Genomic DNA, 144179 nt, shown 5'->3' with positions numbered 1-144179 from the left:
GATAATGGGCTCTTAGGGCTGTTGGGATATGTGCTTAAATAACCTTGTGCATACTGCTTAGTTTCATTTCATATGGAACTAGCCTTACATATTTGTTCTGTGCAGATCTTACTAGAAACTTTGGCTGATTCCAGGCAACAAATGAGATGAGTTGGAAGACCACAAGGAGACTTTCACAACACTTGTAAAATCTATATGCAAGGAGAATGCAGGGAAAGACCTTATGAGTGGGTGACAAGGGAAATACTGCAAAATATCTATAAAATGGAGTTGTAAATGTGCGCACCATGAACAAGGTTTGATTGGACCTTCTTGACATTATCTTGACCAAACAAGCTTGTAGAGCTTATGAAATGGCTTGACTTGATCTGTTTTCAGAGTTCAGCTGAACCAGGAGAACAGTTTCTAAACAGTTTTACTACTTTAGAAGCTAGATTTGTATTGATAAACAGTAAATATTCTAGTGTTTGTAAACATTTCTACTAGATATGATCATCACTGATATATCGTAAATAATCTTCATCCTTGTGGCACACGTCATTGACTAAGAAATAAAGCAAACTATTTGAAATTAAATAATGTTGAAAGCATTTAATGGGCTAGATTTGTCTTCCGTCTGTTACTAGTCTTCATGAATAGTCATCATTTACAGCAAGTACTTTTAAAAAGTCTTCTGTTGTAACTTAAGATTTTAAACAAAAGATCACCAATTTTGTTGTCTTACTTGCTGTTAACACACTAAAGAGTATCTCCTAAAATTTCAACTACTTGCTTACTTATCAAGTAACACATTTAAGCTTAGTATTTTAGAAAGATCTTCTAGAATGTTTGAAAAATATTTAGGCTTCACATCAAGACTTCCAGTGATGGAGAATGGAGGAAATTGCTAGTCAAGAGTTCTGTTGCTGTTCTGGCAATGTGTTTGTGGTGTTATACCTCTGTAAGTTGTCTTATTCCTTAAGCCTTATTTCTTCATGTGTAATGGTTGCCCCTTTTCTTTATCATACTGAAAGCTAAAGTTCAGGTGGTTACCAGTGACCAGCTTCTTTGCTCTGCCTTCTTTCTTTGCTTTGTCCTTTACCACTGTACCCTGCTTGCAAGTTTGGAAGTGCATGACTTCTCATATAGCTCTGTAGAAACCAGTATAGTTTCTGTTGCCTCTGTATTTCCTATATCAGCAATGATTTCATACTGATGCATGATCAACACAGTAGTGTTATTTCAAGAGTAAGTCTCTATAGGAATTCTACCAGAAATCCCATTGTTGGTTGATAAATTACAATTTGTGATCTGACTGACTTGTGGAACAAGGTTGTATCTTAAGCTTCCCAATCTGTTGGTTTTGCTTTAAGATCTTCAGGGAGGGAGATCTCAAGTGAAAGCGTAAGCAAGAAGCTGTCCTGCAGCTGTCTCTGACTCAAAATTATTGTCTTGTGATTTCAGGGACTAAATTACATGTTCTGTTAGCCTGTGATGCTGGAATTAAAGTAGTGGTTGTACTTTCATGCACCAATCATTCTAGTTTTGAAAATTATGAAATTCCAAGATATAAATGTGTTTTTGAAAGGACTAATTGAAAATTCAGTTCATGTCAAAATGAAGTACTGAACAGCTGGTGCAATGTTTAAATAAGTTGCTGGACAGTTATAAAACATTGTCATTCATGTTCTTTATACCAGATTACTCTGTCAACTTCTAAATTAAGGTGACACAAGGTAAATAACACTAATCTAGAAGTGACTAAATATCCAGACTGGCCTGTGTGACTTTGAAAAGTTGCATAATGCAAAACATTAGACTCCATTATAAAAGCTGCTGTCTCCTGTAGGAAAATCTCAGTGGCATTCTGTATCAGCCTGAACTGGTTCTTCATTTCAACCTATTCTGCTATTCGGAGGCTTACCTTCGTAAAGTTACAAATGTGTACGTTGTGGACTGTAGCTTCCTCTGTGGATAGTCTCTGTAGCATCATGGTTCATCTAAAATGTAAAAATTGGGCATCTTACTAGAGCAAGTGTGATTTTTATTTGTATGATCCATACTAGATATTTTGCTTATGTCTTTCTGTGTTTAATAGCCACCTCAGCAGCATCAATTAGGGTGTACCTGGTTTTCATGATCTGATGAATAGAGTCATCTGAAGATCGTGAATAGTAAATAGGTTCTGCCTGTAGAGCACCATTCCAACAACCTGTTCTATTAAAACTCTGTTTATGCTATACACAGATAAATAAAATGTAAGCTGATAATGTTTTCCTAAGATGGCAGGGAACATGAGAATTGTTCTGAAAGGAATATAAACCATCCATTAACTGTCAGGCTTCAGTTTTATAGTATCTAGTGTTGACGCTTGCTGAAGTTAGTCTGCCAGATGCAGTTAGCAATCTAAAAAGGCCCATGCTATGCCTTTGGACTCCAGGCAGTGTAATCATAGCAAGGTGACATGTATCTTATCTTGCTTATAATTTGATAACAGCACATGGTGTGGTGTACATACATGGCATTCTTTTGGTAATGCGCAGAGAATCTGATCAGCCCATCCTTCCTGGGCTACCAACATGACCATATATCTCACATCTAACTGGTGTCTTTTTATTCACTGTCATGCCTCCTAAAAATTCTGGATTCTCCCAGCAACTGTAGAAAGACCCTTCAGGCATTGCTCTGTCTAAACCAAGAGTACTGGAAAATTTAAATAATCATTAGAGAAGGTATGTACATGCAAGACTTCCATGTTTTTTAATTGTCCGCATGTTCTATGGGGAGGCATTGCATCCTCCGAGAAAAAAAAAAAAGTGTGTGTAGACCCAGATTCACATGAACTTCCTTCCAAGGCCAAAAGATCAGTTTCTCCCTGTGAAGGTGGATTTCTTAACTACACAGTGACAACATCTAGCAGTTCATTGGTATAGCACACCATACTCAAAACACTATCAGTAACTTTAAAGCCATCAGTTTAGGTATCTGATAGCTGGGTATGAGCATAACAGCTTGATTCCTCCTGTGATCTAGACATTGTAGACTTCGTCTCCCCTGGGTTTTGTCAGGGTACTGCTGGAAAGGAGTGACTCATCCAAAGGAGAGTTAGGGATGGAGAGTAATACTTTGTTATTCTGTTCAGCTCGCAAGTGCATTGTCCTCTTGTTCTCTTCCCATACACAGCAGTTAGAAATGGGAAGTTACTAGCAAGAAGCAAGTCAGATAAGTGTCTGAAGAACTGGGAAAACTGATTATTTGGGATGTCATTAAATCCCTTTCCTTATCATCAATATAAGGATGGATAGGTTTTCACCTTGTGCATCCTTATTTCAGGATAGTCAGGGGTTTGGGGAAATGAAAATAAAAATCACTATTTGTGAATTCAATATTGAAAAATCAGTATCAGTGGGTTCCCCCCCACCCCGAGTGGATCACCTTGTCAATAGATGTTAATATTCTTGATTACTTAGGCAGTTTTATGGATAAAAAGCAGAATTTTCTTTGTCACTTCCCATTTATTCTTGTATTTTCCCATTCTCTAGCCATTTTGTGTTCTACAATACCGGCACTACTAAAATTCAAGGTCAGTAAATCTTGCTATGTACTGTAGTCTCCTGAGAAGGGAGTGTTTTGTTTATTGCCCATAATAATGTAAAACAACACACTTGGGCAACTGAGACTTTAGTCCATTGCTATAAAGAGGTTTTCCCTGTGAGGGCCTTTTTGAAGACTTGAGTGGGAGTTTTAGAATTCTTTCCAAAGAGAAGCGCTATCATTCTTCATTCATTTATTTAGACTATGTCAACAATGGATGTTGCTGTATGTAGTACTAAGCAGAAAGGTACTGCAGATGCTACCAAGCCTGCCTAAGTTGTGTTTTCTCACTTCGTAGGTCATAAAATCAAATCTGACAGAGATGGACATTGCCTTCTAATCTTTCCCCTTGGTTTTTACTCATTACCTTGAGAACTGCTGTTACAACAATGTTCCATGGGCTAACGCTGGTCTGCAGGATTAAAGATCTGCAGACTAGTGTAAATAATGCATCTACTCAATGAGCATTATGTTTACTGAAGTGTGATGATGTTTGCATCTACTATTATGCTAATATGTTTTGTAGAAATTGGGTTAGATTTGTTAGAAGTTCAGTCTGACTGTGGAGCTTTGGTCTGAGTTGGAAACCAAATAATTATCAATCAAATGTCTAATTATTATGCAAATAATGAGGCATATCTAGTTCCAGCATCTTTCAGTACATCAAAGGCCGAGTATGGACTATCTGGTCTAGAAATAACTCTTGCTAATATTAAATAATGGTGATAGTCTAGTCACAATCTTTTTGTGAAGAATGAGGGGGGGGAAATGAACACAGCATTTCAGGGCTTTTTGTATTGTTTGCTTGTTTTCCTAGTCTAGCAAAGAACAGTTGCTTTCATTTGTCTGTCTTCTGGTATATTTATGTAATTTCTTCTTTGTCTTTCCTGCAGCTATTATTAGCTGCATTTTACTTAGCATTGTTAGCTGCTTTACTTCTTTTTTTTATATATATCTTCCTGAACTATTTGCTTGTACTAATAGTGCCTTTTTTTTCCACTTTAAGCATCTGAAATATCTTTAGTACTAAGTTAGTCATGCTGTTTCATCTTTTTTTCTATATTGATAAAGACGCTAACCTTGCCTTAGTTACCTTTTCTTAACTGCTCTTTTCTGCCCCTCACTAATCAGTTTCTTTTGGAAAGGGTTACCCTAGTTGCACATCCCTTTAGTTGACTGTTGTGGAGATGTGACAGTTCTCTTTCCATACTTAACCCAGGAGCCACTCTTAATTTCTGCAGCATCGTAGGCTGAGGGATTCTATTAGGTTGCACAACTGTTGCCATTGAGCTTGCTCATTCAGCCTTATTTAAACTGTCTCCAAAGGCCAAACAGGCTTTCTGTTACCTTGGTTCACGTGTTACTGGGTTGAAAACTGGACCCCAGCAACTAAAGGTTTTGTATGGCTGAATACATCTTACTACATATATAACTTAATGCTTGGATGCTTTTTTCCAAAGACTGGAGGTCAGTTCCCCATTCTTAAGACTAAATCTACTGTCAGTGTATGCTTCTGACAAGAAATCGCGTTTTTGTAGGCAAATGCTTAAGGTTTTTTGAGGTACTCTTCAGGTTTCTATTTCTTCCATGTTACCCAAAATATTAGTGATCCTCATCTTTGTCTCACTTGAATACTTCTGTGTTAAAGCCACATAAATATTACACTGCTATTGTGTATGTTCAGATCTCTGTTAAAGTGGTAAACTCTTTAGCCACAGTCCCTTGAGTCAGATCCATTCATAGTGTGTATCTTTAGCTTTGGAAGGAAGCTCTGAGCATGCATCTTCCCCTCTGTTTATCTAGCTAATAATAAGCTGCCAGGATACTTGAAGAGCTTCATGGCTGGCATCCAGCCCTTCACCCAGGAAAGGATTTTGCCATAGGTTTCATTGGAGAGAATTCAGATTTAGAATAAATGTAACACTATACTCGAACACTCCTAGTTCAGTCTGGGTGGAAACTGACTTTCCCTTTCCCCTGTGGCTAATTCATGACTGAAAAGGTTAAAACAAATCTTAGGGGGTTCTTGACCACATTGCTTTACCAATGCTTATATCTCCTTAAATGTGGCAATACAAAACCCTTTTCTGTTCAGATGGTGAAAAGGAAATGATTAATAGCTGCCACTGCACTTACCTCTCGCAATGTATTGCAACTAAATGCTCAATTGCATGTAGATTCTTCATATATTGCAACCTATGAACTTTTGACGCAGGTATGTAAATGACCACTAGGTTTGAAACCAGACTAGTGCAAGTAGTGCTAAAACAGTATTAGGCTAACAATGGGATTGACTTGACATCTACCTCAGGCAGTGAAGTAATATTATGACAACAAAATCCAGAGTATTCAAAATACTGAACATAATAATGCTGCTTAAGTGGTGACGGACTCAGCTCCATTTGAAAAAAGGAGGGAAATCTGCAACTCTTTCCAAAATGGAGTTCAGAACATTGATTTCTTACTGAGGCTCCTTCAACAGGTTCAGGTGAACTGGAGCTCCAGTCTTTTAGGTTAGCTCTCCATGGGGCAGTCAGTCATCTTAATGACATACTACAGCCACCTCAAGCAAGACCATGAATGTAGTAGTGAATGGGAGCACATCACCTCTATGATCCTATGAAAAGGGATGAAAATAGAAAGCAATTTAGGTGAGAAGATACCTTTCCTTACTTTAAGTAAGGCCTATTTTGCCTAAGCTGAAATGCAGTCTGCCTTGCAATACAACCTTCCTGACCTTCCCCAAACATCTTGGTCTGGAACGGGTAGCTGTTGCCAGAGTAGGATTCTTCTCCTACTCTAACACCTCAGTCCTTCGTCTCCAGTTCCAGGCGTGCTGCTGTTGTGTGCTGTGTGCCCAGCTCCCTGCTGGCTTCCCTGTGGCCCGAGGGTTATCGCAGGTTAGTTGATTTGATCTTCCTAAGACACTGAGCGACAGCCAGTTTTGCTCGATGCCGTTTGATAGTCTGGTCATGCCAACGACAACATGTCTGACTCTTGCCTCGTCAATTCCTTTCTTGTTCTCCCACTTCCGAAAGAAATAAATATCTTCATAACGAGTTGCAATAAAGAAGCAAGTGGGGAAAGCTGGATACTAATTTAAAAACAAGAAAACAGGCTTTTTGTTGTCATTTACTTTCTAACAGTGTGTGATAAACTAAAAAGGATCCAATTAAGACAAATCATGTTTCACTAGTACTTTTTCATAGTTTCTTTTTCTTAATCTTACAAGGATATTTACTGTGAGGTTTTAATATATTGTTACATGACAGCATGGCTATGAATGGATGAATAGGGCTAAAGATTATAGATAACACAGCGTGGGGGTAAAATAATGCAGCTCAGTAAGAGAGATCTAGAACTTAGTGGTGAAAGAGTTGTTTTAGTTTTTCTTGGGCTGTGTACATCTTTGTGTAATCAAAAAAGTGGCCTTATTTAGATCATGAGGGATGAAGACAGAGTAAGACTAGCCAGATCTTTTATGCTTAAACTTGTGCATGATGAGGTACAGATAATGAATGGGCAACATACCAACATCTTGGAGAATTTGGGGGTGCTAAGAGTGTTCACAGCTTGAACTGGAATAGCAAGAGTTGCCATACCCATAGCTGTAACAACAGTGATATTTGAAAAAACTTCATCAAAATAATAGCATTTCCTAAAGATTGCTATGGTAAAGATATACCCATTTAAAATGTGAAAACTTCACCAGTTATCAACTAATGTACATAAAACCATAAAGGAGGAAGGGCAGAAGGTCACTAATTTCCACAAAAGCTTATCAGATTTCTGTTTCTGGGAAGAAGATTGCTGTGGGCTAAAACATGGCCTCACCCCCTCATAAAATGTATTTGAGATTCAATAAACTGAAAATAGTGGTAGCTGAATCTAACTTTAGTGCTAATGAAATGTGGCAGGTATGCAATCTAGTATGTGGATCTTAATGTTCATAAAACTCCTATTTAAGCAAAAAAAAAAAGTATCCTGTCAACTTTTTTCAGATTTTGCTACATCATTGATATTTCTAATGTAGCTTTTCTGTAAAACATGATTTAAAGCAGCATTTCATTGTGGTAACATTTGCCTCGCTTCTGCTACTGCCTTAGCGTTTGAATGATTAGTTGCTTGTGATACGGTAACTTAGATCTAGATGCATGTAAAAAAATCTATTCCATGAAATTGTGAGCCACTCAAAGTCTGTCTGCAGCTTTTTCTGTTGTCGCCTTCATTTTCCTAGTGTAATAGGGTTCCTGCTAAAGGACTGAAGAGTTAAAAGGAATTTAATTGCTGTGTAATAAGCCTTATCCTTCGGTGAGGTACTTCATTGAAGCTAGACAGTGAGTGTTTTGTGACAGAAGGAAAAGCTGAGGGGGATGGGAGGAGGAGGAAGCTACAAAATGACCACGGCTGGCCTCTCTGCATTCCTCTAAGGCTTGCTTTTTTAAAATTGGAAGCTGCTTTTATAGATGCTCCTCCAAACAGGTTTGTTTTTTTCCATACTGTCCCATTTAGACTTTGGAATGCACGTACGAAAGGGCAGGCCCCCAAAGTGACTTTCCAATCTGTTTTTGCGATTCCAGCCAAGTTCCCTTTAATGTATGGAGCAGGCGAAGTTGAGCTGACTCTCTTATAATATCACAGAACTCGGGCGCAGCTGCTGCTTTAAGTGGCACTGCGTGATAATACAACAGCTCTGCTATTTACTGGGACTCAAGTGCCTGGACTGGCACACAGAGACATTATATGAAATCCGAAAGCATGAGGATAAAGGAGATTTCTTTGCGGCAAGATCCTGATCTAAGAAAGGAGTTGGCATTGCTAGCTCGAGGATGTGATTTTGTTTTACCTTCTAGATTCAAGAAGAGACTGAAAGCTTTTCAGCAGGTCCAGGTTTGTCTTTCAGTTCTTATACAATTAAGTTATTGTTGTCAGTTGCACCTTCACAACCACGCGAATTGCGGGAAATACATGCAAGTTCTTCCTCAGCTAGCAGGATTTTGATACTGTTCCATATATGATGATTTTTCTGTGTTCCAGAAGTACTGTGCAGGTAGTTTTCTGCAAACAAAAAATGAGGGAGAGTTTACTGAAGCATGTCGCGTAGATAAAGTATGATGTTTGCACAGTGGCATATGCAGTGGAAAGTTGGTGTGCTTAATGCTATTAGACTTTTAAGGACTGTTTTCCATAATCTGCATGCATTTCCCCAGGGGTTTTAATTTGCCTTCTACTGCAACTGGGCGTATAAAATACACTGAAATAGGCTGTAACTTTACTAGCTCAAACATAATATGTTAAAAGGTGTTTTCATACTTACATGGTGATCCTGAATTCCTTTAGATTATGTTTATTTTGGACTTTGTACTTGGGTGAGATCAGTTGTTGCTACATGGTTCACACGTGTGCCTCTGCTGTTTTGTAGCAGTGAGTTAAATCCACCATTTTAAAGTGAGCTCATAATTGAGAATCGAAGCATTTGAAACATACAATTAGAAGGAAAACTACTTAGAGTAAATGTTCAAAGAGATTATCTTCTGCGAGGGGGAGAAGCATACAACTATTTTATTGGAGAAACTGAATGTTGGTATTTCCTCAAACACATTAACTTTAAGGCATTTGGTGGTATGTGAAAGCATTCACTTTGTCCTTACCTCACCCTCACTTCTAATTCATGTACTAAAGGTATATCAGTGATGGTATGTGTGACTTTTTTTACCCTTTTTTTAATTGAGTAAAGTTTAACAGTTGAATAAAAATTATATTATCTTAGAATTTCTGGCTTTTAAAATCATTCTAAAAATAGCCTGCTACTTAATTTTGAATTCAGTGCACTAGTGTCCCTTGCAAGTGACCTTCAAGAGAGGGCCATAGAGCCCTATGACCCTAAAAATGCATTAGCCTTCTGCTGTCTACGTTATTTCAGATTTGTTTCAGCTGAGCTATATAAGCAATGTTTATTTCTTTGTGCAAAGCAGAATGCAAGTGCTGACCCTGCTGTTTTATGCTATTCAGCATAAACTTGTGAATGAAAGGATTTTACGACTTGAATCTTTTGTGCTGGAGACAGAGAAAGGAAACTTGTTGACTAGAGACAGCAGGAAAAGAAAATACTATCTTAACTGATACTGCTACTTTTCGGTAATTAATATTTAGGCACTCAGAGCATGAGGCAAGTTTAGTCTAGTCATGGCATCCTGTTGTAAACAAACACACTATTACCTTGTGTGGTGCCCCTTAACTTGATCTGTCTTTCATTGAATGATAGTTGGATCACTTGCACTTTTACAGGGCTTTTTTATATTGAGCTAGAAAACATCTCAATGTAGTATGGTAATGCATATCTGCTAGCAACTAAGTACTTTAGAAGACAGCTTGTCTAATCTGTAGGGTTTTTTCTGTTTTAGCATGCTGCTGGCTATAAACTTACGATGCAGAACTGAACAAATATTCTTCACTTTTAACCAGACTTGCACTTCTTGAGTAAATGGCAATTGTAGAATAATGTTAAACCACTCAATTATATTACAGACAAAATTCTGTAGGCAAAACAGACTTAATAGCAGTATAAAACTAAAATCTGATGTTTGTCTTTGCTCAGTTTGATACGAAATACTTTATCCGAGGTTCCTTTTTTAAATGGCACTTCACTTCAACTTCAGGATTTTGAGGAGACCTTTCTGAAAGTATCTTAAAAATCCAAAATGTGAGTGCTGATAGCTGTTGGTATAGAAGATGATGGACATTCTTTACCTGACACTTCATGTTAATGTTAATTTCAAGTTGTCTTCATGGGTTAGGTGCATTTCAAAGAATAGCTATTCATCATCTACATAATCATTTAAGAAATTTCATATTGAAATTAAAGACTGCTTAGAGCTTTTGTAGAATAACTTGAAGTTTTTTTCTCATTTCAGTTGCTAAGCTTCATTGCCATTGGAGTTTACAACCTCCTATACCACTGTAATATTGGCTTTCGGACAGAACAGTTCATGAATATGATGTAAAATTAGAATGCTAAAATCAAGCAGAAATGGAAGCCAATCTGTTTTTTTATACTTTTACTACACTCTTACAATTTTTCATGTCCATGCAGTTTCCATAACTTCTTAAACAAATGGCAGATTCTCCTGAAGAGATTTAGTGCTACTAAAGCTAACCTCTTAAAACAAAAAAAACGAGTAATGGTGGTGGATGAGAACATGTGGCTCAACATCTGCTCTGAGGTGGGTCGGAGTGACTGGGTCTCGCACAGGTTCTAGGAATGCGAAGGCAGTGGCTTTTTGCATAGAGCCATGTCAGTAATCTGTGTAAGTAATCCCCTGCGTTTTGGAAGGGGTGGTCATCGGAGCATAGCAAATCAAGTTTCACGAAAATCTTTAAATAGACAACCAGTAGTGAGGTGGGTGGCTCTGGAAAGTGGTGGAGCAGGCTGTTGCTCAGTGGTTGCATTTATTAATGGAAATTGATGAAACTGATCAAAATAGGGCTTTCTGGAAAGATCACTTTCTCAAAAGGAAGATAAAACAATACACAACTGTTGAAATGCTCTCTGTTACTTTGGGGACCTGAATTTTTGAATAGATAACTCTGCATAAAACTCAATAAAACCTCAGTGTATCTTCTCCTGGTCTTGCTTTGTAAGAAAGATCTTTCTTAGGTAATTTAACACCTGTGGAGTATAGTGAACTGGAAGTGCAGCACTTGAAGAGGCACCGTGTCGGTCTTGCTCATCAATTTCTTTGAAACTTTGGAGGGAGAAGAAACTATCACCATGTCAAATGTAGTAGCAACTTAAAGATGTGAACTGAAAGGCTTATTACCTGCTGATAGCTGAGCACAGTGTTTTAGCCAGCAGCTGGTGACATCCCTACCTGTCAGAGCTGGAATATAAGCAGTGTCATTACCCAGGCTGTGTGAGGAAAATATGTCTGAAGTTGGAAACAAAATTATAGCAGAATAAAATACATCTGTGTACAGTGACATGCTTGTACCCATATAACTCAGTGTTAGCTAAACTAGGAAAATAAGTATTTTTTGCTATTTAGAGGCCACACCACCTTGTAGAACAGTTGAGTTCTAACTTTAAAACTAGACTTTTGTAAAGTCAAATACATTTGTGCTGAATGTGATGATTTAAAAAAAAGGAGGGGGGGGGGGGGGGGGGGGGGAAGCTGGCCTAAATCTTGAACTAATCCTCTGAATGTCAGTGCCAGAACTGAGTGCTGGTGTATTTTCTGATACTTTTAATGCATCATGCCTTTATCTGCTGTTACTGCTTGGTGATTCTTGTAGTTGTATGTGTCCCACCTCAGTGTGGAAATGGAGAACTGCTAGTTCCATGACCACCTGTTAATGATACTAAATGCTGCTTACACATGCTATTTATGTCAGCTGTATGAGAACTATTTCTTCAACTTCTGCAGTGCCTCACAAGATTGACTTTCCTTCTGAGTGAAGTAAGTTTAGACATTAGTGCCTCTCGATCGCTTTTGCACTCCTCTGTGACAAAAATGCTGCATCCATGCTTGTGGCATGTTCAAGATGGCAATGAACACAGAGCTTGTAGGTGCTAATGTGCGCTGGGCTGGTGTGTGGTTGTGCTGTAGTGCACTGATTCTTCCAGTCATGAAGATAACATTCCCATTTCTGAGGTAAAATGAACTTTAAAAAGTTTAAGTGAGGCAGTTAGTTTTACAACTATAGTCACAGAAGTAGGTTGTGTAATGATTAGAGGTCTCTGGCAGGCCAGCTTTCCTATTAACATCAGTTTTCTAATTTAACATCATTTGGAGACCTTTTAACACCAGAGAGGGAGGACCTGATATCCATTTTTACATAATGGTTTTACATCAGGCACACAAATGTTTTTTTGAAGAACAAAACCCAAGTGTTTGCAGGGGCGGGGGGGATAGACATCTCATTCCAGCTGTAGCTAATTGTTACACTTGATGCTTGTTTGCTGATAGAATGCCAATTTTCTGGAGTAGATGCCAACATTTAAAATAGAAGAAAATATCTAAGCTGCCTGCTGAGGCTGGCCAGTTAAGACGAGAGGTTTTCCACCAATGGTCTGTTGCTAATGGTTTGCCAGGTCTTAAGCTCTAGCCTCTTGAAGCTGTAAGCAAACTGGTAGTTTTTTACCACTTCTGCAGCAGACTCCTGGTTCAAGCTTAAAATGTGTTGGCTGCCCTGTGGTAGCAGCTTGTTTACCTGCTCGTGGCTGGTAATAAAGGTATGCAAATGTGTACTGTTTCTGTAGACAAGCCAATATGGTGCAAGTTTGTTGCAGCTTACTTTTCTTACATGCATGATTTAAGAGTCTAGATGTCAGTTCCCTCTGCAGCTGTTTTTTGACTCAACAATTCAGACATGGAAGAGCTCCGATTTATTTATTTTTCCCTTGGAATAAAAGTTTCACTAGCATTTTCTCCATTTTAACATACTTCCCATACCTTTGTAATCACTAATGCTCCCAATAGTAGATGTTCTATGACTGTTAACAGTGGTACTTTGTGTGCTAGAATGCCTGAAACAGTTTGGCAGCTCTTCATATAAAATATCCTTCAATTTTTACAGGGTAAGAGGGATACGAGATTGTTTTCACAATTGTCCAAATCGGAATTTGTTGGGGCATTGCTAGACAAGAAGTTGACAGAATACTTGCTCCAACTGTTGGCTCTGCAGCACAGTAACAAGGCTGAGCTTGTTGATATTTTCCTTGTTTGAGTGGATTTTTCCTAAGCTCAGTCACATTGAGTGATTGAAACTTGTTGTAAACATGGAAGGATGAGAAGCTATTGCAGAGTTTAAGAATTAAGTGGATGTCTGTCTTAGCCCTATTTGTTACTTTTGATGTTGAACTGATGGCCTGTCCTGACAAGGGCTGTTTTCTGTAGACAAATGTTACAATTGCCTCAGGTGTAACTGGCTGTCAGTTTTTTCCCCATTAAAATGATGCTTAGGCTGTCATGACTCCTTTGCAGGTAGTGAGTCCCAGTGTGGTCCATTGGCTGTGTACAATCAAAATGGTCATGTACTAGGAGGCTCTTACCAGCTTGTCTCCTGAAAACAGTTGGGGTAACAATATACCGGTGAAGAGTAGGAGCACTGATTTAACCTAGAATCACAGTATTTTCTGAGAAAGCTGCAACTATGACAAACTGGATAGTGACTGGGATACTTGATTTGACATAATGCATAAAATGGAGGCTGTTTAACAACAGCTCACAGCCAGTGACTAATATTTTTCACTGCTTCTGTCTTACCACAAAATGTAGAAGTTGCCTTTCACAGGGTAGATTATTCTGAAGAATCTTCCTTTTTTTCCATTTTATAATATGTACCTTTTTCCTTTCGTAAATTAGCAGAGCATATGTAGGGGCCAAAGTATTTTCACTGGTCAGCCACAGCAAACTGTTAGAGGATCCTACCTCTAAAGCCTTTGGTAAAAGTTTTGCCAGCAAATGAAGCAAATTACTGATGGACATGCATGTAATATACAAAGGTCTCTTGAGCTCATGGCTTTGGGGGAGAGGTAACAACTCCTTCCTTCTTCCATTCCATCCCCAGCCCAGGGCATTTCTGAATAAATCATTGAACTCTTTCTAACTGCGTAACTGGAACTTTCTTGATGCTGAAGCTCTATGTGCCTGTACAAAAAATCAAACATATGCAGCCATGTTTGGAGGTGTTTCTACAGCAATAATATATTTGCAATAGCATCCTCCAGTTCCCAGCACGACTGCATGGTTTGTCTATGTCAGCTATACCAAACTGCAAATTGGGAGAATCCTGGTATTTCCAAATTCGGAGTTGTAGAACTTGGGTAAGAGATCTGTTAGTGCAGCATATATATCACTGAAAGTGAGGAGATTGGGAAGTGCATGCTGTAATGGTTAGGTATCACGCAGAAAAGTGATGCTAATTTATCTCAGATGGAGAGTTCAGTCTTCACTGAACTAGCAAAAACTAGTTTTTGACCATTTAAAATTTTGCCAGTGTTTGTTTATCGCATGCCACTTTTGTATGTGTGCATGTAATATGACTTGTCTGTGGTGACCGTTCACACATGCTTTTAGTTGAATGCATTTTTAGTTTTAATGTGCAAGATGGTGTGTCTGGAATGTATTTCATAGTTTCAGGTGGAAGCTTTTCCTGGATGCCACTACCTACCGTCTCCTCCTACATGAGAGCTAACACACTATCCCAAATAGGTTTGTATAGATGGTCCAAAGTTTGCATGCTCTGCTGAAATACTGAGGCTTCGGTGGCTTTCTCTTGAGGCTCATTTTGGCTGTTTAAATATGGCTTGGTTAAATTAAAGGGGAAAAGAGTTACTGATAGTTGTGCCACTATCAAAAACTTTTGAAAGAATTCTTTAAGCTTTAGTAAGACTTTCAATACTATCTAGTGATGGCCCTTACCATAGCAGTTTCACTGAAACTGCTGGGATGCTTCTTTTCCTAGCTATCATGCAACTAAGAGTAATTAGCTGAACTACTTCTTACTCTGCTGCCTTGAGACTTAAGGGGAGAAATTAGCTTCAGGTAGCAAACAACTAACAAAATCTTTTTTTTGCCTCAAAATCAGAGGTTACCATACAAACAGTATTTCAGTGAAAAAATAGAGCTGAATTCTAGTTTGTTATTAAGCTGAACTTTCCAACATTGAATTGTAAAATGAATGTAGCTTCTTATCCCTGCCACTCGGTAGCTGGGGATACTCTAGAAGGATTGATATTTTGCTGTTGAAGTTGATGTTTGCTCTCAACATGGGCCACATTACTAGTGAGTTACTGCACTAAAGGTACAGTAGAATTTGATACCGAGTGATTAAAAAAACAAAGACCATGCAAACCAGCTAACTCTTCTGAGCTTTCTATTTGTAGTTTGGTCGCCAGTTGCCAAACCAGGAAGAGATTTGCCCGACTCGGGACGTCAGTTGACGAAGAGGGAACAGATTAGTTAGATTTGCCATTTGCTTTATTGCAACTTACAGTAACATTGCACTATGAACTTCTGAACACAATGAGTTTGACATACAGTTAAACCAAATATGCAAAAGGTTTCCATCCTTAGAGCTGTTCTTATATGCTTACAGCAAGTAAGAAATTGAATATATTTTTAGGCCACGGCACTCTAGTTCTAACTCCATCATATTCCTCTGAGTACTTCTGCAAGTTGTTGTGCAAGTCTAGGGTCTTCCTTAGACTTCATTTTTACTGTTGTAACATGAAGGATCCTAGACTCATAACTGCTCTAAACCTCAGTGAATCTCTCTTGATTTGCTCATGGAATTGCTACTTGCTGGAACATGTCAATCCCAGAAACTCAGGGTACTTTAATTCTGCCAAAATGGAACAGAGCAGTGTATGGCTCCATGTCTAGAGTAAGGTCAGTTTAGCATTGAGGATTATCATTTCCATTGAATCACAAGACCAAATGACCATAGGCTTTTGTACAGAAATAGACTTGAGAGTAAACTGCCAAGAACATGCATAAATGAGATGAGAACGATAGCAGTCAATCTGTGTAAAACTGAGATGAGCGCGCAACCTGGCGCGCAGGCAGGAGACTCCCAACATGTTTGTCTGGTCGGAAGCTGAAGGTGAACACGGTATCGCTAACTGGAACACAGACTGCATTCGGAGGGTTGCTGAACCCTGTTCCCTTGTGTTAATTCAGGTGACCACTATGTATAAAATCAAACAGTGTAGTTTGAAGTACTTTTTTTTCTTCTAATAGTATATGGCTAGAACTTTATGGAAAAGTGTATTAATTTTTCTATTTCCTCCCCCTCATTGTAGCACAAATTTTAAGTGACTACAAACCAAACTGGATTGGAGAACTGATCTGAGTTAAGGTTAAAGCAAACTAGTCTAAAACTGCATCAGGGTTAAAATTAATAGATGTTTATCTCTTACTGTGGAAAGGAAAGAGGAGCATGTATGATAAAATTAGTCTCTATAGCACATCCAAAAACAGCTGCCAGACCGTGACTGAAGGATAGCAAACTGAAGTCCAGGACAGGAGGAAGCAAGTGGGACTAAAATGTTTGTTGGCAGAGGAAAGACTTATGCATATATACCCCAACACCTGGTTTTAGCATAGGTTCATTCTCTGTAGGTGTCTCCCTGAACCTAATCATTCACATATGTCTTAACCTTCTGACCAAGTTAGGCAAGATGAATCACAATCTTAGCATGGTTTTAAGCCTAATGTAAGCTTATTTCAAACAATACTGCCACAGTATTCCTCTAATCTTCCTTATGTTAGCATCAGAACCATGTTGCTTCTAAGTGGAATCAACTGTGTGAGATTGGATGAGGACAAATAGGTTTTTTTAACTTTACTTTTTAGCTGTCTTGGTGACCTGAGGCAATTCACCATACTGCTTCACTATCACTAGTACTGACACATGGGTCAGTAAAGTCCGTAGGCAGGAGTGGGGCAAGATGCGGGTGTACTGTGGTGTAGCTTGCCTTCTGCTGTGCTGTGAAACTTCATTATTAAGCTTTCAGATAAAATTACTGTTTTCAAGCTATTTTTCAGGGCAATAGCTAGATTTTAGAGAAATCTAGTTTGGAAAAAAATTAATTTTGAAGGCTTTAAATTGTCAAAGGATCATCTTCCACAGAGGAAAAAATACCATTAAGTGTGTCAAGCTGAATGGGAAGTGATACAGTCGGTGAACTCTTGCATTAATAAATCTGTCTTTTTAGTTTGGCTAGAAAGAGGCTAATGAAGAGCATACAGAGAACAAGGAGAAAACATCACTTCTTTAACTTAGATAATTGGAAATATGAATGTCTGCCACAAGGTCAAGAGAGCTGGTGTTACAGAAGAGATGTTTCTCTGGGCTTGTCCTTAGGGAAGTTCTGGTAGTAAGCTTACTTTACCTATCCTGAAACAGATTTTTGAAGGCACTTTAACATGAGGTCTTGGAACAGATTTTTCTAATTTAATGTCTTTTCCTTCTAAATGAGACTGAACCCTTTTCTAGACAACAGTAGCATAAATTTTTTATCTGGTGTTTTCAAGATTTCAATTCTATAAAACTACTGATCATGTCACTTCCTTATCTAGAGGGAAATGTCAAGTTTCACAGTGCAATCAGATAGTAAGTTAAAGCAGAAATATTCTTGAGACTTTATTGGTCAGACTTGGACTGATGGCTAATAAAAAGAACAGAGACAGGAAGGCTGATCAGGTACTCCTTTTGAGCCTGCTTACTGATAACATTTTCTTACATTCACAATTACCATTTAGCTTTGATAGACTGTAGTACACCTTGTATTCTCTAAGAATTTACTGAGTTTAATAAAGGAGAGACTTTTAATTTAAAAAAAATAGCATAGCATAAGCTTAGAATTTTCAAGTTCATGTGCTATTGGGTCTCTGTGTTGACTTCCACTTTCTATTGTATATCAGGGAACTTTACGCAGTGTCTGCTTTTGTTGTTGGGTGGTTTATAAGCATTGTACGTGGGTGTTTGCAGGGATATTAGGATTTAAAAGGCTGAATAGCATGCCTCTGCAGAAAATCCTCTTAGCTTATTATGCACTGCTTTTTACCCAGGTAACATTAGCATAAAGTATGATATGTAAGAATAGAAGACCCAGTCTACTGAAGAGCTAGATTAACTTATGCATTGCACATTTGAGAAGTATTGCAACATTCCTTTTTTTTTAATTCCCTAGTTAAAAATAGTAAGGATTTGAACCAAACATTTACCTATTTGGTAGGTTAAAATCTCTTTATAGTATTTTCAATATTTAATGCCACTTTTTGTTTGGGATTGTGGTGTACCATTTCTTAATAAAAACTTAATGTGAAGTTGGCCATAAATGTGAGGTAGAATTTTTTTGGGTCCTATTGTCTTGACCCTGTTGTATGTATTCCATTGACTCTTTTCTAATATGGACATCCTTATGGAAATTCATATCAAATAATACAGCAAGAGCTGAACACTAACTCTGTAAATGTTTTAAATTTTTTTTTTTTAGAGAAACCGGCATAACAAATGTTGGTGTCTGTCAGATACTAGAAAGCATCAGCATTTCTGAATGAAGTTATCTTTTTCTCTAGTCATGTCAAAACAATGCAAGTATCAAATCAGTTCAATGAGCTTGTGCCTTAATCAGTAAGGTGTCTAAAATATATTACATTCATCAACTTATTTATCTTGTTTCCTTTTCCAGTCCTTTTTAAGTGAGGTTTCACTCACTTACGTTTGAATCCACATATTCAACCCTTTTGTGGGGTTCAGTACTTCTGGGTGGTAGTCTCTATGTGCAGATGTAGATCTAGACTTGACTGAGTATACAGTCTTAAAATATCTGGGAACAAGCAGCCCCTTCTTTTTTATTTCAGAAATACAACCTGTTGAAGAACTCCATCGTAGTGTCAGCTCTTTCTTTCAGTTGAGAGAGAGGGAAAAGGGCACCTCATTTTAAAATCCCTGCTGTCTTCATTTTTGCTTAGAACCAAGTAAACTGCCGAGTGCAACTCATCTGTTGGTAGATATAAGAAGACTAGCAGTAAGACTGAACCTCTGTCTTTGGAGTGAGGTGTATCCATATTCTCTGGTATTTACTAACGTATTACTATATTGTAATTATAATAATGGTTTTATTTTCCATTCACTGGCAACAGCTGGAAAAGTGTCTGGAGAGTTGCAAAGTAAAATGGGAAAATTTCCCTTTGAACAGTGACCCCATTAGGATATAAATTTCCACTTCTTCCTCCGTAAAAGTCAAGGCAGATAAGTGTTGGATAACTGGGAACAGTCCTTATGGTTGTATATGTCAGGAATGAAAACTGGCTATATATTAAAGGTTTTCTTGAATTCTCTTATAGACGAATCTTACATAAGTTTGTTTACAAACAAGGAATTTTCAAGGAATCCTCACTTCCCATCTTTTATGTAAGATTTAAACTGCAGTGGCAACTTTACAATACAATTATAGATTCTGGACTTTACGCATATTTATTGCAAAGGTTAATGCGCCATTCGGTCCTGACACTGCAGCCCACATCTGCTTGTATGAGTTTACAAGCTTATACAGCTGTTATCCTTACCTCCAAGCATGTTATTTTTTTTTTTGTGCTATTTCTTGGCAAGTTACAGTGAAAATCTTCACTTACCAAACCAGTCTCTTTTTCATCAATTTAGCTTACTGGTACCAGTATTAAAGGTTTTAACTTAAAGCCATAAAAAAATGTAGATCACTTTCTAAATGTCAAATTGACCACTGAAATGGAATAGTTGCGTAAAAAGAATAATGGACTATTGCTTCAGATTTTCAGTTCAAAGATTCGATGTTAGCAGACTTCTAGCAGTTCTTGTTAATGAAGAAATTCCCAGGTTAAAGTTCTAATTCATTTTAGAACAGCTTAATCTCACACAATTAGTGCATTTTAATTGCCCTGAAATAACAGAACTGACTCTCTTCATCAGCTGTACAATGTGTGCATCTACAGAAGTAACTAGCCGAAATTACAAAAGCAGCGGAGCTATCCGAGCCCCTTTTAGTATCATGCGTTTCTTCATTAGAGCGCATGCAGCAGAGCAGCCTCAGTTGTACAAGGAGCCTTTTGGTTGTTGGATGGGATTCAGGCTGAGAGAAGAGAGGAATCCCTGGGCCTTCTTGGGAAGGTGAGGAAAGAGAGGAGATGTAATACTAACTTTATAGTGCATTAATTGGAGCTGATAGTTTTGGATGACCTGTTTCTTTCTTTGGTACAGGCTCTTATCCCTGTGTTGACTGACATTAACAGTACAATTCAGTTGTCCAACTGCAAACTGCTAGTGGCATTTAAGAAGCATTAGCGTGCTCAGAACGTCTGCGCAGCAGATACAGAGCGAGAGCTGGGCTCTGAGCTGGCTGCTGGATACCACGTGGAATATTCAAGGGCATTTTGGGTTGTGCCCTAGATGGTATTCTCACTAGATGCCTATATGTAGGCACCAAATAAATCTGTCAGAAATGATTGGGAAGTGATCATACACTTTCTAATGCAAATGAAGCATTTTTATAGTTTCTTCTTTCACTGACTTTGAGAAACCAGCATGTAGAAATAGGCAACATCTTTCAATATAGGGAGAGTTATTTTGTCTTGCAGTGAGATGTTTGTATTCTATACTTGGTTTTAGAGTTGAATAAATATAGTCTTACAGATTAAATATTATATATTTTTACACTAAGCATGCTGAATTCAAAGTCATGCTTAAACATAACATTTTTATCTTACAAAAATCTTTTTTTTTTTTTTTTTTACCTATATGTCTGTCTTCAGAATCAGTTGCTTAACTTCTTCCTCATAATGATGGTCTGGAACGTGTTTACAACAGATAAAAAGATGAAAAATAAATAAATAAAAACCCTTTATTGTGTAACTCTTAAATAACACCCAAGGAAGTTACATGTACCAGCATAAGTCTTGCTATAAATCCTGAACTGAGATCTCCACATGCATTTAAGAACAGGTTTTAACCAGGGCTAATGGAAATCATTTATGGTGTACTCTGAGGTATCTGTAGTAAATTAGTAGTTTCTGAGAAAATATAAACTTTCTGATGAAAAAGTAGTTCTGTTGATAGTCTTTCTTCTTTTCTTGGGACCTTTTCCAATGTAGCCTTCCCTCTGCCCCTACCTTTCCTTTTAAAAGAAACTTTTTTCTACTCTGAGGCTCTAAATTTTCCTAGCTGTGGATTTTAAAAATGCCTTGTCTGTCTGTACTAGGTTTTCCTGAAATACTGATTTACCTCATGTTACCCGAAAGGTTCAGGGGATGTTAGTAGTCCATAATTGACATCTACCCTTTTCTCAGCTGAGGCAGACCTCATGGGGCATCTCTGAAGAACTGGAACACCGGCTGCTTCCGTGGCAATTTGAGCAGCTCATGTGGGAGTGGCTGATCTTGGAAATGGGGAAAAGGGGGAATAAAATAAAATAACCTTAGCATTTGGAATGAGTATAAGAGTTTGATTCTGTTAAGTAAAAGATGGTTTGATTGTCAGTGCTCAAAAACATGCTAGCTATTGGGTTGTGTGGTACCAGTCCATGGAACAGGTCTTTAGTCTGGTTTTGCATAGGGTACCTGCCTAGGGCTCTACTGAAGTGCTGATGCTGGGTTTCTAGGAGGAGAGAAGGTGTTAATCCAATTGTATACGTTATTTGTAGTGCTGGTGGTAATGTTACTTGGAGAATAAAATGTTGCTCTCTTCATTCTTCCCAAAAGTTTGAAAGTCTACAGTTGGAAGGGATTTTTGATGCCCAGTGGCACTCTTGTTCTGAGCTCATGCCTCATTACCTGGACCACTAAACTAATGACAAGGTATCAAAAGTTGTAATTTACAGGATTCTTAGAAAATGAGACATTGACTTTAGGTGTCACAGACTTAAGGTACCTTTTTCTTCTATGAAATAAAACTTGTAACTCAGTTGAGGTAATTCTGCAGCTGTGAACAAGAATGCTGGCCCAAATGCAGAGGAGGGGAAAGAAAGGTTAATTCAGGCTTTTTTTAGCATGTGTAGCATTCCAGTGAAGGCTCGTGGGTTGGAACCCTGTAAATTAAATCTGCTGTCCATAAGCACCTAGTTCTTTCACTGACTTAAGAAAGGATTTTGATTGTGGTAGAAAGGCTGGGTGTCTTTATGGGCACTTTGACAAAGGTGACAGATAAGGAGTAAAATGAGGGTTGGAGTTTTGGGTATTTTGGGGGGAGGGGTTGGTTTTTTTCTGCCAATTCTGGGTGGAAATGAAAGATGGAATTCAGGATATTGAACATATGTAACACTAGGATGAGCCGCCTTATAGTATTAACCATTGTTTTTACATTTGAACAGTTGTCTTGGGATGAAAGACTTAACGTTTAATTGCTAATTTTGAGTTGCCACATAACTCTATTGTTACTTTGCTTGTTATCTTTGTTTCTCTGTCTTATTGGACTTTCTTTTGGAAACTAAGTACAAGGTAAATTCTTCTTTACTGAAGCTAAATGCATTTAAATAAATAAGTTACAGGTCATCTATTTTTATTAGTAGTACAGTATATCACAAATTCTTGAGAAACAGATTTCTAAGCTCTCATGCCATAATTGTGTCTAGTTTAAAAAAAAAAAATCCCTCTGCAGGAATCATTTACTTCATAAAGTCACACATTTTTTAGCATCAAAAAAACCCCACAACCATCTTCACTGTAACTAAATTAAACAGGTTGGTGGTTTGTAAGAAAGTTGTCATGCTTATTTCAAAAGTTTGAAGCTGTAAAACTAGAAGTATTTCAAAAGCAAATTCTTTCATGACCTGTCTGTTAAGCTAAAAGTTGAAGTTTTTTCTTCTGAAACTGATGATATAACCCGAGTTATTTCAGAAGTCTCAAGAAGCTGTCTGGTGTATTAATCTTGAAATTTGATATGTTGAAGACTGAAGTTGTTTTTATTAAATTTTTAACATCCTAGAAATCTTTCTAAATGAGTTTTTGGAAATACTCATGAATGTTTCCAATGTGCTCTTATTCTTAAATAGCTTATTCAGCCTATCATCAGAAATCTTTCTGAAGGTGTGTTGTAACATATAATACCAAGAGATTCAAGTCATCTGAGGGTGACTGTTATACCTGATTTCACTGTACCTGACTGTCAAATGTGTATATCTATTTAGGTTCAGACAAAGAAGGAAGAAACTTTGCCGCCATCACTTAGTCAAAACATTCCAACTTTCTATTTTCCTCGAGGATGTCCTAAGGAAAAAGTGAATATAGATGCTGTGATTGCCAAAATTGAGAGAACTTTCTCTGAGTTTCCAAATGAGAGGGCAACATTAGAAGACATGGGGAAGGTTGCAAAGGTGAGAACTTGCTGGCTGTCTGCTTTTAGTACTGTACACCTATGGAAAGGAAACATGAGTTCTATGTGCTGTGTTTTCTTGCATTATGTGTTTTCATCTCCTACAAGGTAGTACCAGTAAGACATCATATTCAACATTGTTGATAGCACAGTTATGTGTGGAAATCTTTGTGGTAACTATGTCTCAAATGGCCCTACATTTTGCTTACAAAAAGAAAGAAACATTAAAACAAAACTTGACCTGTGGTTTTTTTTTTAGTTGCGTAAACAGCCAAATACTGAAGGGCACGTTGTATGTTCTGCATTTTGTATTGACCACCAGACTTAAGGCAAAAACACTGTTAATACACATTTTGTTTTCAGGCACCCACACTGGTTTTTTTTTTTTCTCCTTTGGCAGTGTCATGTACCTCCGTTGTAAAGACACTGAAAGACAGAATGGTTTGGTAACTTGAGATTATAGCCCTCTAGTTATTATTGAAGAGCTAATTTAGAGTTATGGTAGAGTGACAAAATACTAGGCTTAGAAAGCAGCAAATATTTTTAACTTTGGTGTAATGGACAATAAGCTGGTTAAATTAAACTTAAATTGCCATTGTGTTATATTGAATCACTGCTTGAAATATCACTGCAAGTCATGGTTTTGGTAATGACTCTCAGGTTCTCATCCCTGTTGCTGTCACTCTGTATTTAAAGTCCAGGGTCTAGAAAACAGAAAAAAAGACTTTTCACAAGAGCAGGACTGGGGGTTCAGAAACTCCTTGTTTGCCTCACTGGAAGTGTTTAACTGCTAAGCTGAACGACAGTATTCCCGCCTTCCACGGCTCTCTTCCACATAGAAGTGGGGAGAGGCAGAAGAGACCCTTCCCTCTCAGCAAGAAAGGTGGAAGGGTCCAGTCACCTACAGTTCAGTGATGAAAGGCACCCTCCTGAAGCACACGCAAAAGCCTCTCAGTCTGAGGACAGTATTCATCAAACTCACTTTTTCTTAATTTTTTTTTAAAGTACTGGTTAAACTATCGCATGAGAAGTAACTGTCCTTTTGCTCCAGTGACCTTATACATCTTGTGGTATTCACAACCTTATTTGAGATCCACATGAGATTCTCAGAGGTGCCAGCATGTCTGACTACTCCAAGTCATAGTCAATTTTAGGTGGGAGATGGGTACTTCGCTGTTACAACTGAGGAAGCTTGGAGCAGACGGAGAAGCAGCACTGTAGGTATATGTGGGAGCATCGAAGTCGTGAAGGTGTAACTGTTGGGTATTCTGAAGCAAGATACTGCTGCTCAGGGCAGGCTAGCCTACTACTTCAAATTGGATAGATGATGTGCATGCGTGTGGAACAATGCAGATGAGTTGAGCCATCCTTTGAGCCAGACAAATGTAAACTTGCTCCAGTTCAGAAGCTGTATAACTGTGCTGTCTTGAGCTCAGCTTAAAGATACCCAGCCCTTTAGCGCAGCTTGTTAGCATGGACTCTGTTCAGCTGCTTGGAGCGTGGACAGAGCAGGCATGTGACTGCATTCATCTGTTAGGAATGCTGCAAGTTGCCCTATGTTTTGCTTTCCACGTTTGGATTTTAGCCTAAAGCAGTTGCTTAAAATTAATTATTTTGGAGAGTGCAGTTTGTTTCAGAAACAGTTTAAAAAAAAAAAAAAAATCTGTACCTTAATGTTTTCTTCTTCAGACTTGTAAAATTTAATTTTTGAAAGATTTATAAATGAGGGAGTAACCCTCAGATAAGCAATCCATGAACTGACTTGATGTATACTTTAATTCTAGGCTTGTGAATGCCCACTTTACTGGAAAGGTCCTTTGTTTTATTGTGCTGGAGGTGAACGAACAGGATACGTGTCAGTTCATAAATTCATTGCAATGTGGCGGAAGTAAGTAGATTACTTTTTTTTAGAAGTACTGTATTTTTTAATTGAAATGTGATATTTTAAGCTCTGAATGAGTTTCAGTCTGTAAAGGGGAATAAAACGCTTTCCCATAATCAAGCATTGACAGCAAACTTCCACCTGGGAAAATGTAAGTAAATCATCACTTTAACATAAACAAGCAAATAAATCTTTATTTACAGTGTTTATAGATTTTTAAACTGTTTGGTAAATGACTGGCTGTTTATGGGAAAAGTGAAAACCATGGCCCTAACTTGCCGATGCCATTTCTGGACAAAATGCTTTTTCTTTCTAGTTCTTCCAGTTCTAACTGAAAAATGTCCTTTCATGTAATCAATAACATGGTGTACCCACCTCCTTTAACGTAAATGTATGAGACAGTACTGCTTTGATAAGTTCACTTGGAGTGTACTTTGACATTTGTAATTAGCTTTTGAATTAAATGTTGTGGTTGCAGTTTCATAGGCCTTGCTCTAGGATGCCCGTACAAGGTAGCATCAGCAATTTTCTGTGTAGAGTATTAAATGGAAATATTTACATTTCAGAATACTTCAGACCTGCTATGATGATGCTGCAAAGTTTGTTCATCTTCTAATGAACCCTGGATGCAACTACTTGGTGCAAGAAGACTTCATTCCTTTTTTACAAGTAAATTGCAACTGAAACTAGTTCTGGAAACACAACAAAATGATGAGTTGGCAAAGCCCTGATTTTTTTTGTGGAGCTAAATATACTTTTTCGTGGTCTTCATTAAAGTTTATTGATAATATTTAGTGTAACTCACTTTGTACTGTCCACCGAGATGTTAGTGAGTGACTTATTTAGTTAATCATTTTATATAAGGTGAGGTCTTTTTTAAGAGCTACAGTAAGATGCATGGATTTAAAATTGCTTGCAGGAATAGCACATGTATCAGAGAATCCTTACAGTTTAGAAAAGCAGTTGAAGTTATTTAAGTCAAGGAGGCCCTTTGATGGGCAATGGAAAAGTGGCATATGAATTAAGACCTAATACAGTTTCTCTCAAAGAGTGGCAAACACCACCTTTACTGATGAATGAATAAAAGCAAAATTGGCTTTTACTGAATCATAGTCAGCCACAGAATTAGAAGCTACAACGGTCAGCAGTGTTCAAAATCTTCATCCCATCTAAAATACAGGAAAGCTTTTGTTTATCTGGCTTCTTTAAAAGATAATTTTATTTTTAAAAAGTCAGCAGTGTTATTTACATGAAGCATGTTCTAAACTAAGTTATCATTAATGGTTGTGGTAGTTAATTTGAACTGTTTTGGTTAAGGAAGCAGATGTGCTATTCTGCGCTAATTGTTTTATATAGTCACTAATGAATACTGTTTGGGGTATTGTTATTCCTTGTTTTTGTAGGATGTGGTGAATACTCATCCTGGCCTATCATTTTTAAAAGAAGCATCTGAATTTCATTCTCGGTACATTACCACAGTAAGTGATTTTTATTTGGAAAAGCTATTTTTTAACTAAGTAGGAAAATGAAAATGATTGATTAGTCAATATGTATAAGCATCTTGGTCCCTTGAGAAAACTCGAGTATCCTGTCAGTCTTTATTTCTACATAACTAGAAATCTCGTGAAGAAAGACGCAATTTCTTAAGCATCATAGTTTTTCTTAACATTTATAAGAAATTGCTGAACTTAATGCTAATACGAGAAACACTGAATTGTAATAGTGTAGGATAAGTTAATGAACATTGAATGAAGAGCAGACTGTTATCTTAAACACTTGATTGTGGCTATAGACTGTGCTCATTAGAATCTTGACCTTACTCTGGATTTAATTAAATGGAATTTTGAATGAAAGGTCTATAGTAACATGATTATGTTCAGTATTAAGTAAAAAAAATGGTAATATTGAAGCTGCTTGCCACTTTCCTCTCTGGGGATTTTTCTTTCTAAGCAGGTTTTATATGTGAAAAGTTCCATTTCTCTCTTCCTAAGGTTATGTGACTAAAGTATTCTTTCTGTACCCAAGGGAAAAATCAGTGACACTAGACTTTCTCAACTGTAGACTAGACAGCTGGTTCCACTGAAGTCTCAAAAGATTAAAATTCCTCAAAATGACATTCAGTTCATTTTCTCTGTGCATGTGAAAAATAGCTTAATGAATATTCTCCAACAAAAAACATGCAGAGTTGATCATCTTTTATCCCGCTTATAGTTTGACCCAGACCAAAATTGTGGAAGCTTTTTTGAAAGCGTTTGGTTTTGGTTCCTCATATCCTTCTTATAGAGACTGCCAGCTTCTCAAAATACGTCCTGCTGCATTAGGTTTTGCTTCTTGTTATAATGATTACATGAGCTCCCAGAACTTTCTTGTCAGATGTGACGGGAGGAAATGTTCTGCCTGTGAGTAGTTTTTATTCTGAATGGATTCTGGGTTTTATCAAAGTCTGCGCTGCTTAAATTTGTGAAAGCTTGCTGCCTGTCCTGAAGGGCTGTAGGAGGGAAAAGGTCCTGCCATTTCCAGTTACTTTTCTTTGGAGGAGCAGCTTATTTGACTAGGCCTCAGCCTAGCAATATTGAATAAATGAGTGCTGGCAGTACTTCACTAACGACATTTAGTGTAGTCTTCAACAGAAATCAGTGTTTAATCAAAAATCGCAGAAGTAAACTAGTATTGCTATGAATATAGCAACAATATTTGGAATGCTATTCTGCAGATCAAGAAATGGCAGGAGGACCCTGCTGGCCCTTGTCATATTTTAGGATGGAGTAACTGTTGTCCAATACAGTCTTCTAAAATTCTGTCCTGCAAGTTATTACTAATAATTATAGATTATTTTATCTAAGATGAAATAAGGCATTTCATACTGTATTCTGTTAGCTTTACCTTGCTACTTGAAGCTTTAGATAAAGGATTTTGTAAGCATTACACTTAAGATTTAACATCTGTTCATGCTAACTTCCAGTTACAAATTAAATGATCCATTCTTCTGCTGTGTTTGTTTTACACATACATATATGTGTGTGTGTGTATGCATATATACATTCTATACATCGCCTTAGTGAAGCAAGTGTCTTGTAAGTGTTCAACCATGGAAGCAATCAGTTCTGTCTGCTAGGCTATAGTATAGGTTGGTTGGTCAGCCTAGTGGTAAGGTTAGGTACATATTTCCAAGATAAAGCTGAAATATATTAAAAAGGTTTGCCCTGACAAATGAGATACTACGTTTAATCTGCAAGTATGGATATATCAGAACTATGAATTCTTGAAATTGTAATCTCTGTATTGCACTGTTTCCTCTCCCTTCTAACAAACCACTGTGCAGCACAGTAAAAAAGGCAATTCTCTGACAATTTGCTTATAGTCTGCTTCAATTCACTTTAGAAAACCATTTAAGTCTGTTCCCAGTTGTCTTTAGCAAACATTCAATTTTGTTTTTATTTTTAGACCAGTTAAATGCATAACAGATGAAATAATGATATGCAGATGGATTAAGTTGCAAAGCTAAGGCAAAACCTTTTTAGAAAAAATTGCTTTGCAGTATAAGCCAAAAATGGGCCTTCCCTAAACTCACAATTAGAATTGAGCTAATTAAGTTTCAGTAGGCTAGTCTATTCTCCTTTCTGGATTTATTGAACCAGCTGCTCTTCTTTAAAGTAAGAGCTGCAGAGCTTGCTGCATGCTACAGTTTAAGCTTTATTTTAAAACTTTATGAATAAATTACTCTTATATTTGTAATTTAGAAATGATTGGTTTGTTTAAACTATTGATTTACTACAATTACAGTCTGAAGTGATAAAAATTTAAATAATAAACTCTTCAGTTTGGAAGAGGTTTTATTTGGGGGGAAAAGGATTCCTAAAGCAATGATTCTTCTAGCTAGTAACTACTGGGTTGCAAGTGAAATGCTACACATGCAATATTTGGTCTTGCTAATTAGCAGGTATAATCAATCTCCAATTAAGCAGTTATAGTTCACAATATGTTTAGATTTTTTTGTCTGCTTTTGTTAGTGGTGAATGACTGACTTGAAATGTATATCTGGTTGACTTAAGTCAAACTAATTGAGGTGAATACTGAATTCAGTTAAGAAACGGGGGAAAAAAAAGTATCTGAAGTCTGATGTTTGTAAACTAAAACTAAGCAAATCATGCTGAATGGATGAGTTTATCAAAATAATGTATGTGTAAACTCATTTAAACAAAAGTGTTGGATACTCAGCTGAGTGGATTTGTTTCTGGTTCCAATATCAGTCATGGCACAAGAACTAGTCATCTTTCTTGCATAGATTTTTTTTTTTGTTCTTCAATTAGAAAATGTTTATGTACTTTTAATACTCTTAACAGGGTTTTCTTCAAGTAACTATAAATAGAATAAAATTAAATGGGGGAAAAAATATTATCTCTGCACCTGCAGGAAGTATTTCTGTCAAATGTTGATCTGTTGTATTTGCGGACTTCAGAAATAGCAACATTCCCCTTGTTGTGGTTTAACCCCAGTGGCAACTGAACACTACACAGCTGCTCACTCCCCTTCCTTCCCCCCCCCACCCCCTCCCACCCCGTAGGATGGGGGGAATCGGGGAGGGGGGGCGTAAAACCTGTGGGTTGAGACAAAGGCAGTTTAATAGAATATACAAAACAAGTGATGCACAATACAATTGCTCACCACCTGCTGACTGATGCCCAGCCTGTCCCTCAGCAGTGATTGCTGCCTCCCTGCCCCCCCCCCCATATAAACTCCCCCCAGGTTATATACCGGGCATGACGCCATACGGTATGGAACAGCCCTGTGGCCAGTCGGGGTCAGCTGTCCTGGCTGTGCCCCCTCCCAGCTTCTTGTGCACCTGGCAGAGCATGGGAAGCTGGAAAGTCCTCGACTGGTGTAAGCACTGCTCAGCAACAACTCAACCATCAGTGTGTTATCAACGTTATTCTCATGCTAAATCCAAAACACAGCACTATGCTGGCTACTCCATCCCAGCTGGATACAGGACAGGATACCCCTGTACTTTGATCCTTAAACAGTCCCAATTCTATTTCTGTGACTTCATTTATGAAGTAAAATATTCTTATAGTAAATATAGGTCTTAAATCTGAAGTAATGAGATATATTAATAGGTTTATTAAATGATATCCTGTAGATCTGGAAGACTGGAAGGTAGTGAAATTGCCAATAGACATAATCTGGATAGCATAAAAGTATTCAGCAGCTTTACTGTGTGAGATACGGGTACTGTAGCATTGAGATAAAACTTGTAAAGATGAGTTTAGATATAGGTTTAGAAATGGTTTGGTAATATGACATATAAGAGAAGGATCAACCTGCTAAGTAATGAGAAGAATAGAAATAGGGGAAAGATGGAGTCCTGTAATGCAGCTGAGCTAAGACTTATCTTTGAAAAATGTTTGGGAGGGTATTTAGTTAGCATACCTAAGATCACCTTTCCATTTTCTGTTTCTTGCAGGTTATACAGAGAATATTTTATACTGTAAATAGGTCCTGGTCTGGGAAAATAACTTGTAACGAGCTCAGGAAAAGCAACTTTTTGCAGGTACATAATATCTAAAATTCTGCAAGACAGATGTTTCTACAAGTTTAAAAACTGCATTAACTAAATGCTTAAGGGAGTAACATAAGTAGCATTTCTTCCATTTCCAAAAACTAGTGAAGGCTCAATTGCATTAATTCTTATACACTAGAATATGTTTAAATGTCATCTTTTATGTAGAGCTGTAGAAGTCTGGATGATCTCCTCATTCTTCTATGGACACATTAGTTTTCTACCTTGTGTGTTTAGTCTTTGCTGTCATGCTGCATGGTGTGCACTGTCTCTGAAGATAAAAATTGTTCCACTGAAATAGCGTTAGATTTTAACTTGGTTATGAGATCTCAGATCATTCAACAAATGTCTTACAAATTCTTTAATGTGTTCTATTTATCCTTCTGATAATAGAATGTGGCATTATTGGAAGAGGAGGCTGATATTAACCAGCTGACAGAGTACTTCTCATATGAACATTTTTATGTTATCTATTGCAAATTTTGGGAGCTGGATACAGACCATGACCTCTATATTGATCGGAAGGATTTAGCTCGACATAATGATCATGGTATGACAAACAACACACCTTTGTTTACATGTATTAAATGACCTGTAAACTTTCACCCGATGAAGTGGTTAACTGCCAAGGCCAGTGTTCATGAGTCTGTGGGTATAGCTGATCCTGCTAACTCAGTGAAATAAAGCAGGACAAGTAATCTGTGACACCGCTTTGTGTCTAGCAATACCAAATTGGAAGAAAATTCTGAATTTGAATTCTGATCTTGGGAAAGAAGTAGAGGAGGAAATAAGTTTGTAAGTGTGTAGTCTTGATCTAAAAAAAAAAAAAAATCATTTAAGTCTTGGTATATTATAAATGGCTGCATTTGGCTGGTTTGGGTTATCTTGGAGAAAACCCATTTTACTGATATTATTCAAGTAGCATGGCTCTTATGGCAAGGTATGGAAAGAGTAGAAGGCGGCAAACATACATTCAGGTACTTTGCTTATTTTAAAGTTTTGTTAACTTAGCTGCAGTACATTTTGTTTTAATACTATTTGGCCGCTTTACATTTTCTGCATTCACAATACACAATGACTGTGATTCTGTAGTCTTCCACACTTGTACCTATTTCAAATATTCTTGTATCTTTTATGGAACTGTTGAGGGTTTTTTGGATGCTTTGCGTCCATTGTCATCTTAAAAGTATTCCCTTCAGGACTGGAAAGCTTACTTAAGCACAAAATGATTACGGAATATTATCCCACATTAAAAAGAATAAACACAATTCTGATTGCTTCTGAAAACTTGCCTACTGAAGTCTGACTACACTTTAGGACACTGAGGAAGAAAGCTGCTGTCATTTGAGTGGTTGCCTAAATGTATGGCATAAGTATAGTATAGTACTCTATAGAAAGGAAGCAGAACTGATAGGATGCCACTTGCAATTTAGTTTTGCATCCTTTAAACCATGGAATCTTGGTTAAAGCTTCACAGCTGCTGCTTAATGAGAACTAGACTAAATAATAGCATAAAATGGATATGATAACCCAACTTGAGTCTTAAACCTCTGTTTTTGGCATGTCAAAATTAAATAATCAGGTTTCATCAATCCCTTCCTTTTGTACTGTCACTGGTCTAAAATTAGGCTAGATTGAAGATTTACGTGTAGTAAGAAAATATTAAAGTAAGTAGCTGTTGTTGAGAAGGTTGAACAACTTCAGTGTTTCAATAGTAGATAAGAAGAAGCAGCAGCACATATGTCTGAAACAAACTGGCTATCCTACAGTTCTGGGGATAAATATTAAGTAGGGACTAGTGTCCTTACCAGAATAATACGGTGATAGCATCACCATAAGTACATAAGAGATTAACTATTTGAATGGTTAACCACCTGCTTTAATTATCAGTATTTCTACAATGCTGAAAAAATACTTCAGAGCTAGAATAATGAGAAGTAATTCTTCTGTGAGAATAGTATCATGTGCTGCTTTGAGTATCATCCACAAATTCTTCGGGCTAAATTGAGTATCCTTTACAGAGGTAGTGCTCAGTTAAGACATGTCTCTAAAATCCCTGAACTGGTTTCAAAATAGAAGCATGGATCAGAATCATGTCAGAAATAGACCCATGCCAGAATCAGTTAGGTATGCTCATTATGTATGAATGTGCCAATTCTATTTTGGCTCTTTGCCAAAACCAAGGTCGCATAAAATGTAATGGCACTTGAAAACATGATTTACTTGTCAAAGAACTGGTAAATGCTGTCTTATTAATCAGCCAATTTTATTACTACACTACTTTTATTACTATTTCTGTATCAAGTCTGAACTCAAAGCTGCTTGGTTCTAGCTTTGCTTTGGAGACTTTGTGTTATGTGATCCTCTCCAAGAGGACTCAAAGGGATTAATAAGCACTAGAGTTGATCTTTTTCACAGCTGTGTATATATGAGGGTTCCAGTAAACTCTTCAACTAGACAATACAAAGCAAAAATAACTTCTATATAATTGACACTATTTTAAACGTTTTTTCACAGCAATTTCAAATAGGATGATAGAGCGGATCTTCTCAGGAGCAGTAACAAGGTACCTATTTTGTATGCTGATCTAAATCCAATTTAATATTTGCTTGTTAAATCGTGTGACATTCTCAGAAAAAAATGCTTTCCCCTTGAAAGAGAGCAGTGAATTTCAAGAATTACTATTGTAGTTTAAACTCTAATAGTACTGGAGTGCTCTTGGAACCTTTGGCTCAGTCCAAGTTCTTTATTCTTCTTTCTTTACCCATGTGAACACTTGCAATTGGATATTGTATGGTTTAGCAGGGATAGCAATGAGGAAGGGAAGAAGTATTGGTATTGTTGTTTTTCCATCCCTCAAACCTGTAAAATTTTCAAAGGGAATTGGGCTTTTCAGTACTACTAGTAAAATCAATGCTTATTGCATCAACAAATTTACAAAAATGCCTCCAGTTGAGTTAATTCGCATTTTTGACAGTCATTCTTCATTTTTTCCCCACTTGGATTGACTTCCTGTTGTGTATTTATGGCATTTTACTCATTTTTGAAACATTTTGCTAGCACAATATCTGCAGCTAGAAAGGGACTGATGAATAGAAATAACAAAAGCTGAAATGAGTGAAATGGCACTTGGCAGGCCTATGTCTAGAGCTTACTCCTTTATGCGAGTCTTTTGGGCAAGACAAAACATATACCATATTTTTCTAGACATCTTGAGGATAAAACAGCAAAAAATTGATTTTTTAGGAATGAAATGTAATATGTCTAGGAACTGCTTACCTGACTTTTTACTAGACAGGTTCACCATGTGCCTTCAGAATGTATTTGGATGCTGTGTTCTGTGGTATGAGAGTAGAAACAATTACGCTCTTGCCATGAACGCTTACTTCCTGAATGTTTTTATTTCATTTTTATATTTCCATTCCAACACTTTTAGCTAGTGGAGTTCTGTATGGTTTTAAGTTCTCATTACTTCTACCTGAACAGAAATTCTAAAAAGCATGTGTATTTGTACATAATATATTTTTTTTTAAAATGAATTGAGATATCTTTTCTGTTAACAATTGAGCAGTGGTATTGCTGCCCAGGAAGGAAAGCTGTACATCCTTCTGGACAGAGTGCTGCCTTCCTCTTCCAGCTGCTCCCTTCCTCTTTACCTGTTGCAGTAGAATCAGAACAGAGCACACAAGCTCCTTATCCTGAATGATCAAAGTAGTCTATGACAAGTCACCTTACGAACACTGCATCATTTAGCACTAAATAAACAGTTAATAGCAACAAGGAAAATAATGCTTAATTTTAGTTAGTAAAAGCTAGGTGTTTTAAAATAAATTTTTTCTGTTTGTCCTCATTGGCCTTCAAGAGGTAGAAGAGCACAAAAAGATGGGAAAATTAGCTATGCTGATTTTGTCTGGTTTTTGATATCTGAAGAGGACAAGAAGACACCAACTAGGTAAGAATGAATTTGTTTTAACAGAAATAAAGACTGACTTTATTGGTTTTCTAGTCCTTAAATGGGGACCACTGATGCTCAGCTAGAACTCTGACAGGAGAAGCTGAACTATAAAAACATGAGTGGAAAACTGGCCTAGTTTGTTGCATCATACTTATTTCTCAGTGTCTCCTATTGTTGCTGCTGTAAAAGTCTATTTTAATGATTTTTAAGAGGTTAATTAAATGTTATTGTTCCATATGCCCTGTGTGGCCTCCTTCCAGTCAGGGTCATAGATAAAGGAAATTGCAGTTGTTTCATGATGCCAGTGACTTTGGGAAACTATACAGCTAGCATCAGCTGTAGGATATTGATAAGAAACCTGTTGAGTGACGTGTCGCTGGCTTGTTCAATATGAAAAAAGAACATGGGTTTTGATGCACAATTCAATTTTTCATTGGCTCCCTTGAGTTTTTATGTAAAGCCACATGTTTTAGTCGTCATCTCCCTCACGCACCCACAACTAACAAGTGTGTTTTCAATGCAGTAATGTATGGCATAGCAAATACCAGAAACTCTTACCACAGTAGGTGGTGTTTAATGACTTCCTATGGCATTATGGAATGCAGTCTTAAGTCTAGTTTTGCATCTGTAAGTAGTGTAGCCTTTAAAACAGGCAACAGAAAGTCTTAAAATTCTGTAATAAGTTTGCATAAACAGTTCTTTGCTATTAATTACTGAATTTCAGCATTGAATACTGGTTTCGCTGCATGGATCTTGATGGGGATGGTGCTTTGTCTATGTATGAATTGGAGTATTTTTATGAAGAACAGTGCCAAAAATTAGATAATATGGCCATAGAACCTTTGCCGTTTGAAGACTGTTTGTGCCAGATGCTGGATCTCGTGAAGCCACAATATGAAGGTAATAAAATCCTTTTCCATCTGTAACTTCTGATTCTCTGCATTAGGAGTTAGTGCACCCTTAAGAGCACTCAGTGGTCATACAAAGAATACGCCTTTAGGTTGTCTTTTCTCTAAAGTCTGTTAGAGCTGATTAATTGAATGGTCTTCCAATGACAGGCAGGCATTTGTTTTCATACTAAAATTTAATATGCTGCTTTAGAATTCCTTGTAGGCTTTTATTTTGGGCTTGTAGCCATGTTTAGTCTTAAATGAAATATTGTCACTATTTGGCTTATGTGATGCTCTCAAGAAAAGGTCTTGACTGTTCTGTCCACTTGCCTCTTACCTGTTCCAGTACTCATTTAATTGAGATTTCTTCAGAGGGAACAGTTTCTAAATAGTGTTTGTCTCTGTAGATCAGTAATGACTTATTTTAGGTTAGAAGCCTAAGCTGCCCTTAGGAAGTTCATGTCAATGTCAAAGGGCTTAAAAATAACTGAACATTAAACTCTTTTTAGTTTTGGCTATTACCTGCATTTTACCCTCCTGCATTTGACATGTATGATCTTTAGATGATGAAACTTGAGTTTACATTTTACACCTGAGAAAAAACTCACAACATGAGCATGATGCTCACTTCACATTTGCCCTTCTGTGCTGCTCAATACTAAAAATATTTTTGCGTGCCTTGGTAAACATATTACTGTGGTGTTGAAGAGTGATATCTTGCATGTTCATGGCCCTCTACCTCTTTGCCGTTTCTGATATTTGTCTCAAGTTGATAAAACTGTTGTAGCCATGGTGGATTAGTTTTCAGGGATTTGTTGAACTCAACACAACTGAGGTCAACCTCTATCTAAACTTAATGTCTCAATGCTTGACCACAGTTAGTGCTAATAACCCTTACTGTGGTTATATTTTTTTAATATGAATTTCAGTGTCTAAAAGGACTTGGCATACACTCTGGTTGCTATTATTGTACAGACTCTGCATTTCAATAAATTTAGAACTTGCCTATTTGCTCTTGAAGGGTTTGATAGGAGTAGCAACCTCTATCTCATATACTAATGTTTACTATTTTTTTATGGTAAAAAAAAAAAATTGTTGACAGTCTTATTTAATGCTTTTGTTTAGCAAATGTGATGTTGTGCTAGTGTTTCACATTTAGATACTTCTAGATGAGTGTTTCCTACTTGAATTTCAAATATTGCTTTAGTTGAGTGTGTCAGTAGGTGGTTCTGTTTACTGTCTAAAATTATGGTTAGAGAATCAATTAAGTCTTGTTTGTTGCCTGCTTTCTGTCTAGTATGGAGAAAAAGGCAGTTGTCTTTTGAGACTTAATTTTTTGCACGCTGAGGGAATTGAAATAGCTCAAAACTAGAACTTAAAGCTTCCTATTCTTATTTAAACCAAGTTAATATGGATTTGCTAGGTGAAAACACATTTCTAAAGGCAGATGAAAAAAATTGTATTTTTTCGCTGGAAACTCAATCCTAGGTATCAGTGGAATGAAGTGTTAGACCAACATTGTATAAGGCATGAGGGGTGGGGAGCATTTAAGATGAGGTGAAGTAAGCTCTGAGCAAAGCATTTGTTATATGGTGCCTACGTTAGCCTCTCAAACTTAGGGGTTCCTTTCCAGTCTGGTACGTTATGCTTCTGCAAGGCAGATATTTACAATAATGTTTCTGTTCTGCATTTCAAATGAAACAAGATTGATGCATCTGTTCTATATCATGAAGATGATAAAAGGAGACTGTGAAACACAACCAACACGAGAGTTATCTAGGGCAATGAAAATTAAATCCAGTTGTGAAGCGTTGATGGTTTTTCATAAAATCTGGGTGATGTTTAAAAGGTGGAGTAAGAAAAAAGTTCTTCTGTTGCGTTCTTATACAAAAACTAGCAGCATAAAATGACATTTCACTTGGTAGATCTGAAACAAAAGAAAGCATTTTCATACATTTATGGCTAAACTGTGATACAGTTTGCTACAGGATGCTCTGTGTACCAAAAAGCAAATTCTTTAATTTGTGAAGACTTGAATTTAGTTTTCTCAATTTCATTCTTTTTTTTGTTGGTCTTTGAGAGACAACGTAGGCATCTACGTGAGTGTTAGGTGTCTAAGCTCCCATTGCAATAAATGGAAACTGGAGAGCAAATCAAGGAACCAAATATAGGTGTCTAACTTAAATTGGGAGCTTATATAACTAGGACTCAAACCAGTTGCTTGGTTGTGGAGAGTTGCTGCCACTTGAGATGGCCCAATGCAGCAGACATCTGTGTGGGTCTGACAGATAGGACGCAGGTGCCACGAGGGATTCGTGTCGTTCTGGAGCATCAGCTCTAAGCCAGGCAGAATACATTAAGGCACTTCAGATGGCAACAGATGCAAGTGTGGCAACCATTTCCAAACGAGATTCAGAGTTTGCTTCCCTCTGATGTCCTTGAGTTATACTTTGTTAGAGGCCGGGACAGTACGCTGAGGAAATACTGCTCTAAGTCTGGCTCTTCTTGAACTCTTCTGTAACATCTGCAGTTAGCCTCTCTTTGGTTGACAACAGAAGGCTGATTGTATTTAAGGTGAATCAATAAAGGGGAGTTTTAAAGATAGCCATCTGTCTTTCCTTGTTTGTCTGGTATTTTTCAGTCTTTCTGCAGAAGCTTAATATTCAACTTGGAAATAAGGTAACATTTCTGAGCAACCTGACATACTTCTAACACTTAATGGATCCATTGATTTGAGTCTTTAAAGTATTGCTTTATAAAAAAACAAACAAACAAACAAAACATCTCTGAGCATTCAGCTTTCCTCTCAAGCAGTAAATATTGATCAGGCTGGACTAGTGTGGCACGCTAGTCTCTATGAAAAATTCATTCGTATGAAGCACAGTCACACCCTGTCACCTCTGTCATACGTTTGTCTTTTCAAGTCAGGGAGGAGAAAGGGCCACTGCCAGAGGAGATTCCTACCTGCTACCCAAGCACTTCTTGGGAAGGAATGGCTAGCTCACTAGAGACTTCTATCTCTTGAGGAAGCTTAGACAATCAGCTTACATGATTTTTAATAGCGAAGTGAGGCAGACTGCATCTCACTCCAACATAATGAAGGACAGTAGGATGACAGCTAAAGCAAGTAACAAATCTGAAACATTTAAAAGTTTTGTCCACGTGGAAGGATGCTTCTCTAGGTGTGTATTTCATCTGTTCACTTCTCTCCCATTGTGTTGAGCATCAGTGACAAATTTTCTTGAGCATAATGACGACTTGACTTGTGAATAACATTCCTCCTTCTTGGAGAAAGGGTAATTTCAGCTCTGAATATCTTATCTCATAATCTTCTTTACAGGAAAAATTACTCTGCATGATTTAAAGCGATGTAAGTTGACAAATGTGTTTTTTGATACTTTTTTCAACATTGAAAAATACCTTGACCATGAACAGAAGGATCAGTTTTCTATGTTGCGGGTGAGTATGAAGCTTTAAAAGTCTTTTTAGCTATATGCTCAACAATTAATATGTTTTTGTATAACTTGCAATGTGATTGTTTAGGATGGTGATGGTGAAACCCAAGAGGTCTCTGATTGGGAGAAGTATGCTGCTGAAGAGTATGATATCTTGGTGGCAGAAGAGGCAGCAAGTGACCAGTGGAATGACGGGTAAGAAATGTAGCAGGAGAGTTGATACGAATCCTCTCTACTAATGTAGAGCCTCACCATCGCTATCATCCTTAATGCTATTTTTGTAGAATGTTGCTGTTTGTGTTTAGCCGTGTGCTCAGCGAGGGAGGAAGAACCTTGCTTGTATCTTGAATAAAATATTCCTTGACAGTTTGTGATCACGTTAGCTTTGTCAAAGAAAAGGTCCTACTCCAAATTTTGGGAGGAAAGAAGATTTGAAAAAGCTTCAACTCTAAACAAAATACAACATTAATTTTTGCAGCTTGCTGTTAAATGAATGAAGAGCTTCATTAAGAGCCTTTGGGGGACAAAATTCTCGCTTCTGAACTCAAAATTATATCAGCTTACAAGTATTTTCTCACAGTTCTGTAAGAGTAAATGAGATAAGAAATCTTGCTGTTTCAAAATCACTCCTTTACTTTTCGTATGTAGTTGCCAGAACCTCTTGGAATCAGAAGTCCTGAATTTGCTATTCATTGTTTTCATTATTTAAAAAGACAAGGGAAAAAAAGTATAAATTTAACTTGTTTTGGGCCTTACGTTGATGGACCTGTTTAGAGAAAACACATTTTCCTGCATTTCCTACATCAAAGCTGCTCTCTACAACTTCCTGAGGAGGGGACGTGCAGAGGGAGGTGCTGAGCTCTTCCCCCTGGGATCCAGCAATAGGACGCGTGGGAATGGCTCAAAGCTGCGCCAGGGGAGGTTCAGGCCGGACATTAGGAAGCATTTCTTTACCAAGGGGGTGGTCAAACGCTGGAACAGGCTTCCTAGAGAGGTGGTCGATGCCCCAAGCCTGTCAGCGTTTAGGAGCCATTCGGACAATGCCATTAACAGCATGCTTTAACTTTTGGTCAGCCCTGAATTGCTCAGGCAGTTGGACTAGGTGATCGCGGTAGGTCCCTTCCAACTGAAATAGTCTAGTCTATTCTAATATCCTCTGAGCTAGGAGCATCTCTGTGATTATTGTTTAGACTAAATTATTTTATTTTTATGTATTTTCCACTCCTCCCAAGATGTCTGCTCTTAATGAAGATAAAAGCTGTAAAATTCACAGCCAGTATTCTTGAGGTCAGATCACTTCTCTTCCACACAAAGTGTATTCAAGGTGTACCTGAAACTATGGTTCTATGGCTTTACACAGAAAGTGGACAAAATAAACTAAAATACAAAATGTTTCTCAAGTTAAACTTTCAGATTATATTTAAAAATGTATCTTAAATTTTCACTCTTCAGTAAACTTCTAACAGGTCTTGGACACTTAGTTTTTTAGGTACTTCCATGAAGTTTGTTGTCTCCATGGTATAGGCACAGGCTTCTTTATATATGCATGCAATTACAGCTTAAGTAATACAGAGAATATTGTGGAATTTACGGTGTGTAAAGCAGAATCCTAATAACCCTAAAACCTGGGAAAAAATGCACCTTCATTGTGTAAATACCCTCCTCAAGGAAAACCAGTGTGTTACTGCTGGGATATGGAGGAGAGACAACGTATGATGCTAAAACACCCAGTTTCTCCTTTCTTTTGAGCCTGGTGTTTGTAAACTCAAGTGACTCTTTGGTTGTCGGTTGCCTCTGTTTCTGGGATTAGCAGATTTGTCACATATCTTGTAGAAAAAAACCTGACAATTAAAGAAAAATATTGCATCCTATGGAAATACAGCCCCAAAAAACCCAGGCACTTTATGTAATTACTTTCTGTATCCCTAGTTGGGTTTGATGCATAGGCCGTAGCTTAACTGTTGGCCCTCCACACAGACGGATAAAAGCTTTCATCCAAGTATTCCTGAAGTTTTTGTGCTTTGTTTCCTTGGAGTATAGATTGTAAGGCTCAGTGTCTCCATTAACTACCACTTTGTAATTTGTCAAAGTGTTTCAAGTATCATATACACAACCATATGCAAGATATATTTGGATTGACTAAATAGAAACACTTCATCTTACTGATTTCTGCCTACCCTTATATCGGAAGCTTGTGAAGACTCTTGCATTTAAACTGCTGAATTGAGATTCTTTTCTTAATAAAGAGCAAAGTTAGGATGCTTTCCAAATTGTTTATCAAATAAGCAAGTGAATCTAAGTTGTGAGCAAATAAATGAAAATCTAAAGAGAATAAAAGTGTTCTGATCTGGCTCAGGGAGGTGTTGTCAAATCTGACTTAGTTTGAATGCTTTCTAGAAGTGAAGGTCAGCAAAAGTTTCTTCAAAACTTAATACCGAAGTAGGACTGCCCAAATCTTTTTTTTTTCTACAATTATCCTGAAAAATGAAGCTTATTTTCTACTGCTGAAGATGAGAGAAACACAAAAGTTTCCCGGCTGCTGTTAGGAGAGTCTAATGAACAAAAACATTAACAATAACTTTTTATGAGCATTTTAAGTTACTGTGTTGTACAGAACCTTCCTTAAAATCACTTAGTGAACTTAAAGGGTTGTAATGCCTGCCCAAGCTGAAGTGACTGTTTGACAATCCAGTATGAATTCTTTTATTTGATTACTTCTATGGTGAATATTTTCCAGACATTCCTGTTAAAACAGTTGATCTGAAACTTGGGAGTGGTATACAGAAATCTAGAAATAGCCTGATTTCTTTACATTTACATGAGCTTTAGAAATGAGAGAAGGGGGCGGGGGGGAAGGACTTTTTAGAGGTATTGTAGCTGTATGGTTATATTTTCATAAAAATCTCTGTGCTGGGAAGTAGCAATAGACTTTCTAATACTATGAGAAGTAACTCAATTTTAGTGCCCAGATATGTAGAACTGGGAGAATGTTTCTAAGTTTCCTTTACTTAAATGTCTTGGAAAGGAGTAAAAGGGATATCCCATGGGGCCACCAAAGCTTTGGAAGAGAGTGGGATTTTTAATTTGGTCCAATAATGTTTGAATAACAACCTTCCGAGTATGGGATGGATGGAACCTACAAATAGTATCTGAGAGGGCCTCATGCTGCCCTTTTTAATGACTGGAAAAGCTGCCGTCACCTCTCTGTATCACTATGCAATAAACAAATCCAACAGGTCCATTCAAGATGTTTCTGTTTAACAAACAAACAAATAAATCCTTCTCGAAAAGGTGGAATTAATGGTGTAGAAGACTATAAGCTACAGGTTTGTGAGCCAAAACTGTTGTTATGGTAGAATATGCATCTTTCTTCCAAATCCTTGTTTTCAAATGTGTAACTTGGTAAAGTAATGCTTAGGATGACTTTTGTTTCCTGTTCAAATCAGTGGGGAACTTGTGGGAGGAACCCAAGGTATTCTGCTCGCTGCCTAAGCACTGGATTGATGCTCCCATAACCGAGGCTTTAATACCCCTGGGAAGGATGAAATAACAAAAAAAGGAAAGAGAATCAGGAACTATGTTTTACGCACTGCTTAATCTTGATGTTATCAAAGCATCTTTTATTTTGTTAGATTTCTTTTACTCAAAATGGTGGTAAAGCTGGCTTAATATGTTTAATAGTTTATCTATGAAGTGTTTCAACAGAATTGCATTAACAATTGAAAATGTCCTTCCTCCCACCTCTGCTATTAATGCTACTCTATATTTTAGTGTTCATAGTGGATTCTTAGTATTTAACTCTTCTTTGCCCGATGTCTTTTGCTGAAAGAACACATCTAATCACTACATCGTGCCATTGTAAAGTCACATCTGAAGAGCAGATACTGCGGTGTCTAAAGCTCGTTCTTTGCCTGGTCTGTTTAAATAGGTAGAAATAATCATGTGCTGAGGTGAGATCCAGTAGCACTTGAAGACGTGCATGAACCTGAGTCAGCCTAGCTCGGGAAGTGGTCAGTGCTTTCATCTGACATCATAAATCTCTACAGAGATCTGTTTAATTTTTTTAAACAGCTGTCAGTTATAGATTGATCCCACCTAAACACTGCTGAAGCAGTTCTTTTTTAGGTATCAGCCTTCACTGACTTGAGTTAGTTAAGCACTACATTTCATTATCCATCTGTTCATTTCTGTAATCAGCAGGAGGTTATCAGTAATTTCTCATTAAACAATTGCCTCTTGCTTTCTAGCATCTGCTTTAAATACACATTGGTTGCTATCACTTCCTCGTGCTCAAGTGCATTTTAAGAACACTTTCAGTATTCTTTCCTTTTTTTTTTATCTACTACAGGTGTAGTTTGTTCTTCCTAATTCAGCCTAATTTCAGCTTTCTTGAAAAGAACTGGAAGGGTTTCTGTCAAGCACTTAAGTCTTGCATTTGACCGTTTCTAGCTTATGAGTAGTCCACTAGAGAAGGATGTGCTTTGAGTCCTTTCAGTAGAGCTGTGGATCTCACGAGTAAGTTCTGCGTGTGATGGGAGAGTAAGCTAGCTTTAATTTAAGTAACTGTTACAGAAACCTAGTGCTGCTTCTGGTTACATGTTTCTTTATTGTAAATATAAAATACTGGAAATTATGTTCCTCCTGCAGGTGCCTTGTTAGTGTTCTAACATTTGGGTGCTTCCCAACATAGTGAAACTCTCGTTTTCTTTTTTTGCCTGCTCCCAGGTACGAAGCAGAACTGAATCCTGTAGACCATCAGAAGGCCAACGTCCTGAAGTATCAAATGGAAAAAAGACCGTTTTTCGAAATGCCTTCCCATCTGGCTGATGTAGACTTGGATGAATATGACTACGAAGAGGACTTTGAGTAGTGGTTACTTATGGTCGAGACTTGCAGAAGAGAAGGGACAGTCTGCAGCAGGTCTGCTACACGCCGATATGTTTCAGTGGGCTTTGTTTCCAGGAAGTCAGCTTAGTTTTGTGCTAAAAATATTTAATCACTACACTACCTTTTAAATAAAAGAAGCGCGTTTGTATGGAATGATGAAACTTTTTGTATTTATTCCATAGTCTATAGTTTGTAAAATAGATTAAAATATTTATTTACAGATGTTGCATAATTCCTTTTTGGAAGAATAACAATATTTGACTTCAGAGAAAAGTAATCTGCTGTTTTTAAGAGAACTGTATCATTCTCTCTAAGTTGATGTGTGGTGCACTGACCACCTCCCCCCCGTAGGTGAACAGGTCTTCCTGTCCTGCTGCGGGGGGTAAGGAGACACTTAGACCTGGCCTGCGATGCTTCTGCGCTCATAGACGCTCCGGGGGTTTTTAGGCCTCGGCAAGGGAGAGACGTGACCGTGAGCGCATGATTCAGCTCTCCTTTACAAATGATAGTTTCATGTGACAAGCTGAGCATATTAGTGCACAAGGAAAGCAAATGCCTGAGACAAGTTGCTTCTCTTCTCTGTGTAGTCCTTGTTTGCCCCAACTTTCATTTTGCTTGCCCTTTTAAACTTCAGTCTTTTCATTGATGTTCATTATAAAAAGATTATTTAATAATGAAGTCTGTTTTAGTGTTCATATTTGCTCCAAAATGAGTGTGTTAATTCATGTAGAAGGAACCAATTTTTTTTTAAAATCCTTTGTATAAATGGTACTTGATCAGTGATGTGCACTAATTTGTTGTGGGCATTCAGTGCTTTCGTCTGTCCCCCCCTTCAGTTGTTGGCTATTGACACATTCCATGGATATTCATCAGTGTCACAGCAGCTTGAAATTGTTGCCTCACTCTTACTGTTAAACAGATTTTGTTGGAGAGAAAAAAAAAATGTACAAAAAGATGTAAGTTATTTTTTGGTTGCAGTGTAGGTCTGTTAAAATGTTTAAAAATCATGTTTGTATTTTCAAATAAAGATTTTCATACATGTAATTGAACAGTTCTAATTATTATGTTATGATGTACTGCATACAATTAACTTCCTACCATTAAAGACCCATTTAAGATGCGATGGCTTCCTCGTGGATGCAGTCTGGTTGGATAACTACACCAAGCTGCATATTCAAAGCAATCGAGCTCTAGCAGGTTTTTCTTCACCCAAAAGCCAGTGTTTCTGGCCAGCTGGAAGTGGCACAGAGAAATCCGTGCCACTCAGCTCATCCCACCATCTCCTGTAGAGACTTACAGCGCTGTATCTTAAGCAATGAAACTCATCACTAACATCTGTTTGTGAACCTTACCAAGGCAAACTCAAGTCATTTTAATACCATTCAAAAGATTTTTAAAAATAAAATCAGGGTTGACTATTCCAATTTTAATGGAAACTCATCAATGTCCAGTTTCTCTAGTGCTGGTCAGATCCCTTTCGCTACTTGCCTGCAGTTTGGGGTTTTTCAACAGTAAAGCAACAGAGGATTTATGTTAAGCTCTGTTCCCTAAGGGGCTGCGGGAAGGGATGACCAACTGGCTTTCTACAAGATGATCCTGAATTTCTATTGCTGTTTGCGGGGTAGTGACTTTTCCCTACCCGAAACCCTTCAGCTGGAACCCCCCCTTCTTAAAAAGGGGGCTTGTAAATGGGCACCTACAGCCAAGGGCTTTCTCAGAGCAGTGACTTTTCTCCCTTAAGCAAAGAGGGCTGTGGTGCAGGGTAGCTCTCTTCTGCAGAGCCTGTAGCTGTCGTTGCCACTTTGTGCTCAATGAATGAGGTGCGTGTTAAATCCTGCTCCCTCTTGTACTTGTGATAACCAACTCCCTTTTTTCCTAAAGGATTTGCACTGCCCTAGCAGAGAAAATTATGGTATTACTGTGGAAGTAACTTTTCTTGTAATACATGAACTATAAAACTTACTCTACCTTTCCCCAGGATAATTCCCAGCCTTCCTGGTCCTTCGTGATAAAAATTAAAGCATCTGCATGTTTGATGTGGTCCCAGGGATGGCTGTTTCCTTAGTCCAAGTCCAGCTGTATTCTGCCTGCTTGGTAAGTAAGTAAGTGTTTAGGGCCAGAGCCACAAATCTAGCTGGATGAGGGCAACATCACTGTCACAGCCTGGGGGCTGAGGGGCCACAGGGGAACAGAGAACACCTTGATCTGGGTGAAAACTGGCGTTACCTTGCAGAGTGCCACCTCTCCCCTTGCAGTAGCCTGCTGCATACTTAACCATGCAAAACGAAACATAATGCTTTTACTATTGCCTGGGAGACATTCACGGCTTTCCTGTCCTGTATCCAGCTGAGATAGAGTTAATTTTCTTCCTAGTAGCTGGCATAGTGCTGTGTTTTGGATTTAGCATGAGAATAATGTGGATAACACACTGATGGTTGAGTTGTTGCTGAGCAGTGCTTACACCAGTCAAGGACTCTTCAGCTTCCCATGCTCTGCCAGGTGCACGAGGAGCTGGGAGGGGGCACAGCCAGGACAGCTGACCCCGACTGGCCACAGGGCTGTTCCATACCGTATGGCGTCATGCCCAGTATATAAACTGGGGGGAGTTGGGCAGGGGCAGTGACCGCTGCTTGGGAAGTGGCTGGGTGTCAGTTGGCAGGTGATGAATGGTTGCATCGCTTGTTTTTCCTGGGTTTTGTTTCTTTGTCTCATTGCTTTCTTTTTCACTACAATTTTATTTATTGTTATTTTATTTAAATTATTAAACTTTATTATTAAATTTATTTTAATTCTTATCCAAAGTTTTCTTACTTCTGCTCTTCTGATTCTCTCCCCCATCCCACCGGAAGGGGGAGGGTGAGCAAGCGGGTGGGTGGTGCTTGGTTGCTGACTGGGGTTAAACACCACCACGCTTCCACGTTCATGGGAGCTCACTTCTCGGCCTATTTAATAACAGGGCAAACGACAAGGCCAGTAGCACTGCTGCTCTTCTTTCTCCAGGCTTAGCGGTGGAATAGCACTTGTGCTTTCAGTATTAACGGATAGCAATGGTAGTGTAGTTTATTTTACACAGTTACAATCCAAAATATTTATATATATATATAAAAAAAAATAAAGCTGATATTGATAGGATTAATGCAGTGTACAATTCCATGGAGCAGTGACAAAGGGTCAGCGAAAGCAGCCAGCACGCCCCAGCCTACTGCCTCTGAAACACTCTTGAGTGAAGAACATTTCCAAATTCTCAATGGAAAAACTTATTTTGAAAGGCCCTATTTACAGTCTATTTACATTGCCTTTTCAGGCTTTATATTTCCCAAGTAAATACCACATGATCACTCTGTAGGAAGGATTTCTTCCAGAGGAAAATACTCAGTCAACTGGTCCCGTTTCTTTCTTTGTTACTTAGAAGCCTTGATGCAAGCCCCCTGGGAACCCGTCCTGATCCCTACAGACCACTAACCGCCTCTCTGTAAGCACTGGAGTTTAGAAATGCCTTCAGACGACTTCATCCAGGTTTTCTATCTCAGAGGCAGGACACGGCCCTGCCAAGTCACCTGCCATCGCCCAGCAGGTCACAGCGTTCGCAGCGGGGCCAGGCTCCTTTCTCCCTGGGGTCAGGTGCAAGGAAGCAAGTAGATATCCATCTTGGTTATCTCAAATGGTAAAGAATACATCCAGCAGAATGCCGCCCCTGCGCTGATTTGAGCAAGCTTGTCTCACCTGGGTTACAGAGTCTTTGCCTCAATATTTGTCAATACCCTGATTCCAGTCCTTAGGTTGGGAAGTGTTCCAAGGCAGCATCGAGGACCAGGATGCAGTTGAGTAACGATGTTGATAACGCCCACAACCTTAGAAGTGCAGTAGCGAAATCAGTAACACCACGAACAGCGCTGTGGAGAAATCAACCGCAGTGCTAGTAACTGGCTCTGGGTGCATGCCTACAGGCAGAGATTTGAGGTGAACCGTATCTCCTGCTGCCTTGGTTGATGCCAACACAACCCCATTTTCAGTTAAACAATTTGCAGAAAAAAATGGTAGTGTGTTCTTCACTTCCATTTATCCTCTCAGCTTCTTAACTGTCCTATACCAGAAGAAAAAAAGATTAGGTCAGTCTCATACTATCAAGAAAACATCATAAAAGAGCACATAAGAAATCAGAATAAAAGCGTAGCCTCTAACCGTTTAGCAGTTTGGCCATAGCTGGCTCTTGGAAAGCACTATATTTAGCTTCCACAAAAGGGAAGAAGCATTTCTGTACCACAAGGAGCCCAGAAAAGGCACTACAGGGAAAGGCCACATACTAGATAAGTTAGTGTATCTATCTTCTGTATGGCTTCAATCTTGGTCCACAGATTTAAATTCTTTTATTATCTGTCTTCAATAGGAGCTGCTCCAAGCATATGGTCCAAACAAATAGTCTACATTTTAAAAGGCATACAACTGGAAGAAAAGGTAGAAGTCCCTTTTTTCTTGTAGTCCTCTTTAAAAAGACCCAGAAAAACCCACCCCTCAAACATGAAAAGAAACCATTTGTTCAACTTTACAGGAAAAACTCATTTAAAAAGTCAAAAATCAGACAAGGTCTTCACATGTGGCTCTTAGATCGCAGATAAGCAGAGCCACTGGAAATCAAGGGGTTGCCTAAATCACTGCAAAACAACTGTCTGCCAAACGCCGGGTTTACATTCTATCAGAAGTTCAGAGAGCAGGGGGAAACACAGGAGAAAAACCCGAAGGAACCGCTCAGCCCCTTGCAATGGCTGACAGAGCAAACCCTTAGAGGACGGGAGATGTGAAAGGCTGCAGCACAGGAAACCTCATGGCCTCTTTTTGGTTTTTTTTTCCCCCTTTCAGTACAGTCACCGCTGCAAGTCACCCGGTGTACAACAGCCCGTTTGAGTCCTTGCACTCCACCAAAGGGCTCAAAGTCCTTCCCTGCTGCAAGTATCCATTCCAGGGCTGAGCTGAGACCCAGGCAGACAGCTGCCGTTTTGCCAAACTATTATCTGATCCCAAAGGCAATGGCTGCCCACAAGACAAGCCCCAGGCTACGCCGGCTGCCGCTCCAAGCCCACAATGTTCGCGTGCTTCCCTTCAAATCCCCAGCTGGTCTGGGGACAATTTAATCTCCCCAACAGCCTTGACTGGAAAAGGGCAAGAAACAAGGGACGCTCCCGCAAGAGCCCTGGGCTGACCAGTGATCAGACACATTCCGAGTCTTTCGATCTAAAGAGCACAACGCAAACAGCATTTTTGAAGCAGACATTCCCTGCAGGCCATGCAGCAGTGCCATCTCTGCAATGTGTCAGTAACATGAAGCAACAGCAGCAAATGGCTCTTAATCAAGGAGCTTCACAGTATGGGAAAAAAGGAAACCGGATCCTCCTCTTAATACACCGTAGCTGGTGTTCAACGTACCTAAGGATGCCTAGATGCTACAATAAGAATTGCCTTAAAAATGCAGATCAAGCTTAAGAAGGAGACTACAGCTGCAGCTGGAAAGGGAAGAGGGGAGAATCCCTTTTCTCAGCCTGAAAGGGGCCACAAAAGAGCAGCCCCTTTGCTGCCAGATGGGTACTCGTGAGATTCTGAACTTGCCTTCACCCACCTAAACTACAGCTGTCCTCCGAGCTGGAAAACCCAAGCTGGAATTACCTGGTCTGCACCAACCACATCAACATCGACATCTTCAATTGTGTCTTCTGCTTGACCCTCCCCTGAGACATCTTCTGTCTTAATCTCATCTTTGCTGGAAAAAAAAAAAAGCTAAGTCTTGAGAAACTTTATGACAGAGGTTGCACATTGCACAAGTGTGCTTAAGGCAGAGTAGTTCACGTATGAAGATCTGCTGCTGAGATATCCACGTAAGGTAGCCCAAAGTTTCTGGCCCAGTATTTCCCAGGTATTAAAGAGGTTATGCTGTGAGGAATTTCCAATAAAGCAGTTCAGAAACAAAACATTCATTTAAACAGGGACTACCTTCATGTTTAATACATTTTTGTTCTATTTTACTTGTATTCATCAGGTCCGTGCAACAAGTGTCCTAAAACCTGGAAAAGCATGGTCTTTCTGGGATTTGTGTTTCATCTGTTAACCTACTCGTATGGGAAATGGCACCTAACACCTCAATAAATGAGGGAAAATATCCCAATTGAGCACTTTGGGTGCTTTACAGAGCTCAAAAGTAGACTCCAGACTCCCCATTTCTGCAATAGCTCTCTTACATCCAAGTTCTGTGGGGTTTCAGTCAGGTGCGCGTGCATGCTGCACACGGACATGCACCTCTCTAAAAGAAAGTCACCAGTTACACAGTAGGTAACAGCAGATCTGCACAGGCAAGAATCCTCTTTCATTTCCAGAGATGCAGCAAACGCTCATCCTCAGGCTGGAGTAACCAACACCACAGCCCCCTAATCAGGAGCAGAGACAAGAGAAGTGGGACAGGGAACCCTCCTCCTTCCTTGTCTTTTTCTCTGCACACTCGCTATTAGTCCAAGAAGGCACAGAAGCCCTGTGACGGTGGGGGACAATCAGGATAAAGCAGCAAATGTAGATATTGGACTGAGGAAACAAAAAAACCCAACCTGTCCTTGGGACACAGCCCGTAAGACAGACAGGAGGGGCACACACCCTGTGCCCATGGAAGCAGAAGCAGAGGTGGATAGAGACCCCAACTGTCAATACCAGGACAAGTGAAGGAGCTTGTAAGACATAAAACTCTCACCAGTATCTTCTCCGCAGCCCTCCTGGACAAAGGAACGGCAAATGTTCCTGCAAGTGCATCTCTCGAGATTTTAGCCTCTTTCTGCTTTTCCCTGCTGCAGAAGCAAGCTGGGAAGCACACTGCGGGTCTGGAGCTTTGCTTGCTGCTTCAGTCTGGCTGGTTTCAGGCAAAGACCCTGTAACAGACAGTGAACAGACTCGTTCTTCAGCCTCACCCTCAGAGGTCTTGAGATGGACATTTCCAACATGTCCCCCACAGCAGTGAAGCAACGGGGCCAAGCTCAAAGAAAGATTTGGAGCAAAGCTCCTTCATTTATTGAAGGAACCAGCTAAAAGTCTCATAAAAGAAAATCAGTTTCATTTGCCACTGGTCATTTCTGCAGCCTAGATTTATGATCTTGGCCCCAGTCCATAAGTGCTATCAGTACTGCTGAGCCTATATAACCCTCAAGAAAGGAGGGCCTTTGGGACACAAAGGAACAAGCTTTCTGAAGGCAGGTCACTAAAAAGAAAATTTCTGAGAAAGGATGAGAGAGAAACTAAAGTATGGTCTGGAAAAATTCCCTTTCCTCCACACATATGTCTGTAGCACTTAACATTTTTACTGGCAATTGTTTTCATCATGGCTTTACTACAGTCCCACCATATCCATGCAGTGCATACCTCATTATGGATTGGAAGTCCATGAGAGCTGCTGAAGCCTTGATGCAGCCCACCTAACTATAACTCTTTAAGTTAGGAGTATAATCTTACAGGCTCCCTAGAAATTCAACAGAGAGAAAGACCCCAGAAGATGATTTGGTCCAGATCATCTGGGCAGAAGATCTGAATCAATTTCTGGAAATACCTCTCCTGTCTCAATTATCTACAGGGCCTAAAGCAACAACGCCCTTAACTGAACAATTGAAAGCAACGAACCAAGTCTCAATGGCACAGAAAAATGCCAGACCTCAGTACAGAGCAGAACTCAAGATTACCTGAATTTGGCTCACGCAAAGTCTCCAGACCAACCTTCCTGCTACTGAGTGATGAAGAGGCCTTTAGCAACAACAAAGCTGAAGGCAAAAGCCACAGTTCAAACTGGAAAGTCCACAACATCCAACACACTGTGGTACCACTAATGCAAAGCATGAAGTGCATTTTTTCTGGGACAAAGCAAATACAGCTGATCCAGAACAGGGAAGTTTTCATACCATTAGACAATTTCCTTTTAAAAGATGTCTTAGATGCACCCACAGGGGACCACTCTCCTGAACTGCTGAGGACAGAGCTCTCCTCATCTTCATTTGCCAGTAAAGAGTTTCTGTACCAAATCAATGGCTGCCATTCGTCTCCTCTGCAAGGCAGTGGTTCTGCTACATACCTCTGTAAGTAAGCATACCTGGAGAAAACCAAAAGCAAGCATAAGAAATGTATCAGTATCTTTCCCCTCAATATCTAGGGAAGCTATTGCTAGAAAGGCATTTTCCCTTTAGTCTCCAAAGGTGCAGACAGAACTGTCAAAGAAAAAGAAAGGGCATCCCTTTTCTCAGAAATATCTGACGTCTCTTAAATATCAGAATACTTAAAATGTAAATGTCTTCAAAGCTAAAAGAGTGCTTGAATTTTAGCATTAGAAACAACACCTGATTCACATGAATTACAGAATTACATCAGCCTCTAGAAAGAATTTCCTGTGCAGAAGTCACTGCCAATTGCTGCTGCCAGGAGCAGTCTGAACAGAGCAGAACTCTACGAGGTTGCACCCCTTCTCCTGGTGGCCCTTTTCTGCCTCACGAACTGCAATGCAAAGGAGATCCCAGGCAAGAGACGCTCCTTGTGATTCAGCAGTACAGCAGGTCAGGAAAAGGGGTATTTGCACCACGAGTGCCTGTTTTGTCAAAATTTAAAAAAAACAACAACCAATAAAACCGCTTTTCTATAATATCTCAAACTCAATCCAATTCAAAAATTTCAAGTGTCTGCAAGAAGCAGGTAAACACCTCTGCAGTTACAACACCACACAGGGTGTGGGAAACATTGGTTCAAACCCCTGTTCTGCCTGATCCAATCAACGAAAGGTGAAGCTATCGCCTTTTCTGGAGCAAAGAGGTCTCCTTCAAACATTCTTTTTCAAAAACAGGACATTTCTGACAAAGTCTTCCTGACCCATTCCTACTTCTTAACAATAAGAAAAGAAAACCAAAGTCTGACTCAGGATTAGAAACTGGATATTCACTACATTTCAGCTACAGCTCATCACTTTAAAATCAAGCCCAGTGTTGTTAAAAGACCCCACCTTAGCAAATACCAGAAGTGACAGTTTTAACGCCAGCCTGTACAGTATATTATTCTTTCTTTGATTAGAAGTCTGGCCTGGAAAATATCAGACATTTCATTCGCTTTGCAAAACAAGAAAACCGGTGCTGGGAGGAGGTTAGGGTAAGCACCAACTCTGAAACAATTAAGAGTCCTGGACTCTGGGGGCCCCAGGGATCAAGAAACCCTGGTAATGGAATTTGTTGGTTTCAAACAAGCATGCATTGTAACTACTGTTTCAGGGTCTAATCTAACTGCTATCAATGTCAATGGAAAGACTCCCACTCATTCAGGAATCAGGCCCTTCATGCAGCTTGTTATTCAATAATTCATTTCTTGTGTGCATTTTGCGGCACAGAGCAATTGACAAGTCGGATATTTTACTGCTACAGCCTGGGCAATTACAGGGGAGGAGGTTAAAATCCATATACTTTGATGGTGTTGAAATATACTCCTTTCTAACAAATGCCCATATTCTGTATCTCATCTGTTACAGGTACATTCACATATGTTAACATACAGACCTGGACATCAATCCTATGATTAATAATAAAAATGAAAATAACCAGATGTTTATTTCTAAAAGTTCATGTTGACCTAAAACATTCCATCCAGTAATTTATGATGGAGCTAAACCTAAATATTTCTGAGAGGAAATATAATCTCCAGCCCCTGCAAGGCATTTTAGGCCTCCCAGAATAGAAACTGTTACTCTGGAAACAAAGTCTGAATGTAGTTGTGGATAAAATTGCAATTTCCCCCCTTGTGAATTTTATTGTTTCCCATTTGTTCCCAGCAGCAGCGGGAAGGTCCAAAGTAGTAAGAACTGAAGTCAAAGAGCATTCCCTGCTAGGTTCTGTATTTCCCACAAAAGTTTTCAATGAATAAACCTACCTGAATGTATCTAATACATTCAGGAATATAGTTCTGGAATATATCCTCTGCACACGAAGTTAAATATAGCCCTAGGAAAAAAATTACCAAGATTTAGCTTTAAATCTGCCCGCATCGATGATGAAATATTTTCCTCTTGTTTAATTAAACATTACTCCTTGCAGGTAAATGAAATGACAAAGTTTTTCAAGGATGGATTAACAGAAATCTACTTATTGCTCAAGTGTCACCACAGAGATGATAACAGCTCTTTAAAATCCAACATGGACAGAGTTGTACAGAAACTGTACAAAACAGGGGGCTGGAGCACCTCCCCTGTAAGGGCAGGCTGAGAGAGTTGGGGCTGTTCAGCCTAGAGGAGAGAAGGCTCCAGGGAGACCTTATAGCAGCCTTCCAGTACTTAAAGGGGGCCTACAAGAAAGATGAGGAAGGACTCTTTATCAGGGATTGTAGTGATAGGACAAGGACTAGTGGTTTTAAACTGAAAGAGGGTAGATTTAGATTAGATATTAGGAAGAAAGTCTTTACTGTGAGGGTGGTGAGGCACTGGAACAGGTTGCCCAGAGAAGCTGTGGATGCCCCCTCCCTGGAAGCGTCCAAGGCCAGGCCGGATGAGGCTCTGAGCAACCTGATGTAGTGGAAGGTGTCCCTGCCTACGGCAGCAGGGTTGGACTAGATGGTCTTTAAAGTCTCTTCCAACCCAAACCCTTCTGTGATTCTATGATTCTATGAAAACCAATTCTAGTCATAGGTCTCAAAGATTCTCTCCGAGAAAAATGCAAGAATACAAAGGGAAGTTATCACTACCCATAGATTATCCCCTTTACATTTACCAGGGGTTGTAATCAGTATATGTCAAATATTTTTCTTCTGTATTTTGCATTTTGGGTTTGAATTCATTTTTTAAAATACATTGTCCGGGTAGCTGGCAATCGTTAATAAATGGTGTTTGTCATGTAAAGTAACAGGAAAGTAGCCATTTTACCACTCTTGACCCTTGTTATATAAAAACTGGTCAAAGATCCCCATGGAAGTTAGTTAACCTCCAATTTAAGACAAAGTGACCCAGGAGCAAACAAGTTACACAGGGCTCAGCAAGATGTGATGGTTGGGTTCTTTTTCCATTTCTGCTGACTTCCTCTCCAAAGTGGAACTTTTCTTGTCAAGTACTGGGGTGATTTGCTCAGAAATTCAAAAAGGCAGATGTGTCTTAATGTGTCATCTTACATTCCCATGTCTTCAAATATGCCCTCAGGAAAATAGAAATACTTGTTATACATTTTGCAATGTTTTTTACAGTATCTGTAAATAGAAGACTGAAGCGCAGCACTGACTACGGAAGTAATGGCAAAGGTCAAATTGAAGGAAGAACATTACTTCCTTCTCAAAAATGACTGGAGTTGAGGCAAGTGATGAAGGGAATAACAGACATAATCATACATCTCTCCATTCAGATGCATAATGCCCTATGATGCCAAAATAAGGCTATCATTCTTACATTATTAAATGTAAATATTTAAACCACTGTAAAACACGGGCCCAACTGGATCAGGGCATATTCCCCTGTAAACAGTAGATTCTTGGATTTAAATATCCACATTACGAGTAGTGTCATGTATATTTCTTTTCCAAATATATTCCATGGAACTCACGTAATTGAGCCCTGAAGCTGTGGAATTAGATCATTGCAAAATAATGATCTGGGCACTCTGTCTTCTGCAATCTTCTGCTTTACTTTTCTGTTCAGAAAAGCATTCCTGTCACTCCACTAGCCAGTCAAGTTGCAAATCTCTTCCACCAAATTAACATTGTCTTTCCTTTAGAAGACTTGCCGTAACTGGCCACAACTATGTCTAAAAAAGATCTAGAATACATACTGCACATACAATCTAAAATAACCACTACTAAGAAAGTCAACAAGTGTCTCTCAAACCAACAGCCTCAGGGGCAGATTGATTTCAAAGGTTCTCTGAAAAGCCCTGGAGCAACTTCTGCAACACTGAAGGTCAAGCATCTTATGTACGGGGATACACAGAACACAAACTGTGTATGACAGCGTACAAGAACTTAACTTACACTAGTCTTTTGTCTGGCTTTAGCAGCTTGTTGGAAAATTCACTGATGATTAGCAGAAAGCTCAAGTTAGGAGGCAAGCACTTTCCATCTACTCCAGCAGCTCCTTGAAAAGCAAATTCAATCCCTTCCCTATTGGAAGAAAAAAAAAAAAAAGAGTAATAAAACAGACAACTAACAAAAGCAATGACCACAGACCAAGTGATGTTACGTGGCACATACTTGTGTATCATGGCTACAGATTCCCTAGATTTCACTTGGTCCCAGCCAAACGTTAGTGAAAAGCGACGAGCGAGTTCTTTCATATTTGTGAAGGAAGCAGAGGAGAAATCCACACCGCCACTGCTGTCTTGGCTTTCTGCATGTGTCTGAAACAGCTGCAGAAGAAGTCTCAGATAAGCAACCATATGTAATCCTACAGGCAAACAAAGCACCAGGAGGACACAAAGACATGCACAGCAAGCAACAGTTAGCCTACAGAGATGGAAGCCTTACAAAAGAGCAGGTAAGTCCCGTGCTTCAGGAGCACACAACTGGAACAATGACAAGGAACTGACACAAAGGGCACTGTTGTGCTTAACAGATAGGCACAAATTAAGAAATAAAAATAAAAAATGATGTGCATAAACAGAGAACTGATTCCTGAAGATGATGGCTCCACTGACCCCATCTCCCTTTAGGACTTCTGAATCAAGACCCAGAGGCCTAATTTGCCTGAGAGGCTTTCAGAATATCAGAATGCAGATATAAAGCAGCGAGTCCGGCAGCAGCATAGTCCAATTTCTGAAGAGTGAGACTGGGGCAAAAGCACGTCTCGAGCTCAATTAACTACATTTGGGGTTTTTTCCTACCAGTACATGGAGGTAGCTTGTTCTCTTCAACCTGTTAACTTTCAAGGTCAAGCAAAGGCCAAAAAGGGCCTGTTGTCTATGTGATACCTAAACACAAAGTCCTGACTATGTCAGCAGAATATATGTAGGCAAATGCTGCTTAGCCTCATCTAAGCTCAGATTTCAGGGGCTAGTTCACAGATCTAAGCCCTTGGCAATGTGTGTGAAATAAGCAAAGCTCATGTGTCAGTACCCCCTGGGAGGAGCCTGCTCTGTGGCTTACAGCACGACTCCAAGCTAGAAGCAGCTCTGGTCATGGGCAGAGCTGGCAAAAGCAGCTGCTAAAATAGCTAACTGGCCTCATCAGTCAGCAGCTGCAAGCCCCAGCAACTGAGACCCTTAAGAAGAGCTGCACCCCACTTTCTTACAGATAAAATACTGAAAATACTGGGGATTAGAGCTGGCCAGCCACAGACCCATTTGTGGTTCCTCAAATTCAATAGGAATTGAAGCAGTCCGTAAAACACCAAATAATATCCTTAACCTTTGTTAAGGTTAAGAGACATCTACCATGTCCCAAGAAACACTCTGTAATCTCACATCAGTCCTAACATGCTATGCGTTTGAAGATTAAAAACAAGACAAAAAAATTGTGCACAAAATTACATTTTAAAACAGATGTAATGATTTGAAAGGAAATTTAATTATGACATGCAAAAGCAACGTACACGTAGAAAGTACAGGCAAGGAAACGATTTCTTCCACTAGGTTTTTTAATGAATTTGAATAATCATGGCAAGGTAGGTAAAAAACTCCAATGCAAATACAGCTGTCATAAGAGCCCCTAGCCTCTTGCTTTAATCTTAACCTTACCTGCTGCAGACAGAGAATCAGTGTCTTAGCACTCTGAATTTTGTTGTTGTGCCTCGTCCTGCTTAACGTTTCTTTAATTATGTCTCCAAAATCATTGTAGGTCTATTAACAGCAACAAAACAAATGAGAAGTATCATTCCCCTTCTTTAACACTGGGAGTACACAAAACACATGACTCTGTTCACGTCACACAAAAAGTTCATGAAACAATCCCAATATCAGAACACCCAAGCTAAAAGATGAAAACTGGACTTTTTATATTATTTCATATGTAAAGCAATGGTACGTTCCTTTAAGAGTAATGTGAGGATTAAAGTTACACTGAAACTGTTAAGTATTTATTATAACAAAAGAACAAAGCCTCCTCAGGAGAGAAATAAAGAGTTTTCTGTATTTAACCTATGCTTGCCTTGGGCCCAATGAAGTCAAGAACAAGATCCATATTCAGGTATTTCCAAAGTCCTGTTAGTTGACTCAAGGCACCCGCCTGCTCTGTGCTGTTCTCTGCCCTCCTGAAACCCACTTCAGAGTGGCTGAAGCTCTACCAGTTGTCTAAGCACAGGGACCCATGTGAAACCTAGGCCATCTGCATATGGACTGTGTGAGCTGTATGAAGTAAGCTGACCACTGCAATGTGAGAATCTCTACAGTTAAAACACTCTCCCAGCCATAAACTACTTCTCTGCAATGGCCTCTCTGGAGAAGCTGAGAAGCAGATGTCCAGACAGATATACCCTCTACTCAATTTTCCGTTACTTTGTCTGCAGAGCAAAGAAGAGAGATTTGGCCCACTCTTGCTTGATTTTATAGCCCTTTTGTGATTATACAAGGATCCTCAGCCATAAGACTATTAACCCCACACCTTTCACAAACACTGGAGGCACTTTCAAAAACTCAAATGCACTGATAGGCAAAGCAACCTTATTTAAAACATTACCTTCACATAATACTTATAGATCTCAGCAGCCGCAGTCATCTCTACCACGTTATACACTATTAACTTGCAATACGCTGCAAGAAGACTCCGCTTTTTGTGCAAGTCGTCAAGTTTGCAACTTTCATCCTTTCTCTCCTCCTCTTCTGTCATGTCTAGGGAAACAAAAGCATTGAAGCTTTGTTCTACTACTTTATTCAAGATATCTCAATTTTAATGACCAACTTTCATCCAAATAGCACAGGCTCAGCTGTTCAGTCAACACATTAAGCAACAGATGCTAGCACTCATTCCCATGTATATCAGAAAACACAGGTCTATTTCCATTTCAAAGCTTGCCGCTGATGACGGTAAAATCCAGTTATTTGCACAGTCTTCTACTCTGATCTTCGTATGGCTTTCGCATTTCTACTAGTCAGAATCTTCTTGTACAACACTGCTCACAACTACAGAACAAAAGCAAACAGCGCAGAATAAAAGGCACAAACACACCAAAAAGAAGAAACTAGACAAATTGCAACCACGTTATTTTTTCCTCGAATAAGACAGATGCTAGATAACCAGCACATCGGAAACCCTACAAAAGTTGCCATATGCAGTCAACAAGAGAAGAGTTCAGGTGAAACTCTCCAAGTGGTTATCAACAAGAGTGAAATAAAAAAGTCATTTCATATCATTAGGAACATATTAAGTCTCTGGAACATGAGTTAGTTACTAGCTGGATAACTTGTGGAAAACAAATACTCTTAAGAGCCTTCCAACACAGCTATGAAGGCGCTTGGGCAGAGCTTCTTGCAGCACGAGAGCTGAGATACACTCTTCCCTGCTGTGAATGCAATCTACCAACTGCCAAAAGGCTTCAGTCTTTGACCTATAATTTTGATGTGGACTGTCTCCACTTCTAGCATGACTGTGGGCCTGGAAACAAACATAAAGCAAGTGACTGATCAGAAGTATCTGCAAATTAGAGTTAAAACTAAAATGGAGCAGCTGCCAGCTGTGCACACAGACAAGCACACCCACAGCATGACAGAATCACTCGTTCAGGAAGGAAGCTGCAACGGGATGACAGGGATCCTTTGAGGGGAGAACTGAGAAATTGAAAGCATCATACAAAATGGGTTTGAGACAGATCTCAGGCCATCTAACCCAAAACAGTATCAACTTTATCAGTTTCAGATACATAACACATGTAACCTGAAACATAATCTGCTTCAAAAACTCCCATGACTAGGATACTACAAGCTACTTGAGCAATCTTTTCTATTGTATCTCTACCTTTACCATTAAGGATTCTCCTCAACTACCTCCCTTGTTGCAATCTAGGCTCATCTCTTCTTGCAGATACACTGTGACCTGGAAAAGTGTGCTGTCCAAAACTGAACACAGAACTCCATCTGAACAGCTGAAGAACAAGAGTTTGACACAATAATCCAGAACAATGCTTGGTTTTTCAAAGCACGACACTTGAACTCGGCCTCAAAACCACAATGAGCTAAGAATCTATTTTCAAAACACTCCCAAAAGAAACCAACCTTCACAACAACAGCCTCAATTTGTCATCTGAATGTGTTTGAAAAAGGCAACAGAGCAACAAGTACATAGCTATTTCCCACAAAATCCATCCCACGTTCCCCAAATCAAAATCCACTAGTCCTTTACTCTGATGGCTTAGAAGTGTCCATGCATTGCCAGAATTGCACTGTAACACTGCAAGGCCTTCCACAGAGGTGGCTAACACCACCATCTTTACCACCAATGTCATTCTTCCAAATACTTTTACATTCTCACCCATCCCTGCATTACAGCAGCCCTTTCTACCTATCAGTAAATTGGCAGCTATTTCCTGTGGTTGACCCACAGCATATACAGATCAGTTCACATCAGGTGGGCCACTTTGCTTGTAAAGGGGTCCAACCAGCCTGCTCCCCCCAAAAAAAAAGATCAGCCCCTTTTCCTGAAATGTTCGGTGCAGACAACAAATGACAGCTAAAGTAGCAGACTGCTTCTCCAGTGATGAAGATGTCTCACCTTTGCTTTCCTCTTCTTCCTCTATGAAAACATGTTCCTGGATAAACAAAAGCAGTTTTTCCTGAAGTGATCTGTTAGGAAGATAATCTAGAAGTCCAACTGCTTCTTCATTATTATTTAAATCCTGATGACTTAAAATCAGCAACCAGTCACAGAGTATCATGAAGACCTGTATCAAGCAAACGAAGCCAAAGAAGGATTAAGAGACCATGTTACTTTTCACGCCAACTCCACTTTGCATCTCCATCAGACACCACAAGTCACAATCTAGCTTCTATGCCACTTCTTCCTCACAAGCTAAAGATTTCTGTTTGCCCCAGCCTGTGGTAAAATGTCACAGCTAAGCCCCTCCACAACTTTCACCTTAGGATACAGTATATAAAAGTATCATGCATGAACACCACCTAAAGATTTTCAAACTTCCATGGGAAGAAAGAAGAGCTCCATTATGCTAGAACACATGCATCACTGGATAACTTCTCCATTTTTTTTATTTTTTAAGTCATATTCATAGCAAGGCATTAATAAAGCAATGATAGCAACCAGTACACTGATCAGTCGAATCAGAAAACACAATGATTATCAACTGGCAAATAGAGTCATTCAGATTCAGGCCTTGATTCTGCAGATGGACCCATGCAGACACTTATCTATGCTTGATTAAAGCACTAACTTTTGTAGCATTCTAACTAACGTAACTTTAATTTTCCTTTAAAATAAATAGTTGAAGATTTTTTTTAAAGAGTTATTTCTCTGCCAAGAGACAAAAAATAGCAAAAATCAGTAGAAGGAAATACTAGTATGAAAAGAAAGGCAAGGCATTTAAAAGGAGGACTGAGCATGAACGCCAGTTAAGTGACAGAGAAACACAAACCTTTTCTCTTACATCTTTTTCCTTATGGTGGAGGAAGCATGTGCAAATCTGACTGAAACGCCTCAGCTCCCTTCTTAGTGCAAAAAGAGTCTCCTAAAAACATATTTAGGAAAAGTGACAGGACAAAGATGTTATGGACTATGAGTCAACAGAGAATTACAGAACAAACAACAGTTGTGTCTTTCTTCCACTGATATTATTCATGTAAGATAGCACAGCTGACGACATTATGAAAGAAGCTGACATCTCACAGTAGCAACAGCTAACTAGCTACAAACAACTTTAAAACCATGTCTTATTTTCAGGTACAATATATCTGGGATAGAAAGGTCAATCCATAAAAATATATACTTTCCCGCCCCACTCTGGTGCAGAAACATGACGAATACTAGTAAGACGTGTGCATCTGTCACACTTGCTGAGGCTAGTAGTATTCAGCAAGTCACAAACTCTTTGTTTCTCCATCTGTAGGATGGGCAGCTCTCATAGCATGTAGTCCCTTACACAGCCCTCCAAGCAACTACAAGATTTGCAGAATTCACTTCAGTTTATCCTTATAAAGCAGTGACAATGATTTCCACTTTAGAGATGGAAGTAGAGTCAGAAAAACTCTGGTCCATCTCACCTAATTTTCAGTATGAATTGCCTTCTGGAATTGCTCTTCTCTCTCCCTCTATTGACTACAGAGGGAATGCAGCTTAACTACGCTGCTAACTTTGTTACTCAGAAACTCAGACACCTCTATTTGTTAAGATGAAGCCAGCAAGAGAGACTATTTGATTTGTCCACAGCCACATAAAAGACCTTCTGATCCTTCACTAGGTCCCAGCTGTTGCACTGCCCTGAGCTTTGAGCAGTCAGTCGAAGAGGAATGCCCTTACAGGAGGACTGGATTTCATGCTATGCAACTGTATCTTTATAAGAAAGGGGATCCATCCCAGGGCATGCTGTGAAGAAGCACAGAGGAAGGCAAAACATTGCCTTAGCACTACTGGGAGAGGAGAAGGGGGAAGAAACAGTCCTAGAGCTGCTGTCCAGGAAATGTTCTTTTTTTGCTCTTGGGACTTCTGTCTTTGCCAACATCCAGATTTGGCCCTGCAGAGTGGGCCGTAACATCATGCTTCCAATCAGAATCTGCTCCCATATGAAAGGCCAAATTAAAAAATGTGTTGCCCCATTATCAGTCAAGCTCACTGTGTCCGGACTGAAAGGCAGAACATATTACAGCAGGGAGAGATGCGGACATCCACACAGGAATGGAACGGGACGGGAATAGATAGTGAATCAGTCTCCAAACGGGTAACCTCCCAGCTAGCATTTCTCACACAAAACAAATGTCCGTGTCAGCGTCCTGTTCTGTACACACAGGAGCACCAGGGGAAGGGGACAGAATGACAGAGGCAGCAGCACTCAGAAATCACCACAAAGAAGAGCCGCACAGGTACGCATTCACACATGAACTAAAGCATAAAAGCGTTTTCCTCTCTGGTGTCTTAAACTAGACTGTCTTCTGAAATACCTGCCAGAGCTTGGTGCTATATAAAACCAATTAAGAAAGTGAGTAGTCAGCTGATGAGAAAATTACCACTTCCCTCAAACTTTCTGCCAGAAATATATAAGTAAAACAAGAAAATAAAAACAAAACAAAGCAACAGGAATTCCCAGAGTTTTCATTGAATATTCTTTGTTGCTTAAAACAAGAAAACAACAAACTTTTTGGCAGTGGAACAAGTTTGTTATCACCATCAAGCCCCAGGAATTCGATGCACATGTTTTGCAGTAAAAATAGAGGTGAACCATTGTTTACTTACTCTCTTGCAGACTGAAAAAGCATAAACACTTTTAAAAAAAAGAGGGCAAGACAGAGAGAAAATGCCTCAACTCAATGTGGTTTCCTCAAGAAAACACAAAAATTATCTTCTTAGAAAGCTTATTTTCTTCTGGCAATCTGAGAATAGAAAAGCAACTTAAACTTCTAGAAGCACAACTCTGGGTTTGCAAAATTATGTGGAGTGGCCAACCTTGGGAGAATTTTCCGAAACTGTAGCTAGTTGCCACAGGAGAGAAAAATACGTGCACTGGAGAGCTGGCAGGATCATCTGCAAATAAAAACACGTGTCCTTTATTTACATGAAAGGCTCAACAGCAAAAAGCTTAGGACTAAACAAAGCACCTAAGCCTGACATTCTGTATGCTGCTTGTTCGACCATTTCTGCACTGTAAAGTATTTAGACCCTCAAAATAAACTTAATAGGTTTACATACAAGCAAACGTTGCCTCCTGAGAAACTTTATTACTAAGGCGCTGCTTCTGCAGAACTCTGACATCTTGACAAGTTCAATGAAAAGTAACCATGTACTAAAATGGGTGTTCACAGAGGCTAACTTTAGCTTAGCTTCTCAGGATTTCTCTTCAGTCTTTGGTGAAAGGCAGACTCCTACAGAGGGTAATTCAGAGCAGAAGCCAAACCTTGGTGCTCTGATGCTCCACCTAAAGGAGTGCACCTCTACCCACTGGCTGCAGGCTATCTCTACCCAGCTAAATTTTACCCCTTTCCAAATAACCTCAAGTTCTCTCCTGAAAATGGGGGCTGATTAACATTCATGACTGCTAGAGTACTTCACCTTGTAATCCCAGGATATACACCTCCATCTTGGCACAGCCAATGTTTGAGTTGAGGCAACCAGACAACCAAAAGGCTGCAGTTGAGACAACTGGTAATTACCAACCATCTTCACCAAGAGTCAATCTATAAGCAACATGTCCAAAGTATTCCAATTTCTGGTTACATGCAGTCTATGAGGGGCTCCTCACAGTCCCAACAATTTCATGTGTACTGAGAGCAAGACTGTGCAATCAGTGGGAAGTACAGAGCATGACAAAGGATCAATCCAGATGTTAGATGATTATCATAGTTTTGGACAATCTCCAAAATAAATGCATCTATGGCATGAATTTACCGATTCCAATAACATTATACCAAAGACAGCCTCAGTTTCCCAGACGGAGAAACAGAAACAGTATCTTCCTGCCTCATAGGACATTGATATATAAGATTATTTAATATTTCCTAATTTTCCTACTTTCAACAAGAAAAAACTCTTTCAATGTTAAATATTAACAACTCACCAGAACAGGCAAACTCCCACGTTCCATTTCAAACACCAGCAACCTTAAAGTCTTGTCATACAGATTCCACTTGGTGAGATCATGGGCACTGCAAGTGAAAAGAAACAATAATGATACACTAAGTAAGAAATGAAATCTCACATGACCAAACACGTTAAATGTATCCTATTTCTTTCATCTGACGTACAGCAATAACTTTAAACAACTAATTATTGATTATAAGGGAGGAAAAAATGAAATGAAGTTTTTCATGATCTAACACTGCAGCCTTTAGTCCATAGCTTTACAGCCTGCATTCCTACCACAAAACTGCAGTGTTGTGAGGAGAGGAAAAAGAAGCTTGAGCTCTGTACCTTTTCCTATACGCTATCCACACTCTTTAAGTGCCCAAAAAGGTCTAAAGAACTGTTTCCCCACCCTGCTTTAAAAGAGCGTTTCTAATAGTCTTGAGTGTTCGCAACTCAACAATAGACTTCTCTTTGCAAAAACAGAGCATCCCTAGCATGCAGGATAGGTAAAAGACACATTGAGAAGAAGGCCCAATTCTCCTGCCCTCTACTATCTTGCATGATAATTTACTTGGTGAACAATCCCTGGAGAACCAAGCTTTTGAGAAATCCATCTTTTAACGAAAGAAGATCAAATAAACTAAACCAAACAAAGCAGATTACATCTGCTGGGAAAAAAGACTGCACTCACTATGCCTTCTTCAGACTGACCACCAGTGCTGACAGTAAGGCAGTGCAAAAGCATCCAGCTAGGAGGGAGGCACCACAGAGAGGATCTCCGAGTCCACTCTGACATGCCAACTCTGTAGCACACACTTCTTAGCCACATTAGGGCTGATGCTCCAAGCTCAGTAAGGAGTCCAAAAAGAATTCCATATCCAAGAGTACCATTCTGTTAAGAAGGCACTAAACCTTGCAGCACCGCTCATAGGGACCACTTTCATTCTTTTGTGAAAAATCTTATTAAACCCAACAAACAAGAGCAATTCTCACTTTGCACCTGTTAGGTCAACACTTAAATATATGGGGAAGTAAATTGTGTAAACAAACATCTCACTTATGAAAAGCTGCTACTCTTCTCAAAGCAGAGTGCATCTGGGAAATTTCTCCCGCATCCGTACAAAATCCTTCTTCCTAAATTATGAAAGGTTGGGAAAGAGAAAGGAATCAGTGAGCGTGGGGCAAGGTAACTCCTATGTTCTCTTACCAACCAACCCACAAGCTTGAATTACTCTCCTCCAGCCCTCCCCAGTCCCTTCACCTTTAACCATGCTATTCATGTCGTCTTCTACAGTAAAAAGAAAACAACATGTTGACTGCACAGAAATTTTGTATAAGGAAAAGTCCCTGTCATTAATAAACCCACGGCAGCTTCCCTAGACTACAGTATTGCTAACACGGAGTAACAACTAGCAATTAGGCTAACACAGAAGTGCTAACCCTCAGACTCACAGGCCACTCATGGTCCCTCACACAGTTGTTAGGGATCTCTGGAAAGCTAACTGTTCACACGGTGCTGACTCTCCTTGCTTCCAGCTGCCAGATCACATTCAAAGATAGCTAAAAATATATTAAATACTTTCCCATAGATGCAATTGCTGTAGTTTCCACAAGTATACTACGTGATTATGGGAGACGGTATACACAACCAGGAATTAGAAGGGAGGGGTTCCAGGAGAAAATCTCTTTATTTAGATATGGATCACACTACGAAGGAGTTGAAGAATCCCTGGTCTAGCGCTTATCTTGTCTCTCATAAGTACACATTCTCCCACATTGACATAGATATCTATTTAAGACCAACAAAATAAATCCAATCTGAGGTTAGGGGATTTTTTGGCTTGACACATTTTGCAATATCCCAGTGTCCAATAAAAACCTGCCAGTGTTAACTCTCATACCGTGGCATGACACCTGTTCATGACGGCACAGTTGATTAGATCAGCTGCGGGCTCCTGTTGTTCAGTTCAGCCAGCAAGCTATTCATATCACCACCAGCTGTTTCTGCTTTTTAGAACTAATGAAAAACTTTGAGGGAGACTCTGCAGTCCTCCTTCAAGGGGAAAGTCATCATTTCAAAGACCCCAACGCTATACAATCTGCATTACAGACTGCTGGGGTTTTTTTGTTTTCTAGTACTATCTCTACAGCACAAAGGGCATCTTGTATACAGTCAAATATGTAGAAATACAGAACTATATCTTTTTGGAAGCAGTCCCATCACCTATAGATCCACAGCACTTCTTAGCTGATCTTGCACATAGTATCTTTGGCACAACAACTATGGAGCTTAGGTCAAGAATATTCAGAAGACATAAAATGACCTGGTGCTGGTGTGGACTACCTCATTTACTATTTCCCCCACTCTATTCCTTCCAAAGTACATCTGCTTCATTAAAATGTAAGTAGTTGATCTTTTCAGAGGCGCAAACCCATCTTTGAAAGCTCTGCTCCCCTCAAGCAGAGAAACAGCAGGAAAAGAATAGTTTCATATCCCCCTTAATTTTTTTGTCTTCTTTTTTCATAGGGAAACAGTCTGTTTACCTCCACAGTGAGTCACGCTCACCTTTTGCCAGAAGCCATCTAGTAGCTGGTTAAGCTGTGCCATCAACTCATCTATCAGTTGAGTTCGGGCACGATCCACCTGGCTGTAGATGGCAATTTCTTCACTGCAGAGGATATAATAAGTCCTGCAGGAAGCCTCAAGAACAGACATGTCAGAGTGTTTGGCCACAATGTCTTTCACCTCTCTCAGCAAAGCATCCAAATGCTGCAAGTGATAAAAGGGGTATTATAGGTAAATTGTACAAAAATCCACTTATACTTTAGATACATTTCACTAGGCCCATATATCTCTATAGGCCATACAACCACCATGACATAAATGCCAGTCTAAGGACCAAAGGGGTGCCATTAGAGGATATAACTCTTTTTTCTGGGTTTATAGCTCTGTCATTATTATTGTCTCTGGATCTTCCTAAAGAATGAAGCAACTGCTTTAAGTCCTACTTTAGCAATACACGTTTGGCACTACCTAAAAATCAAGAGAAAGGTAGGGAATAAAAAATGCCTTTCCAAAGGACAAGCATGTCTCCAAACACTGGAACTTATCTCCCTCAGCAGCAGAGGATAGAGAATGTTTCAGAGCATGTCAGCAACTGGGGTCTTCACTCTTAGTGAGAGGAGGTAACTTCTGCCATTCTGCTGACTCTCTCTCTTCCAGTTAACGTTTTGTGCTGAAATTAACCTAGGAGTGTTCGCCTAACACTACCTTCCTGTAAACATCCCTGCTTAAGAATACATTACACTATTTCAAGGATTTCATCTATCCATCTCTGACCACCCCTCTCCCATCAGCAGATACACTATCTCCATTCTTATCTTTCAGTGACTATCATTCCCCAGCAGCTGGGAGTCAGTCTTCAAGGAGAATGAAACCTATTCTGTAGTAAACTTTTGGAAGGCACCAGTTTAGACACATGGCATAAACCTCCTTCACTCCACCCAACAATGAAAAACCCAGGGCCGGGCCTACCACATGAAACCACAAATCATTATCTGCCAGGGCCAGCCACAGCATATCAGAACTGACAGGCACTAAGGCTTTTCTTTGGCAGACCCAAATAAAAAAAGTAAAGCCTGAATAAGACCCTTTCTTCAAGGTATGAGACCATTTCTTTATATTTCAATAGTCTCCTGCTTGTTCGAAGTCACACTAAACCCTGTACGTTGCCACATAAATTTAGTATATTCCACATGAACCGACTACCCCAATTTCTATTCACCTTCTCTAGATGTCCCGTACTGTAAACATCTAAATCATAATACTGAGGAATCTGCAGAAGATTTGCCACTTTTTGTGCATCTGTTGAATACTGCAGAGAAAAAACAGGATATGAGTACACTGTAGGAATTTTAATGAAATATTTAACATGCATTCACAGAACAGCTGTTAGTTACCTTTGCCAAGAGCTGAGGAAGCACCATAATAAAGTGTTCAGTAATTTTGGTACAATCTTCCAATTGTATTTTCTTCTCTTTTACTGACAGAATCTGCAGATAAAGCACTTTGTTTCAATTATAAAATCTCTTAGATTTGAGTGGAATTTTACATGTAACCCAAGGTTAACTCACATGCCTTTGTCTAAAGCATATCAAGCTAAGATAAAGATACTTTTCCATGGAGATAACCAGATGCTTTTTTATTTTTTTCGTTAACCTTAAATTAGATGCAAATCGCCGAACAGCTATATCTTGTGGATAAAATGCTCACTGTTTGTCAATAACATGCTTCACCTGGCTTTCCTCTAATGCTCATCTCCTTCAACATCTGCTACTAATAAGATCTAAAGGTCAAAAGACACTGTGTCATTTCATAAAAATAAGCCATTTTATTTCTGAAGATATACCTACCACTAGGAACATGCTGTCTGGCAAAGCACACAAGGCAAAGAGAATGTGATTACAGAACAATAAATAAGACTAAGATGCACTGACTTTTTTGGCTGCACCTCTGCCCACTGGAGGATGACCTTCAGCTGCTTCTCTAACCGTTGCGAGGATAATTTCAATGAGGGCACTTTCATGGGCATCACTCAGTGCTGTAAGTAAATCAGTCTCCTTTCAGCATCACACAAAAGAAAAATGAAGATGCAGCAACAGCTAATGTAAAGCCTACTCGTTTATCTGAGCAACTGTGGAAGGACACTACAGAAAGAAAGATGCAGTGTTGCTAAATAAACACCTAGAGAGTGTTTGTTTTAATTTGAAGAAAATTATTTTCTACATTTACTGAACACAAAAGCAATTATTCCTCTCATGGCTAAACTTTTTAGAGCAGTTGGGCTCTCAAAAACACAGGCAGCTTTAATGAGGCCTGCTCCTACTGACTACTAACTCATTTAGGACAAACCTGCTTCTCTGAGTACCAAAAAGCTTTTAACTCACTGGGTCTAAAAACTTTGATTTCAATCACACAACCACCTCCAGTTCTACTACAACAACTATTATTTAAGTTCACTTTAAAATATTTGTACAAAAACCTAATCCTCTAGAGTGTTAAATGTCTATGAACTCATGCATTACTCATTTTCAATTAATTAATAATTTTAGATTACTAAGTTTTGGACAAACAAACAAAACAAGTGAATGCTACATAAGCATTATGGCTTAATTATGCAAGTATTCTTGCAAAGTTTCTAAACTAACATTACATAAATACACAATACTGAATAAAACAAATATGTTGATACAAACATCACATTGGGAGCGCATTGAGCTGCATCTGCTTTGTGGACCTTGGGGATCACAATTTGGAATCAAAGGATATGGCAATATTGAACGATCCTAAACCAGCTGAAGGCAAAGTTCAAAAAACAATATCAAGAGATTCACTCACACAAAACCTAAGCTCTTTGCTTACCCACCTTCTCCATCTTCTTCAGCATTTTTTAATAGAAGAGTGGTCATGCACTCCCAGTCCTTCAGGAATTTGCTTGCCCAGTCCCACAAGCTGTCTATGAGGTATGCAACATGTTTGTGTAGCTAGGGATTAAAAACACAAGCTTATAGAAGCAAATACATCATTAAAAGAAATATAGCTTCATACGTTCCTCTCCCTTTTTCCAGTTACAAAGTCATTCACACATATATTCACACACAGTATTCGAACATATTTAGTTTGAGGCTAATGAACATTTAAACACCATGTCTTCAATCTGATACAAAGCAGGAAAGTGGGGGAAAAAAGAAGGAAAAGCAGGAAAAAAGTTCTTCTTTTCTCTTTTGTGGATACCTTTCCTTTGTAATTTAAGTAATCTCTTTAAAACTAGCTTCTGTATTGCTTTTATATTGCTGATCATAATAACTAAAAATCCAACCTTGGGACTAGAAATCAGTCAACATTTTAAGCAATGTCTGGGAAATCCTTTGCAGAAAGACTCAAAACTGCTGTGCCTGAGACACTTTGGTCAGACATAGGTCTGCACCACTGCAAAAGCCAAATAGCGAAGTGCAGCACTTAAGCTGATAAAACTTTCAGCAAAGCTATGCAGTTCTTAGCAGAGAGCCATGGTACAGCAACCCACATCTGCCTGCAGAAAGACACAGACACATACCAAAAAAACCTCACTCAGTGGCATTAGTCTTTCAGGTTGTTTTCAGAAGCTGCTTCAGCACTGATTCTCTCCATTAGCATAGTTGTAAATTGGTTTTAATACAACAGAACAGAAATATCTTCGTTAAAAACTCATCCTAGAGAGCAACAACATCCCAAACACCAAACATTTCAGAGCTCACCACCAGAAATAGCTTTCAAAAGGAAGCCAACAGTTGATTTAACATGCAACGCTGGATTTAAAAGGCTTACTGCAGGGACTATTCTCCTCACCTCACTCTCCAGGAAAAAACGTATTAACCTTTTCAACTGGTCAGTACTTGCCCCAAACTTCCCTCCTCCTTTGGGCTGAACTTCTTCATCTCCCTCATGACTAAGTAGCCTGCCAACAGAAAAGGAAGTCAGTCCAGTTCCGCCACATTCTCCTTATACTCATTCGCCAATGTAACGCAATTCTGTCAAGATCCCAAGGCCTGTATTTCTTCTAAATGTCTACTTATTTACTCCAAATCACATTAGACTTTTTTTTTTTATCAGATGAAAGGAAACGAGATTAGATTGTTTTCCATTATGAGAGATCTGCTATCCCTGGATGCAGAGACTATTTCTGACAATTTCACAGGTACCCTGCCAGCTTTCTGGACAACAGGTGCAGATTCCACAGCATTGAACATATAATGAGGTAGGCATTTACTCAGGCGTGAAAAGGGGCTTGCTCTAGCCTGAATTTAAACCTTAACAACACAGTAGAGATATTACTACCCAACCATTATTCACATCATGGTACATTTTGGAACTGAAGCTTCTTAAAGAAAGCATAGTATCTTGTATTTATAAGAGGCAATTTACTCAACTTCACAAATACAGTGGATAAACTGTTCTTCCTCTTCTGCCTGAAGTATGAAGCACAATATGACACTTCAATTTCCATTTCCCTCTTTATCCAAAATGAGTGTGACTGTACTGCTCACAAGAAGTGCTAATCCCAAGATAAATACAGGAAGGCCATCCCCGCAGATTAATGGAAGGCCCAAATGGCTTGGATTTAAGAGCAGGACCACACTACTCAATATCACTAAAAGCTTATACTTTCAAAAAGTGCTTCTGCTGGTATAATTTATGCCAGCTAAGTAAGTAACCTAAGTTAAAAATGCAGACATTGAGGAGATTTCACGCAAACCAAGGCGGGGGTGGGGGGAGCCTAAGCATTTATGCTAAAGTTTCTACCAGTATGACCAGAGAAAGGAGGGGCGTCACTAACATCTCTATCACACTAGAATGAACATTTCTATACTGGTAAAAGTGCCAGAGAGAAGAACTGGGCAAACAAGAACAAGGATGAGGTTTACAGGGTCAAAGTGTCCACGGTGCACTGGGAAGCTAGGTAGAAAAAGTAAAGTTATCAGGGCAACCACTTAAATGGCAAAAAGCCGCAGTGTTCTGAGGGGAAATGCAGCTGATTTATGATAGAGTATTAGGACCAACACAAAAGGCTAGCAGATGTAATAGAAGACTCATCAAAACAGAAATGTATCTTGATTTGCCTTTCTGTTGGACTTGGCTCCACAAACCCCAGAATGTCAGCAGTGCAGCTAGGTAGGAAGAGACAGCTAGGAGGAGATTCTGCACGTGTGAGAAACACAAATCATTATTATTTCTGAATTCTTCCCACAAAAGCCTTGCCAAAATATTTTTATTTTCATTCCTCTTTTTAAGGCAAAATTATGTCTCTCAGCCATAGAGACAGAATATTTATTTATTCTCTTTTTAGCACGCCAACTCTATTCACTTCATGCAACCATTGTTATAAGAAGCCCATTTGTAAGAGTTACTCCTGGGGAAGATAAACCCTGTACTTCATTAACCTGACAGAAAATTGGGAGGGCTTTTTAATCTGCTGCATCTCTCATTATTCAAAGCCTTTACAATGTATAAGGCAACTTCCAAAGGGAGAAGAGGAGGCCATTTTTGTGATTAATCACCAAAGCTATGGAAATCCAGCAGATGCCAGGTGATGAATTAGCTTGTAAGAAGCAAAGCAACAGGAAAAGAAAGTAGAAAGAAAAGACGTATGCTCTCAACATAGTATGGCATCTGTGGATCAGTCAGTTGTTTCATATTCTCTATGTTAGTCTTGCAACTTTTCTCATGCCTATTGTGCCAGGGCTGCGCAGAGGAACAAATGATTACCCCCAGACAGCATCTCTCTTCTGATTCAGAAGAAAGCACATCTACTATCCTCATGGTACACACTTGCAGCAGAAAAAAGAATGCTTAACGTCCTTCTTAAATAAATCCACCTTCATTCTGAAACAAATGAGAATATGCAAGAAGTAGGCATGCAGGCAGGCAGGCAGGCAGAGATACCTTTTATAAAGGAATTCCCCAGCTGCTACTGCAAGCGGACGGTGTGTGGTATAAACAAACTGGTATAACGTTTCACAGTCTTCAGCTGATAGCACATCCTCACAGTTCCTAGGCAAAAATAACAACGGAAGTTATTGTTCAGGTTTATCTGCAAGAATATCATGAATGCTATGTCCAGCTTTTACTAGACCTGATTCTCCATAGCTGTGCAACTTGTTTACACAGCTAAATTTTTGTAGGACATATCTAAAAACGCTATCAGACAAAATTGGCAGCATTCTTTTACTCACTCTGTAGAGAAACAGAGGTCTGTGCAAGCCATGATGAATCAGGCCCACTGCATGGACATGAACATTAATTTAGAGTATAATTAAGGCTGATTAGTGGTCACGGTAAAAAGAGTAATAGTAATAAAATAGCAAAATCATGCCTTTACTTTCTGCTTAGATATTCACCATAGAATAAATAAGAAGCAGCCTTCATTTCACAGCATAAATTCTTTTTAAATTATTTATTACAGTATTTTAAAACCTATATGCTATTACACTAGGCTTATACAGAATCACACATAAAAAGAAATCAAAACACATTCTTCATAGCATGCTTTTGACTGTGACCTATCTGCACAAACACACTCAAAGTCACATTTTTTTTCATTCAGCTACACATCTTGAGAATACAACATGCCAACTAGTAAACCTAGAACACTCTATGAGACGTAGAAATGGTATTAATATCAACCTTTTACAAAAAGGAAACTGAAGCATCAAGGTTGAGTAACCCACTGAAGAGATAGCAGAGGAGTGAAGCCCAAAGCAACGATCACAGTTTCAAAATTCCTGCTTCTTACTGCCATAGCAAGGTCATTGGACTAAGCTACTTCAGAGAATGAAAGAACATCATCTGACATCCTTACACTTAGTACAGCCAGGTGAAGGGAAAGGGGTTTTATTTATTACTGCACTCAGTCCTCAGGTAGTAACAGTTTAAAACCATCTACAGCCGTGGTCCAATACCTTCTCTAAAATCGAGTATTCATGCTCCTCATTTGCTGGGAGTGATGTCTTACAAAAATTAGCAGCCCTTCCTGCGCTTGCCCATTGGTCTCCAAACCCATCGCATCCTTTAGCATCCTCACAAGTCACAAAGCCCCAAAACATCCTCCAACCTGACTGAAAAAAAAGTGAGCCCATATTAGGTGACAGTATCACTGGAGTGCTCATTGCAAATATTTTTTAGCACTGTCTCGGATTTAAAATCAGTAAGGGGAAAAAAAAAATTAAAAAAAGACAGCACTCATTTCTCAAAGCCAATAGCCTCTCACTTATAGAAGCTGATACCCCATGAATTTTAGCTTTACAATGTATTTACTCATGTATCACTTGAATTTTTCACATTTTTTCCGAGGTTGCTTACAATGGTCACTGGAACAGTAAAAAGGTCTTTAAATGGATGCTGATGGTACGTCTCCAAAAGCGATGGGTCAATCTCACAAGATAATGCTTGCCCTCAACCAAAGAGAAAAGCTGCCTTACATACATCAGGCAGGTTTTGGTGGCCTCTTTGAACATGCAATTCCCTTAAGTATGTATTTCCAGTAATAGGACATATAGAAAGTGCTCTGAGTATGTAAATAGTGAAATTGGCATAAAGGAATTATGCGACTCTTATTCAGTCATCTACAGAACTGGGGAAACAGAGGAAAAATGTGTTTATTGAGGTTAGCCAGTAAGAAACTGGAAGAGGTAAGATGGTGCATTAGAGTATGAATAAGCATTGGTATGTCCTGTGAAGCCATGAATGAAATATCAAATTGGTTAAACTTCTACAAGTTTAACAAGTGAGAGTAAAGCAAAGACTGACAACAAATAGCACTTACAGGAGTAAAAATTCATGATATGGCAAGTCTTTATAATAAATGGCTTTGGGGAATTTACTGAAATAAACTAGCAGTCTGACAAGGTTTCTTTCATTCTTTTTCATGTCAATCTATTATTTAGTTCTTTTAAGGCACAAGTTTCTATGAAGCTGCCCTTGTCATTTTCTCTATATGTATTTTTAAAAAACTGTGGACAGCTTGACAAAGAGAACATTTCTATACAAACATTGTGATCTAGATTGCGCCAACACAGAATCACAGAACGGCTGAGGATAGACAGCACCTCTGGAGATCATCTAGTTTAGCCCCCTGCTCAATGGAGAATCAGCTAGAGCAGGTTGCTGAGGGCTGTGTCCAATGAGGTTTTGAATATCTACAAAGTCAGAGACTCCACAACTTCTCTGGTGACCTGGTCCAGTATTGGACCACCCCAATGGTAAAAGACTTTTCTTATGCTTAAATGGAGTTTCCTGTATGAACATGCAAGTCAAATTTCTTTCATATTTGAATTTTTTGTTCTTTATATTTCAGGTTTTCTCTGCTTAGCACATTTATGGAAATAGTGAACGCAACACCTGTGTGTCTCAAAAAAAATTCCTTGCCTAAATTGTTCGGATGGCTCGAAGACCTCAGGAACATAGCTGCCATCTCTTTAGGTAGAAATTAAGGACTCTGCCTTTCCAGTACAAATGAAACTGTCTTTCCTTAGAAATTTCCTTTCCCTAGGAGCTTACCTGGGGGGTCCTGTTGGACACCAAGTTGAACACGAGCTGCCAATGTGTCCTTGCTGCAAAGAAAGCTAATGGTATCCTGGGCTGCATTAGGAGGAGTGGTGACAGCAGGTCGAGGGAGGCGGTCCTTCTCCTCTACTCAGCACTGGTGAGGCCACACCTGGAGGCTGAGTCCAGTTCTGGGCTCCCCAGTACAAGAGACAGAGACATACTGGAGAGAGTCCAATAAAGGGCCACGAAGATTATTAAGGGACTGGAGCATCTCTCCTATGAGGGAAGGCTGAGAGAGCTGGGACTGTTTAGCCTGGAGAAGAGAAGGCTCGGGGGAATTTATCAATGTGTGTAAGTACCTGAAGGGAGGGTGCAAAGAATATGGAGCCAGGCTCTGCTCAGTGACAGGACCAGAGGCAATGGGCACAAACGGAAACACAGGAGGTTCCCTCTGAACATCAGAAAACATGTTTTTACTGTGAGGGTGACAGAGCACTGTCACAAGCTGCCCAGAGACGTTGTGGAGTCTCCATCACTGGAGATATTCAAAAACTGTCTGGATGTAGTCCTGGGCAACTGGCTCTAGGTGGCCCTGCTTGAGCAGGGGGGTTAGACCAGATGACCTCCAGAGGTCCCTTCTAACCTCAGCCATTCTGTGATCCTGAAATCCCAACCTCCTTGTTTTTAACTTTGTCTTCAAAGGGGCTAGGAATTTGCCCCAGTTACATTAATCTATAGCAGTGTTATTTCCTCCCTCGTCAAGACAGGAGTAGGTCAGATGCAATAGCTCTGGCCATGTATGAAGCACTCCCTAACAGCACAGAAGCAAAGGAGGGGAAAACCACCCATTTTCTTTACAGCACAGGCTGACAGACACTCATGACACTGCTTGAGCAGTTTTCCTTTCTTGAATGGGAGGGAATACTTGTATGTACTACTACTACTTTTCACATACTGCTCAACTACTACTCTCTGTGATACAGTGAGGTTTGTGCTCATAACTCCCACTCAAATGAGTGCTTAGGGGTTTTACTTGCCTCTGGAAGTAGCAGCACTTGACTACACCTGCTACCACTACCACTAATACTACCACAGTAAATGGGTGCCTTTTTTTTTTTTTTAAACATACATAAGCCAATCATCAAACATTCAAAGAATACTTCAAATACAGCAATAATACTGCTGCAAATTTACAGCCCTCAGAATGCCAAGCAACAGATAAAGGTTAAGCCACAAGTGCCTGCCAGTGTTGAGATGTCTAAAAATAAACAGGCATGGCCTTCCACATACCAATGTCATGACATACCATTTTCTCTGCACTTCAGTGTGAACATGTCATGAAGAAGAAGTTGGGATATTCTAGGGGGAGATCACAGACCCATTTTGTTCTGCATATGGCACCAGCTGAAAGATTTCATATCTTGCTTTTTGTTCCATTTTCCTGTACGCAAGAGACAAGAGTCACTTCTCTTGGTCTGTGCCATTGCTCATACCAAGGATAACCATCAAAATCACGACAGTAAAATAAAAATGCACATGATGCACTTTTCAAAGTTTTGCCACCTTATTCTTTTTGTTTTTAATGGCCGTGCATGGAAAGATCTGGCACACATTATGGGGACATCAGTAATCCAAGGTATAGCATCTCAATCAAAAAAAAATCTGTTAATTTTTCATTTAAAATTAATCCAAGTTAAACATCCAAATCTGCAAATATGTTATAAAACATTATTTGTGCACTGAGCACTATCAACCAAAAAAATATATGTTGAAAGTATTCTAATGTCTGAGGTGAAATTTTTAAGTAGAAAAATCAGCTAATCTGTTCTGTTATCTCCCTCTTTCTACCCTGCTGTCAGGTATTTCAAGACACCACCTTGGTGATCAGAGAGACGGTAACATGGTTGCCACTACAATATAACATGAGTCCTTTCCCACCCACTTTAAAATAGGATTAGCATGTTGCAATACACTGTGATTCTATGATTATGCTGTGACAGAACGCAGGAAGATGCACGTTAGACAGATGCTGTATGGTATGCCGTTTTGGTTAAGAAACATAACCCTCAGAGACATGCAATTCTTATTTTTTCTTGTTAACTCCTCAGACAGGAAAGATAAGATTTCAGAATAGATCTCAAGGTTCTTGAATAGAGGGTGCACAATGGCAGAAAATTGCTGAAGGTAACTTCCAAAAAGCATAAACCTGAGAGGATGGAAAAGAGGAGAAGACAGAGGAGAAAGCACATGCTTTTGTTCCATTTTGGTCTTTCACTTTTGCTTTGTTTGGAATAGGCTTGACAAAGCACTACCATAATTCTACCTGAATAGGCGTGTGGTGGACCTGAAGGAATCACAGAGGAGCTGTGAGGAGCTCCATGCCATTCCCTTTTGATAGCACCTAACCTGCTACAAGCAAGTTACTGATGCAAGAAATCAGAACTGTGCAGTATAATTTGCTTCACTGCTTCATATGCTGCTTCTATCAACTTCAAGATAACAGTTCTTTATTTTTCCTAAAAACCTCTAAACAAGACAAAGGTGGGTAATTTCCTTATTTGTATGCAAAGCATGTCTCTCTCTTTTCTTCCGAAGTCCATGGCTTAGCTATGAAATAACACTCCAGAATCACAGAGTTCAACTCTCTGTTGACACAGAATTACTTGTCATGGGACATCTACATCTACCACTAGAACTAGTAACATATATTATATATATTATTTGCCATGGCATCCTTTGCCAAATCAAGTTTTCAAGTTTCTCCTACAGTGTAGCCCCTCCCTCTCCAAACTAAAACATCCTTCCCAGTCCAGTTGAGAATCAGAAGGGAGATTATGGTTTTTAAGCACAACAGCAATGTACCCCTACTTGACCTGAGCCCCCTGTGCTAAGCAGAACACTGGGAACTTAAAAGCCTCAGTTTCTTGACTTTTAAGTTGAATTAACTCTACTGACCGCTGTCAAAGCACTGTGGTAAGAATTAATGTATTTATCAGCTCCATTAAATAGTCTTTAAACTATTCATGTGAAGTCCTCAGTGAGTGCAATATACTCACAGTTCTAAGGCAGCTCTTCCAGATTTCAAACTTGAGAGTTTTGTGTTTAAAACTCAGTTTAATTCCTAGTTACATATAACTAATGTAATACAAAGTAATTTTCCCCTTTGCTACTTATGTATTCAAGCTATTTGTAGATTTGTGCCCATACCTGCACCACCTGTAACATTTCCTCATTCATCTACTACAGTTACCTGATTACTTTTGCTGCTCTTTTCCAAAATCCCTCTACTCATTTAGGCAGTTAAGCACACAAAAATGAACAGAACTGTCTTGCAGTAGGCACACTAAACTAATTTTCCTCCTAAAGGGCAATTTTTTCAGTAAGATTCCTTGGTCTCTCATTGTCACTCATGTTTTCTTCCTCTTTATTTCCTCTCTAGTTCTATTCCCTTTCAGATCCTTTGCAACATTAATGCTAACAATTATGCATAATTCAGCAGCATTAATAATTTCTATTATGCTAGGCCTCATAGGCTCATTTCAGTTTCGGGATTGCATCATGCTGTGTAAAAATAGAAATCTGCTAGCCCAGAGACCTTGGCTTTCAATTGAGACAAGAGGCAACAAACAAGAAGAAAAAAATCTCAGCTCACAGAGGTAGACAAGATGAAAATACAAATATGGATTTGAAAAAAACAGGTATATGCATAGCAAGAGGGTTTTGAATCAGCATGGGAATTTTTTTTTAATAATGCAACACATCTAAGTGAATTGAAAAGATCAGGGTTTTCACTGCCTCTCTAGCTAGCACAAGAGAGAATGTAAAGGCCAGCATAGGAGTTTTACAGGCCAGTAGTACACAGAGTAGCCAACATATATTCCACAGGACCGGAATGCAGTGATGGTTAAGAGGTGGTCAAAGCTGTTACTAGCATACATGGAGCACAGCTCCACTGCAACCGTAAAATATCACAAAAATAATTAATTGGCAACAAGGCCTTGCTACTAAATTCACCCAAAAGACAATTACGGAAGCCAGTAAAAGAGCTAGTGATATAGTAAATTTTCCCCAAGAAAGTCACAGAGCACCCAACGGACTAACTGGAGGAAAAAAGTTACTCCTGGCCTTGCTTCTTGCCAACACATGTCATGAAACAACAAAAGATTTATTCCAAGATTAGAGACATGTTCTAAAGGTCAGTACCTGACCAGTTAAGATTATATTATTTGTTAAAAATAATCCATTATTCCAAATCAAATATAGGGAGTTCATGAGATAGAGGTTCTTGCCAGTAGCTTTAAAAATAGAAACTTGATCTGAAAGGCCTTTCACATCTCACTAAAAACACACATTGGGCAACTTGAATTCAGTTGCCAAATTTGAAGATGACAAAAACGAGCCATCCACACAGAAGCCAATACAGCTTGACAAAAGCGGCAAAAAATGTGGTTACATCAATGCATATCAGTAGAAGTGCCATTTATACAAGCTGCCATTTATTATTCTTTAATAATAAATGGGGAGTTGCTGTCCCCAACCCCATTCATGCTGTACTGCATGTATTAAGCAGCATTACTGCTCAATATCCAGATACTGGTTTTGAGCTATGAAACTCACCTATTTGAGACACAACAGCCCTGAAATTTCTTTGCTTCTGCAATGCCAGCAGCGAGTCCTTTCTGACACTATTGTTGGTACTGAGGCATAAGCTTTTCCCCTGCTAGAAAAGCATCTTGATGAAGGCTCTTATTAAGAAGTCTGTACATGTGACTGTCTGTACTGTCTGTGTTCTCTTCACACAGGTTTTATAGACTGGTCAGTACTAGTCTTATCAAAGAGAAAAGCTGTCATTGAATTTGCTTATTGAGTCCCCAATTCCCACTTTCATCACTCCAATAATTAAGCCAAATCAGCAGGGCTCAGAGCACCTCGGGGGCAGGGGGGCAGAAAGGAGAATGGCTATGCAACAGATGAGCAAAAAGAAAGAGAAGCATGTATTTGCTAGGCCTCCACACAGCCTAATTAAAAACAGTTTCAAAATGTATTCATTTTACTTATGAAAACTACATTTTATGATGGAAAAAATGTCATTCAGAAAACTTTAGAAGGCATTTATTCACATTGGAAATCATATTTAAGAAAAATTAGGAAAAAATTGCTTCAGGGAAAAAGAAACATTGATCAAACTTTTATAGCTGCAGCTTGCATTAATGAGAACATGATCCCTTATAATAAAGCCAGAGATGATAAACAGCTGCAGTGCCAATATAGCAGTTGTTAGTTCAGATACAGAACAAGGGCAGCCATAACTGGTGTACAGCATCTTTGTCCTTCAACAATGGTGTGCTGCTCCTCCTAGCACAGGGACGTGTTACGCACAGACACAGCATTGTGCTTTGTTCCAATAGCCACACACCATGGAGAACCAAGGGATGTAGAAATGGACGTTGCAAACACAGAAACAATATAACCCGAGCTACTGCTAGTGAGGCCCTAACAATGGTACTCTCTTCAGAAAAGCATACCATGTTCACAGCATCATAGGCTGTTCCAATGTGCATGCTGAAGTAGGCCTAGAGAAATGCCACTCAAATCAATGGAGTGAGATAGGAGACCAGACTACAAAGCAGCACTTCAATATACAAATGTACTTGAAATTTAATGTAAATACCTACAATACTATATTATTTGGTCCATTAAGGTCTACATCCTCATCTAGCAATGACCAATACTTCTTGCTTAAACAGAAAAGCAAATCCCACAAGGCTATTGGACAATGCACCATGCTGTACACGGAAGCGAGCATCTGCATCAGCAGAATGCAACTTACACTCTGAGACAGAAGCAATACTTGCTGAGTCCTAACATGTCAACTGTATTAACAATGGAATGAAGTGGGTTTTTTATTCTCATTTTGCATTGAAAGAGAGGGACAGAGAATTTATTCTTCACTATTTCGGAAATAAAGCCATTTCTAAAACAAATATGCTGCTCAAGGATGTATCAGAGTAGGATTCATATACTTCTGTAAACATTAGTTTAATTTTTCCCCATACTTCCAGCTTGCCATTATCCTACCGAATCTATGGCTGGCAGGTAATTTCCCAAGAAAACAACTCTTCTGTTAGTTTTCCCCTTCAGCAAAACCAAGATATCATACACTTGCTCATTTCCTGTCAGCCAGTCTGCTGTGGGCTCAATAGCTCCCAGGTGCTCTGCCATGGAGCCAAGAATCTGAAAGTCCAAATTCTAGCAACAGCCTCAAAGCTCAAGGCTTTCTGCATCAGGTGAGGAGACAGGGAAAATGGCAGAGTTTCCTGAGCTCCTGGTCAAGGCCTGGCAACAGACAGGAGATGGGGTGGGGACCCCATCTTCAGTGGGGACTTCCCCCGAGACAGGCAGACGCTCTGTTTGAGAAAAGCCAAAATGAAACCATGGAATTTCCTTTCAGAGGGAAGTATAAAGATATAAAAATGTAGTTTTCATACTGAATCTCAGCACAAGGGTTTTCTTAACATCAGTATTTCCCACAGAAAGAAAATGCTATGTCTTGAGCAGCTTTAACTGTAACTCATATCCTGCCAGGAGCAACTGTTTCCCAGCATGTAACTGACTACAGGAAGATTAATCAGGATCGTATCTGGATCTTGTTGCCATTAAAACAATACAGTAAATTAAAAAAGAAATTATTTACTGTGACATAAGCATCAAGAGTTTCATGGCTTGAACTGCTACTTCATGGTCCTTGTCCAGAGGCATGGACACAATTCGATCCTAATGGATGTAAAATGACAATAAAAAGATGTAACATGGTTTATTCTCAATAAACATATTTTTGCTACAGCTAGATCATCTACACTAGTAGAGCAGAGATTTATTTTTATTTCAGTAGCTATTTCCTAAGAGACATAAGGCAACTTGATTACTATCAAGTAGTTCCCCAGCCCCTGAAAATTAACAGCATGTTAATTTTTTAACTGAATTAATCATGCAGTAATATGATATTTTTTATAGATGTAATGTATGCGTTCACAAGAAATCAACTACAGTCTACAAATTAAAAGTGACTGACAACTTGTTTCTAAGATGTTACTACTGGCAATCCAGTATGTTAAATGAAGGTAAGCCTCAAATTACAAGCATTATATAATCAGTTTCTCCCGTCAACAATAAAGTGTGTGTACCTTCACGTTACAGAAGCCAGTGGCTTGCTGGAAAGACAGTTAGGACTTGTGTCATAAAGGTAGTTCATGGAATAGCAGCAATATTCCTGACCTCCAGAATTCACACTATGGTAACTTGGTACACATGCAAACACCTCAGAAAACAGTGGGAATTTTCCTGTCCTATGTACCCAAGAACTCTCACTCCTCAGTGCGGCCTACATCTTTAAGGTGTATTAAACCTTTGGACTTGCTTGTTTTGGGACCAACAGCTTTCTCACTTAACATTATTATTTCTAAATCTCTAGATTCATTTGACTTTGCACCTTCCTTTTTCTCACAACCCAGCTGCAAGGTGTGGAAGTCCATGAATCCTGACCTGAGTTTGAACACTCAAGGGTAACAGAGGGAGCATGTGAAACTCCTGCTTGTGGGAAATGGATTGATGGTTATATAATTACATTTCCCATCAGTGAGAAACCATGATTTAAACTTTGTAAGATTCCAGATCAGTCTGCATTTTGTGTGAAGCTGTTTGAGTTTCTTGAGTTGTGTTTGGGTTGGGTTTTTTTGATTGGTGGGATGGAGTGTGCAATAATCCATTTATACAGCATCCTCCACACAGAGGGAGATCACAGTACAGACAGATGGGAGCTATTTCGTCAGTCTGTGAATACCAGTCCTGCAGTTGCTTACGCAGCTTACAGCAACCTTCCTTTAACCAGAAAGATAAATGACCACCACAAAAATGTTTAAAACAGGGGTTAATCTTAGATAGCCAAGTTTCAATCTGAATAATTTATTTCTAAGATACCAATATTAATCTATTCTTGTTCTTTGAGGATGTGCTATACGTATTTTTTACTATTAGAAACTGCTTTGACATACAGGTAAACCCTGCACCTGTCGCAAAAAGAACATGAACTACCACCACATGCAGGCATTGATTATGAACTGATTCAGAGGGACTGAGGTGTCAATCACAGCACCTTGAGTTTTCTTATCCAAATACCAAAAAGGCCCAGCCCCACTGGGATAAGGGTGGCTGACGAAATCACTACCAAGGGCAGGACTAAAAAAGTAAAGGGCTTACTTCTTAAATGAGTCAGGATATTGGAATATGATAAAGGCAGTGTACAGGGTCAGTGCGGTCACAGAACAAGCTCTCAAAATTACAGCATATGATCTGACTTGTTCCGAAAGGAGATAAAGGGATCCTTCTTCAAGATTCATACTGACATGGTGGATCAACAGAGAGCCCTTCCCACATCAGCGTGACACATGGTCAGCCAATCCAGTATCTACAGGTTAACACATTATCAGGAGCAGCAAAAAAAGGGACCTTCAGAGTATGAAATTTTTTGTCATCTGCTAAAGATCCTGTAAAAAAATCTGGTCCATTCTGGATGAATGGTGGAGATAAATGGTATTAGCATGCACTGTGGTCAGTTTATGCATGAACTAAAGCGAAACAGAAAATTCCATAGAAACAGAGGGAAACATGTCTGCAAAACTCCTTCATCCACTCAGTCAAGCAGGCTGTTTCTGCAGTACTCTAAGCTCCTGTCAGTCAAGAGAGTGGGGAGATCGGCTCTGATCAAAACATCAGACCCTGTGTATACACCCAACCCAGACTTAAAAAACAGCAAACAGTAATCTATTTACCTTGAATCTGCTAGTAAAGAGATCCATCCTGGAAACAAGTTCTTTTCTGCTATAAATCCCTTGCAGTCCCAGAAGACACTTCAACCGCACTTCCGCTTGCTACAAGACAAAGAGAAATTGGCTAACAGTTAAACACATGTATCTTTGATGTTATTCACTATTGGCATTTATATTATGTAAATAAGAGTTCTTTGTGGGTGCCTACAGCAGACTACCCAAATACTGGCTTATCTTCTTTATTAGAAACATCAGTACCATTTTGTTTGTGTACACACGCGCACGTCTCTCTCTCTCACACACACACACACACAGAGGAAGCCTGCAGTGAGTCAAACTTAAAGGTGACATCAAAGTTTGTGTTAGGCTTCCTAAGAGACTCTCACAGACCTTACAGTTAATAAAAGCAACAGAATGCAAAAGATGCAGGAATTGTGCTATTCACCTGTTAAAGATATACAAAGACAAGAGCATGAATGACCTACTTAATACAATCAGCAATCTTCCATACATCAGACTGTTTGCTTCCTTTCAACATTTGACTTGGACAATCATTAAACACTTGAAAGGGACTCCAAGAAATTCTGGTCCAGTGAAAACTCCCAGAGGAAGAGCTACACCTCAGAAATGCACCAGCTTTTCATTGTGGGTTCTCACAGACACAGTCAAATGTTACTCCTCCCTATTTCTGTTTTACACTAGAACACTATATTTTAAGCATTCTAAGAAGAGAAGTGTTGCTTTGAAGTTGGCCTAATTAGTTAACTTAGGCAAAATATATTTATCCCTGCAAGGTGTTATTTCATACTATTAGTACTGCTGCTTCATAGATGCCTCAAAAAGAGGACTTTTCCTTATCCAGCTTTTAAATTATCTTGTGCATATTGCTAAACCTTTCAAATGACAAAACTTTAAATGTCATTAAGAAAGTCATTTTGAGGATCTAACATAGAAAAATCACTCTGTTCTGTAAACTTATAATGCTAAGAATACCAGCAGAGACACTTAAATGAACTGCAGGCTTTGAATCAGTCTCTTCATATTTCTTCCTTAATTCCTCTTGCTAACAATAGCAGTAAGAATAATCAAGGAAACCCAAGAAGGGAGACCACCTACACATAGGCTATCCATTACTACAAGTTCCTGTTCACCTGCTTAGATGCAAAGTGAAGGATGATTCCCAGTAGCAGGCTTTTACCAAGTTTTACATAAGGCAGCTTTTTGCTAGGAATATAAAATGGAAGATCAACAGGTGACAATGAGTACTGCTCTCTAATCTGCCTGTGATACACCAGCAGTACATGTTCTATATTGTACTTTAAAATTAAAGGTCTTGTGTGAGAAAGATACTGTTGCCCACACCTGCTGCTTCTTACAGCCACAAGGGCTCCACAGCACAGAACTCACTCACAAACAGTCCCGATGTGGTACCCATCACTGCACACTGGCACAAACTCAGCTCAGTCAATGTACTGCAACCCTGGCTTCAGCTGCCCTCCATATTTTATCACTTTGCTTGTGAATAGGCACTGCATTTGTGCTTGGGGAAAAGAAACAAAACAAAAAAAAAGGAAAAAAAAGTCTGTGATGGTTTGTTGGATGGTCATATAGACCTTGGAACACAGCTAGTAGTGTCATTCACATTTGTCAGTCAGGTGGCATTCAAGCATAGGTCTGCAGATACAAAGTTGAATACATTAAACTAAACCACCTGCCTTCTAAGGTATCCCCTTCCCACCTGAAAGCTCTCAGTCATATGTATATGACTGAGACATATATATGTATATATGAGATATATATGTATGAGACATATATATGTATATGTATATGTTTCTTTTAAGCGTTGAGGAAATTAACTCCAAGAACTATGAATAAATAACTAATTCTGCTAGGACTAGTTCTGCTGTCTTCCTATGTTTTCAGCTGCATTTTCTCCTTCTCAACCACCTCTCCTTTTCTAGATTCGTCACTCATCATAGCTTCATTCAAAATTACTTTACGTACTTCTAAAACTATCTCACTGCTCACCTTCAGCTCCGTTCAACAATAACGTAGCCAAGTACAAACACCCAGCCACCTACTCCCCTCACCAGAACTACCATTCTAATCTTGACGAAATACCTGCCTGGTTTGGTTTTTCAAAGCTGTGACAGAGTGAAGGGGAATTATGTAAGCGCATTTTCAGGATACTCTGAACACACGCTGTCCCTCAGCTCTATTATAGTGTATTTTGACCCTGACCTGCAAACAAACTGGCAGAAAACATCAGTAAGATGGTGGGCAGCTCTAGTGACCCAAAGAGCTCTGCATGGGCTCCAGCACTGCTTAGACGCATTCAGTTATGAGATTTCAGCCTCACCGCTGTCACAGAGATGGGGCCATTCAATAAGCCTTACAAACACAGGCTGGGACCGGGATGATTTGATGGGGTCATTGGGTCATTGTTTTCTCCTCAACATTCCCCAAATAATAAATGGGGAAAACTAGGTCTACTTCTGAATTACTCCTGAATAGCGAAGACAATCCAGCTTACCTACCTGTCGAGGTAAAACAATTTAAAAAACTGCCCTCCCCCCCTCCCAAAAATCAGTACATATGCTCAGAGATGACCTGTGGAGCAGAAAACCACTATGTTAACATGACCATTTAAAGAAAGAAGTATTTCAGAAGTAGCCATAACTATGGGATCAGTTTCTATAGCCATGTTGAATGGGACGGAAAACTAAAAACCCTTTCAATTTCCTGAAATTTGCCAGGAGGATCACATGGTCAGGACACAGAAGTTCATTTCAACAGCAAGTTCCTCTTTCCACAGGATTTCTTTGGGTGTTTTTCATAGCCTAATGATAAAACCTCAACAACTTGCCCTGAAGTTCCAGATAAAGCTAGTCTAACATAGTAGGAGGTCCCAAGTGTGCATCTCCATTGTCTTTGCCTTCCTGTCTGCTAGTTCTGCCTTCCACTCTCCCCATCCTTATTCTTCATTGTCTTGATTTTTCTGGTCTTTAACTCTGAACTTTTTACACAGCACTTCCCTTCAACACCTGCTGCTCAGATCAGCACTGGTTTGATTGGATCTGGGTGCTGATTTAGTAGCTATATATTCCCTTGGAAGAACCCTAGTGCCTTTGAGCACAAGTTAGGTGCCTGGGTTTCACAAATGCACTGATAGGTGACTGGGCTTACATATAACATTGTTCAACTGCACACAGCTGTCAGATTTAGTATCAACCGTTGCTTGGTCTTCAAAAATAAAAAGTTACATTATTTCTAGCAGATGAACATAAACTACTCAAAAATGTATCTTTATAGCACTGTTCCACAACTCTCACTGTGCCAAAGAGAGATCCTCATATGCAATTTTGAGCATATTACCACTGAATTTGGAGCATTTTCTTGCACCTAGGAAATAATGTTTCACATAAAAATATGTTTCATATCAGGGTATAATGGAAAAATGGTATCTCATGGGGAAGAAAAAATGATTATATTCAAAGAAAAGACTTTGAAGACAAAATGTTAATTTTATACTTACTTCCCCCTCACCTCTCTGCTTTAAAGCCTCCCAAATGACTAAACTTAATCTCTGTTTACAGCACTGTAGATGATGCTGGCCAGGTTTTCCCCCACTGTTAGAATACTTTTGTGGTTGTTCCACTCTGGGGCCTAAATTATTTGGCAAACTTCTCTATGTTATATTCTAGAAGAAAATTGGCTCTGGGAGATATCAGTTTCTTGCCGCCCACCCCCAACAAGATGGGATGGAAATGCTTATTAAGGAGGAGTAGTGGGAAATAACATTCAGATGTATATAAGAGCACTGCTGCCCCTGTTGCTGCCAAAAATGCCCTGCTCTCATTTTGGAATCGGGCAATTTAACGGTGGCGGCAAATCACAAAGCACAGCCGGGACTGCAACCACCAGCAGTGGCACACTACCAGGTCTCGGCCAAATGTGGAATATGGAAGACTTCTCACTGTATCTCACTCTGCTTGCATTGCTTTCAGATAATAAGCTTTAGAAAAACAACCATTTCTAGTTCCCAATAAATGACACTGGATGAGCTGTGTGCATTAATCAGAGACACCAGCTGTTAATTTTCACTGTACAGCACTGGGAATGAAGACACATCATCTTCAAAAATGACTTTGTCTTTTGAGAATTCTCCCAACTGAACATATACTAAAAAGATATTCTGATCAGATAATATTTATGCAGGAAAAGACGACAGTTCTTGATAGATTTGTTGTTCTAAAAATCTAAACGCTACCTTTACAGTAATGGCACAATGCAGGGAAGTAAGAGGCTTTGCGCTCCCCCTCCTGGCTTTGTGGTAAACTACAATTTTATTCACAGAACACAAACATTACCTAAAGCCGACACAAAACTGAGGATGTTTCAGAATTTACACAGAAGCTATATACACTTTAAAAGGTGGCCTGCAGAAGCACAGTGTGCCAATTTCGGTAATTAGCCATTCACGATAAATATTCCTATCCCCCTAAAATCTCTCATGCATTTCAGAAGCATGAGAAAAAGCATATTTTTAGTTACTGTTTTCTTTTGGTTGTTTCTTTTTTTTTGTTTTGGTGGGGTTTTTTTGGTTTTCTAAATGTGCCTCTACTCAAAAAGAAAAAACAAACTTACCATAAGAAAAAGGAGAAAACTCTTTGGGAAATGGCTGGACTTTCTGCAAATATTTTTTATATCCAGTTAATGCCAAATGAGAAATGCAATATTGAAGACTATTTTACTATAGGCAATATTTATTTGTCCATTTTTATAAAATAAAACAAAATTTTAAATTTAGCCATCAAACCTAAGACCAGAATTTTAGTCAACATTTAACACTGCATGTGCTCAAAGGATATAGGCCATTTTATAATTCAGTAATAGCTCCTGATTCAGTAACATATAAAAATAACTGCACACACAGGGACACACACTGCTACAGAACTGGAAAAAATGTTCTCTGTTATTTAGTGCTACAAAACCTGAAATGGGGAAGAAAGTAAATTCTTTTTTGTACCACCACAGTCTTAAATATCTACTCTCAAGAATTTAAACATTAGGATTCTTTAAAAAAATTGAAAAAAAAAAAAAATAAAAAATTTCCCATCTACTGCCCCCAATAAGAAAAATTAAAACTTTACCTTATCATACAGCATCCACCCAATGTATTTTAAGTAGCTATCATTTAAAAAAGCATCTGGGTATGTTTTAATCCAGTTGCCAATTTCTTCAATGCAAGTTGCTCGGATCTCGGGGATCACATCACTGTGAAATTACAAAATTGTAATATTAATATATTAAAAATGCCTAATATATAGTAATTATTTGCAATATTTTTATTTTCTGGAATTGCAGAAGCATGTATAATCCAAAATATTACAAGTATCTTCATATTAATGTTCTAAGTTAGTCTTCAATCGACAGTTAGGCCACTTTTAGCTACAAATGTTTCATGCAATAATTATTTTGTAATTCTGGATATCTTCTCCAACACAAATGCACTGCAGGAAGCCAGCAGGAAGAACTTAAGAAAGATACTTAAGAGAGGTCCTTTCGTAAGCCCAAATTCTTTAAAATAATTTAACTGCTACACTTCCCTTGACACCATCAGTGCCTCTAGGATGTTTAACTTGATTCTGGTATCGGGACAATCTGAGCAAGAGTTTCTTGGGAATGCTGCTACACATCACAGCTTTATTTTTATTCTTACCGGTAACGGTTTAGAAATGTCCCTTTGAAAATAGCATTCATCATGTTCTGTATCTCTAGAAGCTTATGCTCATACTGAAATACAAAGAGAACTGAACGTTAATATTGGTCCCACAATTCACTACACATGAAAAATTTGCATCGGTGCACTTACAGTACTACTGTGGTGCAAATTACTAGCGTTTACACATGGTACCAACATAAAATGAGTGGTCTGTATCTACACTAGCAATTGGCCTTTTTGTAGCTATGTCCTGATGAAAGGTTTATCAGATATCAACTGCTAGCCTGGATAAGAAGGTACTTGTCTGATATAGTGAGTCTTGACCTATCAATACACAAAAAGATACAGCACAACTATTGAGCAATCTTCACATACACATCCAAATTCTCTTTTTATGCACTTAAACAGAGATGGAAGAAAGGCAGGCAAGGGAGTTTTCAAAATGCACTTATTCCACAATGAGCACGTATTTGAACTGAGCCCTGAAAGTCTAGTTTTGAACTTCTGGAAACCTAAGTCACTTAATAAAAACATTCTCTCATCAACAGCATCAGGAAGGGTGAGAAGTTTAGGTTTTCCCCCCAACACACACATTTCCTCTGTTTTTCCCATAAGATCAGACTTACGATGATACTAAAAACCCTTGTCTCACCCAAACACTTCTTCCCACAAAAAAGGGGTTGTTTCTATAACAGAGAAGTCCATGGATACCCAAAGCTCAGAACAGAGGTGACTGATGCTAAGGTCAGGAGAGAAGGAACTATGCTTGATGTTCATATATCAAGTCACCTCCACCCTCAAGCCAGAATTATTTCTTACAATTACAGGCCTGTCTGTGGGAGTTGATAAGGAGCTGTCTGGCTGAGCACGGAAGAAATGACAGATACTGAACAGCAAGAAAGATACAGGTCATACCTGAAGTTACAACCATTTTTACAGTGCATTACTTATACAGAGATGACAGGTATCCTGTGTCCTTTTTCATTCAATGAAATTCAGTTCATGAACTAACATTTTGCCTTGTAATTTGTATAAATATATGCAAAACTGCACTCCCACAACACCAGAGCTACTGATGCAATTATATGTGTGTGTAAATCCATATTTGTGCAGAGATCAAGGGCTAATGATGCCAATTTAGAGAAGCAATTAGTAGGACAGACATCACAAGTTAACAGTACATAGCGCAGTTTTTACCTTAGTCATTTTTGTACCACTTAATCTAGCCTGTCACAACTGCTCTGGACCATGCATTAGATAAACATATAAACCTCAGAGAACTGCAATGACCCAAAAGCGAGCTGTCAGCAATCCCTCTTTTTACATCTTCACACATCTTCCATACAAGACACCTGCCTAACCTCTTTCCTTTTTCTCTCTAGCTGGTCAAGTCTGTAATTGGTCCTCTTGCCACTTATCCTCTTCTTCTCCACCTCATATAATCTTTGAGCATTGTGCTTGTTGACATCAAGGTTCAGATGTACGCTTACAACTGCTGTCAGAAGTTTCATTGCTAAAAAGGAAACAAACCCAACATATTTAGCTTAGCTCAGAGATATGTAGCATAAATATATTCACCACTTTACCACAAAAAGCATATGGTTAGCCAAATCCAGTTTATTATCCAAAATATGAACACTTCTAGATTATAGTAATTTGTTTTAAAATACAGTGTTTATTTTAAAGGCAGACAATGATCAAAAAAGGAAAATTTAGTGATATTACTGTGATTTACAACTTTTGGCCAGACTTCCAGTCAGAGTTCTAGTTAGAGTACTAATTTACTGGGCAACTCTCTTCTTAGTTTATGTAATTTTGATTTTTCTGCAAAAGAATCTAGAGTTGTGGAACAGGTGATTTTCAGTAACAAAAATAAAAAAAAAAAAAAAAAAAACAACCAACAGCAAAGCTGGCCCATAAAAGGCTGGGAATCTTAATTTTTTACTTGAATTCACAAAAATTCACATTCCTCTAAGGATCACTAGATGGTTTGCATAAATTTCAAGTGGGTTTTTTGAGCCTTCAAAGCAAACAGTTTACTTTAGAACAAATTATACTTTAAGCGCTCTTTGCATGGCAAAGAGGATATTTACTGGCTTTAGGGGAAAAAAGAAAAAAGTAGTAGCTTTAGAATCATCATGCTGCACGAAACAAAAATGTGTAACAAGCAATGTTCTTTTTAGCACAGGTACCACAAGAAAAGCAGCTCTCCATAGGAAGCTTTTGTAGATGAAGCATTTAATGCAAGCTCATCACATTAATTAGCAGAGGGAGGAAAATAACAAAACAGAAAACTGACTGTGAAAAATCAGTTAAGGAAAAAAAAAAAAAAAGAATCAGAACACAGCATAATTCTAAAGTTAGTCATATCAGGCATTAAAGAAACTTTCTTTAGAAAGAAAAAACTGGTCTAGACCTATCATATCTAAAGCATCCAAAATCCATTCAGCTACACATGGGAACAAATAATTTATATTACATTTATATACATGAGGAGGAAGGCACTGTCAATGCATAAGAGAACAACTGCTCCAGTAAAGAGAGCTTTTCAATTTTAGAGCAGTTTTGTTTGTACACAAGTCAACAAAACTCATGATCTACAGCAACACTGTGAGTTATTTTACCTGCCAAAGTGCTTGTGTGTCTAAATGCTCTGACCATGGAGTCCGCTAAGCCTGTAAGCAATGAGATGATAGTGTCCATCAAGTAGCTATCATACAGGATGCTGCACTGGCACTGTTGGACAAGCACTGCAATAAATTCACAGAAATTGGCCTTGAACTTCTTCCAGTAGGGTCCTGTTCTAATCAGCGGGTAGTCTTCATTGTCCTGCACAAGAAAGAAAAGTCAAGAGAAAACACACTAATTAGTTTTGTTTGTGCACACCATTTACATCTCTCCCACTGAATATCAGAGAGAGTTTTGCTGACAGTCAGCTTCACCTCAGCCCCCCCCAATCAAGTTTTTCATGGTTATTACTCCAAAGTAGGGACATGCAACTAGGTTACAAGCAAGCACAGAGACAAACTAGCTTCATTAGAGCTACACTGTCATCATAGCTCACATCTGAAAGGAATGTATGTGAGTCATCTGTGAATGGACAGGTGGGAGAGGGCATGTGAAGCCACAGCATCATAAATAACTTCCACTGGCATAAACCAGGAGCACTCCTGGCCTCTTCTACTTCCTCACAAGTAGTAGTGCTTCCCCACTTCCCTGTCCTTCCTCTTCCTGCAAGCGAGTGGTAAAATCCAGGAGGAAACTGTAGTGACTGAAAAGTGAAAAAACAACTGTGGCGTGAGCAGAATGGGACTGTTCTCCTCAGCAGCACTGCCAGCTTGAGGAGTTTATCAGGCTACAGCTTAATGACAAATACTGAGTCATTCAGCTATACCACCAGCACCCAGGTCTCTGAAAACCTCCACAGAAACAGTAAGTAGGCAACACCTTTGACATTATGCAAAAGCAAGTTACAATAAAACCACAAGAGTGTTCACAGTACAGTTGATACGGCCAGGAAGAAAGCAGACAGATAGCAGTTCACACAAAATGACTTCTCACACAAAATGGTGTGCCTCACATAAAGAGCACACTTGTAGATGGCAACCTCAGGCAGTGTGAACATTTATTTCATTTGCACCTCACAGACCCAGGAATGGCTCCAATTATGAATCTGCATCTTGATAGTTCCCAGATGTGAATGGAGCCAGGGAACTCCAAAACTTCACTGACTATGGAAAACTTCATCCTGAAGGCAGGCCACTACTGACCTGGTCTTTCACTAGTAGGTCAAACACCTTCTCAGGCCTATTCTAACACACAGCTTCACACTCAGGATAACCTCATGTACTTAAAAAGTGCAGTTCATGCTCTTCTCTAGTAACTTTGTTTCCAAAGCACAGGACCCACTGCTTTCTTGAAAAATAAACACAAACACAGACTGATCTCAGGGATGCCTGCAACCCAAAGCACATTGGGAATTTGGAATTTGGGATGCGTTCCTGATCAGGCTGTAAGAGTCAGTTCAGAACCTAACAGTAGTAGCAGTGCCAAGACAGAACGGGAAGTTCCCAGCAGACCCTTTAATGCTCCTTGATCATAACACAGACAGTAGAAAGACAACCTACAACTTCAGGAAATACCTACTTTATCACTGAGCATACTCCTCAGTCTAAAAAGCAGCACAAATACAGGTAGACATCTCACTTTTTAAGAGCATTTCTACTGTCCATGTTTATCATATTGGGATGCTGTTTAATGGTAACATCATACTGTGAATATATAGACAGCACAATGGGCACACCACCTAAATTTAGGGACCTAACCTGGGATTCACTTAGATTCCCTCCATAACCAGTAGAAAGAAGCAACTCTACTTCCAGAAACCAAGTCAGATTAGGCACTTAACACAGGTTCTTCCAGAGAACTTTTCAAATCACCCAACCGAGGCTCCTGCTCTGACTCATCCCAGAAATGTTTCTTTCTTCCATACAGAGGCTATGGAAATAGAGGAAAGTCAAAGTGAAGTGCCAACAAGGAGTTAAGATTAATTCCCCACAGTTCTGCAAGTGTTGCATGGGAAGAGGCATTACAGAAAAGCTGTTTCTGTTCTCAAAATACTCTTCCAATCAAACGTTTATGTTTGCAAGAGAATGTTTTGATAAAACAAGCCTTTGAACAAAGCTGTCTGCCAAAACCTCTGTATGCATATATGCATGTGCACGTATGCATGCACATGGGCACATGTGTGTGTGTAGAGTTTGCTGGAAGGGATGGGGACTGCTCTTGAACACCACTGCAACTTGACTTACACCAGTCTGTTCAAAATGCTGATGTCCCTTTGACATCAATAGCGAAAAACAGACAGTTAAAAAGCATGTGCTCATCCAAACCAGATGTCTAAAACAGACTAGATGAAGCAGACCTCAGAAGCGCATGATTATCTCCATTCAATAATGCACAGTTTAAGATGACTAGTTCTGATATATTCACCTACACTAGGAACAGGAAATAAAGCCACAGAAAATGCTATACTACGGTTGCAGAGAACTACAAGAGTCCTACCATGTCCACCGGCCAAGTAACTGTCAGGATCCAAGGATAGGCCATGAATTTCTTGTACTGCAACCCAGTTTCCTGTAATACATGAGACAAAATTTTAAAAACTTTTTGATGAAACGGCATAGTTAATTCATACAGACAAAAGCATCACAAACCATGCCTCATATTTAAAAGGCTATTAAAACTTAAGACAATGTGTATTACAGGTGGCTCATACAATCCAATGCATTAAACAAAATCTAATTCCTTCTCATCTCTGTAGTTTTTATTTATAACCAATGATAGAAAAAAAACACACTTTTATGTAAAACCTGAGTTTTCTTGCTACAAGTAAGGGACAACTTGTTTTTAAAATTTATAAGCAAAGTCATACAAGATATAATCCTCATTATTAATTCTAAGATATGGCTCCTCAGCTAGTATAGGTATATATCCCTTTCCAACATTTAGTAACTAGGTACTGTAAAACATCTAAACTCTAGAAAACAATTCTGTGCTTTTCAAATTATAGAGAAATGTTTTCAGCACTAGTGTGACTTGACTCAGAGACGTTTCCTCAACTCTGCAATTATTCCAAGACAAAACGTATGAAACCTACAGTTCTTTATTAGGCTCAGTGAAGCACAACGAGTATTTCTATCCTCATCTGGCTGCACAGTTATGCATTAAACTTAACTCTTCCATTGCTAAACATTTCAGCAACAAAATGGAGAGGGAAGGAAACCTACAAAAGAACAAAGAACTGCAAGAAATAAAATGCCATATACAGGAAGAAAAGCAGATGAAAGAAACAGAATAGTTTAAGAAAGAGTGAAAACAAAAAGTAGTGGTCCTAAAGACAAGCCTATCTCTCCACTGAGGAATACCGCGGCCCGCAGAGAAGAAATAAATGCCTCAATGACCATAGTAAAGCCAATCTCTGCTTCCAACACCGGCAGAAGTTTTCATAGAAAGACTGAAATTTAGAGGGACTCTTTGAGATCATCTAATCCAACCCCACCTGCTCAAGCAGGGTCAGCCAGAGCAGGCTGTCCAATGCTGTGTGTGACCAGTACCCCCTACTCCCAACCCCTGGTAATGTGGTTAGCGTAACTAATACCATTTTATGAGGCAAGCAGCCATTCTCCGTGACCGAGTGGGTCACGTATCCACTCTCTTTCCCTCATTATCAGGCCCTGAAGGTCTTGTGAACCAAGCAGACAAACCAAACAGATTTCTTCTTCCCCTCCCTACTGGCCTCAAGGTTCCTGGGCGCCAGGCCAATTACTCCCTTCCTTCCTTCCTGGCCTTGAAGGTCCCAGGCACCCAGCCAGCCAGGTGGTGCTGGTGATGGCCTCGCCACAGAACAGGGAAGCGTCACTGCACCCAGAGCACTGTCCATAAAATCAAGTGTTTGCAAGGCCTAAGTGGGGAACTTGGACCAGAGCTGCTGCTGGACAGTGAGACCCGAGACCACCCAGTGGCAGGGACACCTCCACCATCATCTGCTTCCTCCGAGGACTGAGTCACTCGTATTCTTTTATACAATTTTCAAGTCTAGATTATGATTGTTATATTGATACAGCAAACCACATATTAAGATTTTACTTGATCTGCAGAGGGTCCAGGTGATGAGATATTATAAGTTAAATTGTATTACAAATTCTGTATTACTTAGGTGATTAGAAATCATAAGTTAAGTTGTATTATAAATTCTGTATTATGCTACTATATTGATTCTGCTTGTAGAAATCCTGTGCCATTCTAATCATAAATTCTGTGCTATACTAATCATAATATCCTGTTAAGAAAATAAAGCTTTAATTGTAACTACAATTAGTGCCATCATCATTCTGCCAAGGATCCCTAAAAGAACCCGTCTGTCCCCTCGGTGTCGGGTGACACCACGTGCAGTCAGCTTTGTAATAACTTCACAGATGGAGACTCCGCAACCTCTCAGGGCAACCTGTTCCACTGTTTGACCACCCTCACCATAAAAGTGTTTTCTTGTGTTCACATGAAATTTCATACATTCCAGTTTGTGCCCACTGCCTGTCTTGGCTTGCCTTTGCGCTCACTGTCTCACTGGGCACCACTGAGTAGAGTCTGGCTTCCTCTTCCTCATTCTGTCCCATTGGGTATTTTTACACATGGATGAGATCCCTCTGAACCACCTTCTTTCCAAACTGAACAGGCTCAACTCTCTCAGCCTCTCCTCATACGAAAGATCATCAGTTATCTTGGGGGCCCTTTGCTGGACTCACTCCAATAAATCCATCTCTCTTTTGTACTGTAAAGCCCAGAACTTGATTCAGCACTCCAGATGTGGTCTCACTAGTATGAGTGGAGAGGAAGGATCACCGCCCATGACCTGCTGGCAATGCTCTGCCTAATGCAGCCCAGGAGGCTGTTGGTCTTCTTTGCTGAAAGGATGCATTGCTGGCTCGTGTTCATCTTGTCATCCATAAGGACACTGCGATCCTACTCTGTAGAGCTGCTTTCCAGCCAGTCAGTCCCCAATGTGTAGTGGTGCATGAGGTTATTCCTCCCCAGGTTCATGGGGTTTCCTGTTGTAGAACTTCATGAGGTTCCCCTCTGCCCAACTCTCCAGTCTGTTGAGGTCCCTCAGAACAGCAGACCAACCACGTGGTCTAGCAGCTACTCCTCCCACTTTTGTACCATCTGCAAACTTGCTAAGAGTACACTCTGCCCTATTGTCCATATTATTTGTTGTTATTAAAGATGTTGAACAGTATTGGCCCAAATATCAAACCCTGGGGTACAGCACTAGTGACTAGCCTCCAACTGGACTTTGTGCCACTGATCACTACCCTGTGGGCCTGGTTGTTCAGCCAGTTTTCAGTCCACCTCACTGTCCACTTAACTCACTCATACTTCATTAGCTTGTCTATGAGGATGTTATGGGAGACAGTGTTAAGTCTTACTGAAGTAAAGATAAACAACATCTGCTGCTCCCTCCTCATCTACCAAGCTAGTCACTTCGTTATAGAAGGCTATCAGGTTGGTTAAGCACAATTTCCTCTTTGTAAATCCATGCTGACTACTCCTGATCATCTTTTTGTCCTTCATGGGTTTGCATTAGTTGCTCCAGAATTAGTTGCTTCATCACCTTCCCAGGGATCCAGGTGAGGCTGACCAGCCTGAGTTCCTGACATCCTCCTCATTGCCCTTCTTGAAAACAGGAGCGACATTTGCTTTCTTTGAGTCTTCAGGAACCTCTCCCAGTCGCCACAGCCTTTCAAAGATAATCAAAAGGGGCCTCGCAATGACATCAACCAGCTCCCTCAGCACTCCTGGGCACATTCTGTCAGACCACATGGTCTCATGTCTGTTCAGTCTGTTTAAGTGTTCCCTGATCCTCCTTCATGGAGGGAAAGCAGTCTTTGCTCCAGACTTTCCCTCTGGTCCCAGGGACCTGGTATTTCTGAAAGCCAGTCTGTCAAAGACAGAGGCAAAGAAGGCATTGAGTACCTCAGGCTCTTGTGTGTCCTTTGTCACCAGGGCCCCTGCCTCATTTAGCAGTGGGCCCATGTTTTCCTTGGTTTTCCTTTTGCTGTTGATATATTTGTAGAATCTTTTCTTGTTGCCCTTCACACTTCTTGTCAGACACAACTCCACTAATGAGTTGTGATCAAGAATGAAGAACTACATAAAAACCTCTAATTTTCCAATCCTCTGAATGCTAGAAACAAACACTATAAATCAAAAGGCAAGATGAGGTACTCAGACAGATACCTGGTAGTATTCCCCACTCTCATTACTACTTTCACTACTATTATCATTTGTTTTCAAAAAATATTTTCGAAATCACAGTAGTCCTATATGGCACTACTTCTCAACTAACTTAATCACCAAGTTATGTTTCCATCTTATTTATGAAAAAGATGAGTGACAACTACATGCAAAAAGAAACACAAATATAAAGAGGAAACAACTCACTTTAAAATAACAAACTACTTTGCTCTTACTCTTATCATAATTCTGCTTTAAAAGAAATTGGCTTAATTCTTAAGCATTTTTTCAATCATGTAATACTGTGGCTAACATAAAAATGGTTGCTTCAGACTTTTTTTTCTTTATTAATGCTGGCTTAATACTAGTCATAACGTATCAAGATTAAATTAAACAAGCTGACAGATACTGTCTTTAAAAATATTTAATTCTGTATAAATAATTTTAGGAGGTTTTTTTAGAGTCAGTTTATCTAAAAACAGACAAAGAGAATTTCACAATTCACCAGATTTAGAATTAAAGAAAAAAGAAAAAAAAAACCAGAGACACAGAGTATCTAACACTGGGGATTATCACTTGGTATTTTCATAGAATCATAGGATGGTTTGGGTTGGAAGGGACCTTTAAAGGTCACCTAGTCCAACCTCCCCTGCAATGAGCAGGGACATCTTTTACTAGATCAGGTTGCTCAGAGCCCCATGCAACATGACCTTGAATGTTTCCAGGGATGGGGCATTTACCACCTCTCTGGGCAACCTGTTCCAGTGTTTCACCGCCCTCATTGTAAAAAATTTCTTCCTTATATCTAGTATAAATCTACCCTCTGTTACTTTAAAACCATCACCCCTTGTCCTATCGCAACAGGCCCTGTGAAAAAGTTTGTCCCCATCTTTCTTATAAGCCCCCTTTATATATTAAAAGGCTGCAATAAGGTCTCCCTGGAGCCTTCTCTTCTCCAGGCTGAACAACCCCAGCTCTCTCAGCCTGTCCTCATAGGAGAGGTGCTCCATCCCTCTCATCATTTTTGTGGCCCTCCTCTGGACCCGCTCCAACAGGTCCATATCCTTCCTGTGCTGGGGACTCCAGAGCTGGGTGGAGCACTGCAGGTGGGGTCTCACCAGAGCAGAGGGGCAGAATCACCTCCCTCGACCTGCTGGCCACGCTGCTTTTGGTGCAGCCCAGGGTACAGTTGGCTTTCTGGGCTGCAAGCACACATTGCTGACTCATGTCGAGCTTTTCGTCTATCAGTACCCCCAAGTCCTTCTCTGCAGGGCTGCTCTCAATCCCTTCATCCCCCTGCCTGTATTGATACTGGGGATTACCCTGACCTGGGTTCAGGACCCTGCCCTTGGCCTTGTTGAACCTCATGAGGTTCACATGGGCCCAATTCTCGAGCTTGTCCAGGTCCCTCTGGATGGCATCCCGTCCCTCAGGCGTTTCAACCGCACCACTCAGCTTGGTGTCATCTGCAAACTTGCTGAGGGTGCATCAATGCCACTATGTCATTGATGAAGATATTAAACAGTACTGGTCCCAGTAGGGACCCCTGAGGGACACCACTTGTCACTGATCTCCATCTGGACATTGAGCCATTGACCACTACCCTCTGGATGCGACCATCCAACCAATTCCTCATGCACCAAACAGTCCACCCATCAAATCCATATCTCTCCAATTAGAGAGAAGGATATCGTGGGGGACCATGTCAAAGGCCTTACAGAAGTTCAGATAGACGACATCCATAGCTTTTGCCTTGTCCACTGATGCAGTCACTCCATCATAGAAGGCCACTAGGTTGGTCAGGCAGGACTTGCCCTTGGTGAAGCCATGCTGGCTGTCTCAAATCACCTCCCTGTCCTCCATGTGCCTTAGCATAGCTTCCAGAAGGATCTGTTCCATGATCTTCCCAGGCACAGAGGGGAGGCTGACAGGTCGGTAGTTCCCAGGGTCCTCCTTTCTACCCTTTTTGAAAATGGGTGCAATGTTTCCTTTTTTCCAGTCCCCAGGGACTTCGCCTGACTGCCATGACTTTTCAAATATCATGGAGAGTGGCTTGGCAACTACATCAGCCAATTCCCTCAGGTCTCTGGGATGCATCTCATCAGCTCGCATAGATTTATGTGTGTTCAGGTTCCTTAGGTGGTCACGAATTCTCTTACAGTGGGAAGGACTTTACTTCCCCAGTCCCTGTCTTGTGGTCCATCCACTCAACAGCTGTGGGGAGAGGTTGCCAGTGAAGACTGAGGCAAAAAAGTTGTTGAGTACCTTAGCCTTCTCCTCACCCGTTGTTACCAGTTTGCCAGTCGTGTTCATCAGGGAGGGCATGCTTTCTTTGACCTTCCTTTTCTGGCTGACATACCTGTAGAAGCCCTTCTTGTTATTCTTTGCGCCCCTTTTTTTCTATCAGTAAAATGTTTCACTAGAGTAGCATGTCAAAATACTGCCCCAAAAACAAAGTTTCTTTGTTTTTATAGCATGCAGAATACAGCTTCTAAGGCAAATGCAGAACCTTCCTTTTTGCCCACCAGGACAGATGAAAAGGTTGCAGAGCAGTAACACATCCAGGCTGATGATAACAATAATCACATCTTCGTACCTTCCAGAGTGCCTACCCTATTGTGAGTGCTATTCAGGGCTAATTTAGCTGGGAAAGAAGTGCCAGATTACTAATTCATATGGCCAGACACATATCGGATCATTTCTGTCAAAAATTAGCCCAAGTGTTACTATACTTCTAAAATGAAAAAAAACATGTTGGCAAATTCATCCTCTGTGGGAATTTCTACAGCAGCTGGTCTTTGAGAGATGCTCAATTAGAGAAAGGCTGATGGCTGCTGCTTGACAAATCAATTCAGAGGTGGCAAATACAGGAAAAAAGCACAGAAGCACCTGTGAGAGCGCTGCAGAAAATGTGATGTTGGCGTAATTAGCCAAGGAGCAGTCAAATAGAGAAATAGTATTGTAAAGCTATACATTTTTCTTAACAATCCTCGAGAAACGAGATTTCCACTATTGTTTTGACAAGCATCTAAAAATCAGAAATGCATTTTTCTTCTTTCATATGACATAATACAGTTATAAAAATTCATATTGTCAGTAAAACAGACGGAAAAGATTCAAATAAAAATATCAGCTAAAAAAATATCTTTGAATTACCTCATCAGTAATCCACAATAGTATTTTAAAAGGACCTAACAATCAAATACCAAAGGAACCGTTTACCTGCTGCAATGCCACATTATATTTACCTCTACAAAGTCATTATCAAAAGAACTCCTAAGAGAAAGCCAGATTCAGGAAGACTGCAGTTAGATAGCCCTACTAAAACTCTGAAAATAGAAGTGACTTACAAAAAAAAAATCCTGCTGCTGCTAAAATGGGTCATTACAACACCAAATTTTTCTTGTGAAAAACAGGATTATTTTCCTAAATTAAGGAAACGCGACACAGCTCCTGATGAGCAGCAGGAACTCTGTCCAGGTTGGCTATTAAGATAGAGCCTATTGTTTATATGAAAAAGGCATGCAAAGTCAAAGCTGTGCCTACCTCATCAAAGGTCTCTGTCATTTTTCGCATGACATCCTTCTTGTGCAAACTTTGAAACATCTCTGCTGTTACCATGCCTAGAAAAGTAATGTTTTAAAAAGAAGAATTACCGACAACTATATTACATTAATCAAGTCCGAACCACAGTAGGGACTTTATTTTAAATTTAGAAACACCAAGAAAGGGGGACTCTGTTTTATCTCTGTTTACACTAATACAGGCAACATATATATAGGGAGACAGAGAAATTAATTTATAGTAGAAAATACTGATGAACCAAAACTGAAATTCACATTAGAGAAATCTGCCCTGTGCTGTCTGGTATGGCTATTTTCTCTGTCCATTCATTTACTTCAAGGATTTACTAAAATTTTGCCCACTGCTAGTCAAAGACCCCAAAACATTTCCCATAAGAGAAGGCATATTAGTCAAAGACCTGGAAAAAATTTGAAGCATAAAAGGTACATTCTAGCTGCTTAAATACACTCAGAAGTTTCAAACTAACAGAATAGTCGTCTTAAAACTCTTACTTGCCATCCTGAAGCATTACGCTAGCAGACTGACCCCAGAAGTCACTGTGTCTCGATGTTTGTTATGAAATAGACAGCTTCACAAGCCTCTGGTGAAAGTAAGGCAATGAGGCAAGAGATTGCTTTTCTAGCCACCAAAGCAGGGAGCTTAATTTGCTGGTTGTTTATTTTCAAACAAAGATACTAGCAAAACAAAAGATACTAGGAAATTACAAAACAAATGGCAACTGAAACACTGCATTTTAATTAGAATGGTCATCAAAACCATCTTCCCTATGGGAGGATTCTGCAAAGCGATGTGACATGCCACTTCAGAAACTGGACCTTGCAAACCCTGTTCAAACACAACTCTGAGAGTTGGCATGCTGTAAACACAAAGAATTTAACCAGCAACATTCTTTACTATTAGTCCTGCCCACCTGGAGTTTGTCTTTAACAAACAGTACAGATTATAAGTGCACGATACACTGGAGAGAAACATTCCATTTTAGAAAGCACGCTTCAGACTACTCTCACCCACAGACAATGGAAAGGGCTACTAGGAGGGTAAATTACCTTGACAGCCTGAGCACTGAATGAAGAAGTTGATCAGATCTAGAAGTGCCACATTTCTGTCTTGTTTATAAGCTTCAACCCAGTCATCTACTACAGACTAGAACAGATTAAAGAAACTCATTAATCAGGAGCTCAACACAGCATGCTGCACTCCACTGAGGACATCCAGAATAAAGACACAAGCTACCATTGTTCCATCTCCATTAAATTATAAAAATGAGAATAAATTCCACACCATTTTGCTCCATTTCTAACAGTACATGCAAAAGACTGTCTGGGGCAAAATGAAGTCTTGAACTGCTCATTCACAAGTTCTGCTCTAGGCAGTGTTGCCATTCACAGATGCTTTGCTCCCTGTTAACAGGGAAAATAACCACAGCTTTAAGAAATTTAACATACAAAAACCAAAACATCCTCCTGATTTCTTGCCAGCAATTAATATTAAGTTAATATTAGCAATTGTCCCTGGGAGTTCTCTTCTCTAGCACCTGGTTTGTGCAGAAGGCTGAAACAGTTCACATACCACACTTAAGCTAAAGAACAACTCCAAATTTCATTTCTACGGCAGTACAGCCTGTATGTGACACAGGCCTGCTGGGACAAGCCATCCAGGCTTCGACCCACCTGTAGTGCCACACAGGTCTAATGAATTCTAGCAGCAGCAGCCTGGACTCAAGCTGCTGCCTTTCCAAGCCCTTCACATCATGCTTTGCACAGGAGAAGCTGCACTCTTCAGGGTGCTCTACTGAAGTTAACGCAGCTGTAGCATGGCAAAAGTCCATCCACACAAACATCTTGGAAAAACTAAGGTCTCGCATCCAAAATATAAATGTACTTCTCATGCGTGCATGCACACACTTTGGTCACAGACGCTACATACTGGAGACATATGTATAACCCTATATGAAAATATCTGGGGCTCCAGATTTTAATCCTTTATACGCATATACCAACATAATATACACATATGCTCACAGAGTATGGGGAGGTGGGCTTCCTCACACTTAAGAAAGTTGCTAACTATATAGATGCACAGGGAACCTGACTATTATGCAAACTGTTGTCAAACTACATTGGAATGAAGGTAAAAGAAAAATACCAAAAGGCGAGCTCCCAGAAAAAAAAAAAAAATGGCCTGACTTTCAGAATCCTGAACAACCAAAATTTTCTACTGATGAACCTTTCCTGTATTTTTCAAAATAATTCTCTTTTTGTATTTTCAGACATTGCTTTAGGAAGACTGGTTTAGGTAGATATTTCCTTCCTCTTTTTAAATATCTAACAGCTACTTTTTCACTAATTTCTTGAAGATGCATTCTTTTCAAGAGCCATGCTCGTAACAGTTTTCCAGTCAAACACGTTTCTTCCCCACTTATGTGAAAACAGAACAAAATTTCAATGTTCCAAAGTATAAATAACTGAAATGACCACTGTTTATCCATCTTCCCTCCACCAACTCCTCTCAGAATGCAGAGCTAGAAATACCTGCATGGCCCGCTTCCCCATGCTAACCACTTCAAACAACGTAACTGCCTCAACCACTTCGCCATTCTGCAGCTGGCTCACTCTTCTACTGGAAGAATTTCTCCTTATGTTTTCACACTGTTCTCGGACCTTCCGTTTCTCTCTCTGAAACAAGTCAAGCAAAGAAAGTATGAGAAAAAATGCAACATGTTAACAGCCATTCACAGGTACATGAATTATCCCCTAATAACAAGTTTACTCTCATTGTAATGATTTACCCAGGGTGCTAACTTTTATGCTTCAAGGACACTGACAAAGCCTTATCAAGCATGACCATACTAGAAGGGGGTGAAAGAAAGGATTTACCAGTTTGAATTTTTTCTCAACAATGAGTCAAAAGCATAGGAAGGTATAACAGGAAAGAAGCTTCTGAACAGTTGTGTACTACCTGGAAGGCATTTTTCAGTGGTAGCTGTAATTTCTGAAGAGCAGACAGCAAGCACAGAAGCTCTTCTACATCTTTTCACTCACAGGGTAAACACACAATCTGCAAATTAACATCAGCTGCACACAATGCACAGCTAAGAACACACACTGAAATGAACTGACTGTTCAAAAGCCAGCATTGAGGCTCTGATGCCAAGGGAATTTTGGGGGTCAAGCTGTATCCAGTGACTACATTTTAGATTTATTGTGATTGTTTTATGTAGTACTCAATTTTGTAACAACTGAATGAGACAGAAAATAAATTCCATAATAAAAAAATTTTAAAAATTTAAAAATCAACTTACTGGTGTTTTCAGGTTGCCATTTCTCACACAGTTGCCATTCTGCACAGCAGACTCAGGCACAGTCTCATCATGGACAGCATTCTCTCTGAAGTGTAACAAACACGTTGAAGGGGTTAGCAGTGAGAACATAGAACTACCCACTTCAGTACAAACAACAGAAGAAAATAAAAGCATATATATCTATTTTAATATTCTTAATGAATCGTTTGGAAGTTATGTCATTTTGTTACTAAAACCCAAACGGCTAACTTTAAAAGTACAACAGAAATTCGGAGCCTTTTTCAAACTATTGGCTTTCCTGTAATATATGCAGATAATCAGAAAACTAGCAAAACTATCAAAGATATGAAGGAAGTAGGAAGTAAGTAAATGAAACAGCTGATGTTGACTTAAGGCAGCCTTTGTTGACTTAAGTGCTTTGCACCATGAATCAATAACACAAGTATGCATTTGCTTCATGGGTGCTCTACACAAAACAGGGGAACATTTGATGAGTCAATTGACAATTTAAAATGAGAGGAAGAAACTGTTTTGCTTTGTCTATAAAACATGCTGAAGAAAAAAAGACATGTAAGAAATTTCATTTGCAGGTCGTTGCTAATATGATGGAGGAATAATTTTATAAATAAAGATGCACCTTCTGGGAGATCTGAAGCCATACATTTATCTGCAATGAAATCATGCCACTTTTCGTCATTCCCAATGCTAACAATATGCTTTGCCAAAGGTCATGTTTGAGCAGACGAGCTGGATCCCACTTGTGCAGCAGGTCCAGTACTGGTAGCTGGCTGCTATGGCCTCCTTTTAAACTACAGTGGCCAGGACATGAAGCCAGTTGACTTGTACTATAAGAAGGCACAAAAAGAAAGTACATATGAGAGTGTACAGTAACTTTAATTTTCGTGATACTGCTGCAACAAGAGAGTGTACTAACACAAGTGACCACTTCACAAAGGAAAAAAAAAAAACAGTGTATTACACTGTCACATATAGTCAACTCTCCAATATCCAGTGTTGGCTAACCTAGATGTAGAATTAACTGTGCTATGGATGCAAAGCTAGCTCGACTCCAGCCAGGTTTATCAATGCCAGATAAGCACTGTTGTTCTTCTTCCCAAGAGTGTTTCAGTCAGACGTTGCCTCTGCAAAGCAAATCCTGAGGCTGACTAGCATCAACTGCAGGACCAAGGTCCTGATTTCATTAGTGAGAGCAGACAGAAGTTTTTATTTAAATTCATCTGTGTTTTCTTTTTGAATCTACTGGGACATTTCACCATAAGCGATGTAGAATTAGGCTTCCAAAGACTCCTATAAAAATTCTATAAAAATACATAAAATTTCTAAATACAATTATAAAATTCTTAACATCCCTACAGAGAAAAGTCCCATGAAAGTTAAATTCAATTAATGTCTTGTCATAGAAAAGTTCAAAATGTGCCACAGCATTTGACAGATGAAAGCTGAGAAAATAATTCAGGATGAACCAATCCTTACATCAGCTGTCTGGACTTCTGCATGTTAGAGAAAAAAAGGATGAACTATAGTTTGCAACTGAGTCAGCATGCTATAAGCAATAGTTTGCAAAAGTTTGCCAATGTTTTCTTTGATTTGTAATTGCGAGCCACAGAGGTTAAGTATCTCAAGGACCACCAGACTTCATAGTTGAAAAGAACAAGCAGCAAGAGATAGCAAGATGTATTGCTTTTCTGATGCCAGTTACCTCTTCCCTCTTCTACAGACCACAAATAAACAAAAAGAATCCAAACCTGTTTGTCAAGGAGTTGCTTCTCCTATGTGACTAAATCCTTTCACTCTTGATTTCAAAGCAGAATGCAACATTATGGGTCTGGACTAACATGTTTTTACTTGCGCTGTTTCACTAAAACTACAACTCAGATGCCAGCCAACATCATGGTAACATGTGTTACCTGTTTCTGCATTACACCTCAACATAACGCTCAATACACTCTCAAACAATTTTCCTGAATTGTTTGCATGTACTATTTAGCAACTCATTCCATCCCATAATGAAAATAAATGTATTTCATTTGATTACAGCAAGTATAATTGAGCCTAAATTGAATTAAAACATTTAAATAACAAAAAAATCAGAACTGCTGCAGGACAGTTCAGTCAGGTACTTGTCTGATCAGGTACTGCTTTTAATACCTCTGTCTAGAATATACTTCTTTGAAGCTTTAACTCACGCGTCTCTTTCCCAAGAACATCCTGAAGGATGGCACTATACATGGTATCTACTGGCCCTGTGCTACTTACTTTGTCAGCCTACGCCAGGCAAAATGTACCTGTAGCAAAAGGGGCTCAATAAGGTAAGTGAATGCCTGGTACATGGAACAGTGTGCTTGCCAAAGCTCAGCAAAACCTGCAAGAATGAGAAGACCGTTGATCTACAGCTTCCTCACGTTGGGCTAACAACGACAAGTAAAACAACACCTCCGTGACGAAACCAGTAAGAGTAACTTCCACACATGCACTAAACATCAGTCTTACAAAAAATGTAACTAAGCACTAATACTAAAAAGCCCTTTAGTTTCTGAATTGTTTTGGTTATCAGTACACCACAGCACATACCAATGCCACAGGAAGCACCATGCTACAATACACAAACTACCCAAAAGCAGAGGTTTTTTTAAATCCAGATACTATCAATACTTATGTTTCTCCTTTCTCTTTTTTTTTTTTCTTTTAATACTGATATTTCCAGTAAGGCTATTCATAAAGCAGGTACTTAAATATTTGCAGGAACTAGACCAGAGCCTAGAAACTGAACCCCATGAAACCACTTAGAAATTAAATGAGATATTTTAATGGAGTTTTTCTTTGCACAACTAAGATACTGTTGAAGAAACTGTTAAAAGAATGAACACATCCTCTTCTTGAGCAAAATAGGAATCGCTGTACCTAATTGAGGATGACGTGATCACTTCTGCAGCGATCCCTATACACAACTCCATTTAACATCTTTTCAACTGTAGGAGTGCAACAGTAGGTTTGACAAATTTTTAACTAGTGGGTTTTTTTTGCTCTCCTCTGTTAGTCTACACCATATTGAGCATTTTTGTATACCTAAATTCACTGCTTCATGCCCTGGTAAGAAACAGTTCTCAGCTGTTTACTTTGTTTCCATCAGCAATCAGTAAGGAAGCATAGGCAGAGTTCCATTCCTATCTCATCCTAATTTTCACCTTCATACCCTGTTACACATGGCTCATAGACGCATTTTTACCTCTCATTCCTGCCACAATATCGTCCTTTCACTAGCACCTGAAGTATTACTGATGAGATAAAAACACTTGAAGTAGGAAGGAAGCAAAGTTCTTTGTCTAGTCCTCAAACACAATGCTATTGTGGGAATTTCTGAATTCCATTTTCTCATCTTAATAAACATTTAGAGCAAATTTAGTGACTCACACTCTTTAACAAAGAGATAACACATTCCTTTGGCTGTATAAAAGGAACAATTAACCTATGTTACTGGAAGAATCCTACCTGTAGATTTTTAAAATTACAAATTTCAATACAACTGCTTCGTCTTTTAGAAGCAACATAAGAAGATCAGCTAAACAACTGCCAGGTGCCTTCCTGACACTTCTGAGACTAAGAGGCTGGCTTCAGATGAAACATACTGGAAAGCACATATGGGAAGCTATATTAATTGTCATCATGGACTATGAGGAATACATGTCTCAGCTTTCATCAGAGCTTAATGAAGCAAAAGACCTGGAGCAGACTTGCTCAGAAGGTGACAGAATCCACAAAGACTGGGCTGCAATGAGTTCAACGCGTGCAACACCGGACATATAAGAAGCTTCACTCTTTGAAATGAGACAAGATATGCTCAAATGCTTTAACTTTACGTTTTATTTATTTATATCTGCTCTAGTAGAACTTCTAAATACCATTCTGTAAGCAATGATATGAATACATTTGGTTTACAGATCATCTCAACTGATGACTGAAAAAATACATTATGAAAGGGAGAAAACTTGATGTATCCCTGAGAAAAACGGCTATGGAGAAGCCATGCCCCCTTCAATGCCAACAGGGAGACTACAGATTACTTAGCACTCTTCCCCTTCAAGCCTCCCCAAATTCACCACTGAAGTGAACCCATGCGTTGACTATGAATCTGCCCATTATTTTTTTTCAAAGTAGGTTCATTTGCACTGTAGTGAATAAGGCCTGTAAGGCCAAGGTCCCTGTCAATGGGCATAAAACACTACACTAAGAAGATGCTAAACAATACGTAAAAGGGAATAAAACGGAGACATTAGTAACAAGACATTGTGTACAGCAAATCCCTTTTTACTTCCCTCCCATCCAAAATGACACATTGTAGACTGCCCCACTATCCACCAGGCACAAATTCAAGGGCCAGCGCCCTGATTTACCAACGAATTTGACAGACAACCTGCACCAGGTCTTACTTTTGGCTGGGAAGGTTACTGGCTGCGTTGGGCTCGGCTATCATTTCCGCTACATTATTTCAGCAGCACAGACAGCAAGCTCACACGATCAGCACCGCTTCTGAGGAAACTTCAACGAGATCGGTAGTGTTAAAAACTTCAGAGAGCTTTGGCTCTTGCGGGCGACACAGCAGCCAAAAACTGTCAAGAAAAGAAAACAGAAAGAGTTAATTCTAGGCAGCTCCTTTAAAACCAAGTCAGAAAGTGCCCCGCAAAAACAGGTCGCAGAAGGGGATGCAACTTCGGGAGAGACGTTCATTCAACGAGGAGAACCGGGCTCTGGGACCGCTGCCCCTGGCAGGAGCCGCGGCCCTCACAGAGCCGCCCGGGGCCGCCCGGCCCGCTTACCGTGCCCTCCTCCCCCTCGGGCTGACCCCGCAACGCCGGCGGCACCCTGACGGGACGTAACGGGCGGCGGCGAGCCGGCCCGGGACCGGGGGGCCCCTCACCCAGCCGCACGCAGCTGCGGGCTGGACGCGGGCGCGGGCGCGCCCGCTGCCGGGCCGGGGGAGGCGGGGGGAGGCGGCGGAGCGCGGCAGGGGCCGCGGCCCAGGCGGCGGCGGCGGGATGAAGGGAGCGCGACGCGGTGCGGGGCCCGCCACTCACCTGCCGCGGGGCCGCGCGCCCCGGGCCCGGGCGCGCGCCGACACCACCCCCGGTACCCCCCGCCGCGGCCGCCCGGGCCCCGGCTCCGGCCCGGCGTCAATCACAGCCGCCCCCGGGCGCCGCCCGGCCTATCAGCGGCGGGGACCGCCGTCAGGTGGGCGGGGCGGAGAGGGGCGGGCGGCGCAGCCTCGCGGTGCGCCGGTGCCTTGGGGCTTCCGTAGCGGCGGGGGCGGAAGGGCGCGGCCCGTAACGGTCCCTCCCCGCTGCCCTGCCCGGGGGAGGGGGCATCGAGGCGCCCGCGGCGGCCACGCCATGGGGCCTGGCCGCCTCTCCCGGTCGCTCCTGCTGCGCTGCCGGCAAGCGGCGGCGGCTCTCGGTGCGGCCCGCTGCTGCGGCGGGCCGTTATCCGCCCGCGCGCTCAGCGCCACCGTTGGCCTGCGGGCTCCCCAGCGGCCGCCGGGCAGGGGCGAGCCACCGCGGGCGGGCGGCGGAGCGCGGTGGACGGGGACGGCGGGCGCCGGCGAGGAGGAAGAGGAGGAAGAGGAGGATGAGGCGGAGCTGGAGGAGCTGCTGGGCCCCTCTCCGCTGGCCGTGGAGCCCGGCGCGCAGCGTGTGGCCGTGGTGCAGCCGGCCGTCAAGTGGGGCCCGAGGAAGTCGCCGCTCACCACGGGTGCGTGGCTGCGGCGGGGGTCGGGCCGGTGACCCCCCGCGGGTCCCGCCAGCCCGCCGCGCCGCTTTCCGGCTCCCCGTCCCCGCCTCGTTTCCCGGTTTCCCCCTGTCGTAGACCTGCAAGGTCGGCAGGAGTACGCTGAGGGAATCGGTGCTGGTAGCGTGAAGTAGAGCTGCTGTTACAGTAGTAAAACTGCGAAATAGAAACTCGGGGTAGATAAAAGGTCTAGGTCGGTGTTTTCTTCTTTGATAACTTTTTAAAAGGCAATGTGCTCTCGGTGAGCGTGGGCAGATGCGTGCTTTGCCTTGTAAATCACGCTGACTTCGGGTCTTGGACAGCAAGGCCGCTTGGTGCATAGAGCGTTCAGGTTGCTTAAGGCAGCAGCCGGGTTTCCCCCTTAGCAGCACATCAGTAGGCAGCAGCCCCCAGCCGTGCTGCCCGGCCAGGTAGGCAGGCGTCCGTCAGCCTTGGGCTTACCCGGCGGCTGGCTGAAGAGCAGGAATACTCTCCTGTCCATAGATCAGGTCTCGTGTAATTAAGTCCTCTCACGGACTTTAAGGAGTGCCTTTGTGTAGTTACTTAGGGATGTAGTCGCCAGTAATGCCTTTGTAAGGACCTTAATTAGCATTGCTGTTCTCAGGTTTCCTTCAGAAATCCTTGTGGCTAGCTAATACGTACACATTAATCATGCATGCTTAAGATGTATGATGAACTTGGCTTGATGTTGTTTCCCTAAACACTTCTCTAATTACACAGTTGTAATAGAAAGGATTAAGCGTTTTCTAAGTTAGTTTTATATATATATATGTCAATTTATATATGATAGTCTGTCTTGTGTTCAAGTTTATTATGCAATGAACCTAAATATTATTTAGTTTTATTAGTGCTGCTAATTATAGCAAATTGTCACTTTGCGGAATAAAGTTTGTAACCTTTTCGGAATTTACATAAGCATTCCCATTTTACAACTGAAAAAAAAAAAAACCAAACCACGAAGGCACCTTTCTGTCCAGACATACAGAAGAATAGCAGTGATCCCTTTCCATTTATTTAGGCCCTCCAGATGAAGAGCCTGAAGTCTGAACAAATGTTTTGGAATGATTATTGAAACACCACAGGTACAACAGGAAATCTGTGCATTTTACAAGGAACACTATCAATATGAGGAGAAAGAGGATCATGGTTATTTTTAAAAATATATTACATTTTGGATCGAGGTAACCTATTTAATATGTCAATTACATTTTGCTATCTAGAGAAACTTGACAAATCTGTTATGAAAAGAGTACCTTATTCCCATTTGGCAAATCAAAACTGGATCTACCGATTTGATATGCACGTGTAGTCTTTGTGATTTCACAAAGTCCTGAAAAATCAGTGGTTTGCCATGTAGATGTTTAAAAAAAAAAAAAGTGACCGATGAACCAGAATACAGGATTGGAATCTGCTGGGTTTAGCAAGTCATAAATCAGTGTAGGTCCTTTATGAATAAGTACCAGTGAAGTTAGCAGCGAGATATGCCATATTAGTAATGCTTTAAATGTTGCCACAAAACACCAAGGAATTAATCACGTGGTTTTGTGCTCATAACAGAATTTATTTTCCATCTAGTTATTCATTTCACTTGTTGAGGCAAAAAGCTTGGTAATTTCTTTGCTGACAATACAATTAAAAATTATTCTAAATCAACAACCATGGAAATAATTTGTACTGGCAAAAAGATGCTTTGTGTGGTAAAATTGCATCAAACTAGAAGTGTAATTATTCTGATTAGAGGCAAGCCATTTTGCTCCTTGAGCTACTGGTTAAAATAAATATCCTAGTAGAATTTCAGTGTAGCTTAGTGTTTTCCTGTTCATGCACGTACTGTAGTTATTGGAAATCTGAGCAGTTATGTTGGTATAATACAATCTTTTTTTTTTTTTTTTTGTTTTGTTTTGTATCCTTAAAGCTGAATTACAGATTGCTGAAGCCGTTGCTCTTGTAGATACCCTTCAGAACTGGACAGTTTTAGATAAAATAATTATTCCTACAAAAAATCCTGACAAGAAGTTTATTTTTGGCAAAGGAAACTTTCAGGTTTTGACAGGTAAGGATTGAGATTTTTTCAGCACTGCATCATTCTAAATGGAAGACTTCTGCAGCTTGAACTGTTTAAGGATAGGTATAGAAGCTGAAGAGAGAGAGATTCTTTTTTTATCCATCATGCAGGTTTGCAAACAAACTTTGAAGAATTTTTTTTAAGGTTACAAAAGCAACACAGAATAGAAACAACGCATGCGCACTGAAAATGTGTGAGGCAACTTAATCCCTGCGTTTATGTGATTGACATAAGTGAAACTGGCAGCTCTTTTACATAGTACTGAATTAGTGCAAAATACAACTGTTTTGTGAACAAAGAATATGATGCCATTTGATATTTTATGAGCATTCTGCTCAGTGCAAAATGGTTTTATATTCTGTATGTTTTTAAAAGACAGTTGACATTTAACACTGTATTTTGTAATGGTTATCCATCTTTTAGAAAAGATTAAAAAATTGCCCCATGTGACAGCTGTCTTCTTGAATGTGGAAAGAATATCTTCACTAACAAAGGTAATTAAATATAATATCAAATCATATTCTTTACGTGAGTATTGTTCAGAAGCTATTGATGTTCGGAGAAGTAGGGTCAGTTATGACTCTGAATTTGCAAATGGTAATATGTGAAGCCACCTGGACTGAGTTTTGTTGAAAGAAAACTTAATTCTTATTGCATTTGTCCAGTTGATATGTGTTTCCAGCTCTCGTGCCTGGAATTTTCCAGCAGCCTAATAGCCATTTAGTATAGACTCTGCTCCCTCATTTGCCACTGGCTCTACTTAAAATGTGGGAAAAGTTACTCAAGGTCTTTTTCACAAAATGGAGGTGATAACAAAAGCTGCATTATGAAGAATGTCAACATTTTAGATTAGCTATACACACAAGTTTCTCTACCTATATGGATAGTGTATTTATTTTCATACAGTTCTGTGGATGCTGTATTGTATTCTGAATATCAGGTGTAAATTCAGAGCAAGCTTATATTTCAAATACTTAAGCTTTCATTCCTAACCCCTAAAAAGAAACCATATTTTAAATGGACAAATTATGTTGAGGAGAGGAGCATGCTTCACTTTTTTTTTTTTTTTAAACACCAGCAGTAAAACAACTGGTGCATGAACTATAGATGCTCTTTGAAATGCTTAGACAAACTGAAATAAATACTTCTTAGTTTTTTTGCATGTACACCATCATGCTGGGTGTAAAGTGCATGCAAACTCTGCAAGCAAACATTAATGTTTTGCTGGTAGTTTTGAATGCTTTCACTGATTATAAAATGAACAGAGATGGTAAATATCTCTAATAGATAGTTATCTCGAGCACTTCAATTTATTGATGAAATGGAAGTTGAAAATGTTTCATTTCAATTTCCTAGTTTTTATTCCCTACTTTTAGTACTAGATGTGCTAAAAAAATCTTCACAAATCTAGATCTTAAGAGCAATTTGACAGGGTTGATTCAAGGAAGTGTTTGGGAATGTGTATAAAACACAAGCATTCTGGATTTTAGAGATGGCAGAGGGGAACTACTGCATGCTTTGAGTGTCTTTTGCTGAATTAGAGCAAGGGGGGGGGTGTTTGTTTTTTGGTTGGTTTGTTAGGTTTTTTTTAAGTATTTCATGAAAAGCTCGTTATGGAATAATTTTCCTGCCTTCCTGTCTTTCTGATTTTTTTTTTTTTTTAAATTTCGGTAGGCTTTTTTCTTTTCTTATGTTATCACTATCCTTTCCCATACCAGCATTCCATAATTATTTTTTGCAGGGACTTAACCACTGAGATTCTTGATTCTGAGATACGCTGTAAGAGCTGTTGTCAGAATCCATTAAAGGCAATGGAAGGGTTCTTGCTGAATTTGATGGGCCTAGACATAAAGTTCTGCCTTCTGAACTCTTGACAGTCAAACAAATTTTGCCTTTGCTTGCTCATAATTGTTACCCATGCATTGCAATGGAATCCTGAGATCCTCTGAGTTCAAGCATCCATCAGCTAACTGTAACTGTAGTGCCGTGTAGGAATTGAGCTACTGATACTGTGGGGGGACAGAAAACATCCAGGTTATTTTGTCTTACATGGCTAAAGAAAGAACTAGAAGATGCCTGGGGTGTGAAAGTCTTTGACAGATACGCTGTTGTACTTCACATTTTTCGTTGTAATGCCCGGACCAAAGAAGCAAAACTTCAGATAGCATTGGCTGAAATTCCACTTCTCAGGTACCTCGAGCTGTGCAAATCACATACTGATATTTACATATTTTAGTGACTATTTCTTTACAATAACAAAAATGGTAATACTGTACTGTAAAGAAAAATGACACTGTTTCAGTGCTTGCATAGTGATTGATTAGAGCATAGAAATATTTGCTTTACTGTCATTGTTTTAAGCTGCTGCAGTGCTGACAGGCAAAACCAGAAAGTGTTGAATAGATAATCTTACAAAATATATTTCTCATGAAAAGGTCCCAGTTCTTTCTAATGCAGAAGATGGATTGCAAGAATGTGTAGGAATTGGATATGTGTATCCCATATATAATATTGATGGGTTTAATAAGGAAAGCTATAAACAAGGAAGATTAAAGGCATTAATTTCTATCTGAATTTTCCACATTTCTACCTTACATGGCATAGAAATATTTGTACGTGGAAGTTGGTGTGAGTTGCATGGATGTATCAGAGGCCTCTTTGGCTCTCTGAAATTTTAGCATAGCCATTATAATTTGCTAAGAGAGTTGCATGATTTTTCAAATCACAGTTGAGGGGCCAGGAAAATCTGGATTTTTTTTTTTTTCGCCAGGCTTCTCACATGGGCAGGTTTTATTTAGAGCTCTGTCATTTAGTGGTTTTATTTCTACTATTAGAATATCACTACTGCATCACATTTGTTAGGCATTTTAGGATGGCTTGATTAAAGAAAATTGCTTCTAATTAACTGTTACTCCATTGCCAGGTCAAATCTGAAAAATGAGGTGTCTCAGCTAGATCAGCAGAGAGGTGGATCAAGATACATCATGGGCTCAGGTGAAGTCTAAATATTCTCATGAATTAGAGGGTTTTTTCCTCCATAGCCTTTAAACAAAATTAATTGCATCTTATTTTATTTGGAGGAGGCTGGGAGGAAAAACTGTTTGTGTTCTGCATCTAATTAAGTGAATGTACAAAAATTTATTGGAAAGTAACTTAAATAATAAAGTTTTGGTCTGTACTGGCTCAGTAAGTGGCCATGGACAGAACATTTGCTGCCACAAGGGTTTATCATAAATGTACATTGTTATTCTAGAGTGCTTAGCGTATGTTTTAATAGTTACTTATCACTCTGACTCTATCTTATTTTTAGTTGCTTATTTATAACTTCCTATGCCCTAGTGCTAACTCACTTGATTTCCAAACGCACGACATCACTTGGTTTGCTGTTTCTCTTGTAGACTATTCTGCCAATTATTCATTTGTATTTTTCAGGTGAAACATTCATGGAAACACAGAATCGTATCTTGAAAGAAAAAGAACTTAAAATTAGGAATACCCTGGAGAAACTAAGAAGAAAAAGGTCTTTACTTAGAACTCAGCGCAGAAAACGCGAGTTTCCAATTATCTCAGTAATGGGCTATACTAATTGTGGTAAGCAAAAACTCGTGAAATTGTTACTCAAAAGAGCTTACATTGTCTGAGTTTTAATTAGAAACTGTAGCCAGAATCTCATTTCAGTGTGAACAGGCTTCGTATTTTAATTAGTTTTTAAATTGTGTAATGAATATATGTCAATTAGGATATAGTTAGGGAAGCAAATGATGCTTGTTGTAGTTAGATTCCCCCCCCCCCCCCAGTCTTGAAGACATGTTTTAGAGAAATGCCTGGTACCTATTGTGCCAAAAAGATTTTATTGTATAGTGCTGAAGACTGTACTGCTAGTGTCCCTTTATGTGAATCTTTGTTACTTGATCAGAATGGGTAGAGAAAAATACATGAGTGTTCAGACCACTGTGAAGGCCTGAGGCATAGGAGGAAAATTCAGGAGAGTTGGCAGTTGATCTGAGAATGTGCTTAAGAAGCACTGTAGCTTTTCATTGATTAATAAATAGTGTTCTGACATGCATTCGTAAGAGAATCTAAATAAAGCTGAAGGCTTTTTTCTGTTTTGTTTTGTTTGGTTTTTTTTTTTTATAGCTTACACAAGTGAAATCATGCACAAGGCATAAATAGACTTTGGACTAGGCACTTTTTTCAGGTTACATTACCTTAAGACCATTTCATTTTCTTATTCAAATCTTTATAGAAACAAACTTACCTTGCACTAATTTTGTTATCAGTTATATACTCAAAGATTTGGATTTCACTGTATGTTTTTCTTAAATGTCATACTTCCGTACTTTTAAAACTGAAGATTCAACAACATATATATATATTATAATTTCGTACACATAATTAAAATACTTTAACTAGGGTATATACTGAGCACTTTAATGACTAAATTCTGTGAAATATTCATGGAGTTAAATAAATGTCTCTAGTATTATGTTCATGAGGAAATGCCCTATGAAAGCATAAACCTAGTAAGCTACATATTATTAGTGCTTCTGTTTATTGTTGGATTTAACAAGTAAATATTTAATTGTTTTATTTGACAACAGAAGCACTGAGGAGTGCATAAGTGTATGCTTCTAATGCTGTCACGGCAGTGCTCTTCAAATAGTCTTAGAGGTGAGAGATGTGGGTAGGTCATTTTGCAGATCAGTTCAGTCTTTGATCATCTTGTGATTTCACAGCATAGCTTCCAGACCTGGCCTTAAATCCAATTCCAAGTTATAAAAGTTAAGACTGTCTTTGGATTTGTAACATCATATAGATAACTAATCATAGGCTAGATTTAAATTAGTGAAATAGATATGAAGGTATGTTACATCATACAACTCACCTGAGCCTTGCAAATTAATTTTTTACTTGAAACAAGCCATTAAAATCTTGTTCTTTTTTTCTTTAATTAGGAAAAACTACCCTGATCAAAGCCTTGACTGGGGAAGCAGGACTCCAACCCAGAGATCAGCTATTTGCCACTCTTGATATTACAGCCCATGCTGGCTATCTGCCCTCACAAATGGCAGTTATTTATGTCGACACTATTGGATTTCTGACTGATCTTCCACATAATCTGGTTGAGTCCTTTTCAGCTACATTAGAAGAAGTGGCTTACTCAGTAAGTATTTGACTGTAAAAATTGAGAAATCAAATTAATTTCCTTTTAGATAATCCTCACCCCTTCAGAAAAGGGGCAGTTAATGGGCATGCTATTCTTAGTGAAGTATCTGGCTGACTATAGTTGCCTCCTAAGGTAATGAGGTAAATATCTTACCATAAGCCAATTTTCTGACACTTGAAATTATGCAGAATATATAGATATAAAGAGATTTCAGAAAGGGTTTATTTGGAGGATATGTGTCCTTCTCCATGATATGTAAACCAGATAAATCAGATTTTGCTGATCAAATATATGAAAACCTAAACAGTGCATCAGAGTAAGTTGAGGCTAGCTTTCTTGAGACTTAAAAATCAAATAAAGCCTCTGGAATGATCTGTTTTTAACTTAAGGTTTCCTATAGCTCTAAAAGTGAGTGACTGTGATGTGATGCAGGCAGCATGTAATAAACATAAACGTACGTTTCCAATCATTTTCTCATTAAAGTTAGTTTCCTGTGTTATAGCAAAGCATAAAGCTGCATATACACAGACATTTAAACACAAAGCCTGTATCATCAAGGGTAATGAAATTCAGTGGTGGCTGGATGCCAGAATGCTTCTGGGGATTGGACACCTCACCATGTAACAATAGGACGTTCAAAAGCTGGCTGCAACTATCCTGTTTGTCTCTTATTCTGAAGTGTTAAATGAAAGGCAAGAAATTCACTTCTCGCTAGTTTTCAGAAGTTTGAAGCAGTATCTTGAGCAAAGGTGATGAAACATTTTGAATGCAAATACTGAATTTGGTTGCTTGGTTTTTGTCATGGCAAACATGATCATGTATGTACTTGAAACTGATAACTTTTGTATAAATCTTTCTAAAAGTGAAGCACCAGTAATAGTATCTCAGGAGCTAAGAATAAGGATAAGAAGAATCTTCTGCATTTTGAATGTAAAAACAAAATTACAAGTTACATGGGTGTGTTTTCCCCATTTTTGAAACAGTTTTTCAGCTATTACTTTTCTAAAAGTTTTTTAGAGTTCACTCTTTTTCTTCTCTAGTATTTTTGAAGCCTTATTGTCACACAGCCTTGGTATTGAAAAATTAGATCAGTAGTTATTTGAAAACTGAATTCTGTAACTAGCTTGTTTTGGGGTCGTTGGAGGCAATTCGTACTCACTGTGAAGTGAAAGACTAAGCTGCTACAGATTTTCTTCCAGCATGGTACAAAAAACAGTATTGGTTTACCTGCCAGTGTATTATCTAATGGATAGGAAAGTATCTTATATGAATTAGCAATGCAAAAATAGTATAAAATCTCTACAACCTCGTAACTGGTGAGTTTCCTTAAGTAACTGTCTTGTATACTGATGTTTGCTAGGATCTGATAGTTCATGTGAGGGATGTTACTCATCCAGAAACCATCCTCCAGAAAGCAACTGTTCTGTCAGTTCTGAAGAATCTTAATCTTCCCAGCCATTTATTGGACTCAATGGTAGAAGTTCATAACAAAGTGGATTTGATAGAAAGGTAAGCAGGAAATGCTAAGGGTATTTAAACATTTCTTATGTTCTGGAAGCTTTTTAATTCTTAGTCTAGAAAAGAGCTCCCACACTTCTGAATACATTTAATAGTGTTTCTCAATCTTTTACATATGTAACTCTGGTCTTAAAAAGAATTCATTATCTTTTAATGACAAAAGAAATCACTTGAGTCACACAAGAAGTGGCCTCTGTAGGAAGGTGCCAGTATGAAGTAACACAATTAAACTGTCCGTGCTTGGAATATTTTCACAGCCTAATCTTCATGAGCAAATGTGCTAGCAATTGTTACCTTTCAGGTATAAACCCACTGAAGAAAATGCTGTAGCCATTTCTGCTCTACGTGGACATGGTTTAGAAGAGCTGAAAGAAGAAATAGAGAAAAAAATTTTGGCAGCAACAGGGAAGAAGATTCTGACAGTTAACATCAACTTAGAGGGACCTCAGCTAAGGTAAATAACTTTGAATTGTAAGAAGGACCTGGAGAAATATGAAACTCTTAGTCTTGCATGTCTTAAAATTTCCAAATCATATTATCCTGATTTTAATCTGTGTTAAGAATTACAGGGATAATTATCAAAGTTTTCTGACCTGTTGAGAAAAAAATCCCTATTGGATACGCTGGAGCCTGCTTCTGAAAGTGTCCTTGGCAGAGTTCTGTGTGTTACTGCAGTAAAACATAATTCCTGAAAGACCAGGCCACTGGTCCCGGAGCCAGATTTCTGATAAAAACACAAATCTGAAGGATTTATGAAAACACTATACCCTATTTCCAAACAGCAAGTAGCAAATGAAAAGTTAAGTGAAGCACTTAATCTTTTAAAGTGTTAAATTGCCTCGATTGGAACGTGTTGACCTAAAACAAAGATCACATTTTCTGCAGTATGTCATACCTCTAAGATGCTAATATGCTTTTACTTCTACAGTTGGCTCTATAAAGAAGCAACAGTTCAGGAAGTAGAAGTCATGCCTGAAGATGGCGCAGCCAGGGTGAAGGTGATAATCAGCAATTCTGCTTTTGGCAGATACAAAAACCTTTTTCCTAACAGTAAGATTTTTATGCCATGAAACTGCATCCTTTTCTAGGAAAAGAAACTGATCTCACTAAGAGGATGTGAAATGAAGTTAGTGACTTGTTAGCCTGAGTGTTGAAGAGTGTATTTCTTCCCCAGCTGATGTTTTCGACGTATTTTAGAAATGGACAGTCTCAGAAAACTTCTGTTTGGAAACAATAAGAGCTTTGAGCTTCATTCTGTCAGCAAGTGCAAGGACAACACTAAATTTTTAATGTTAAAACAGTTGTTGGCTATAAGCTGTGGACCTCAAACACATGGAAATCACTGGATGGCATCTGAATTAACCTTCAGAAAAGTACCAAGTTTCTTATATCATACAAATGAAGATTTTTACCCTATTTTTCAGGATAAAATAATAATTAAGGTCCTTGGAAAATGAAAGTTAGTGAACACAATGTTGTTGGCTGTATATAAAGAATACAAATAGGTTCATGCATTCTGCTTTAATACATGTTTAAGTAAAATAACTGCCATGTCTTACTGCAGTGAAGCAAAAAAAAAAAAGATTTGTATATTTAAAGCGATAAATAAAGTTAGCTGTGAACATCTTTTACCCATACAGTTTTCTTGCATAGTAATTTATCCACAATACCTATTACTGTGTTCAGTTCTTAAACAGAAAACATTTAAGGTACAGCAAATCATGTGTTTTGTGTGAAATTATTTCACAAAGAAAAAAAAAAAAACACAAAGCCTGATCCATTACCTGAGTTATGAATTACTATTGGGAACAAATAAAATAATCAGAATCACAGAATGTAGAAGCAAAACTATTTCAGTCCATATTACACAGAGATCAAGTTTTATTAGACAAAGTGACAAGCCACTTGAGGGTACAAAAGATAAGCAGAAAAACGTTCTGACTACGTATAACATAACACTTCATGCAGGTAGTGACTCAAAAAAAACCAAAACTGAATGACTGCTCAGTATGAAGTACATAGAGGTAAGAACAAGGATAAAAACCACTGTAAAAAAGCAATTAGAAAGTTCGCTTTATAAATGGAATGTTTGCATTTTTACTCCTATGTATTCTGCAATTGGAAGAGCTTGCATGAGGAGGTAGCATCCTGGCCTTTCATCCTGAGAAGTCTAGGGGGAGTTTGATCTGATGTCAAGTAGCAGCTGATTTCAAACTTCTGCAAATACCTACTGCGAACGTGAACATCTTGCCAGACATTTGAACTCAGCTTTTGCATATAAAGTGCATCTAAAAAGTGAGGTATATTGATAAAGCTGCATAGTAAACTTTATACAATGCCTGGTTTTGTTTTAGTCCTGATGCTTGCCATTTCTCTTACCTTAACGATCATCTGTTATTGCACAGTTCATTTAAAAAAATAGAAAAATAGGATTAATATGCAGTGGCAAACAACATAAAACACTTAGTTTTTACATAAGCAAAGAACACTTATTGAGAGGAAAAATAACTATAGAGCTACTAAAATAGGTAAATAAAAGACCAGTTGTAAAACCCCAAATGAGCCTGCCAAGAACCTGTATTTTTAGAGCAGTCTGAGTTTAGATAAGGAATTTGTTTCATATGTGTTTATTTTCAATGTAAGGCATATGTTTTATTTGGTGTTGCCAAAATATTTCCTTACCATGGACAAAATTGTCTAGGGGCCTAGTTTCGGTATCTTTATCACTGTAGAACTGGCATGCATGATAAAAAGAATAAGTGTTCAAATACACATACCTCTTAAATCAAAATTTTGTGACTACCCTGTTGGTAAAGTGGCTCGCAACTGATAGCACACAAGAACAATACGGCCACTTCTGGCTCTCTAATGTTAGTGCTGTATTGGTGTGCATATAAAAATCATGTCAAATAGGATTGTCAATACAGTATCTTTGATATATCAAAAATATTTTTAAACTGTTCCTTTTGTCTATTTAACTCAAACTATGAAAACAGATAAGTCAGTTTCACACCAATATAAAATACTGAGAATTGGGGTTGCAAGTGCTGCAGAATATCTTCACAATTATAAGAAAGATTTTTATCATGAAATAATTCATGCAGCTACTGACATATTTCTCCTTGCTCACATGTAAAGTAAAATAGGATTAAGTTCTTGGGACTTTCAATATTGCCAACTGCTACAGACTCTAAGCGCTTCCAAGTAAATTGTACCTACACCATCCTTCTCTAGAGACTTCAGCCAGGTCTGCCTGCTGTCTTTTCTGTGACAAAGCCTTGAAACCCTGGTGAGGTTGAGAGCAGTTTTCTTACCGAGTCTTTAAAACATCCCTGGTTTAAGTAAGTTAACTGGATCTTTATGAGATGCAGGATGTTTAAACCAGGACGTATTAAATGCAGACAAAGCCTTTTCAGCTTTTCACAGATTAAGAAGTTGAGAATGAAATGCTATTATTTGTTCCAGCCCCTTTACTTTGACAGTGTAATGGAGGATTAATTTTTGTGTTGAGTTCTATCACATCTTTGACAAAATCATTGTTTTCTATGAAGTCTCCAGCAATGATGTTAATACATTCTTTTTTTGGTCCTGGATACTGCTGCTTTATCCAGATTTTCAAGCATGGAAGACTCTGAAGTGTCATTTTCTTCAACGATCCAAATGGGTGTACAAGAATATACTTTAAATTTTCAGTAAGGTTAATCCCCGCTACAAAGAATTTTTCTGAAACAAAAATCAGAAGGTGACACATTAAATATTCCTTTGGGGAGAACAGAAACTGCATTAACTCAACATTGGATTAACTCCAGATCTCATTCCTCTGGGAATCATTAAAATACTAACTTTACAATCTTTCTGTATTGTTTCATATCCCTACAACTGTTTCAGTAGATTGTCTCCTCTCGTTGCAACTGCATGCTGTAGTAAATAGTTACTGAACCAAGCTCGGTTATTGAACTATTCCAGTTTAGCTAAATTGATGTAAGTTATTCACTGCAGATTAAAGGTTCTCCCCTAACTAGTCCTCCTTTGTAAATTATGTTTGTTTCTGTAAGGGTTGCTCCCAAAGGCTTAGCCTTCCCCCCGTGACGGACGGGAACACAGGGCGCACCTACCCGAGCGCTCTCCTTTGGCTGGGGAGCGTGCTTTCGAAGCAGTTCTCCCCGTCATCACCCCACGCGTGCACGTCACAGAGCTGCGTCAGAGGTTATGGACTGAATTTCTTTCAGCTTAGACTACACCGGCGTGCTCGAGCGCTGCTATTTCCTGACGTAGCTACAGCCTTCGTGCACCGTCCTTGTAGGGGTTTCTTTTCACAGCAAGGCTAGCGTAATGCATTTCCCTCACCGTCGGCGCTGCCTAAAGCGGCAAGCACGGGACTGAGGAAGCAGTCTCCTGCCCGTGAGACGGGCGTGACAGCGCCAGCAAGCTGGTTGTTCCCGAGGGCTTCTTTTCCACGGGATCGCACAAGTGAAGCGATTTATATAGTCTATGCCTGTACATACACTGACGCAGGTACTTGCACCGCCACCAAACGTGAACATTGCACTGGCCCAGGGGTGGGCCGAGCACTCGGCGACACGGGCACGCCTCGTGCACACTGCATGCGCAAAGTGGTCGTATCCCCTAACGCTACGATCGCCCAACGTCCTATTTGTTTTGCATCGCTGTCTACATGCCCCTTGTTTCCTCCGAGCGAGCCCCTGTGCCTACCTGGACGGCCCATCCGCTTCATGTGCTCTAAGTAATGGATAAGAGCGCGAGTGGCAGTTTTGTTTCCCCACCAGTATGGGATCGCGGGCCACAGCTCACAGTGCTCCTCCACTTGCACGTCCTCTTCGTACGAGACTATAAGCTGATGGCCCCGCTGCCACAGGGTCCGCAGCGTCGGCACCACCTAAGTAGAAAGCGTGCCCAGGTTGAAGTCAACAGCACAGCAGCGTTCCCAAAGTTCAAATACTGACACGTGACATGGCCTTGGTAGAGAGGCACGGATTCAGTTCAACTAAAGCTTTTAAGCGTACAGCCCAGTAGCTCCTTGGCTGGGTTACAAGCTGCAAGGGCAACAGCAGCCTGGGGACGTCAGCAGATTCCTTCTTTCCTCAAACAATTCAACTACGAGAAAGTACATAACTCAAGGTCTTATACCCGTGTAACAAGAAACCATCCCCGTGTCGGCCCTCGTGCACGTACCGCTGCTGAAAATTCGTTGCGAGAGGAAGACACGGGGCATTTGGTGAAAGGAGGTAGGAGCGAGCAAAGCCCTACACCCAGCTGTAGGAATACAGACACAGAGAAGCAGGAATAATTTTGGCAAATGCCCCACATCGATCCAAATTTTTCGCTGTAGCCATCAAAGAAAATTGAACTGCTTAAGACTTTGTAAGCCTAAATGTAAGTCTTCAAGAGAGATGTTAATTCTGATTTCTCTAAGTGGAAAGTTTCTGAAATTGGGGTGCCCTAGATGTTTTGAATTGAGAGAGGGGAAGGCTTGAGTCAGAAACCTTCTCTGACAGACAGACGGGCTGAAACAGCTCTGTTAAATTTAAGTTAGTAAGTGTTTTAATATGGAATGACATTTTCCAGTCCTCAAATGTTACCATTGGACAGAATCGAGGACCTTTGATTAGTTTTATTTGCAAAAGCAACATATTTAACAGGTATTGGTTTTTTAAGAATGTTGTGGTTAAAAGCTGTGTCTGTTGCTTGTGAAAAGGAAATGGTGGCTTTTTGATGTTCCAATTAACTTATTAATTAAAATAAAAGCCAAAGGCAGTTGAAAATGTTTTATGTAAATCTTTGAAGAGAGCCAAGGGTTGAATGAACATGGGAATCGCTCTTACTTCATCCAAGAGAGAGAGCGCAAGCCCCAATTAGGTCAGAAAATACTGCGAAATTAAGACACAAGCTACTCAAACTACAAAAATCTGTGGTTGACAGAAGCCTTTGCTTTACTCCAGCTGCCTTTCTAAAGCCAGAACCTCTTAAAAAAAAAAAAAAAACAAAAAAAAAACACACACACAACAAAACCACAAAGGGGGTGGGATAAGAGCCAAAAAAAAAGCAGCTACCAGAAGCGTGTACAAGAGCACAGGTGCTTATTTTGCAAACAAAGCAGAAGTGAAACTGTACATGTCTAACAAGGGATTTCTAAACCCTAGTAATCCAGATCAAAGACAGACACCTTGAATAGTTAAGGCAATTAAAATTTTAAACGCAATGTAATGTTGTCACGCTGTGGCCTGTGCCAGTACTACATATAGACCTCTACTTAGCAGTTGCTTCATAAATACTTTGACGCTTACTTTTGTACAATGACAGAGTTGCAGTCTTCAAAGACAGTAGATACCAGATTATTTTAGAATAAGCAAGCAAGCACTTGGTTATTTGATGTTAAATCTGAATCTGTGATGCTGAAAAACCCCACAGCTACCTAACCTGCAACGGTATCACTTGCAAAAATGGTGAGATGCATTGTGCTGGTCACAGACCCCACAGAAATCAAGTCTTCCTGCTGGAGGGAAGTACTTGGCTTCTCTTTTCTCCAGTGCCCTTCCTCCCTCCCCCTGGACACAACTCGGAAATGTTCTTCTTTATTCAGTCAGGTGATCTCAAACCATTCGTTCATCCCTTTTGCTCAACAAACTATCAGCAGCAGCTTGCCCCTTTTGCAATGTGTATCTTTTTTTCTTTTTAAGAGCCGGCCATGTGTCTGAAAGTATATTTGACTGTCTTCTTCAGTATTGCTCAGCTCATCCATGACTTACGCACTCAAGTTATTTGGGGAAGCAATAAAACAATGTCACTCAGGTCTCCAGTTATTCAGCTGAGGCTTGAATATTCAGAATCCCCTAGTTTTGCTGAGAATTGTTCTATTTTAACTCTGCTGTACAAAATGCTTTGAAATGGTAATACTCACCCGTTGCTGATACACTAGCTTCAAAGGCTGAATTCGAATCGCAAACAGGGTCATCATTATCCTGTAGCCCTCACATCTCCAGAGAAAACCCTCTGTTCCTGTGCACCTTTGAAATGTTAATTGTTTAACTACTAAAAGCTCCCACACCTTGTAAAAAAGAGGAAGCTAAAAATCTCAACATCTAAAATGTAGCAACCAAATAATTTCTGATTATTTAAATTAAGGCTTTTCTGGAGGTTTGGGTGACTGAAAGTATATTAGGCTGGTTGGAAGGTCAGCTCCAGCTCATGTCCAGGAAAGAAAGGTAATGCCACCAGAAACGCACTGAGGGCAGAGACGCTGTTAAGAGGGCCCTCGCCAGGCTGGAGACATGGGCTGACAGAAACCTCACGAAGCTCAGCAAAGGCAAATGCAAAGTCCTGCACCTGAACGGACCAACCCCACACAGCAGGACAGACTGGGGGCAGCTGGCTAAAAAGCTGCAGAAAAGGACCTGGAGGTCCTAGCAGACACCAAGCTGAACGTGAGCCAGCAGCGTGCCCATGTGGCAAAGGTCAGCTGCAAACTGGGCTATGTTAGTAAAGGCACAGACAGCAAGTCAAGAGAAGGGGTTCTTTCCTTCTCTTCATCAGTTGTGGGACTGCACTTCAAGTACTGTCTCCAGCTGGGGCTTCCCCAGTACAAAAAAAGTCATTGACATGCTGCAGTGAGGCCAGCAGCATGCAACCAGTGCAAGCAGAGGCTGGAGCATGACACGCAAGGACAGGCTGAGAGAGCTGAGTCTGTTCAGCATGAAGACGACAAGACTATGGACAGGTCGTACTGCTGTCTGCAAGTACCTAACGGGCAGATGTAGAGAAGACTCCTCAGATATGCGTAACAAAAGGATGAAGGTCAGCAGACACAAGTTACAGCAAGAGAGATTCTGATCAGACAGATAAGGAAAACATGTTTACTGCGAGAGTGGTCGAATGTTGGACCAGGCTGCACAGAAAGGTTGTGGAATCTCCTTCCTCAGAGATATTCAAGAATGGACGGGACACAGCTCAATGTAACTTTGAAGTTAGTCCTGTCTTACATGGTGGGGTTAGACCAGATGACCTCCAGAGGTCACTTCCAACCTAAACTATTATAAATAGCATAAAAATTCATTTGTAATTATTGCTGTGAATGGATTCTTTAAATTCTATAAATATAGTATGGACTACATTTATAACACACACTTTTTTAAAAAAAAAAAAAAAAAAAACAAAACAAAAACAAAACAACTCAGACAGGACAGTGAATGACAGTTGTGTCCCTACTATTGTCCCACAACTCAACAGACATGACAATCAAATTTAATTCCCTCCTCCACGCTGTGGGATGTAGGTTTGCTTTATCTCCTCAGTTTTATTAGGTAAAGACCTGTCTCTGATGCAGTAGATGTTACTTTTCCTAGGTTAAAAATACAGTGAAAGTAGAATATACCTAAAAATTTGGAATCAAAGATCTCACCATAATATTCTTAAAAAAGGAGAAAAAAAGGATTTCATACTTACATTTCTGGGACACAGTTTACACTGGAAAATCTCTTTTATACAGGCAGTAAGACGACAATGAAGTTTCTTGGTTAATCCATCAAAATTCCTGCAGGCTACAATAACAACTTCCTGAGGATGAGTTTCCAACCACCTTAACACTTCCCACAGAATATCCTACAAGAGAGAGTCACGGCAACTTAGAAAATCACCTACGCTATGCAGGAGAAAGGACATAAAGCCGACAGAGCATTGATGGTGGGGTAGACTCGCAATCACAATACTGCAAATCAGCGTAGGTTTCTGGAGGATGGCCATCTGACTGCCCACAAGGTGGTCCACAGAGATGCACCCCAGGAAAACCTACTTTCTGCAGGTCTATGCTGGTTTGCTCTTGATGTGGTTCTAGCACACTACGCTTAACAGCTTTGTATTTTGATAATATTCACGAATCTTCTACTGCCTAGAGGCAGGTTAGAGTAAACCCATCTCCCCAAGCTTCTTTAAGGACAAACAACGTATTAGTGGCAAACTCAAAAACAGGGAAAAGTTCTGTGCTTGCTTAAACATAACAGGACTCATTTTCCCCATTTGTTATGGGCAATGACATCTTCTTGAAGACCACATAATAATTAGCAGTGTAGTCAGGCACTACATCTAACTGTTTACATGAGCATGGCAGTCACTGTGAAATCTCAGCACATGAAGGGTTCAGACTCATGAGCATGAAACTGAAATTTAGCCAGTCTGCAAATGAAAAACTGCATTAGCTAGCTGTACCTGGTTGTACAGGTCCCAGCAAACGGAAAGATGATGTAAACTACAGTGACAGAATACATGCAAAGAGCAACTCACAGTAGTTTCTTCACAGCAGCTGACAGTAATTTGATCATGGGATCCAGACTTGAGTCTCTCTGTCTTTCAGTGAAATACTTTTTCCTCAAAAAAAAAAAATGCTTCTGTGATTTTATTAGGCTTTTAATACCTTCTTCTCTTTAATAACTTCTCTCCTTACCAGGGAAACAGGATTGCCCTGGGTAGCATCCTGAGACAACACAAAACAAACCCCAGAAACATCAGGCACTTGGTAGGGGCTAGGCAGTGGAGAGCAAGGCACAGCAACTCCAGTTTGAGGATGAGGAATTGATTGATGCTCCAAGTCTCATTTGCAGCTGCTAAAACCAACTTCCAGCCCTGCTGATTTTCTCTAGTTTGAAGTCCTCACATTAGGAAAACAAATAACCTACTCAGAAAACCTCGGGCCAGCATTTTCAGATTATGATGGCTCTTAAATAAAAGAAACAGCACTGCTTTTATAGCCATCCCAAAGGTAAGGACGATACCTGTACAGTTACGGTTGTGTAAACCATATGCACAAAGTACAAATTCATAGATGGATCATTAGCCTTGTGGGCAATCCTGAAATCCAGATATCTAACTCCAGCCTCAAGTTGCTCCGTCACAGTCAGTACCTGAAAGGTGAAACAGAAGACAAAGGTCCTGAGAGCTTGGAAGAGACTTGTTTCTTTAGTACGCTGAACAAGGTGTACAAAGTTGGCCCTATGACATTTTTCACAGGTCTTTCATCTTTAAAACGGCACTATATGGCACCAAGTCACAACTTCGAAGTATTTTACTCTCTGACAAGAGGGATCCCAATTTCCCTGCAGCATATACTGCAGGTACAGATTAGATTCGTTTCAGACCTCTGCCCTTGTTGTGTTCTGAATGTCAAAGATCCATTAACCTGTGTGTAAATACACGATCGCTCCTCACAAGACTATTCGTATGAACAAAAACTGCAGGATCAGCACCTTAGAAATGCTGTATTTATTTTATTAGATCAAAGAATTTGCCACGGTTGTCTCTGTGGAACTCACTCATCCTCAACAGAAGGAAAAACAAAAATAGAAAGAAATACTAGCTATTGTTCTTTTTCAAGATGAAGTCTCTTAAAAAGTTTTAATTAACCTGTAGAAGTCCTACAAAACAGAGGTCCTCCTTTATTTCCACTTCCCTCAGACCTCTTCTACTGGATTTGAGGGTTCAATGGAACAGGTGATAAAGCTGAGTTTCTGGGGCAAAAAGCCCCAAATGATATGTGTCTTATCTATATCAAGGCTCTCTTTGCATAAGAGAATAGAATCAATTTAATTAAATATGTTTAAACACTAATTTGTTTCAGTTCAACCTGCTATGGACAACACTTTTAGGGTTCAGAAAGCAGACACTGTACTGATTTAAGTCAGAAAGGATTCAGCAAAAGCTAAATCAATACAAGGCATTGCACCTGAATAACCACATTCATAGCTTCAGTGCCGAGACAGAGCTTAAGACACATGGCAGGATGCTCACCCTGCCTAGCTTCAACCACCTAACTTTCTGTTCTTCGGAGGGCCATTTTAATCTCCCCAGGCTGTGCCTGAGCTGCAGGGCTGGGGAGCAGCCCAGCCCCACATGCCGCAGGGTGCACGTGGTGCGGTGGCTCGGGCCAGCAGCTCCCTCCGTGCCTGCTTGGTCTCCACCAGGCTGAAGCAGTTGAAGAAGTGATCCATGCCCAAGTCCCACCTTCGCTTGGAGCATGCTGGAGATGGGAGTGTATATGGCTGCAGGTTATATATAACCTTTGTGGCCAGAAAGAGCACCAGATGAAATAGCTGCTCTGAACTGCCCTTTGGATGAATTAATTTCTTTTTGTTGACGGCATGGGAAAACTAGACAAATTAGACTCTCTAATTAGTCATCTGGGTTTGGATAGTGAAATAGACATTGTGAACATTGTCCCCTAAGGGCAAAATTTAAGAGGAAGCCCTGGGGAGCGATGCCGCTCAGCGCTGCAATCTCACACCAGACATCCAGGGCATGAGGGGAAGTTACACACCCGACGTCAGCCATTGCGCAGGAAAGATTTGGGCCTCTAGACTGACACCCGTAACAGCCAGGGCTCCAGCCGGGCACTGGGCCATCCAGGAAGCTGTGGGTCCTACCATCGGTAGGGGTCCTTGATGTCTGTTCTGGATCCCAACAAGTGGAGTCACCTCCTTGCAAAGATAACTTGAGCACCACAGAGCTAAGGAGGGGCAGGACTGCAGCCGTACCTCTTTCCCATCAGCACTGGGCCACTTCCCACTCAGCACACTGGGTTCGGACCAGAAAATGACTACAATGACGTAAGGAGCCTGTTTGTCACCAACAGGGTCACTTCACTGGCCAGCAACCTGCGAGTTAGGAGGCATCTAAATCTTTAATTGGCTTAAGTCGCAGAGCAAAAAGCAGCTCAAGACAAGGCACTGTGCTAAGCAAGTGCCTTTGCATGTCAACTCATCACTGCCATTACATATTCGATATTTGGTAGTGTCTAAGACTCCGGTTTGCCAGGGCTGCTCAAATACAACAAAAGAAGCCTAGGTGTAATTATTGCTATTTATCAATTATTGAGTTTTAATTCCCTAATAATGAACTACTCCTTCAATAAGAACAAAAGTTAAAAGACTTTTGGTACCTCTTTGATGCCAGGAAAGTCTCTTCTTTAGAAAAAAATCTTCAAAAGCTCTAGCTTAAATCATGATCCCCAATTTTTTCTTTAACATACATTTGTGAGGAACAAAGAGATAACTACTAGCTTAATATTGAGACACTTTAAAAAATTAACTAAACCTTATGTGAGGAACCACACCTTCATTCTCTTAATCTTTATGGAAAAAAAATTCCCTCCAACAAGATTTTTGTCTCTGCTGCTGGGTGAAATACTTACACAATATAGATGGGGAAAACAACCGACATCTCGCACAACAATGATAGTAAAAATGACAAGAATTACCTCCTGAACAAAGTGCAAGAGAAAAACCTCTTTCGATTATAGTAATATTAAATGTTATTTATAACAATAAACATGTGAAAAAGAAGATGAGTTTCTAGTACCAAGTGGTCAGCTTTAAGCAACATCTTTGTCTATGCATCATCCGTGCCTCACCTACATGCTTTTTCCCCCACGAAAGAAGATCTGGCACCTACCTCATACCACAATGCGCTGGTTTTGGATGGGATAGAGTTAATTTTCTTCATAGCAGCTAGTATGGGGCTATGTTTTGGATTTGTGCTGGAAACAGTGTTGATAACACAGGGATATTTTAGTATTGCTGAGCAGTGCTTGCACAGAGTCAAGGCCTTTTCTGCTTCCCACCCCACCCCACCAGCGAGGAGGCTGGGGGTGCACAAGAAGCTGGGAGGGGACACAGCTGGGACAGCTGACCCCAACTGACCAAAGGGATATCCCACACCATATGATATCATGCTCAGCATGTAAAGCTGGGGGAAGAAGAAGGAAGGGGGGGGACATTCGGAGTGATGGTGTTTTGTCTTCCCAAGTAACCATTATGCGTGATGCAGCCCAGCTTTCCTGGAGATGGCTGAACACCTGCCTGCTGATGGGAAGTAGTGAATGAATTCCTTATTCTGCTTTGCTTGTGTACACAGCTTTTGCTTTACCTGTTAAACTGTCTTTATCTCAACCCACAAGTTTTCTCATTTTTACTCTTCCGATTCTCTCCCCCATCCCATCGAGGAGGAAGTGAGTGAGCAGCTGCGTGGTGGTTAGCTGCCAGCTGGGGTTAAACCACGACACCCAAGCACAGTATCTCACAAGAGCACAGATTTCTGAGCAGCAGGCTCTTCTTTCATTGCGCACAGGAGAGCATGACCACTCGCAGCACAAGCTTCAACTTTGCATGATGAGAACGCTAGACAACAGTTACCTGTGTTGTAGACCATTTCATGATAATGGGGCGCACGATGCAGGGCATACATTTGTTTAAGAACTTCACCAGCTTGGATTCATTGCCACTAACAGCAGAGTTTTTATCCAAGCAGTAGGTCATAGTGTCGTGACTCCCTGTAGAATACAAAAATACATGTACAGAAAATGTCATTTCTTAACTACTCAAGACCACAATACACGGTTATATTGCACGCGCACACCTGACATGCCACCCCATTTCCAAATCTCACACCTATATTGCCTGACAGCCTATGCAGTTATGGCAAAAAGGTGGGCTCTTCTACAGAGGTTGCTCACCTGACATTAATCAGCTTAGTGTGAAATCCTTGTGAAGGGTAGGCATCAAGGCTTTCCAATAAAGCAGTCCCCATCTAAACTACAGATCATTGTTGTTTGCCTCAAATGACAATAAAATGGCCTGTTTCAATTAGCATCTTCCACTGAAATAATTATCTTGATGTGCAAATCCACTTTTTTCAGGGAATAAATAGCTGAAGGCTGAATTTATCTAGAATTTGTCCTGTTTTCAGAGTTGTCCAAATGCAGGATTTTATACTCCAGTCCCATCATCTCTGCACAGGAAAATGTGACTGAAAGCAGAAATTCATCTTCTTACACCTTTGACTGGACCAACTCCTAACTTGGCACTTTAAGCATTTATATCTTAAATATCTGGTAAAAATGCTATCCTGAACTAAACACCCACATCCCCTACAAAAACAACATAACAGGTGGGCGCTTGAAGGTTTCAGAGGCAAATCCAAGTCTAAGTTTACATGTGATAGATGAACAAGATCCACCTTTTATGGACTTCAAAAATTACCTGGCTCTTTCCAGCCCAGGGAATTACATAGGAGCAGGCTAAGCATCAGAGCTGAGTACAGCCTGCCTAAACATTTGACTTTTTTGAAGTCTTAATAAATCTGACACATATCTTGCATCATGTTTAGATGAAACTCTGTTGCAACCCACAATTTCTTCAGGACAGGCAACGAGTGATTTTGCTAGCTTTTTCTGTTCCATGATTTCTTCTAATTTTATAAAGCATCAATAAGAAAAGCTAACAACTCAGTAAAGTGACTTGCTGGGATCTTTACGGAGTATCTGCAAGGAATTTGCATATCATTTTGATTTTTAAGTCTTCTTTCAAACAAATTGTTCACTGGTGCCTTCTTGAATGGTCAGTCTTACTGGTGCCAATGGCAATATTTATAGTAGCCAAAGAAAAAGGATAAGACTGTATTTGAAATAAAGAAAATTCTTTGAAACTGTCAATAATAGTTTAATGTCTCACTCAATTTTTTCACCCTTTAAAATCGTGTTTCTGTCTATTTTCCTGCTTTAAACACCCAAACCAAGCTCATTGCAGACGGAAGACAGAAAATGAGGACATGCAATCAAAGCAGCTTGTCTTACAAGATGTAAGAGTCAAATCATTAAATACCCATGGACCAAATCCAAGTCTGAGAGAAGCAAACAGGATTCCATCAATGGGCATTGCACCTGCTGATGCCAATCAGCAAACAGATAGTAACCTTTCATTTAGGAGTCTTCTTGTGACATCAATGAGTTACAGTAATGGAAGGAAGACAGGTATATCCATGACACAACAAATATGATGCAAAGATAGTGAGCTAGCACCAAAGCAGGTAGCTTTAGAGCTTGAAGCAACATCTCCCCAGCAGCACTGTGCTGAACCCGGTGCAAACACAACACTGATTACTGAGACTTGCCTCTGTCTCCTTGTCATGCTTTCAGAATGCACTCTCTCACCTTTCTTGCATGCCTTGTTGTCTTCTCTATCTGAGATAAGCTTCCACTTCCAAACTGGGCTTCCCCCAGTCACTGTGCCCTCTGAAAACCTGCTAGAGCTGTCTTGACCTGGTTGGTCTTGATCTGCTGTTGTTCTGACCTGAGCTAGACCAGTCTTGTAGGTCAGCTGGACAGCCACCAAAATCTTCCAAGCTAATAGCCTGCAATGCTCTGTAAAAGTACTCTAGTGTTTGCTGAAATGGGCTTGTCTTCAACTATTTTTTTCTTCATGCCTGTTCTCCATGCAGGCATATTCACAAGAACAACAAACTTTCACAAGAACAACAAAGTTACCATTAGTACAAAAGCCAGGAAGTCAAAGGGGCGGGGGGGGGGAAGAGGAGACTATTACCTTCTTTCTTCTTTCATAAGATAGATATGTAACCATCAAGAGAAGAAAATAAGTAAGAAATCCAGAATTTTTTTTATAACATCTGTTCTGGGTTCCTCTTACATAGGCTTTATCCAAAATAGAGGTGCGCTTTCTTGAAGTTAACATCTATTTAAATTACATATTCAAGAAGTCACCATGAAATAAGTTTCTGAGTTTCAGTTTTAATTGAAGCTCCATGCTCCACTAGTTCATGAAGGGCAGGGGAAAAAAAAAAAAAAAAACCACCACAGTTCTTGGTCCTCCTGGGGCTCCACCCACTGAAGATTTGATTTTTCCCACTATCTCTAAATATATGTCTTTGCTAAAGTTAATCTATGATTCTGTAGCCTAAATAAAACATTCATGTACACACTGTGCTGCTTTCCGCCCAAACTACCTGTCTCATCTACAGGTGTGAGAGGAAACATGGGCTAGGCTTTTCTTTAGTACCATTTTCATTGTGGAGGCAAAGGGAATCACTCAAGAGCTGACAGCCTCCCCACGTGCCAGTGAAAACAGGTGCTCCCATAACTTCTTTGGACAGAATGAAAAGAAAAAAAAAATCGGCTATTCAAGGCAGCAGAGAGAAGCAATAATGTGACCAAAGAAAGGCTAATGATACAGAGGTCTGAATGTAGTACCAATGAGGACACCAGTTATAGCGCAGCTGTATTTACCCATAATAGGATAAATCCAGTTTTCGTAAGCAGGGTCATGCAGAAAAGTCACACTCTACATTAATAAAAACCTATGTTAATTAACAAGTCTCCATCCTCCTTTTTTCATACCTTTATAGCATCTTTTAAACAGTACAAAGAAACAAATAATAAGGTAAAATGTTATTTCTCTCTTTTTGGAACCATTTTATTATGTAGGAAGTGGCAAGAATGAATTAGGAAAATCTCACTGCTGTCCAGATAAGCAAATGCTCACATTATTAACACTGATCTAACAAGATGATGCACAGGGACTGCAAAAGAATCCCTCTTTCTTTCCTTCCCTCAAAAAAAAAAAAAAAAAAAAAATCCTTTTTTCCCCCCTCCCCTCCAAGAAACCCCAACCATTACAGACAAAAAGTATTCACATGCACGCATGCGTCACACAAACGCTCCCCCAAGCCCTTCTCCCACACACTGACCCAAATAATCAATGTAGCCATCCTGAAATGGGACAAACAGGGTGCTCCAGTGCTTCAATGACAGGCTAACAAACCAGCAGAGAACAAAAGTTAATCTTTACCTGGAAGAGCTAAGTTATAGAGGGGAATATCCCATAGCTTCTCTGGTAATCGTGACATCCATTGACCATTTTCATGGCACACGTGAATGGAGGTTTGCAAAGGGCCTTCCATTAGTGCCTGCTCTAGGACTTCATAGGGTGTTCTGGGAGGGAAAAATAAAAGAAAAAGAATAAACCATTCCATATATTGAGGTTGAATTAATGCCATTGCACCTGTGCAGAACAGATTTATACATGCTATAAAATGTCAACTCTTCTCTCAAGTAATTGCAGCAAAATGTCAAGAGCTTCTCGGCCACAACATACACTGCTTTTGATAACATTGTCTCCCAGCACAATGCCAAGGAAGGGTTCCAGCTTCAGGCTTGTAAATTGACCAACTGAAAGAAAAAATAGAGCCAAGACAAATATAGGCAGCTTTGTTGTTATGGAGAAATGACTACCTACATTGGCTATTGCGACATCATGAGGAGTAACCTACCTCCAGTGTGAAACAAGGTCTGTTCCCTGGCCCTTTGCAGCCCCGGGAGCATGGCAGCGGGACCGATGGTGGGGCCAGGACAGGGGCTCGGTCTGTGACCCTCAGGTTCCTGGAGAACACTTACCTTGAAGCATCAGTTCAGCTGCCACAATGATACCTCTGTGAGGAGCCTTGACAAAGATGCCAGGACATTGGATTTTCAGGTCATGCTGGCTTCTAGGGTCAAAGAGGCAAACTTCCATCTTCTTATTCCCCGTTTTGAGAAGATCTCTTGATGTCAGTTCTTATCACTGAAAACTGAGCCCATGATTACAAGTACTTCAGTTTGGTCAGACCTTCCTGAAAACTACTCTGGGACTGTTCTTCTTGGATAGGAGCCTCTCTGGGATCTTCTGTAAAATTTGGAATGGTCATGCAGCAGTGCCAGTGAATGAAACCCAGCTGAGAAATCATGTTCATCACCAGGGCCTACTAGAGTTATCCTGTTCATTTTATGTTCTCCTGGATGATGCAGAACATGAAGATGAGCTCTCCACACGATTTTTTTTTTCTATTATGTTCCTGAAGTTCAGGTGGTGTTTTAGGGATAAAAGCCTTCCTTCTTCTCACTGTTTTCAAGGCTTTAGCTATTTTTTTCACAGCTACATAGTGGGACACTTTCTCTTAGATGATGGCACAGTGATTACCTATATTAATATCACACCTTTTTTAATCCTTTTTAAAAAAGCTGTCACTGTGAATGATTCCTCCTTGTCTGCTACAGCAATGGCAATCAAATATGTATTTTTGCAGGTTTTGTGCTCTGCCAGACATCCTCTCTGGTCCCTGGTCCCTTTTGCTGCCTCTCAGCACATTCATTCCTGAGATTGCTTCTCCCCAAAGTATTCTTCGGGTTGCTTTCAGGAGGTGATTGGTTTTTCTGGATTTACGAGTGAGCCATACTGTTTATATGGAGAACATTTCCTTAAACATGATGCAATAGATTTCTTTTTTTGGCAGTCACATAGGGTCATCTGAAAGGCAACTTTAGGAACTGCATTCCTAAGTTTTATGTCCATACTGCACATAACAGATATAATCTGCTTTTATATCTGCCAATGCACGTAGCATCACTCGTCCAGCCTGCCTTGCTGTGCCTTCGGTGTGACTTTGAATCGGTGTCTCTGAGTACACCCACCCCAGTTAAGATAAGAATGAGAGCGCGTCGGCTGAGGGGAATGCCCAGCACCCCTAGCGCAGTGACACGGGCTGCACGTGGCTGGTGTGTAACCTGGGGCTTTCCTCCTGGTGAAGAGCAGCTGCCTCTGAGGTTATCCATACACAAAGCCATTGCATAAGCAGGAAAGAAGTGGTTTAAACCCTCTTTTGTTCCTTGTGTCTCCTTATTTAAAAAAAAAACAGATATTTGATGGGCCTAGTGCAAAGTTGAGTGGAAAAATTCCCATGGATTTATTTAGGGAAAAAAAAAAAAAGGTGCAGATCTTTTTGTCCTGCATAAGCAAATGGTCTCTACATGCCACATCTGGTATTCTTATTCTTGGAAAGAAGTTCAGATCTCAGGCAGATCAACTCATCCATCCTCTGGCTCTGCAACTTAACCCGCTGAGCTTCTGCCTCCTGCAGACCCCTTGCTCAGACGACAGATGTCTGCAGCTAATCTTGTCCCCTTTTGCTGTGTTTTGTGCTTCCTCAGACTGCACACCACTGCCCACCCAGGGCTGCTCTGCTCTAGTCTGTGTACCATGTAGCATCAGCGTGGACAGGGGCTGCAGATACTTAAAACAACATTGCTATTTAGTAGTTGCAAAAGCCTGGATGGTCTTTCTCCTTCCCCAGCTCTGAAGCTGACAGGAGCTGTGAGGATGCAACACTCCAGCATATGGTAGCACTTAGGTGGGTCCTAGGCTAGAAACCTAACTATAAGCACTGCTTTTCCTCTTTTCCTTGGGATCTGCAGCTCCCTATCCAGTTTGGGGCTGCCTAATTCCTCTGTTCCCCAAAGCCACCCACGCCCCCCCAGAGCAGGGGCACAGGACACAGTCCCCCCGTGAGCAGCAGGGACCCGTAAGCCCTGCCGGCCAGCCGCACCTCAGCCCGGCACAAGCTGCTTTGCACCGGCAGCACTCCCAGGACGCGTCCAAGGGTGCAGGTTTACCTGCTGCCACCCTCTCCTCCCACCATTTGTTCTCACCGCCTCGCTTGGGCTAACGCAGGCACAGTCTCACAGCTAACAGAAAAAAGCTGCTTTTCTGCCACGCTAGTCCCTTACCCCAGTTCGCCACTGGGTCAGGACAGCGCAGCGCTGGCCCACGCTGAGGAAGCCCCTGCAGAGGCAGCAAGCCCCGTGATCGGCTTTGCCAGACTGTACAACAGACCCCTTGGCGTTGCCCAGCCGAAACCCACGGGCAGCAAGTTCTCCACCTAGCACAAGCTGCCATCAATGCCCCCGTCACTGTGGGACCAGGACACCCTCCTGAGCCTGGGGCAAGCCAGCAGAGAGCAGAAACAGCAAGACCAAGCCATGCTGCCGTCCTGCAAACACAGACATGTGAGAGATTTGCATCTCATCCTCCTCTTCTCCCTCCACAGCGTCCTGAGGCTGGGGACAGCAGCCAGTGGTGGTGCACAGCAGGAGCAGCCGCACTGCGGCTGTCTGCTGATCAAGTCCCGTACAGAGGTGACTGGACCAGATTTTGGCCTGATCCCCTGGGCAATGCAAGCCCTAGATGCTCGCACTGCCACCCCCAAACTCAGCTGCTACCTTGTGTTTGAGATGCAGGGTATCCTTTAGGGAGAAACCGAGGCTTGCCTGGAGGAACGAAAGTACAACTGTTAGCTACCGCCTCTCCTGACTAAATCCCAAACTTCGCAAAGGAGAACCGTGTCTCTATTCCCCCATTGCAGACAGGCAAGTCCACCCACCCTACGCACGTTGTCGCCATGAATAACAACCCTCGCTCCCCTTGTTCACACCAGCTTTCTGACCTGCCCTTGGGCGGTCTGAGTGCAGGCAGCAATTACATTTTGAGGCCTCTACCTCGACACAAACAATAAACGAGCCATAAAACACGCAAACGTGCAAAGCCACTAGAGATCACCGTCCTCTAACCTCGGGACACGGAGAGCAGCGGGTGGGATCTCACCCTGGTCGTGCCCAAAGCGTGCCTCGCTTGCACAGCCCCGCCAGCCCAGAGCGCCGGGCAACGGCCAACCACCGCACAATTGCGGGAGTGAGATATAATTAATGAATGCTTGATGATGGCATAATTAAGACATCCTCTGCAGCCGACCCAGAAGCCAACAAACGTCACGGGAATCACAGGAAACCCTATGACGAGAGCTACCCGACCCGCCGCAGCGAGGAGGAAGCTGCCAGCCCCGCCGGGCACAGGCCCGATACCAGGGGAGAAGGGCTCAGCTCAGCCCCCCTACACCCCGCGCCCAGCGGCTGCGGGGCCCGCACCCACGCCCCCAACCTCCAGGGAGGCGGATTCCTCCCTCCCCCGCCTTTTTTCTTTTTTAATTCATTTACTTACTCCGAGGAAGGATTTACGTGTCCATCGCGGCTCTTGAGGAGGACTTGCGCACCCCAGCTGCCCTGCCCGCCCGGGGCCGAGTGACCGCGGGGTTGAGGAAGGTGAAGGAGGGGCGGGAGAAGCTGAGGAGGAAGAAGAGGGGAGGCGGCTCTGCTTAAGCGGAGCTGCCCGCAGCGCACAGGTGAGACGCGTAGCGGGCTGGGGATGTACTGCTTCGGGAGGAACCTGCCGGCAGGGGCCAGGCGAAGAAATGCCCGGGGACACCAAGCGATAGCACGTAGCCATCCTTCAACTGCACTTAAAATCTATTAATTTAAAAAAAAAAAAAAAAAAAAAAAAAAGCTTTATATATATATACATATATGTATTTATTAGTACCTTAATTGCCTACTTTGTCCAACAGAGTTTGTTTCTTTGGTTTGCAGAGCTAATACACAACTTGCTAATTCTTTCCCTCCTGGTTAGCTTTTACAGCCCCTCATCCGAGGTGAAATTCACCCATATTTATTACGGCACCTTGCAGAAATCTAGGCAAGCTCCTCAAAAAGCTTCACTGTGCAAGGAGGCAGGAGGTAAGTGAGTGAGCGAATGGCACGCAGGGGCAACCGTGCACATCCCCGGTGCAGTTTTGGAAGCAGGGTGCCTTCTCAGCCTTCCCAGAGGCTCTCTGGTGTGGTGGAGGAAGCTCCCTTACTTCACCACCCTGTTCTGAAAGCACATTAAAATACACAGTTCCCTAAATAAAGAATGGTGAGCTGAAACTGAAATGGAAAGAATGGGTAAAGAAGATTCACTTCCCTTTCTCCTCCGCAGAGGAGTGTTCCTAGAGGAGCACTTACAGCAGAACTGGGATCTGACTGCTCCGGGATCACACCGCGGCCAGGACTAGGGAAAATTCAGGCTGCTGCAGTGCTGTGCTTCGTAATGCAAGAATGTATTTTCCAGATACTCTTTTTTCACTATCTCATTTTTGCATGAGGCAGAGCAAAAGGCAGAGCAGTGTTCTTGTCCAGAGCCAAACATGGTCCTCGAGGACATGGTTTAGTGGTGGACTTGGCAGTGATAAGTTAACGGTTGGACTCAATGATCTTAATGGTCTTTTCCAACCTAAACAATTCTATGATTCTATGAAAACTTGCTGTGGCAACAGCAGTGGCCGGACCAGCTTAACGTTCAGCTAACCAAGTCATTCCTGTGGGCGAGTCCCAGGAGGGCAGGGCTGCCTGGGCTTCAGGGTTATGCCACGGTTCAGGCTGCTCTTACAGAGTATCACAAAACTAGCTGGAGGTAGATGCAGAATAGCTGTACAGCGGGTTGTAAAGCTAGGCAGAAAAAGGACAAAATGCCAAAAGGGATAAAGTAGAGCAAAGGAAAAGGTAAGAAAGAAAAGATGCTATTTAAAGGCTGTGTGGTTTTGCACCGCCATGACAGAAAGTAGCTGAGAAGAGTTACAGAGCAGTATTACTGTGCTCCTGGTGGAATGAAATAAATGGGAAAGTTTTCAAACAGGAAAATTTAGGAGGAAAAATCGGACAAAGTCAATTTTAATTCTTCATTGACTTAGAAAGTTAAGACTATGGAGGTGTGACAAAACAGCAGTCAGGCGGCCTCTGGATGCTACCATGATGAATACAGTACAGCCAGACATGATTCTGGTCTTGTAAAGAAAACCCGCGTGAAGTTGTTGGGACTAGCGGGGAAAACATGACTGTGGCAAGGAAAATTTAAAAGCTAGTTTTGCATTGATTTGACATGAATAACAGAAAACTCAAAAAGAACCATGAAACTGAAATCGCAAAACATTTTATTCTGGAGGCATTACAACAGGACTTTACACTGTAGTAATGTGAAGTATCTGCTGACTGATGTGGAAACGGTCTTGCAGGTCTCACCTCAATGGAAATTCCCTATCAGAAAATCTCAAGCCCTCTCCAAACCCTCGTAATTCCTACGCTTTCAAGTCTGAGTCTGGGTCTCAGTTATTCTTCATTTGCACTGGAATTACTAGAGATATCAAGAGAGTTGCTCCTGGTTTAGTCCTGAGATCACAATCTCTCTAGAGGGATTTAGGAAGCCCATAAAATGAGGAATGACGGGAAATTAATCAGCAAGCGATTAAGCCCTGAATAAGCGTGTCTCCTGAGGAGGGGTCAAGGCAAGGCTAACTTTCAGCAATATTTGCAGAAATAAGCAGATTTCAGGATGAGGAAGCAGGGGGATGAAAAAGCCCAAGATTTCTCAACCCCCCTCACAAAATAAATGCCTGCATTAAAAAGACCGATAGTGCAGTTCAAAAGTATTGGACAAAGAAGAACTTACCCAGAAATAGCTTATCAGATTTTGAAGCATTCGGTGGTGAAAAGGGTTGAAGCTAGTAGCATCTGAGAGGGTCAAAACAGGCAGATACAGAAGCTTTAGGGCATTGATGGAAATACAGGACTGATTTATAGCTGTGGATCAGAGTGAAATATTTCTAGTTTGTTAGTCACAGTGACACTCGTCATAGAGACTTAAACAGGACTTTATACATTTAAACATCTTTGGCTTCCTAAAATATGCTGCACTCAGTCTGAGGGAAATCGGTTGATTTTTTCAGAGGTTTATGAGAATTTTTTTTTTAACGGCTACAATATTTGGGATGTTGCGTGAGACTTCTTTCTTCCATCCCAGTTTTTTATTTTCAGACACGGCACATGCTTTCTCTACACTGTAACATACAGAAATGCCACTAAGCATTTAAACAATATCTTAACTGAATTCCCTGGATTGGGGGTGTTTGTTCTGGGGGTGTTTGCAACACCCTGGCAACGTGTGTCTTTGCTCCTGCCCTGACTTACTGATAAGCCCTCTCAACCCTCACCTCATTTCTGTCTTTGGGAACAAACAAGCAGCTTAATATTTCTGAGAGGAGGTTGTATATCTAGCAGCAGCAGCCGCG

The 144179-nt window shown here is 40.0% G+C and overlaps 4 protein-coding genes across 4 annotated transcripts in view; 2 read left to right on the top strand and 2 right to left on the bottom strand.

The window, feature by feature from the left end:
- PPP2R3B (protein phosphatase 2 regulatory subunit B''beta) overlaps positions 1 to 44036 on the top strand; it is a gene marked incomplete at its 3' end in the record, with an annotated part of 52981 nt that extends 8945 nt beyond the window's left edge. Inside the window, exons 3-14 of the mRNA XM_082337840.1 lie at positions 23240 to 23425; positions 25209 to 25312; positions 25873 to 25975; positions 26710 to 26784; positions 30771 to 30857; positions 31260 to 31416; positions 33384 to 33432; positions 34729 to 34818; positions 35546 to 35721; positions 39052 to 39170; positions 39255 to 39361; positions 43892 to 44036. Of these exons, the coding sequence (XP_082193966.1) occupies positions 23240 to 23425; positions 25209 to 25312; positions 25873 to 25975; positions 26710 to 26784; positions 30771 to 30857; positions 31260 to 31416; positions 33384 to 33432; positions 34729 to 34818; positions 35546 to 35721; positions 39052 to 39170; positions 39255 to 39361; positions 43892 to 44036 (1398 nt within the window). The remainder of the gene's footprint in view (positions 1 to 23239; positions 23426 to 25208; positions 25313 to 25872; positions 25976 to 26709; positions 26785 to 30770; positions 30858 to 31259; positions 31417 to 33383; positions 33433 to 34728; positions 34819 to 35545; positions 35722 to 39051; positions 39171 to 39254; positions 39362 to 43891) is intronic.
- Positions 44037 to 47514: 3478 nt separating this feature from the next.
- Positions 47515 to 110571, bottom strand: LOC309601312 (cohesin subunit SA-2-like). Its single transcript, XM_082334256.1, has 32 exons — positions 110484 to 110571; positions 106036 to 106120; positions 105266 to 105409; positions 103781 to 103877; positions 102696 to 102772; positions 95421 to 95492; positions 92981 to 93185; positions 91718 to 91869; positions 90354 to 90427; positions 89785 to 89908; positions 84635 to 84733; positions 82501 to 82580; positions 73206 to 73313; positions 71112 to 71220; positions 70150 to 70267; positions 69221 to 69324; positions 68684 to 68776; positions 68509 to 68598; positions 67290 to 67493; positions 65781 to 65857; positions 64716 to 64803; positions 63608 to 63685; positions 61587 to 61676; positions 60713 to 60881; positions 58685 to 58836; positions 57748 to 57849; positions 56267 to 56421; positions 56048 to 56176; positions 51973 to 52160; positions 50781 to 50955; positions 49712 to 49805; positions 47515 to 48137 (listed from the first exon to the last, which is right to left on the bottom strand). The coding sequence occupies exons 1-32, from the start codon at positions 110525 to 110527 to the stop codon at positions 48129 to 48131; spliced, it is 3585 nt and encodes a 1194-aa protein (XP_082190382.1). The 5' UTR covers positions 110528 to 110571; the 3' UTR covers positions 47515 to 48128.
- An 869-nt stretch (positions 110572 to 111440) lies between these two features.
- On the top strand, positions 111441 to 122124 carry GTPBP6 (GTP binding protein 6 (putative); the record flags this gene model as incomplete). Its single annotated transcript, XM_082334252.1, has 10 exons — positions 111441 to 111798; positions 113750 to 113887; positions 114323 to 114393; positions 115959 to 116089; positions 116823 to 116893; positions 117332 to 117490; positions 118855 to 119063; positions 120427 to 120575; positions 120886 to 121038; positions 121513 to 122124. 10 exons carry the CDS (start codon positions 111441 to 111443, stop codon positions 121652 to 121654), a joined length of 1581 nt encoding a protein of 526 aa, XP_082190378.1. The 3' UTR covers positions 121655 to 122124.
- A 1788-nt stretch (positions 122125 to 123912) lies between these two features.
- Positions 123913 to 137432, bottom strand: PLCXD1 (phosphatidylinositol specific phospholipase C X domain containing 1; the record flags this gene model as incomplete). Its single annotated transcript, XM_082304926.1, has 6 exons — positions 123913 to 124307; positions 125298 to 125481; positions 129045 to 129200; positions 130367 to 130495; positions 133778 to 133914; positions 137225 to 137432. The coding sequence occupies 6 exons, from the start codon at positions 137430 to 137432 to the stop codon at positions 124012 to 124014; spliced, it is 1110 nt and encodes a 369-aa protein (XP_082161052.1). The 3' UTR covers positions 123913 to 124011.
- Positions 137433 to 144179: the final 6747 nt, after the last annotated feature.

The sequence above is a fragment of the Platalea leucorodia genome (assembly GCF_965183815.1).
Source record: "Platalea leucorodia genome assembly, chromosome: 2".
NCBI classification, from domain to species: Eukaryota; Metazoa; Chordata; class Aves; order Pelecaniformes; family Threskiornithidae; genus Platalea; species Platalea leucorodia.
This window is presented reverse-complemented; position numbering and strand designations above follow the sequence as displayed.

What these genes read in the sequence shown, in the direction of transcription:
- LOC309601312 (XM_082334256.1), bottom strand. Translation starts at nt 110,527, where the DNA reads ATGATAGCCGAGCCCAACGCAGCCAGTAACCTTCCCAGCCAAAA. An exon ending in TGCTGAAGAAGATGGAGAAG is followed by an intron (nt 69,325 to 70,149) that starts GTGGGTAAGCAA and finishes ATTTACTTACAG; the next exon opens with CACTGAGTGATGCCCATGAA. An exon ending in GCAGAGGTGCAGCCAAAAAA is followed by an intron (nt 68,777 to 69,220) that starts GTCAGTGCATCT and finishes CTTTATCTGCAG; the next exon opens with ATTCTGTCAGTAAAAGAGAA.